Source organism: Trachypithecus francoisi, unplaced genomic scaffold (genome assembly GCF_009764315.1).
Source record: "Trachypithecus francoisi isolate TF-2019V2 unplaced genomic scaffold, Tfra_2.0 Lachesis_group5, whole genome shotgun sequence".
Classification (NCBI taxonomy): Eukaryota; Metazoa; Chordata; class Mammalia; order Primates; family Cercopithecidae; genus Trachypithecus; species Trachypithecus francoisi.
This window is the reverse complement of record NW_022681470.1, coordinates 17077383-17221561: the sequence shown is the minus strand read 5'-3', so window position 1 is coordinate 17221561 and position 144179 is coordinate 17077383. Positions and strand designations below refer to the sequence as shown.

At 41.9% G+C, this 144179-nt stretch overlaps 3 protein-coding genes across 7 annotated transcripts; 1 reads left to right on the top strand and 2 right to left on the bottom strand.

Annotated features, from left to right (window-relative positions):
• Positions 1 to 36367: 36367 nt before the first annotated feature.
• Positions 36368 to 41453, bottom strand: EXOC8 (exocyst complex component 8). Its single transcript, XM_033198190.1, has one exon. It carries the CDS (start codon positions 41309 to 41311, stop codon positions 39134 to 39136), a length of 2178 nt encoding a protein of 725 aa, XP_033054081.1. The 5' UTR covers positions 41312 to 41453; the 3' UTR covers positions 36368 to 39133.
• Positions 41454 to 41501: 48 nt separating this feature from the next.
• Positions 41502 to 60835, top strand: SPRTN (SprT-like N-terminal domain). Of its 3 annotated transcripts, XR_004434074.1 has the most exons (6): positions 41502 to 42180; positions 43360 to 43459; positions 51497 to 51625; positions 54983 to 55250; positions 56612 to 57945; positions 60781 to 60835. XR_004434074.1 is itself a non-coding variant. In XM_033198191.1 (5 exons), the coding sequence occupies exons 1-5, from the start codon at positions 41960 to 41962 to the stop codon at positions 57358 to 57360; spliced, it is 1467 nt and encodes a 488-aa protein (XP_033054082.1). In that variant the 5' UTR covers positions 41502 to 41959; the 3' UTR covers positions 57361 to 59046. The 3 variants fall into 3 exon arrangements, 2 of the variants coding, with proteins under 2 accessions (XP_033054082.1, XP_033054083.1); XM_033198191.1 differs by lacking the exon at positions 60781 to 60835 and having other exon boundaries at positions 56612 to 59046; XM_033198192.1 differs by lacking the exons at positions 51497 to 51625; positions 60781 to 60835 and having other exon boundaries at positions 56612 to 59046.
• A 7319-nt stretch (positions 60836 to 68154) lies between these two features.
• On the bottom strand, positions 68155 to 132165 carry EGLN1 (egl-9 family hypoxia inducible factor 1). Of its 3 annotated transcripts, XM_033198195.1 has the most exons (5): positions 128127 to 132165; positions 79366 to 79485; positions 75041 to 75177; positions 71997 to 72064; positions 68155 to 70886 (listed from the first exon to the last, which is right to left on the bottom strand). In XM_033198195.1, the coding sequence occupies exons 1-5, from the start codon at positions 129015 to 129017 to the stop codon at positions 70822 to 70824; spliced, it is 1281 nt and encodes a 426-aa protein (XP_033054086.1). In that variant the 5' UTR covers positions 129018 to 132165; the 3' UTR covers positions 68155 to 70821. The 3 variants fall into 3 exon arrangements, with proteins under 3 accessions (XP_033054086.1, XP_033054087.1, XP_033054088.1); XM_033198196.1 differs by lacking the exon at positions 71997 to 72064 and having other exon boundaries at positions 128127 to 129443; XM_033198197.1 differs by lacking the exon at positions 75041 to 75177 and having other exon boundaries at positions 128127 to 129443.
• Between the last annotated feature and the right edge of the window lie 12014 nt (positions 132166 to 144179).

Below are 144179 nucleotides of genomic sequence, written 5' to 3'. Positions count from 1 at the left end.
CTTTATGTATTTTGGATCTTGCCCTTTTATCAGATGTGTGGTATGCAAATATTTTCCTCCTTTCTGTGGGTTGCTCATCACTCTGTTGATTGTTTCCTTTGCTGTGCAGAAGCTTTTTAGTTTGATGTCACCCCATCAGTCTATTTTTGCTTTTGTTGCCTATGATTTTGAGCTCATAGTCAAAAAATCATTGCTGACACCAATGTTATGGAGCTTTTACTTCTATGTTTTATCCTAAGAGTTGCATAGTGTTGGGTCTTACTTTTTTTTTTTTGACATGGAGTCTCGCTCTGTCGCCCAGGCTGGAGTGCAGTGGTGCAATCTCCACTCACTCCAACCTCTGCCTCCCAGGTTCAAGTGATTCTCCTGCCTCAGCCTCCCTAGTAGCTGGGATTACAGGCACCTGCCACCACACCTGGCTCATTTTTTGTATTTTTAGTAGAAACGGGGTGTCACCATGTTGGCCAAGCTGGTTACGAATGGGTGTTCCTTTCTTTTTCTTTTTTTTTTTTTTTTGTTTTTGAAGCAGAGTTTCGCTCTTGTTGCCCAGGCTGGAGTATAATAGTGCAATCTTGGCTCACTGCAACCTTCACCTCCCAGATTCAAGCAATTCTCCTGTCTCAGCATCCTGAGTAGCTAGGATTACAGACAGGCATGCGCCACCACATCCGGCTGATTTTTTTGTATTTTTACTAGAGACGGGGTTTCTCCATGTTGTTCAGGCTGTTCTCGAACTCCCGACCTCAGGTGATCTGCCCACTTCAGCCTCCCAAAGTTTACAGGCATGAGTGTCTTAATTTTACATCTTTGATCTATTTTGCTTTCATTTTTGTGTATGGTGTGTGATAAAGGTCTAATTTCATTCTGCACGTGGATGTCCAGTTCTCCCAACACCACTTATGAAGAGACTGTCCTTTCCCCGTTGTGGGCTTTTGACACCTTTATCTAAAGTGAGATGGCTTCAAATGTGCGGCTTTATTTCTGGGCCCTCATTTCTGTTCCTTTAATCTATGTTGGGACCCACCTCTGAGCTTACCTGGTTCCTGGCAGGATTCAGTCTCCAGTGGGCTTGTGGCTGGAGTCTCCCTCGGTTTGTTCCCATGTGGGTGCCCCCAGTAGGGCAGCTCACATTGTGGTAGCTGGCTTGCTCAGAGAATGTGTCACGGTCTGTCTCTTGAGACCTTATCTCACTTTTGCCAGACCCCGATAGTTAGAAGCAGGTCAGTAGATCAGTCCTCCAGCAGATCACCCCTCACAAAGGCAGGGCTTTAGATGAGGCCATGAATTCCTGATGGCAGGACGGCTGGGCCATGCCGGAGGTCTGCACACCTTACCTGTGGGAGTGGGATTTCTTTCAGCCCTGCTTTCCTCAGGTGCCAAGACAGCTACTGGCCACTCTAGGCTGGGGTTCTCGCTACTGAGCCCGAGAGCAAACCTCCCCTCCAGGAACCTCGTGTTGGAACTGCCTGGGTCCATGAACAGATAGAAGAAAGATGCCTCTTGTCTGCGGGCTGTATTCATTCTGGAGCCTGAGGGAGTGCCTAAGTGCCTACGTAGGAGCTGCAAGAATGGGTTAAGCAGAGACAGTTCTCACAGGGAGAATCCTGGTGTTGTGGCAGGGAAGGCCAGGGGCTCCAGTGGGGCTCAAACAACTGAGCCATTGGCATCAGGTTCCCACTGATAAGGCAGTTATTGGTAGGGTTGGTCCGTCTCCTTTCCAGGGCTCTCCAAAATCTGTTTCTTTTTTCTTTTCTTTTCTTTTCTTTTCTTTCTTTTTTTTTGACATGGAGTCTCACTCTGTGGCTCAGGCTGGAGAGCAGTGGCACAACCTCAGCTCACTGCCACCTCCATCTCCCGGGTTTCAGCAGTTCTCCTGCCTCAGCCTCTCAAGTAGCTGGAACTACAGGCAGGCAGCACCACACCCGGCTAATTTTTGTATTTTTCATAGAGATGGGGTTTCGCCATGTTGGCCAGGCTGGTCTCAAATTTCTGACCTCAAATGATCCACCGACCGTGGCCTCCCAAAGTGCTGGGATTACAGGTATGAGCCGCTGCACCCGGCCCCAGATCTGTTTCTCAGCTCCTTAAAATCACATCCCCTACCATCATCTTTGGCTGTTTTCCTGCCACGGGGGCATAGTTGAGAACTTGTGATGAGGACCCAAGGACCATTGAGCCTGAATTATTTATGGAGCAGCCTTTTAAAAAGAAGTTTTCCGAGACCACACCAGCCTGGCCAATGTGGTGAAACCGCATCTCTACTCAAAATAGAAAAATTAGCCGGGTGTGGTGACGCGCCTCTGTAGTCCCAGCTACTCCGGAGGCTGAGGCAGGAGAATGGCGTGAACCCAGGAGGCAGTGCTTACCAGCCTAGTGTTAACTTAACAGTTTTTTTGTTCATCTGGATTTAAACAATGTGTTTTCAAAACCTGCCCTTCCTCACCAGATCATATTAACCTTACTGTCTCAATCACCTTATCCTCATGGTATTACCAATCTGGCCTAATCCATCTGGACTTATTAAAGAAACACCTAACCTGACTCACTCAATCTTAATTTTCTGTTCTGACATACCTGGCCTTACTCACATCATTTTACCTCCCTGGCCAGAACCTATTAGCCTTCCTCACCTGGCCTAACCATATTTGCATTAACTGCATGGCCTTAAAAACCTGGAGCAGCCACCTAGTGTTACCATCTGATCTTATTGACCATAGGTAACCCACATGGCCTTCACAATTGGATTACACAGTGGTCCTTAACTTTCTGGTTTTATATACCTGGTCTCACCCCCTTGGCATAGGCCCCTGGATTTATGTTTCTAGGTGTATTCCCCTAAACTTAGCCCTGCCCTTATTCCCTAGATTTCCCCTGCTATCCTCCTGTGACTGAGACACCTTGCATTACCCATTTGTACTTACCCAACTTGTCCTAATCTCACGGCCTTACCAACCTGGATTGCCAACTTAGATTTTCTACCTGGACTTGCCACCTAGTGTTAAACTTCCATTCTTAGTCACACGGCCTTCGTCCCCTTGCCTGAACTACCTAGCTTTAACTTAATTGGAGTTAAGTTAGCATTACAATTATGTAACTTAGCATTACATAATTGGAGTTACCACCTAGCTTTATCCAGTAGGCCTTAAACTGCTGGCCTAATCCACCTGGCCTTTTAAATTCCTTGGCTTCTGGACTTGGTCTTAACCTAGATTTACCCACCTGCCTTGTTAACCTCCTGGTCTTACTGACTCAGTGTTAATCCCCAGGCCTCACGCACTTGGCTTACCCATCTGGCCTTACCCTACTGGTGTTAATGTCATGGCTTTGCCTACCAGAATTAGCCAGCTGGTCTTGCCAACCCAGCCTGACCTAGTTGGTCTTCATAATTAGTCTCAACCTTCTGATCTTACTCACCTGTCCTAGCCCTACGTGGTTTAACATCGTGTCATTATCTAGTATCCTCTGGCTAACCCTGGCTGTACTTTCCTAGCTTTCACCTATTGGCCTTACCACATGGCCTTAACCACTTGGTCTTATTGACCTCCTGGCTTTACTCACTAGGCCTTAACCACCTGGGCTAATTAAACTTATGGCCATGCTCACCTGCCTTAGTCACCTGCCTGGCCTCACCAAGCATGACTTAATCTGCTGGCCTTATATCCATAAGGTGTTAACCAGATAGCTATATTAAGCTGGCCATCACTTCTTCCCTTCCCCTCACTGTCTTCTCCAACCAGAAATTAGCCTCCTGTCATTATTTACCTGGCTTACCAACTTGGGCTTCTTCCTAAGGCCTGGAGGTTTCCTTGTTGACTTATGGGCCTAGTGTTAACCAAATGGTTTCTTATTCAGCTGGGTTTTAACACCTGGTTTTAATAACCTGGTTGTACTCACCAGACCTTATTACTCTCATTGCTTTAATCACCTTATCTTATCCTCGTAGTATTATGAATCTGGCTTTATCCGTCTGGCCTTACTAAATACTCATGAACGTGCTCACCCAGTCTTAATTTCCTGACCTAAGAAACCCATCCTCACCCACCTGGCCATAACTTCCCGCCCTTATCCACCTGTTCTTAACGACCTGGCTGTCCTCAATTTAATTTGCTGTCCTCAATCGCCCGTCAGTACCCACCTGATCTTACTGATGAGGCCTTACTCCCCTGCCGATACTCCCTGGCCTCACCCACCTCATTTTACTGGAATGGCCAGACCCCAGTATTCTTAGCCTCCTGGGCTAACCCTGTTGGCCTTTTCCTTGTGTACTTAACAATCTGGAGTAAGGAACTAGTTTTCCCACCTGGTCTTACTGAGCATACATGACCCACGTGGCCTTCATACTTGGTTTGAACATCTGTTCCTAACCTGCTAGTTATATATACCAGGACTTAACCCCCTGGATTTACCTCTCTAGGTTCACTCCCCTAGATTTATCGCCCTTTACCTACTCCTCAGATATCCCCCCCTGTATGTAGACACCTTGCATTACCCATCTGGATTTGCCCATTTGGCCTTAACCTCATGGCCTTACCATCCAGGATTACCAACTTAGCTTACCTGCCCGGACTTCCTACCTGGCCTTAATGTTCCATTCTCACTCACATGGCCTTAACCTTCTGGTGTAAGGTGTCTAGCTTTAAACTCTTAGCTTTACCCACTTAAATTCAGCCACCTGGTTGTATTTAGGGAGGCCTTAACTTACTGGCCTTACCCATCTGGCCTTTTAAATAGCTTGGCTTCCTGACCCAGCCTTAACCTTACGGTTTTGCCAACTTAGATTTACCCACCTGCCTTATGAACCTCCTGGCCTCACTCACTCAGTATCAACCCCCTGGCCTTATGCACCTGGCTTACCCACCTGGCCTTACCCTTCTGACTTTAACTCTGGTCCTTACCAACCAGAGTCACCCAACTGATCTTACCTACTTGGCCTTAAGCAATTGGCCTTCACAATTAGTCTCAACCTTCTGGTCTCACTTAGCTGTCCCAGCCCTACTAGTCTTAACCTAGTGTCATTATCTGCTGTCCCAGCCCCTGGCTCTACTTTCCTGGTCTTCACCTACTGGCCTTCCCACTTGGCTATATTTTCTTGGCCTTACCCACTTGGCCTTGTTCAACTACTGGCTTCACCCAGTAGGCCTTCTGCAACCAACATTATCAACCTGACAGCCAGACTCACCTGCCATATTCACCTGCCTGGCCTAAGTCAGCATAACATGATGTAATCTGCTGGCCTCATACCCATCTGGTGTTGACTACATGGTTTTATTCAGCTTCACCTACTCGCCTTCCCCGCACTGTCTTGCCCACCTAGTATTAGTTTCCTGTCATTATTTAGCTGGCTTAGCAACTTGGCATTAATCCTACTGGGAATTTTTCCATTGATTTACTGGCCTGGAGTTACCCAAATAATCTTTTCTTTGGCTAAATTTAAGTGCCTGGTTTTAACGATCTGGCCTTACTCACCAGACTGTATTAACCTCATTGCCTTAATTACCTTACCCTCATGGCATTATTAAACAACTTTCATCCATGTGGCCCTATGAAACTCCTGGCCTTACTGACCCAGGCTTAATTTCCTGGCTTAACTAATGGTCTTGGCCTTATCTACCCAGCCATAACTTCTCGCCATTATCCACCTGTTCTTACCCACCTGGTTTTAATTTGCTGGCTTCAGTCTGCTGTCAAGACCTACCTGGTCTTGCCCATGGTGCCTTACTACCCTTTCTTTACTCCCTGGCCTTACCCACTTCATTTTATCACCCTCGCCAGAACCCATTAGCTTTCCACACCTGGCCTAAACCTATGGGCCTTAACCTCATAGTCTCAGCAACCTGGATTACCTGCGTAGTTTTCCCACCTAGTCTTACTCATCATGGGTTTCATGCTTAGTTTACACAACTGTCTTTAACCTTCTAGTTTTATTTACCAAGGCTTAGCCCCCAGTCTTATTTTTCTAAATGTACCTCCCTAGGTTTTCTCCCCTGGACTTATTTCCCTGCCCTTATTACCAAGATTTTCTCCCATACCCAGACCTGATACACCTTACATTTCCCATTTGGACTTCCCCATCTGACCTTAACCTCATGGCCTCAATAGCTTACCAACCTGGCCTTCTCACCTGGCCTTAGCCTTTCATTCTTAGTCACATGGCCTCAACTTCCTAGCCTAATCTGCCTAGCGTTAACTTCTCAGCCTTACCCAGTTGGAGTTATCCACCTAGCTGTACTCGATGGCCTTAATTTTACTGGCTTTACCCACCTGGCTTTTTCAATCACTTGGCTTCCTGACCCGGTGTTAACATCATGGTTTTGCCAAAATAAGTTTACCCACCTGCCTTATTAACCTCCTGATCTTACTCATTCAGCATTAATCTGCTGGCCTTATGCACCTGGTTTACCCATCTGGCCTTACCCTACTGGCCTTAACCTCATGTCCTTACCAACCCGAATCACCCAACTGATTTTATCTACCCAACCTTACCCATTTGGCCTTCACAATTAGTCCCAACTTCTGGTCTTACTGACATCTCCCAGCCCTACTGGCCTTAACCTGGTGGCATTATGCCTAGTCCTGACCCTTGGCCTTACTTTCCCAGACTTCACCTATTGACCTTCCCATGTGGCCTTATTTATCTGGCCTTACCCACTAGGCCTTCCCCACCCGACCTTATTAACCTTAGGGCCATACTCACCTGCCCTCTTTTCCCTCTTGGCCTCAACCAGTATGACTTGATCTGTTGGCCTCATACGTTTCTGGTGTTGACCACCTGGTTTTATTCAGCTGGCCTTCACCTCCTCGCCTTCCCCGCACTGTCTTACCGACCTAGCGTTAGCCTTAGGTCATCATTTGTCTGGTTAGGAGAATTGCCCTTAATCCTACTGGGTGTTTCCCTCATTGATTTCCCAGCCCAAGAAAAGTGTTTTTATTTGGCTGCTTTTAAACACCTGGTTTTAACAACCTGATTGCGCTCAGCAGAACTTACTAAGCTCATTGCCTTCATCATTTTATCTTATCCTCGTGGTCTTACGAACCTGGCATCATCTGTCTTTATTAACCTCCTGGCCATACTCACCAAGTCTTAATTTCCTAGCCAAAAAGTCCTTCCCTTACCCGCCTGGCCATAACTTCCCACTCACCATCATCCACCTGTTCTTACCCACCTGGCTTTAATTTCCTGGCCTCAATCTCTGGTCAAGACCCACCCCATGTGATCTTGCCCATGAGGCCATACTCAGCTGCCTTTCTTACTCCCTGGCTTTATCCACCATATTTTACATCCCTGGCCTTCCCCACCTGGCCTAACCCTATGGGTCTTAACCTCATGGCCCTAACAACTTGGACCAGCCACATAGTTTTCTCACCTAGTCTTACCAACCATACATGACCTACATGGGCTCCACACTTGGTTAACACAACTGTCCTTAACGTTCTGGTTTTACCTACCAGGACTTAACCCCCTGGATTTACCTCCCTAGGTTTATTTCCCTGGTCTTATCATCCCCCTGCTTTGACTCCCTAGATTTACCCCCAACTGCATGACCCCATCCCCAGATTTTGACACCTTGCATTACCCACCTGGCCTTAACCTCATGGCCTTACCAACCTGGCCTTCCCACCTTGCTTTAAGCTTTTGGTTTTACTCACATGGCCTTAACCTCCTGGCCTAATCTGCCTAGCTTCAACTTCTTAGCATTATCCAGGTGGAGTTAGCCACCTAGCTCTATTCAGGGAGGCCTTAACTTACTGGCTTTAGCCACCCAGCCTTTTCAATTGCTTAACTTCCTAACCAATCTTAACCTCATGGTTTTGCTAACTTAGATTTACCCACCTGTCTTACGAACCTCCTGGCCTTATGCACCTAGCATACCCACCTGACCTTACCCTACTGGCATTAATGTCCTGTCCTTGCCAACCTGAATCACCCAATTGATCTTACCTCCTCAGCCTTACCCACTTACCTAAGCCTTACCTTACCCATTAATTTGCCTTAACAATTAATCTCAATGTTCGATTCTTCCTTCTTAAACTGTCCCAGCTCTACTGGCCTTAACCTGGTGTCATATCCTCTGTCCCAACCCCTGGTTTTCCTTTCCTGGCCTTCACCCAGTGGCATTCCCACATGGCCTTATTTACCTGGCTTTACGCAGTAGGCCTTCCCCACCTGACCTTATTAATCTTAGGGCCATACTCACCTGCGCTTCAGCTGCTTGGCCTCGGCCAGCATGGGTTAATCTGCTGGACTTATAACCTTCTAGTATTGACCAACTGGTTTCATTCAGCTGGCCTTCACCTCCTCACCTTCCCTGCACTGTCTTACCTACCTAGCATTAGCCTTGGCTCATCATTTGTCTGATTTGGCGACTTGCCCTTAATCCTATAGCATGTTTCTTCTGTTGATTTCCCAGTGTGGGAATAGTCTTTTATTCAGCTGGATTTAAACATTTGATTTTTTTGTTTGTTTGTTTGTTTTTTGTTTTGAGATGGAGTTTCGCTCTTGTTGCCTAGGCTGGAGTGCAATGGCACGATCTTGGCTCCCCACAACCTCTGCCTCCCCACAACCTCTGCCTCCCAGGTTCAAGTGATTCTCCTGCATCAGCCTCCTGAGTAGCTGGGATTTACAGGCATGTGCCACCGCGCCCAGCTAACTTTGTATTTTTAGTAGAGACGGAGTTTCTTCATGTTGGTCAGGCTTGTCTCGAACTCCTGACCTCACGTGATCCACCCACCTCAGCCTCCCAAAGTGCTGGGATTACAGGCATGAGCCACCACATCTGGCCTAAACACTTGGTTTTAACAACCCGACTGCACTCAGCAGAACTTATTAAGCTCATTGGCTTCATCACGTCATCTTATCCTTGTGGTATTACGAACCCTGGCATTATCTATCTGGCTTTATTAACCATCTGGCCATACTCACTGAGTCTTAATTTCATGGACTAAAAGTTCTGCCCCTATACACCTGGCCAAAATTTCCTGCTCACCATTATCCACCTGTTCTTACCCATCCAGCTTCAATTTGCTGGACTCAATCGCTGGTCAAGACCCACATGATCTTGCCCATGAGGCCTTACTCCACTGCCGTTACTCCCTGGCCTTGCCTACCTTATTTTATAGCCCTGGCCATTCCCCATTAGGTTTTCTCACCTGGCCTAAACCTATGGGCCTTAACCTCACGACCCTAACAACCTGGATTAGCCACCCAGCTTTCCCACCTAGTCTTACCAACCATACATGATCCACATGGTCTTCACACTTGGTTTATACAACTGTCCTTAGCCTTCTGGTTTTATCTACCAGGACTTAAACCACTGGATTTACCTCCCTAGGTTTACTTCCTTGGACTTATTCCCCTTGCCCTTATTCCCCAGATTTACCACTGCTTCCTTACCCCACCCCCAGACTTAGACACCCCCTCATTAGCCACCTGGACTTACTTACCTGGCATTAACTTTATGGCCTTACCCACCTAGATGACCAATATAGTTTACTAACCTGGCCTTAACTTTTTGTTCTAACTCACATGGCCTTAACCTCCTGAACTAATCTACCTAACTTTAACCTCTAACTATTACCCAGGTGGAGCTATCTACCTACCTACATTTAGGGAGGCCTTAACTTACTGGCATTACACACCCAGGCTTTTCAATCACTTGGCTTCCTGACCCAGTCTTTACCTCATGGTTTTGCCAACTTATAGTTAACCACCTGCCTTAAAAACCTCCTGGCCTTTTGCATTAAGTATGAATCCCCTGGTCTTATGCACCTGCCTTACCCACCTGTCCATACCCCACTGGTGGTTAAGGTCATGTCTTAACCAACCAGTAGTACCCAACTGATCTTACCTTCAAAACCTTCCAGTTACCATTCATAATTCATCTCACTTTCTGGTCTTTTCTATTTTAGTGCTACTGGCCTCAAGCTAGTATCATTATCCTCTAGACTTACCCCTGGCCTTAGTTTACTGGCTTTTACCAATCGTTCTTACCACATGGCCTTATCTACATGGCCTTAGCTACTAGTCCTTAACCCCCTGGCCTTACTTCCTTGGCCTTACCCATCTATTCTTATACTCCTGTCTTTATGCACCTGTCCCTACTTACCTGGATTTATAAAACTGGCCTTTCCATCTTTCCGTTAATGTCCTGGATGTAACGTCCTAGCCTTCCCCACGAAGACGTACACACCTAGTGCTAGCTACCTAGCGTCACATAGCTAGCATTAGAGAACCGGGCTTGCTTCCTGCATTAACCTTTTGATGTTAATATCCTTGCATTGAACTCTGGCTTTAGCACTGGGTCTTTATGTTTCTGCCTTGACAATCTCCAGGCCTTACTCATCAGATACTGTCTTCATGGTTTTTACCACCTGGCCTTCAATATTGGCTTCATCAACCTCCTGGCCTCACACATTACTAATGTCCTGGCCTAACCTGGTTTTATCCATCTGTCCTTAATGTAATAGTCTACCCCTGTGACTTTATACTGTGTTAAACCCCAGGGCCTCAGCTTCATGGCTTTACCTTTTTTGTCTCACCTACGTGGATATATCTACCTGGATTTACCAACCTGGACTTTACCTCCTGAGTTAGCCAACTTGCCCTTATTGATTTTATGGCCTTATCCACCTTGGTCTCAACTTCCTGGCCTTAAGTAAATGGGCTTAGCCATCTGCCCATAACCTCTTGTTCTCATGTATCAGGCCTTATGCCCCTGCCCCTGACTACATCCCTGGATCCCCCACCACCACCTTCTGCCTTACTTTCCTACTCTCTCTCTCTTTTTTTTTTTTTTTTTTTTTCGTGAGATGGAGTTTCACTCTTGTTGCCCAGGCTAGAGTGCAATGGCATGATCTCAGCTCACCACAACTTCCACCTCCTGGTTTCAAGTGATTCTCCTCCCTCAGCCTCCCTAGTAGCTGGGATTACAGGCATGCGCCACCACGCCCAGCTAATTTTGTATTTTTAGTAGAGATGGAGTTGGTCAGGCTGGTCCTCAACTCCCGACCTCAGGTGATCTGCCCGCCTCGGCCTGCCAAAGTGCTGGGATTACAGGCGTGAGCCACTGCGCTCAACTGACTTTCCTACTCTTTACCCCAACCCCGTACCTACCTAGCCCTAAGCTTCTGGCTTTACACACTGAGTTCTCTATGCCTGGACTTATGAGCTCCCTCACCTTAATCTGCTGGCCTTAACCAACCAATCTTACCCACCTGGCCTTACCTACCTGGCTTTATCCACCTGGGCTTAGTCTTGTTGACATACATACTGGTATTTTGTCACTGGCCTTACACTTCTAGCCTTAACCCACAGGTCTTCCCCCCTGACTTTATTTGTTTGGACCTACCCAACTGGCCTTACCCTAATCTTCTGGCCTCACCCACTTTGCTTACATACCTAGCTAACACACCTGGCCTTACCCACCTAGGCTTAATTTTCTGTCACTACCCACCTGTCCTTATGTCCCTGGCCTTCCCATGTGGTAGTAACCTCATGGCCTGAACCCCTGGCCATGTCTTCCTGGCCTTACCCTCATGGCCTCACCCTGACAGCATTTCTCCCTGTACCTACCCTCTGCCTTACTTAACTGAACTTATGCACCTTGCCTTATTAACCTCCTGGCCATACTGACCTATTTTTAATCTACCGGCCTTCCACACATTGCTTATACCTCTGGCCTGCCCACTTGGCTTACCCACTTGAGCTCAATCTCCTAGCCTTGTGGTCCCGTCCTGACCCTTTAGCATTAGCCCCTAGGGTTACCCCTTGGACATTATTATCTGGACGTGGGCTACTGGACTTAGTTTGACATTTTAACCTCCATACCTTAACTGTCTCACCCACTTGGTATTAGCCTATTGGCTTTTGTCAGTTGACTTACCCACCTCGTCTTAATTTTCTGGCCTTATCCTGCTGGCCTTAGCCAGCTGGTGTTAATTTGTTACCTTTATGCACCTGGATTTTAATTCTGGTTTTACACACCTGGCTTACCCACACGGCCTTACATACGTGGCTTGACTACCTGGTGTTACCAACCAGGCTTTATCTATGAGCCCATACTCACCTTGCTTTAATCTCATGTTCATACTCTGTAGCCTTACCCATCTTGGCCTTACCCATCTTGCATTACCCAACTTACTTTATGCCCCTGGCGTTCCCTAACCCCACCAGCCTTACCTACTTGACCGGTTGCTACTGGCCTTGATATCATGCCTGTACAAATAAGGATCACCCTCTTAGATTTCCCAAGTAGTCTAACCTGTCATGCCTTAGCCACCGGCCCTCATGCCTAGCCATAACATTCTAGTCTTACCTACCTGGATTCATCTCCCTGCCCATAACTACATGGTTGTAATGTCATGTGCTGCCGCCCTGGCCATCCCCTGTAGCCCTTAACCCACGGTATTTATCATTCTTGGTGTAGGCCTCTGGCATTCCCCTATCCTTACCCATCCAGCAGCCTTACTTTCCTGGCCTTAACTAACTGGCCTTACCCACCTGCCCATACCTGCTTGGTCATACCCACTTGGCCTTAGCTCCTTTGCCTTCTCTTCTTACCCTTAACCCAACTGGCCCACCTCCAGACCTTTACAACCTGGCCTTGGATGCCTAGCATTAATCTCATGGCCTGTGCCCTTTGCCTTAGCCTCCTGGATTTGCACACCTGACCCTAACCTCTTGTCCTTACTCACCAGATGTGAATTACCTAGTGTTACTCAGCTGGTCTTAACCTCATGGCCTTACCCACCTTGTCTACCAATCTGGCTATAACTCTTTGGCCTTGTCCCCTTTCCCTACGCCCCTAGCCTCTCCCTGGCCTTACTTTCCTGGGCTAAGCCACCTGGTCTTGTTAACCTCCTGGCATTACTCACCTGGTCATAATCTTACGGCCTTACCCAGTTGCCCTTAATTTTCTACCTGTATCCCTGTGGCCTCAGCCATCTAATTTTAACCCAGTGGCCTTACGCCAGCCTCAGTCTAGTTGGCTTAATCTCCATGGCTTTACTCTCCCTGCGTCATCTCCCTGGTCTTATCCACCTAGCCTTTTCTGTCTACTACTGTGCACTTGCTTTTACCCAGCTGGCTTGTCAGCCTTAAGGCCAGGAGCAGAGACTTACACCTGTATCTGGGAGGCCAAGGCAGGAGGATCACTTGAGGCCAGCAGTTACAGAGCAGCCTGGGCAACATAGTGAGACCCAGTGTCTACAAAGGGTCAAATTACACAAATTAGGCAGCCATGATAGTCTTTTTTTTTTTTTTTTATCTCGGCTCACTGCAACCTCCTTCTCCTGGGCTCAGCCTCCTGAGTAGCTGGGATTACAGGCGTCTGCCACCACACCTGGCTAATTTTTGTATTTTTAGTAGAGATGGGGTTTCACCATGTTGGCTAGGTGGGTCTCGAACTTCTGACCTCAGGTAATCCACCTACCTCAGCCTCCCAAAATGCTGGGATTACAGGTGTGAGCCACCGCGCCCAGCCGCCATGGTAGTCTTAACTACTCAGAAGGCTGAGGCAGGAGAATTTCTTGAGCCCAAGAGTTTAAGGCAGCAGTGACCTGATTAGGCCACTGCACTCCAGCCTGAGGAACAGAGAGATACCTTGCCTTGAAAAACAAACAAAAGTGGCTTTCTACAGCTTAGGTTAACTTCCTGCCCATGCCTACCTAGCCTTGCCCATCTAATTGTACCGTGTCTATCCGGGTTCTCCAAAGAAACAGATCCAGTGAGAGATATGTAATACGTATGAAAGATCCATTTCACAGAATTAGTCTGTGTGATTGGGTTGGGCTGGCATGTCTCAAAACTTGATGCCGATGTCTTAAAGCAGAATTCCTTGTTCTGGAAACCTCAGTTTTTGTTCTTAAAACCTTCAACTGGTTAGGTGAGCCAAACTGACATTATTGAGATAATGTGACGTGTGTGTATCTATACATCTATATACATACATACAAATACATGTGAAATTACTTATATGTAAACCAGTAAATATATGTAAAAGGATAAATATATAATCAGTGCCTAGCACATAGTGGGCAATCAAAAAAAAAATCTGCTATACCCTTATGGAGTGGTTTCTGCCAATATTCCCAGTTACTTGGGATGCTGAGGAAGGAAGATTGCTTGAGCCCAGGTGTTGAAGTCCAGCCTGGGCAACATAGTGAGACCCTATCTCTCTCTTTTTTCTTTTCTTTTTTTTTTTTTTTTTGAGATGGAGTTTCACTCTGTCTCCCACGCTGGAGTGCAGTGGTACGGTCTTGGCTTACTGCAGCCTCCACCTTCAAGCGATTCTCTGCCTCAGCCTCCCAAGTGGCTGGGGTTACAGTTGTGCGCCACCATGCCCAGCTAATTTTTGTATTTTCAGTAGAGACGGGGTTTCGCCATGTTGATCAGGCTGGTCCTGAGCTCCTGACGTCAGGTGATCTGCCCACTTCGGCCTCCCAAAGTGCTGGGATTACAGGCGTGAGCCACTGTGCCCAGCCCTCCCATCTCTTTTTTAAAAGCCGCTATTAGCTGCAAATATTCTTGTTCTCAACATTATTCGCAAATCTTTTTTTCTTCCATGTATCTTCTGCCAACCTTGGTTCTGGTTGTCTATAGTTATATGGAGGGAGGGAAAGATTTGAGAATAGTGCTAATATCTTCCTTATATTTCCTCACTTAATCCTGAGCCTGAGTTGAGAATGAGGTCATATCAGTGAAACTGGGAGGTGTGGGAGTAAGGCCATGAACTTGTACTGGGCAGCAGGATACCAGGGGTGCATCTGTGAAGTTGGCTAGGAGAAATCTGGGGTGCTTCTGGAGGTGGAGGTCCTACTTACAGATTGGGGAGTAGGTCAGATGCCCTGTCTGGGCTCTCGGTGGAAAGGAGGCTGGGAGTGGACCGTAGGTCCCGGGGTGGTTGGGGACGGGGTAATAGAAAGGAGGAAGTAGAGCAATGGAGAAATGGCGTTCCTGCTGCAGCTCTCTGCACCGTTGTTCACTGAACTTATGCATGTGAACCTTCTAGATGGGCACGCACAGGGCTAAGACTGGTGGAGCAGAGCCAAGTCAAGGCTGGGTAGGACTTGGGTGGCACCAAATGAAATCAGTATTAAAGGCCAGGCATGGTGGCTTACGCCTGTAATCCCAGCACTTTGGGAGGCCGAGGTGGGCAGATCACCTGAGGTCAAGAGTCTTGAGACCAGCCTGGCCAACATGGTGAAACCTTGTCTCTACTAAAAATACAAAAAAAATCAGCTGGGCGTGGTGGCATCCACCTGTAGTCCCAGCTACTTAGGGAAGCTGAGGCAAGAGAATCTCTTGAACCCAGGAGGTGGAGGTTGCAGTGAGCCAAGATCAGGCCACTGCACTCCAGCCTGGGTGACAGAGGGAGACTCCGTCTTATACATACATAGATACATACATACATAAATATTAAGGCCAGACTTTGAGCTCAAATTCAAACAATTTAAGTCTCTTACACATTTCCAAAGAAGAACAGACTCTTTTGATGTTAAATAGGCTAGTTGTGGACTCAAGGAAAATTGATGAGGTAAAGAAATCTGGAGAGTTTGGATCTGTTTTACAAAAAACATCTGATTTGTAAATGATCCTTTTATCCTTTTTTTCAGTGTGTGCATTTCCTGTCCTATGTTTTCGTTTAGGACGGGACAGTAGTTCTGAGAGCAATTCTCAAGGGGAATCTGGTCAGACACGTATGAATTTTATTGATTACAAAAATAAGAAAGGATTATTTGCTTTTATTTTAAAGTAATACACATGTGACTGATTGTTTCAAGATATAGTAGTTACCTGCATCAGTTTAGACAGTAGCGAAAAGTACTTGCATGGTGAAGCATTTCTAGTTGGTAAAGAAAGTGGAAACAGGATGAGTTAAAGCAAGACAAATCTTGAGTCATTATTTCAGAACCTTCGGATCTAGCCTAGAATCTTCTGAGACAAGGGTTCTGAAGACTTTAGTCTTTACTTGCTATTTTATCGTCAATGCTGTTTTTAAAAGCTGATTCTCTTGCAACTCCTGGTGCCCCAGACACTGCTCTGACAGGTCAGTCATCTAGACACCATGTGTGGCAACAGCTGGAGCTGCCTGCACCTTCTGGGCACTAGCACTGGCATAAGGACCTTGCCAATCATGCCGAGCAGGAGTGCCTAGCTTCTCCTCAGGGGACCCTCCCAAAGGTGGCTCAGATCTGGAAGATCCAAAGCCCATCTTGTGACACATTAGGTGTGACCCCCCCCAAGGGAGAGGGTTGTTGTCTACTTCCGAAGCTTTGCGTTTTTTCATGGTCCCCACCCATCTCCACAGCAAAATAATAGTTAATAGCACATAGCTAACACTCACCAAGTGTTTGCTGCCTGCCAGGCACAATCCCCACCTGTGATTTAATTTCCGTAACTTTGTGGAGATGATACTATTGTAATTCCCATCTACCAGATGAGGAAAGTGAGGCACAGAGAGACTCAGTTACACACGTAGAGGCACATGCTCATGCAGCCCGTGGTCAGTGCAGATTACAGGAAAAGTCACTGCTGTTCTCTTTCAGAATACATTTTAATATTACGGAAATGTGGTCCTTGAAAAAGTGGTCACTGAGCACTTACCAGGCGCTAGGGATACAGTTCCCCTGCAGCTTGCATTCCAGTGAGGAGAGACAGGAAACAAATGCTAAAATGTGCAGGATGCCAGGAGGGGCCCCTGCTCTGAAAGCAAAGGAAGGGGGAGAGTGGTTGTGTCAGGTGAGTCTCTCTGATAGGGAAGCATCTGAGCAGAGACCAGAGGATATGAGGGAGTGAGCAACAGGGCTATTGCTATTTGTGGGGCAAGACAGGAAGAGCAAAGGCCCTGAGGCAGGAGCATGCCTTCCAGGAGAAATGGCAAGGAGTGGCTAGAGGACAGCAAGTGCAGGGAGGCTGGGAGGAGATGGAGGAAAGGACAGTGAGAGCCTAGAGGGCCCTGGCCACACTGAAAGAAGCTCCTGTGAGATGGAGACTCTCAGAATAGCTCCCTTTCAAATTCACCTGAAACCAGGGGTCAGTGCCTTTCTAACCTCCAAACACATGTCTCTGAACTGCATAAGGAACCTGGAGGGCTGATGGTAGCCGGGACTACAGGCGCGCGCAACCACAGCAGGCTACTTTTTGTATTTTTTGGCAGAGACAGGGTTTCACCATGTTGCCCAGGCTAGTTTGAGCTCTAGAGACAATCCACTAGCCCCAGCTTCTGAAAGCCCTGGAATTATGAGTGTACGCCACCGCGCCTTGCCCGCTCGGGTTTAATTTGTGGGCGTGCGCCTGCGCATGAGCACATGCACCCGCACAGTCCAATAAAAGCCTGTAACACTTAATTATCTTCTTTTTTTTTTTTTTCTTTTTTGAGAGGGAGTCTCACGCTGTCACCCAGGCTGGAGTGCAGTGGCACGATCTTGGCTCACTGCAACCTCTGCCTCCTGGGTTCAAGCAATTCTCATGCCTGAGCCTCCTGAGTAGCTGGGCCCACAGGCGCCCAACACCACGCCCTGCTAATATTTGTATTTTCAGTACAGACAGGGTTTCACTATGTTGCCCAGGCCGGTCTTGAACTCCTGACCTCAAGCGATCCCTCCCGCTTCAGCCTCCCAAAGTGCTGGGATTGCAGGTGTGATCCACCACGCCCAGCCAGTTATCATCGTATTCTAACAGACCATGTTGCCAATGTGATGTTCAATGTCTTCCATTTTGAAAAGCTGAAGATACCGTGGTTCACTCTGCAACCTGTCTCAACTGGTACATGAGCTTTCTCTTCTTTCTCCTCTGGGACTGGATAGTCCCGGTGAAGAAACACTGCGCCTCCAAGGGCTCTTGATTCTCTACAGCATTGTCTGCCTTGAGCCATTTTTGACTCTTCACGTGTATGTAACAACCAATAACGAGTCCCTTAATGAGGTAACAGCAGTGGAAATGAATCATTAATGTGGAAGACTTTGTTGTCAAACATACCTGTTCATTGAGGTGAGTCTTGTCCTGTAAATGTTCCCGTCGTAGTAGCTAAGACTGCAAGTGGGTGCCACCACTGCAGGGGTCTAACTCGGAGCTTGCTACAGAAAGTCCCATGTGCCACATCCTCAGATCCATGGAGCAGGGTTTTTTCTACATGTGAAAAGAAAATAACAGATGGGGAAGAGCTATCCAGAGGTGGGGTGAATCCCGGCGAGCTGGCTTGGCCGTGGAACAGGGTGCCCCGCCTTCAGCCTAGGCCACCTATTTTCTGCAGCCTTGCTACTCAAAATGCAGGGTCTGCAAACTAGGAGACCATAAGAATCAGCATCAACTGGGAGCTTGTCAAAAAGCACAATCATAGCCCTACCCCAGACCTGCAGCATCAGAACCTACACTAGGCAGGAATCCCAAGTGACTGCTTGTTGAAGATTTGAGAAGCAAGTGCCCTAGAGTACACTGGGAAGCCATATGAGGTGTTTGGGTCAAATACAGAGTGATTTGAGGTTTCTCCTTAGTTTAGCGCTCGTCAGGAAGGCAGCCCTCCCAAGTTAACCCATTTTACACTAGATTTTTAAGATAAAAGTTGTTTAGGGCTCATGGGTTCAACATTTTGGGTCTTGTCACTGTAAATATTTATGAAGCACCTCTTTTGTGCAAGGCAGTGTGGCCCAAGTGGAGATGGCTTGTCTATTCCAAAATGGAACCCGTTTTCCAGAATATGGAAGAAAGTTTCACTGTTGAGCACATTTTCTAAACTTTTGTGTAAATCAGCCTAGGGGTTTTCGAAACTCCTTTTATACCTGTACCAAACATCAGTATAATCATAATGTTTGCAGCAGTGGATGGTGAACTGAAAGAAGCAAAGCAGACAGATTCAATAGTCACTGAAAATCACACGTTCAAATTCGAAATGAATGTTTGGTTTTTAAAAAGCATTAGATCTATAATAATTATTCTTAATTGATTATAGCTTGGTGTCAATTCTGTAACTCAAAGTACTAATGTTTCTAGCTTGTAGCATTTCTAGTGCTTTCAGATAAGTTATCATCCTTATAATTAGCAATATATATGAAACTTTAACAATTTTTTAAATAGTAAGTTTTTCATTTGTTCCTAAGAAGGTAAAGCATGATTCCTGTAATCTCATTCACATAATACTTTCAGTTGGAAAATCATCTTCAACATGATATAACAATAATCCCACTGAAGTATAATTAGCACAAATTCAGAAGAAGTGCTATTGTTTGATGCCTTTTATATTTTTAAAAGTAAATTAATGAGGCCTCATGCACACTTCCTGGGAACCTGAAAGAGCTGATCATATTAGCTACTGTCGAGGGAGATTTTCCATACCCTGCCCACGAACTGCAGGGACAGTGACACAGCAAAGCCTGGCCATCCTTCTTGGCTGATACTTTACTTTTACACCTTTCTTCTTTGATTGATTTTTTTTCCTATATAGGAAAATATTTCCATGGGCCTTGACTTCAGGAAACCTAAATCTCAAGTTCACCTTTACCAAGGGAGCCTGGATCAGTGGTTACATCAACTTCTTTGTGGCACTTGCACACAAGAGACAGGGTCTCCCTCTATCACCCAGGCTGGAGTGTAGTGACACAATCATAGCTCACTGTAACCTTGAAGTCTTGGGTTCAGGCGATCCTCCCACCTTAGTCTCTTTTTACCTTGATGTGACTCCATTTGTCCATTTTTTTGCTTTGATTGCATGTGCTTACTTAAGAATTCTTTGCCCAGATCAATGTCCTAGATGGGTTCCCCAGTGTTTTCTTGTAGTTGTTTCATAGTTTGATGTCTTAGATTTAAGTCTGTAATACATTTAGAAAATTATCTTTATTGATCACTTATTTGGAATTAAGCTGTGTCTTTGGGAATAGCAAATGTATAGTATAGAATGTATTGCTTGGTTATTTATAAGCTTGGGTTCAGAGAGTTACACAAATAAAACAACAAGCAAAGTGCTGCCATCCTCTTCGTAATGACCGTGTGTGCAACTGGGTCAGAGGAAGGGTTGGAAGCCCAGCCCAGTGCTGACTAGCTCTCTGACTGTAAGCAAACTCTTATCACAACTTGAAGCCTCTGTCTTCCTATCTGCGAAATGAATGCAAAACTCCCTGTGTCTTGGGCTGTAATGAGAACGAAAGGAGACAGGGTAGGTGGTCAGTAAGGGGTCCATCATGTCACTCTGGTACTCGAGACGGGGCTGGTAGCATTGAGCCTTCTGGGCCTTCCGTGGCACTGAAGCAGGGATCATGGGGGCCACTGGGTGGCGCCAGCGATGCTCAACCGGCAAAGAAGGGAAGGGAGAAAGCAGAGCCCAGGGAGGGCTGGAGGGAGTCGTTCCAGTCTGGAGCCAGAAAACCACAGGGGAATGGGCCACCGATGGGCCCAGGAAATAGAGGTGGCTACCAAGAACAAAAACAGAGGCTGGGCGCAGGCGCAGGCGCTCAGCCTGTAATCCCAGCACTTTGAGAGACTGAGGCTGGAAGATCCTTTGAACCCAGGAGTTTGGGACCAGCCTGGGCAACATAGTGAGACCCATCTCTACAAAAAAAAAAAAAAAAAGAGCAACAGCCCCTATCAAAGGGTCACGTGAGCTGCCCTGCGACATACTAGGAAGGTAACAGCCCTGGGGTACGGTTCTGAGGTTTCTGTAATGAGGCTGCTAGGGTTCAAGCTGGGACTACACATTTTTGTTTGTTTTGTTTTGTTTTTTGAGACGGAGTCTCACTCTGTCACCAAGCTGGAGTGCAGTGGCGTGATCTTGGCTCACTGCAACCTCTGTCTCCCGGGTTCAAGCGATTCTCCTGCCTCGGTCTCCCGAGTAGCTGGGAGTATAGGCACATGTCACCACGCCCGGCTAATTTTTATATTTTTAGTAGAGACAGGGTTTCACCATGTTGGCTGGCCAGGATGGTCTCGATCTCTTGACCTGGTGATCCACCCGCCTCGACCTCCCAAAGTGCTGGGATTACAGGTGTGAGCCACTGCGCCCAGCCATTTTTGTTTGTTGTTTACTGAGGCCCATTGTCTATCTTCTCTCTTACACATATTTTTCTCTCTCCTTGTTTTTCTGTCTGTTTATTTAAAATCCTGGTGAGGCCCATTATGCACAATTGACCATCGAGCAACATAGGTTTGAACTGCTTGGGTCCACTTGCACTCAAACTTTTTTCAGTAAGTCTCTCTTGCCTCCCTTTTCATCCCCTCCATCTCTTCCACCTCTGCCATCCCTGAGACAGCAAGACCAACTCCTCCTCCTCCACCTCCTCCTCCTCCTCGTCTTCTTCCCCCTTCTCCTCAGCTACTCAATGTGAGGACAAGGAGGATGAAGATCTTTAGGATGATCCACTTCCACTTAAATAATAGGAAATGCATTTTCTTCTTAGGATTTTCTTAGTAACATTTTCTCTAGTTTATTATAAGAATACAGGATGCGATACATATAACATACAAAATATGTGATAATTGGCTGTTTATGTTATTGGTAAGGCTTCCAGTCAACAGCAGGCTATCATCCATAGGGAAATTTTTGGGGAGTTGAAAGTCACATGTGGATTTTCAAGTGCATGAGGGGTGGATGCCCACAACCCCGGCATTGTTCCAGAGTCAACTGTGTACCTATGTGTAGATGAATAGTATTTCCTGATGTTTGTGTTATTTTTCTCCTTACATTTTTCTTTATCTTTTTTCACAGTGCAAACAAATAATTAAGCTTTGTTTTTCTGCCTCAAGAAAAGTTGGCAGTGGGGCAGCAAGCCAGAAATCGCCGGCAAAGTGTTTCCCTCTCAGGCTTTTGTTTTCAATGATTTAAACCCAAGGAATGGTAGGATTCGCAGGAGGAGGCAGAGGGAGCAGGAGGGCATGAAACCTCCCCAATCCAGTAAGGAAGTTCTTCGGGGCAGGGAGAGAGCAAAGCCCCGGAGGCGTACGATCTTGCAAACGGTCACTGAGTCACAAACATAGCACAGAAGCTATGGCCTCCACAGCTTAGCACGGAGAACCCTGGAATCCGAAGGTGCTGCTGGGATGGGCAAGAGGGACAGCTCTGGAGCCTCTCACCTGTCCCTGTGACTAATGACCGGGGGAAGCCCCTGGCCTCTGTACTGGTCCTGGGGCAGTGTCCCCAACCATGACAGAAGCTAAGGCTGGGGTTGATGATATTTCACCAGGCCCTGCTCCTTCCTTACATTTGGAACTGATTAGGAAATAGACATAAGAGGCAAGTGGATGGAAATACAAGTAACTTTATTCCCAATAAACTTGGGCTTCAGGCTGTGCCTGGCCGGGCGGACTTGTCTCTCCTTCTCATGCCAGTTCTAGATGTAGGCAGGAGCAACAGAAAAGCCTGCATATCCCAGAGGCATTGAGCCTGGAAGTGGGATTACTTTTTGGTGTAAGTTTGGGGTATTTATATTTGTCCCAAGTACAGTCACATATTGATTACCAATGGTGATATATTCTGAGAAATGCATTGCCAGGTGATTTCGTGGTAGTGGGAACATCAGAGCATACTTACACACACCTAGATGCTGTGGCCTACCGCGCACCCGAGCTACATGGTACAGCCCATCATTCCTAGGCTACAATCCTGCACAGCCCCTACAATCCTAGGGACTGTCCTGAGGACTGTAGGCAACTGTAACACAAAGGTAACTGTGTATCTAAACATAACTCAACATAGAAAAGGTACAGTGAAAATACGGTATAAAAGATGAAAAATGGTCTCCTATCTATATAGAGCATTTAGCATGAATGGAGCTTGCAGGACTGGAAGTTGCTCTGGGTGTCAGTGAGTGAATGACGAGTGAATGTGAAGGCCTAGGACGCTACTGTGCACTATAGGAGACTTTATAGACACTGTACACTTAGACTATGCTAAATTTATTTAAAAATTTTTTCTTCAATAATAAATTCACCTTAGCTTACTGTAACTGTTTTACTTTAGAAACCTTTTAATATTTCAAAACTTTCTGAAGGTTAGGCACAGTGGCACATGCCTGTAATCCTAGCACTTTGGGAGGCTGAGGTGGGAGGATTGCTTGAGCCCAGGAATTTGAGACCAGCCTGGGCAACACGGTAAGACCCCATCTCTACAAAAATTTTTTTAAAATTAGCTGGGCATGGTAGGTTGTACAGCACAATTCTATATCCCTAATCATATTTTGACTGCTTGTTCTAGCAATTACTGAAAAGGAGTATTAAAATGTCCCATTATTCTTATGAATTTATCTGTTTCTTTTAGAGTTCTGTAAATTTTTAGTTAATATATATTTTGTTTGTTTTACAGATGGGGGTCTCACTGTGTTGCCCAGGCTGGCCTCAAACTCCTGGGCTCAAGCAATCCTCACACTTAAGCCTCCCAAGTAGCTGGGACTACAGATGTGTGCTGCCATGCCAGCTGATTCGCATATTTTCAAGTTACGCTTTTTGCCTTACTTCCATCTTTATTGGATATCATTATGGCTATACTAGCTTTCTTTTGATTGGTGTTTGCATAGTATATCTTTTCCCATTTGTAAACTTTTATTATTTGTATAGCTTTGTGTTCAAGATGTTATGCTCATAAGCAGCATATGACTGTTATTTTTGTCGTTATCCAGTTCAAAAACCTGTATATTTCATTTAGGGATCTTGATCCATTTATATTTAACATAATTAATGATATGTTCAGGTTTAAATTTTCCATCTTATTATTTACTTTCATTTGTTCTACCCCTTCTATGTTTAGTTTTGTCTCATTTCTTTTTCTTTTTCTTTTTTTGACGTGGAGTTTCTCTCTTTCGCCCAGGCTGGAGTGCAGTGGTGCAATCTCGGCTTACTGCAATCTCCACCTTCCAGTTTCAAGCGATTCTCCTGCCTCAGCCTCCTGAGTAGCTGGGATTACAGACGTGTCACCAAGCCTGGTTAATTTTTGTATTTTTTAGTAGAGACAGGGTTTCAACATGTTGGCCAGGCTAATCTGGAACTCCTGACCTTGTGATCCGCCCGCCTTGGCCTCCCAAAGTGTTGGGATTACAGGCGTCAACCACCACGCCCAGCCTGTCTCATTTCATTTTTACTTTGGGATTGACTGGATAATTTTTACTATTTCATTTTCCCCATCTATTAACTGATTAAACATTTTTAACAGTTTTATTAAGATATAATTTATATACTTACAATTACCTGTATTTTATTTTTTTATTTTTTGTCTTTTTAATAATTTCAACTTTTATTTTAGATTAATGGGGTCCATGTGCAGGTTTGTTACCTGAGTATATTGCATGATGCTGAGGTCTGGGGTATGGTTGATCTCGTCACCCAGGTAGTAAGTGTAGCACCCAATAGCTAGTTTTTCAATGCTTGGCTCCTTCCATCCTTCCCCTTCTAGTAGTCCCTGGTGTCTGCTGCTGCCATCTTTCTGTCCATGAGTACCCAGTGTTTAGCTCCCACTTATAAGTGAGAACATACAGTATTTGATTTTCTGTTCCTGCATTAATTTGCATAGGATAATGGCTTCCAGCTGCATCCATGTTGCTGCAAAGAACATGATTTTATCCTTTTTTAATGGCTGCAACCTGTTTAAAGTATACAATCAACAGGTTTTGTTATTTTACCCTATTAATACTGGTTTTTTGTTTGTTTGTTTGAGACGGAGTCTCACTCAGTCGCCCAGGCTGGAGTGCAGTGGCATGATCTCGGCTCACTGCAAGGTCTGCCTCCCGGGTACACGCCATTCTCCTGCCTCAGCCTCCCAAGTAGCTGGGACTACAGGCGCCCGCCAACACGCCCGGCTAAGTTTTGGTATTTTTAGTAGAGACAGGGTTTCACCGTGTTAGCCAGGATGGTCTCGATCTCCTGACCTCGTGATCCGCCCGCCTCGGCCTCTCAAAGTGCTGGGATTACAGGCGTGAGCCACCGCACCCGGCCTTTTTTTAAAATTAGAGACGGGGTTTCACCATGTTGCCCAGCCAGGTCTCCAACTCCCGAGCTCAAGCAATCCACTGATTTCAGCCTCCCAAAGTGCTAGGATTACGGGTATGAGCCACCGTGCTCAGCCCAATTTTTTTAGATTGTGGTAAAATATACTTAACAAAATTGTCCATTTTACGCATTTTTAAATTGAGTGACATTAATTACATTCACAATGTTGTACAACCATCACCATTATCTACTTCCAAAACTTTTTCATCATCCCAACAGAAACTGTAACAATTAAATAATAACTTCCCATCCAACTAACTTCCCCCATTGCCTGCTAACTTTTTTTTTTTTTTCTTAATTGAGACAGAGTCTCACTCTGTTGCCCTGGCTGGAGTGCAGTAGCGAGATCTCGGCATGCTGCAAGCTCCGCCTCCTGGGTTCATGCCATTCTCCTGCCTCAGCCTCCAGAGTAGCTGGGACTACAGGTACCCGCCACCATGCCTGGCTAATTTTTTTTTTTTGTATTTTTAGTAGACACGTGGTTTCACCATGTTAGCCAGGATGATCTCGACCTCCTGACCTCGTGATCCGCCTGCCTCGGCCTCCCAAAGTGCTGGGATTACAGGTGTGAGCCACTGCACCCTGGCATCCCTGCTAACTTTTAATCTACTTTCTGTCTGTATGGATTTGCCTATTCTAGAAATTTCATATAAGTGGAATCATACAATATTTGTTGTCCTTTTGTGTTTGGTTTACTTCTTCTTCTTTTTTTTTTTTTTTTTCTGAGATGGGGTCTCACTCTGTTGCCCAGGCTGAAGTGCAGTGTTGCTCACTGCAACCTCTGCCTCCCAAGGTTCAAGTGATTCTCCTGCCTCAGCCTCCCAAGTAGCTGGGATTACAGTTTAATTTTTTTTTTCCTTTTGGCAGAGTGAACTGGGGTGCTGAGATTTTATTTTCCTTTCACAGTGCCAATACCAATTCTCTGACATCAACTGGGTGTCCTACAATCCAATTCAATTCTGACTTTAACTACACGGTTAATACAGACTTATAGTAGATAGTTAGGCATGAGCTGGGCAGGAGAGGGCCCCTGGACCAGGAATGTTTGGCGACTATCAGGTGATGGTCATGTGGTTAACTGTCTCGCTAAAATAATAATTGGTTGCAGTTGGCCGCAGTTGGCCCCAGGAACGGGTGTCTCCCACTAGACACAAACAGCTGAAACTGGTGATCAGAAGCTTCCCGATAAGATCTCAGGGGTAGGGTGAGTTGGCTCAAGCGTGCACCCGAAAAGGCAAAATGGCAGAGTTTAACTGGTGTATGACCTTCTAGGGGCATCCCACTGGTAAGGGAAGAATGTCTCAAGTGAGCGTGTGTACAGCCCCCAGTGAACACACTGCGCATGCTCACCTCCCCAGCGCTAGAGGCCACTGCGCATGCGGGCAGCCCACTCCAAGGGAAGAATCAGGCGAGAAGGGACGCAAGCGCCGGGAAGCATGCCAATGGGTAAAATCCCAAGTCAAAAGGTCAAACCGTGCTCTTGATCTCTCAAGTCGCGTTCTTGGCCCTCTTCCAAGCGTACTTTACTTCCTTTCACTCCTGCTCTAAAGCATTTTAATAAACTTTCACTCCTGCTCTAAAACTGGCCTCAGTCTCTCCTCCTGCCTTATGTCCCTTAGTCAACTTCTTTTTGTCTGAGGAGGCAAGAATTGCGGTTGCTGCAGACCCATATGGATTTGCCATGGGGAACAAGACCGCATAGGTTAAGGGTTTCAATCCCACAAGACTGCCGCCACTTCAGATGCAGGTCACAAGTCCTCGGGTGTCTTTTGTGCCCGCTCTGGTGGTCTTAGAAAAACAAATCAGTTGGTGCCGAAGACCCGGGAGGAGACCCCTCCTCAGGCCTCTAAGGGTTGAGGAACCTCCTCCTGCTCCCACGCGGCAGACGGACCAGGACCTGAGACCCGCTTCCCTCACTCTCACGGCCTCTCTGGGGTAAGTGCCCTTGTCTCCTCTTTACCTCCCTCGGCCAAAATCCTGCGCAGGTCCGAGGTCCATTTGGAGCCACCATGTGGCTCGGGAGACCCGTTCAGGACGGAGACGTCCGCCTGAAGGTAATCTCCACTTTGGCTCCATGAGCCTCCAGTCTGTCTCTGATGGTTCCAAAGGACGCTTTGAAGCCAGGCAGAGATCCACTTCCATTTCCATTGTGTCCATTGTGTAAGTAAAGAGGAAACAAACGGGAAACCCCCCAGTCCAAATTTCCAAAGAGCACCCCCTTAGGGTGCCTCCTAGCCAATTTAAAAACCTTACAGCTTGAACAAGACCTTAGGAGGAAGCGGTTAATTTTCCTTTCCACTGTGGCGTGATCGACCTCAGCAATTTCTGCCAGTGGCTAGGCAAGTGGTCCGAAATTAATTACGTACAAGGCTTTTGGGCCTTAAGCTCTCGTCCCTATACTCCTCCTCCTCCCCCCATCCAGACTCCTCCTTCCTCCTCCTTATCTACTAGTAATCCACTCGGTCCCATGCCTCCTTCCGGGCCCCCAACTGGCTGTCTTGAGTCCCCTCTCTCTGCCCACACCCTCCTACAGTGTTAGCACCTTTGCGAGAGGTGACTGGGGCAGAGGGGGTAGTCAGAGTACATGTCCCTTTTTCATTGGCCGATCTTTCCAAAATTGAGAAGCATTTAGGTGATTTCTCAGCTAATCCTACCATATACATAAAGGAATTTAGATACCTTTGTCAGGCCTATGACTTAACTTGGCATAACCTCCAGGTTATCCTAACCTCTACCCTAAACTGACTGAGGTTCTAACCCAGTATACCCTGTTAGATCCGGCCTCCCCCACAGGGGCCACCATTTTGGCGTCTTATTTCATTTCTCAATCAGCTCCTGACATTCGTAAAAAACTTCAAAAGGTAGAGGATGGTCCTCAGACACCAATACAAGACCTGGTTAAATTAGCCTTTAAGGTCTATAACTCCAGAGAGGAGATGGCAGGCTCGCCGCAAACAGAAGTTACAGCTCCTAGCAGTGGCTTTACAGCCCAGTCGTAACCCCAGGCCAGAGAGTACACACTCCGCAGACTCCAAGGCTACGAAAGGAGCCTGCTATAAGTGCGGCAAGGCAGGACACTGTGCCAACTGGTGTCCGCAAGGTCCCCGAGCCCCAACGCAGCCTTGCTATAAGTGCAAGGCGTCAGGACATTGGGCCAGTGAATGTCCTAACCCTCGTCCACCAGCAGCCCCCTGCCCTGCTTGCCAGCTGGGAGGACACTGGAAGTCTGATTGCCCCACCCTGAGAACAGGTGCTGCGTCTCCACGTGACCCCATTTCCCAGGATCCTGGGAGCTCCTTCCAGCTCCTACATCTAGACGACGACAACTGAAGGTGCCGAGACTGGGGGACCCCCATCACCCTCGCCGAGCCGCGGGTAACTCTCCTGGTAGCGGGTAAGACAATCAGTTTTTTAATCAACAGCGAGGCTACCTATTCTGTTTTGCCTTCCTTCTCTGGACCTAGCCTTCCATCCAATACCTCTGTAGTAGGAGTAAGCGGAAAGCCATCCACTCCACAAAAACTCCACTCCTTAATTGCTGCCTGGCCAACAACTACTCTGCACACTCGTTCCTCATTCCCAGCTAAAAAGGGCCTCTACCGAAAGCAATCAGTGGAAATCAGTTTGGCTTTCCCCCACTCGCCTCAAACTTACTAAATTTTCTTAACTATCTCATACTCCTCAACCTTGCTGGGACCTTCCTTCTGGGTTTTGCCGCTATTCCAACAAATGCTTCCATTCCTCAATCCTATACTAATACTGTGCCTTATTTTATTTTTCATCCGTGCGTCCAAATGCCAACCATGGGCCCCGACCTTAACGACGCCCCTTAACAGCAGGAAGTAGCCAGACAGACCACGGCGCCCCTTATCACTATTACCAATAAAAGGTTGGAATGTTTGGATGAACGGAGGCAAGATGGTGCACTTCCGGGTTCTTCATCCCCCCCCAACTTTTCCCGCGCGGGCGAAAATGCAGCCGGCGACCCGGGAAGGTGCAGACCAACTAGGCATGCGCCAGGTGATGTCAATCCGAAGAGACCAACATTTACCTGGTTGCACCTGCGGAACGCCCCCCCCCCCCACGCCTGTGCCCCGCCTATTGCCCTCCCACTCCTAGAAAAGCCGCTCCGGAGGGACGCCACGCGCGGCCTTCTCACAGCCCCACTCCGGTCGGGATGTCAGGACTGTGGGAACTCCGTCCGAGAGCCCCATGGGGGGACTCTGTTGGCCTTCTTTGCCGGAGGCCGACAGACCTCTTCCCCACACCTTAGGTGACCAAAATAAACTTGCAGTTTTGCTCCTACACTTGCCTAGTCGCTGGTTCTTTTGTGCCCGCTCTGGTGGTCTTAGAAAAACAAATCATTTATTATTTCATGTTTTTAAAAGGTGATATATTCAAGTGTTTTCTAAATGAAAATTCATATTTTTCCAACCCTCTCCCCATCTACTCAGCTTTACCTACGGATACCTGTTCAGAATTTGTATGTAAATATAAGCAAATATTACTTACAATCTTATTTTCTCCTTTTCTACTCCTAAAGTAGCATACTATACTATTGTTGCACACCTTGCTTGCCATTTAACAATATATTTTAGAGATCTTGCCACATCAGTACATACAGGGCACATTCATTTTTAAGCTGCATAGTATTACATTGTATACATGCACCAAAGTTTATTAAATAAATCTATGGATACACATTTGGGTAATTTCCCATCTTTTGCTATGACAAAAAATGCTGCACAAAGTCTGTGAGCCTACTTTGGCTCAGGAGGCTTCCCAATTAAAACAATTTATTTAAGTAAAAAGAAGAAAAAAATGTTGCAATAAAACATCTGTTCATAAATCATATACATTTGTTTAATGAACACATTTCATTTATGAAGCTCACAAATGTATTTGCAGGATAAATTCCTAGAAGTGGACTGCTGGGTCAAATAACTTCTACAGTTTTGTACATTTTGTAACTTTAATGAATATTACCAATTGCCATCCACAAAAGGTGTCCCAGTTTACAGAATTCAAAATTACAAAATTTTGAATTACAAAATTCCCACCAGCAATGAGAATATGTACACAGATAACTTTAAGAGACTTGCCAAGACTGGCTTGGCTTGTATGACTTTGTTTAATGTGTTTAGCAAGGTAAACTAATAGATTTGAAACTAAGTCAACTTATTAGGTCAACTGATCGAATACAACATGAGGAAAAAACATGCTCTTTTCCTGCAGCTTTCCTGTGTAAATGTCACTCACACTCAGTTTTTAGGAATTTCACCCACCTATTTCAGGAGCTAAGTTATACCTATCTTAATGCCCAGTGAAGTTTCTGCATGTTTGAGAATCTATGTAGTATTCCCAATTGCACAGAATTCAGTGATGTACTGACTGGTATTAATGGAAATAATTTGGTTTTAATTCTCTCATAAACTTCAATTTGCTACTTTTTTAAAAAAGGAAAACCACAAATAATACTCTAAAATATGGTAATACAGTACCTGTACTTTTACCAGGGTACCTAAAATTGTGGATTGATAGGCCTTTGAAATAAAGATCAGTCGATACTAGTGAGGTGTCAACATTATAATACTAAAATCCAATAATATAATTCAGTGCCTAATGATACTAGCCTTAGAGGAAGGCTGTCTGAGTTCAGATGTTGCTTAGTACTTGTTTAGGGGACCCTCTGCAAGCCGGATTGCTTGCAATTTATTTACAGTCACAAAACATCAACTCCTTGGTAGGGTTGACATGAAGATTAAATACAATCTGATAAAGATGCACCACATTGCTAGGAGCATCATTGTCATTGATAAATGATCCCTGCAGTGAAGGCTCACAGATTCTTTGTCATAGTTTTTCATGACAAAGATTCTGATTCTTACTAATTGAGAACATCAAGAAAATGTCTTCAGAATATTTACTTAGAAGCACTGATATGAAACACGGTGCTTATACATCATTGTTTAGTTAAAGATGGAGTGAGAAGAACATGGCCTTTGGAGTTGAACAGGGTCGTGGTCTTGAATACTGGCTCTGCCACTCAGCAGCAAGACACCTGGCCAAATAGCAATCCCTCTGAGTCTCTTTCCTTATCTTTATTTATTTATAGATAAGAGTCTCACTCTGTCGCCCAGGCTGGAGTGCAGTGGCGAGATCTTGTCTCACTGCAACCTTGTCTCCTGGGTTTGAGTGATTCTCATGCCTCAGCCTCCTGAGTAGCTGGGATTACAGGCACTGACCGCCTCACCCGGCTAATTTTTGTATCTTTAGTAAAGATGGGGTTGAACTCCTAACCTCAAGTGATCTGCCCGCCTTGGCCTCCGTGAGTGCCGGGATTACAGACATAAGCCACCTTGCCCGGCCTCTTTCCTTATCTTTAAATGGCATAGCAACACCTATTTTCCATGGTTAGTGTGAGGATTAAATGAGATAATGTGTGTAAAGTGTCTGGTGCAAGCTAAGCACCAATAAATGAGAACTGTTATTAGTTATTAAAGCAATATATCTAATAGTATTAATTCAATTAGCAATTATCAATTGTGCTATGCACAACACTGCTCTAGGGAAGCTGATGGGAATACAAAAAATGCAAATATTCTCTGTGTGTGTATAACACATTTCTCAATAAATACAGAATACACGTGACATACAAAAACATCTTCCACATCCCATACAAGCTCTGATGTAGTCTGAAATGGGGATGAGATTCAATAGAGTTTCTGTTTATCTCTTTTTGGGAAGAACTTACACTGTCCCTAAGCTTAGAGTGGCTAATTATGATTTGAAGTGATACAAGTCACTGGTACCACACTGCATTTTTTCATTCTCATTGTTTAGGAATCAAAATAAACGGGAATGTGTCCTACCATTTCAGCATTATTATTATGCTCCACATACCTTTAAAATAAGTCTTTTTGTGAATGATAAAAGTCTGACAAAGGTAGTGTACACACAACCACAGACCAATATTGATAATGAATATCAATGCAAAAATCCTAATGAAATATTCATTGGAATTGGGCAATATATTAATAATATATTACAACCAAATAAAACTAACTCATAGAGTGTAAATGTGATTCAGTGTTAAAACTGTTTTAAACACCACATTAATATGATGGAAGAGAAAAATAATGATTTGCTCAATAAGCACTGAGAGTCACTTGATAACTCAATATGCATTCCTGAACTAAAAAGATCAAACTCACAAATCTCAGTTAGCTGGAACAGTAGACCTTTTCCTTTACACGATGATCAAAAGCCAGCATCATCTTTCAAGGCAAAATAGGAAAAATGTTCCCATGAATACTAAGCAAAAAAAATTATATAACATAGCTTTGGATGTTTATCTTAACACAGACTATTAAGAGAACTATATAAGATGTATGAAAAGTGAAAAGAGGTAAAATGATCTTTATTTGCAATTGATATAATTGTATACTTGAAAACGCCAAGGGAACAACCAGAAAACTATTAAAATTGATAAAATAATTAGATAAGGTACTGGTTACAATATTTGTAATTAAAATCAGGATTTTCTATGTACAATCAGAAAACATAATGGAGGTAAACATTCCATTCACAAAAGCGTTAACAGATGACATGCTTTGGAATAAACACCAAGAAAGAGATCTACCTGAAGAAAATTTGAAAATGCCACTGAAATACAAAACACTTGCATATACATGGATAGGAAGATTCAAAATTATAAAGATGTCAATTCTCCCTAAATTAATCTAGAGACTCAATATGATTTCAATCCAAATGTCAATTCTTTGGGGGGCTGATATGAAATTGTCATAGAACTTGAATAATAAACATGAGAATACAGTTGGCCCTTCGGTAAAAGATTATCATAAACTCATTCAAAATACAACTTGAATACTAAATATGTGAGAATATAGTCAGCCCTTCATATCCATGGGTTCTGCATCCACGGATTCAATAAACCAGGAATAAAAAATACTTAAAAAAAAACTGTGTCTGTACTGAACATGTACAGACTTTTAAAAATGTCATTATTCCCTAAACAATACAGTATAACTATTTACATAGCATTTACATAGTATTCGATAGTCTCATCTAAGTAATCTAGAGATGATTTAAAACATACAGGAGGATGTGCATAGGTTATGTGTGAATAATATACCATTTTATAGCAGACACTTGAGCATCTGTGGATTTCAGTATATGAGGGAGGTCCTACAACCAGTTCCCCACAGACCAAAGGGATGAGTGTATTTGGGAAAAGCTTGAGACAGAAGAATGAGAGCAGCCCTACCAGTTATTAAATTTCAAAACTACAGTTAACCAAAATAGCTGGTTACTGAACAGAAATAGAAGTATCAGTGGCATTTCAAATCAGTGGGTAAAAAGGACAATTCAAAATTCTTGTGAAAATTTGCTACTTGTTTGTGGGAAAATTGCATTCTGACATCATCACTTACATTTTTTTTTTGAGAGGGAGTCTCGCTCTCTCGCCCAGGCTGGAGTGCAATGGCACGATCTCGGCTCATTGCAACCCCCGCCTCAACCTCCCAAGTAGCTGGGAATAGGGCACCCACCATCATGCCTGGCTAATTTCTGTACTTTTGTAGAGATGGGGTTTCACCATGTTGGCCAGCCTGGCCTCAGGTGATCTGCCTGCCTCCACCTCCCAAAGTGCTGGGATCACTGGCATAAGACACCGTGCCCGGCCATCACCACTTACTTTAAAATGAGTAATAGATGAAGCAAACTTCAAATATTAAAATGTAACAAATTACTAGAAGAAAAACATATTTTTAGAATCTGAGCACGGATAAGGCCTTCCCAAGTCTAACCCACAACATAGAAGTCATAAAGAAAAAAACCCACATAAATCTGGCTTTGTAACAGGTTAAAATTTACCATACTATGAAAATAAATACATGGCTATACAAACAAATGACAAACTAAGAAAAACTACAGCAGTACACATGAAGGGTTAATTTCCTAAATATACAATAAACTCCCATAAAATCACAATACACAGGTAATCTAAAAGTGGCAAAATATATAAACAGGAAGCTTAACAGAAAAAGTTGCTCAACCTCACTCATAATTACATACAAAACTAGAAGCTGGGCATTGTGGCTGATGCCTATAATGCTAGCACTGTGGGAGGCCGAGGTGGGAAGATTGCTTGAGCCCAGGAGTTCAAGACCAACCTCGCCAACAAAGTGAACACCCCACCCCCCAACCTCTGTCCTGTCTCGATAGAAAAATTTATAAATTAGGCAGGAGGATCCCTTGGGCCAGGCCAGGGAGGTTGAGGCTGCAGTGAGCCACGATAGCACCATTGCACTCCAGCCTGGGCGACACAGCGAGACCCTGGCTTAAAAAACCAACCAACAAACAAAAATGAGAACAACCTAGAAGCTATTTTTTCACAGAGAAGATTAGTAACAATGAATATTATTACTAATAAGATGACTCTTTTTTTTGAGACAAGGTCTCACTCTGTCCCCCAGGCTAGAGTGCAGTGGTGCTATCGTGGCTCGCTACAGCCTCAACCTCCTGGGCTCAGGCAATCCTCCTGCCTCAGCCTCCTGAGTAGCTGGGACTTACAGGTATGTGCCACGACGCCCGGCTAATTTTTCTACTTTTTGTAAAGACGGGGGTCTACCTATGCTGCTCAGGCTGGTCTCGAACTCCTGGGCTTAAGCGATCCGCTTGCCTCAGCCTGCCAAAGTGCTGGCATTAGACTTCAGCCACTGCGCCCAGCAAGACTACTCTTATTAAACAATGAATGAATACAGGTTTATGAGCATTCATGTAAACAGGTATTTTCCTATACTGTTGGAGAGAGCTTAAAATGATTTAACGCTCCTGATAAGCAACTGGTAATGCTTAAATTTAAAATGTAGTTTGGCAGAGTAATTTTTAAAAATACATCCCATAGGTATATTCACGTAAGCAAATATGAGGATGTGCACAGGTTTTCAGAATGTTTTTTTTTTTTGTAATCACCAAAACTTGAAGCCAACCAAATAATTGGAAAATGCAAAATTATGATATATTCATTTACTCTGATTGACTACTACCCAATCGCAGAAGAAAAACCCAGTGAGGTACAGTTAGAGGTACTGATGTGAGATGTCTTAAAAACACCGAATTGCTAAGTGACTAAAATCAAGATGCAGAACTGTATGCAGTGTATGATCCAATTTCTGGAAAAATATGTGTATGAAATTCTTACTAGTGGTTACCTCTGGTGAATGGGATTGTTGGGGGATGAGGACTTTGACTTTTTACTTTAACTCTTCTGCACATTGCATATGGCCTGAAGTTTCCTTTGTAGGCAAGTGTGGCTTATTTACGCTTTTCCAAACTCTGCAATCTATCCAGGAAGGTCTCTTCACATGACACCCACATTCCCACTTCTGTGCCTTGGGCTCAGGTCCTGCTCTTCCTTTTTCTTTGCACATTTAATCTTGTCCATTCTTCAAGGACCAGCTCAAATGCCAACAATTCCATGAGAATTTTCTGAACTCCTTAAAAGTACACTGCTCTCTTCCTTCTTGGTATTCCCACTGTACACAGCTGTGCATTTTTCTCTCACTTACATTTGTCTACTTTTTCCAATTTCTAAGCATCTTAAGAGGACAAAAGTATGTTTAAAATTATTTTGTCTTCTGCACTCCCACATTACAGTCAATATGAAGCATAGCATTCGATACTTTTAAATATGAGATAATTTCCTCAGTATATACATATTACTTTCAAAAGGGCGAGCCTGGCCAGGCATGGTGGCTCACGCCTGTAATCTCAGCACTTTGGGAGGCTGAGGCTGGCGGGTCACCTGAGGTCAGGAGTTCGAGACCAGCCTGGCCTCGAACATGGTGAAACCCCATCTCTACTAAAAATACAAAAATTAGCCGGGAACGGTGGCGGGCACCTGTAATCTCAGCTACTCAGGAGGCTGAGATAGGAGAATGGCTTGAAACCTGGAGGCAGAGATAGTGAGCAGAGATCGCACCACTGCACTCCAGCTTGGGCGACATGGGAAGACTCTGTCTCAAAAAAAAAAAAAAAAAAAAAAAAAAAATGCCGAGCCTTGTCATTTAGTTCCCAGGTCTTGTGGCCTACACTTTATTTAGAAATGTGCAGATGGTATAAAATCTACTTTTTTAGAATAAATTCACATTTTGTACCTCTGAAATTTTCCATTCAAGGAAATCTTAAAAAATTGAGATCTGATTTATTCACAATTCTGATGGTAAGCAGAACACTTACTTAATTTAGCAAACTGCTTCCTAACTATCCTCCCCACATAAATAAAACAAAAAACTAAGGTCTTCAAAGAATATTTCAGTAACAAGAATATAAAAATACTGAATACTAAAGAAGAGCAATAGATATGATATTGTAATATCACTTTTATCCAGTGTAAGACAATGTTTAAGCTTTATTTTTATGAAACATTTCAGATTCCCTCATATCACAGCACATCAATAAGCAATATGTACATAGACTGACTTTTATAGTACATGTCATGTCCCAAATTCCCAATCCTAGGTAAGATATCAAGTTACAAAATGCAAGCGCTGATAATTAAACTATAGGTAGTATATTAAACAAAAGTGAGTTTTTAGCAATTATGTGAAATGAGGCTTTAATCAAAACGAGACTTAATGCCACAAGGTGTCTTTTTTCCCAAGAGTAATTAATTCAGTCAAGCCCATGATTCTAAACTCAAGTGACAAGTTTTATATTCTTGAAGCAAACAAGAAAAGTCAATCAATGCTTAAGTGGTATATTTTAGTATACGTTATATTTCTGAACAATCCCTCATTGCATTCAATTTTTAGCACTTGTCTTTGAGTTTAATAAAACAAAATAATTAGAGAAGAAAGCCCACTCCACTTTGAGGAATGCAACATAATTGTTCTGTCTGGGTACAACACTGGGGGTCTTTTGTCAACTTACCATACTAATTGACTTACCAAAAGCATACTTCCTTCAGCTACAACTGTAATTGGAACACACAGATTCTACCTGAAGAAAATCCTGTACTTCCAGTTTTAAAAAGCAGACAATTCTATGAAGAAGCAACCATTTAAATATCTAACTATACACATTTAAGTTTTTACAGCTTCATGCCTTATGAGGAATTTTGATTTCAGAAGTATCATTTCACAGATTCAGCATAATTTATACATATTTCACACAGTATAGTATTAGAAACTGTTAAATGGCACAGAATAATCATAATTACTACAAAATTTTAACAATTTCCAGTGATCTTAAAAAGACAAATTATAACCGCCTTTGCTCAGCTAAGATATCCAGTTATGGTTATAACTTTTGAAAATCCTAAAGTTATGTGAAAAAAATTGGTCAAAGAAAATCTGTAAATCTGATACTTTCCAATATTTTAAATATGCATAGCTAAAGAGAAAATAAAGGGGTTGATCTGGCACATGAATAATTAAGTCAATGAATTTTACAACCCTGAGCCACTTTGGCAACTATTTTAGGTTTCACATAATTTTCAGTCTTAGCACCACCATTTTCATTTAGATAAAAGAAATGACCTTTTGAAATCATGGGCACCAAATTTGGTGCTTATGGACAAGAATCACAACCAGAAGCTAGAGACAAAATGGATCACAGCAAGCACAGTTTCTCTCAAAGTAGAAGGAATGTTATAGAATATACAAGAGAAGCGAGAGTTTAGAAACCTTGGGAAGCTCACATTTCTTATTTTGTTTTACTAAACAATTTGAAGCATCATATTCATGTTTAAAAAAATGAAACAAGAAAAATGCAGCATGGAACATTTTAGGAGTCACAGAAGGTTCTCTTCTTCCCTTTGTTTTGGGCACATTGTCTCACCTGTTTTCAGTTTGGTCCAAAAAGAAACAAAACCAAATCTCTGCTCAGAGTAGTCATAGTGAGAACACTGAGATGTGCATATGTTTTTCTAATTTCCCATCCATCTAGACCCTGAAATCTAAATAAATATTTCAGTTAAAACTTTTTTTCCATTTGCATGACGTCTAGGCCACTATATATCCTACCCTGAATGGGGGAGGATGGGACAGCTATATCATAAACTGAAGCAGTGGCAGCTAAAACCTGGCAACTGCTGCCAGAGTCCCCAATGTGTCCTGCCTATTATTATTTTTTAAAATGTGACAAAGGCAAAAGCTACAGTTGGAAACTCACGCAATTTAGAAATATGTTGAAAAATTTTATTATAGTCCTTAGGATTTCCAAGTAAACGCTCCTGAATCAAGTATTACAAAGCTGCTAATTAGCAACTGAAAATTAGCCATTCAAATAATATTAGAAATAGTTGCTGAATTGTTTTTATGAAAGCTTCCTCTTGGATTCTGTAAGGATCAGAGTATCTGAATCCACACACCAGCTAGTTTCAAGAAAGAATTCTTTTGACTAAAACTTACCCTAAAACCAATTTTCCCAATGCTTTTCTTTTTCCCAAATAGTCCAACGTTTTGAGGAGAAATATATGAGGCAGGGTGTTTTATACTGCACTGTACCCTTTAGGAAACCTTTTAGTGAACTGGGAAAATTTTCACAACATAAACGCTATGTATTTATAGATATTATTACTCTGCTGTATAATATATACTGTGGGGGAAAAAAAATAAGAAAAGACTAGCCTGGGCAACATGGTAAAACCTCATCTCTACAAAAAATACAAAAATTAGTTGGGTATGGTGGTGCCAGCCTGTGGTTCCAGCTACATGGGAGGCTGAGGTGGGAGGATTGCCTGAGCCTGGGAGGTCAAGGCTGCAGTTAGTTGTGACCCTGCCACTGTACTCCAGCCTGGGCAACAGGGTGAGACCCTGTCTCAAAAAAAAAAAAAAAAAAAAGGGGGTTTATCAAAGGATAAAACTGAAATGCTATAGTGTATAGTGTGACCATAACTGCAAAAGAGAATCAGCATAATTTAAAAGGATAGCTAGCATACTGTATGTTTTAATAATTCCAGTATTTTTGTTATTTGGGCTTAATTTAACTTCTTTTCCTCTTTTTGATTTTTGTATTCTAAGAGGGCACTTTTAATTTTCAAGTTGTGTTTGAAACTATAAAGAGTATGCTAATACAACTTAATATAAATATAAATAATATATAAGCTCTCTCTCTATATATATACATACATATAAACAGACCCAAGCATTAGACCACTGATGTTGTACTTTCAGGATTCACACGAATAAGTCTAGATGCATTCCTCAGATCTTGGAGTTGCTTGGCAGGTTTCCCCACACCTTCTTCAAACCTTTTCTCCACCACAGGGAGGACTGTTTCATATAAAAAGGATGCATTCTGTCTGATAAAAGCTTTCTTCTCTGGATCCTGCTCACATCGAAGACTATAATCCACATGCTGAACAGCAACCAAAATGATTTCCACCAGGCTCTCCAAAAGTACCATGTGCAGCTCTGGGAAATACAGCTTCAGAGCCTCTTCCAAGAAGCCCATGGTCTGTTTGGTGAAAGCAACCACTGTGTAACTTAGGTTCACCCAGCAGTCATCCCCTGTGTACTGCTCAAAGTTACTTACGCCACAACTTTTCATCTCTTCTTTGAGCTTACCCAGGGCTTCTGGCGTCATCAAGTTCATCCTTCTCCACATCTCTTCAGAGTTGCGATGTTTAGTGGCTTCGATGATGATTTCTTTGTAACTGTGCAAGGCCCCTTGGATGTCTTTCACCAGAAGGGCATGGATGATGAAGGTGAGGTCCAGTCCGATATCACCCAGTTGCTGGCAATGCTCCTTAGCCACTTTTACACACTCAGCTGCTGTCGAGAGGCTCTCCTTACTATCAAACACCTGCTTGCTGAAAGCATCCACGAACATGCCCATGGCTGATCTTGCCCAGACCACAAAGGCGGAGTAGCAGCCGCTGTCAGTGCCTGCAAAATCGATCTCAAATTCTCTTGCAGTCTCAAGAAGACTGGTAAAGAAGACATGGCACAGCTTATGAATATAGAGTAAAGTGGCGCCTTCAATGCGAAGCTGACGAATTGCTGTATGAACAGCGGCTGCCCTGTTTCTCAAAAATAGCTCACAGGCCTTCGTGCACTGGCCTAGCCGGATCAGTTGCGAAACTGCTCTGCGAGTAGCCTTGGGACCACCTCTCAGGGAACGATCTGGGGAGAGTTCGAAAACCAGCACCTCAGTGAGCTGTCGAACTCGCTCCTCCACTTTGGCCCTTAGTTCTTTTACAGGAGGTGGGCTAGGCTTATCTTCCAGGTAATGGTTCAATTTATCCAGCAGGTCAACAGCCCCTTCAAAGTCCCTCTGCGCAATGCAGACATCCAGGTCTTCAGGCAACTCCTGGATCCATTCCATGGAGAGGTCCACGTTCTCTTCCTCTACCTCAGGAACAGCTGGTTCTTCTTCTTCGTCATCCTCAAATGGGTTACTGGCCTTGGAAGTCACTTGGGGTGGCCCTCGAGGGGCCGCTGCCTCTTCCTGCTCCCTTCGCCTTTTCTCACTGAGGGCTCTCTTGGTCTCCTCCAGCACTTCCAGCCACTCTCGTTTGATTTTAGCATTTTCGGCCTGGAAAATACGGCTCTCGGGGAACATAAGCAGCTTGAACATGTCCTTCATGGGCGGGTTGTCCTTGACATTGACTACGGCCAAACCATCTAGGGAATAGAGAGCGTTGTAGCGATACATCCCCCGCCGCTGCGGCAGCCAGGTAGCCACCAACAAACAATCGTTCATGAGAAAGCCGTGCACCCGCTGCAGTTGGGCCATATGGTCGGCATCGTATTCCACTAGGTCCCCGTTGTACACCAGGTACTGTCCCGGCGTCTCCAGCAAATGCCTGCAGCCTTCCACCTTCTCAAGCAGGGTAGTGAGAGTGCGCTGCTTTCCTTCCTCGCCTGGACCGGAGGCGTCGCGGGAGGCGCCCCCGGGGGTGGAGAAAAAACCGGCCTGGCCTCGGAGGTGGTCTCGGCCCCCCGCCCCACCGACTCCCTCCTCCCCTCCCGAGGCGGCAGCGGCTCCGGCGGCAGCTGCGGCAGGCAGCAACGTAAGCGGGATGCTCTCCAGGCTGCTCTTCTGCTCCGTCAGCAAGTGGCTGAGCTGGTACATCTCGCTCTCCAGGTAGGAGATCTCGCGGGCCGTCTCTATGAACTGCCGGTAGTTCTGGTAGACGTTGCGCTTCAGGTTCTGCGCCGTCTCCTCCGCCAGCGCCTGGATGCGCTGCCGGTGCTCCTGGAGGTCCCGGTCCCCATCCGACTGCTGAGAGAGCTGCTTCACGTACAGCCGCGCCTCAAAACCCCCTGACTCCAGCTGCCGACGCAGGCGGCTCGCCCCACTGTCCGACATCGCCATCGCCATTTCCGTCAGGGTCTCACGCACTCACTGTCACTATCAGCGCCGCAGCCGCCGCGGCTGTCTACACCCACCCAAGACTCGTCGAGCTCCTGAGCTGAGGGAGCAGGAATTGGAACGAGACGAGTGCGCCTGCGCCGGGTCTGAGCGACAGACACTGCGCCTGCGCAAGGGGGCCGAGCGCAGACATTGCGCCTGCGCAGGAATGCCATCAGTTTTTAAAGCGCATGCGCCGGAGGAGCTAGTGCGGAAGTGAGGGGAGAGGCCGAGAGAAATTTGGGTACTGCGCATGAACCGAGCGTGACGTTGAGGTTTCAAATAACCGGCAAAGAGTGAAGGCTGGAACTAGCTTCCTGAAAGCTTCGTAGGGCCGGAGCCCTGTGAGCCCAGGTTCTGCGCCCACTAGGAGGTGTCATGCTGACTGCTTTTTTCAACGCCCTAGAATCTTGGCTTCGGCGTTTGCGGTAAGCGCCGTTCTCGTTCACGTTCTGGTTCTCAAGCGAGTTTCCGCGAACTCTCGCGGGATTGACTGGCCGTCTCGAGAGCCGGTATCTCCTAGGAGCTAGTCCTGGTCCTCCGCTAGGCGGCTTGGGGTCGCAGCCTAACTCGGAGCCAGCCTGACGCCGGCGGATCCTGCCCGTGATCCTGGCAACGATGGATGATGACCTGATGTTGGCACTGCGGCTTCAGGAGGAGTGGAACTTGCAGGAGGCGGAGCGCGATCAGGCCCAGGAGTCCCTGTCGCTAGTGGACGCGTCGTGGGAGTTGGTGGACCCCACACCGGACTTGCAGGCCCTGTTTGTTCAGTTTAACGACCAGTTCTTCTGGGGCCAGCTGGAGGCCGTCGAGGTGAAGTGGAGCGTGCGAATGACCCTGTGAGTTCTGAGCCCGCTGGGGAAAGAGGCGGGACTGGCAGTTCTCCTGCAGCCCCCGGCCCTGGTCTTCTCTCCTTTCTCTGGTCCGACGGTCCCAGGGGGGCGTTAAATGAGTGGGGTGGGGGGGTGGGGGGTGTCTGGTTTTGGACCTGGCAGTTCCTGCCTTGGCGTATTTCTCTCTTCCTTACCTTTTCTCCCACTCGAACAATAAGAAAGCTGTGTAGACCCCACCGCCACGGTTGGACTCAGGGCCATAACGAGAAAAGAGATTTGTGTTTGAATCTCACTAAACTTGAAAATTACAAGTTCCTGATTTGCCTTGTGATAGTGCTGTAGGACCCAGAAGGGAAAAGCAACCAAATCTGCCCCTAAGAAAGTGCTGAGGACGCAGAGTAATCTCCAAAGGATGTGTGTTCCCCTCCTCTCTTCCCGTTAGGAACCCATTTTAGTGAGCTCGTGTGTTGCAGTGGGGATCTTCAGTGATGCTTTTAAAACTATTCTTTTTCTACATGCTAAATTTGAGAAATCCTTATTTGAAATAATAATCTACTCCTGCACGTGAACAGGGTGAAGTTTAAGATACAGTTGTATACCACCAGCATGCTTGTTTTTGAGTTGACAGAGAACAACCTACAGTCAAATTAAGATATCATATTAAATTGTGTTTAAAGTACCAATCTCCTTTATACAGGCGTCTGTTATAATTTTGGAGATACGCTATTGGAGATACCTGCTTGTTAATAACACCAAACTGTGATTTGTCGTAAGGAGACTGGGAGTAGCAGAATAGGATTGCCTTTGAGCTGTTGCAGCCTAGCTAGGGCAAGGGAAGCTGCAGTTGGGCCATGCGGTCCGCATCGTATTCCACTAGGTCCCTGTTGTACACCAGGTACTGTCCTGGCGTCTCTATCAGGTGCCTGCAGGCTTCCACCTTCTCAAGCAGGATGGTGAGAGTGCGCTGCTTTCCTTCCTCGCCTGGCGGGGGAGCCGTCGTGGGAGGCGCCCCTGGGGCTGTAACTAATTAATTGGGTGAAATGCAGGTATCTGCTAACTAAGGGGGTATACTCTCAAGAAAGCCATCTGCCAACTGAGTTCTCTTAGTGTGCACTGCCCAAGAATGTGTAAGGACTTGGGCATATTTGGTCAATGTAACACATTTTTATGGTGATTGTTTTCTAGGTGTGCTGGGATATGCAGCTATGAAGGGAAGGGTGGAATGTGTTCCATCCGTCTCAGCGAACCCCTTTTAAAGTTGAGACCAAGAAAGGATCTTGTAGAGGTATTTTTCATGTAAACTTGCTTCCTAGCTCAGTAATTTACAAATGCTTGTCATCGATTTAGACTGCTGTGAATTCACCTGTATGTGTCTTTAAAAAAGTCACTTTGCCCTCAGTGCAAACTTGAATTATGGGTCAAATAATAATGAACACCTTATGTTTTTTATAGTGCTTCATAGTGGGAAAAAAAAGGCTTCTAGAGGCCGGGTGCGGTGGCTCACGCCTGTAATCCCAGCACTTTGGGAGGCCAATGCGGGCGGATCACAAGGTCAGAAGATCGAGAACATCCTGACCAACACGGTGAAACCCCGTCTCTACTAAAAAAAAAAGAAAAAAAAATTAGCCTAGCATGATGGCGGGCGTCTATAGTCCCAGCTACTCGGGAGGCTGAGGCAAGTGAATGGTGTGAACCCGGGAGGCGGAGCTTGCAGTGAGCCGAGATTGCACCACTGCACTCCAGCCTGGGCTACAGAGCCAGACTCCATCTTAAAAAAAAAAAAAAAAGGCTTCTAGGTATATTATCTGTTTTGATTTTACAAGAGCTCTGTTTATGTTCATGTGTTGCTATTTTCATATTTATGAGTAAAGAAATTAAGGTTCAGAGAGGTTAAGTAACTGGCTTAAGTTATGTGTTTAGAAGCAGAGAAAACAGGATCCACATCTTCCTGTTGAGAAACACAAATTTTGATTCTCCTCAGTTGGGCTGCCACACTGCTGTACGCTCAGGACACCTAGCCGAGCTGGCAGCAGAAACCAGTGTGAGGGCACGCTTCACATTTAGAGCTGGTACTTCAGCTAACAGAATGGAGCAGTGGGAGCTGAGGCAGGAGGATCTCTTGAACCCAGGAGGTGGAGGTTGCAGTGAGCTGAGACTGTGCGATTGCACTCCAGCCTGGGCAATAAGAGCGAAATTCCGTCTTAAAAAACACCCAAAAAAACAAAAAGTCTGTACAAAAGAGCAGGGTGGTAGTTTCTCGGCATGGGGTGGGAAACATGTTAAAACATGCTTGGAGATGAGAGATGCTGTTTTTAAGGATAATAAAAGGCAATGGATTACATGACAATGTGAATATACTCAACACTGAACTGTACACATAAAAATGGGTATGATGGGGAATTTTGTTAATTTTTTTTTTTAACCACAATTTGTTTAACAAATAGCTACTAAATGTAAAATGGTATAGTAGAAATACTTGATGAATGAAAAAGGACAAAGCTCAGATGATACAAAGAGAAAGGTAGGTGTGAACAAAGTATCAATAATTAAATGTCAGTGGACTAAACACTCCATTAAATAGATGGAATGGCATGCTTACAGTAAAGACACACTTATTTTAAGTTTAAAAGGATGAGGAAAAGTCATCATCTGAACACTTAACAGCAGAAAACTGTTGTGGCTATAAGGTTGAGTACTCATTATCCGAAGTGTTTGGGACCAGAAGTGTTTCAGATTTCAGATTTTTTTTTTTTTTTAATTTGGAATATTTGCACTGTACTTACTGGTTGAGCTTTCCTAATCCAAAAGTCCCAAATCTGAAATGGCTTTAGTGTGCATTTCCTTAGAACATAGCCTTTAAGCATCTTGTAAGTGCTCAAAAAGTTTTGGATTTTGGAGCATTTCAGATTTTGGATTGTCAAATTAGGGATGTTCAACCAGTATTAGTATCAGACTGAAGACTTCAAGGGAAGAAGTTTTACTAGAGGAAAAGTGGGATATTTTATAATAATAAAACAATCTATTAAACAGCAATACATAATGTCCCTAAAAGTAATAACGTAGCTTTAAATTTTATGAGGCATAAATTAGCAGAAGCAAAAAGAATCTACAATCAGGCTGGGCGCAGTGGCTCACGCCTGTGATCCCAGCACTTTGGGAAGTTGAGACAGGTGGATCACTTGAGGCCAGGAGTTTGAGACCAGCCTGACCAACATGGTGAAACCCCGTCTCTACTAAACATACAAAAATTAGCTGGGTGTGGTGACACACACCTGTAGTCCCAGCTACTCAGGAGGCTGATGCACAAGAGTTGCTTGAACCCGGGAGGCAGAGGTTACAGTGAGCTGAGATCACACCACGGCAGTACAGTCTAGGTGACAGAGCAAGACCTTGTCTTACTACAGCCTCAACCTCCCAGGCCCAAGCAATCCTCCTGCCTCAGCCTCCCAAAGTGGTGGGATTCAGGTGTGACCCACGATGCCCAGCCTCATACTTGCAGAATGTTAACACAACCTTCTTAGTAACCCAATGAATAAGCAGAAAAAAGTAATACACATTTTAAAAAGTTGAACAGCATAATTAACCAAATCAGCTTTACAAGGAGCCCTAACTGGAAGAGTTGCTTAATGAATATGTATTAGGTAAATGATTACATAAACACATGAAAAAAATGGTTTTAAGTAGTGGGTGAGAAGAGAATGGGGAATGTATAATGGTATCAAGTGAGCGTTTCCTGTTGGCAGAAAGTTACAAAATGACATTTTAGTCAATGATGGACCCCATGTATAACAGTGGTCCCATAAGATTATAAGACCATATTTTTATTTATTTATTTATTTTTATTTTTTGTTTTTTGAGATGGAGTTTTGGTCTTGTTGCCCAGGCTGGAGTGCAGTGACATGATCTTGGCTCCCTGCAGCCTCCGCCTCCCTGGTTCAAGAGATCCTCCTACCTCAGCCTCCCAAGTAGCTGGGATTACAGGTGTGCGTCACCACACCCGGCTACTTTTTGTATTTTTAGTAGAGGTGGGGTTTCACCATGTTGGCCAGGCTGGTCTCGAATTCCTGACCCCAGGTGATCCTCCTGCTTCAGCCTCCCAAAGTGCTGAGATTACAGGTGTGAGCCACCGTGCCCAGCCAAGACTATATTGTGTTTTTTAGAGACGGCATCTCCCTCTGTTGCCCAGGCTGGACTGCAGTGGTGCATCTCCGCTCACTGCAAGCTTCGCCTCCCGGGTTCACGCCATTCTCCTGCCTCAGCTTCCCGAATAGCTGGGACTACAGGCACCTGCTACCACACTCGGCTAATTTTTTGTATTTTTTTTTAGTAGAGACGGGGTTTCACCGTGTTAGCCAGGATGGTCTCGATCTTCTGACCTCGTGATCCGACCGCCTCGGCCTCCCAAAGTGCTGGGATTACAGGCATGAGCCACGGCGCCCGGCCAAGACCATATTTTTATTGTACCGTTTATCTTCTTTATATTTAGTTGCACAAATACTTACCATTGTGTTGCACTTGCCTACAGCATTCAGTACAGTAACATCCTGTACAGGTTTGTTTCCTAGGAGCAGCAGGCTATACTCTATAGCCTAGGTGTTTATAGGCTATACCATCTAGGTTTGTTTAAGTGCACTCTTAAGATGTTTGCACAATGACAAAATGTCCTAACAATGGGTTTTTCAGAACATACCCCTGTCAAGTGAGGCACAACTGTAGTTAACTAAATCATAGTGAAGGGAGTTCAGAAAAGGAACAGACTTTATCTGGTTGAGGAGGTCAAGGAAAGCTTTATAACTGTACATTTCATTACTACCATCACCACTCCTACTGCTCACTATTGAGCACCTATTGTGTGTCAGACTTTGGACTAAATGTAGCGTTTACCACAGCCATGCAAAATGAGGATATCCCATTTTAGAGATGAGGAGCCACTTGGAACCTGTCCCAGGTCTCATGCATATGATCGTGGGTTTAGGTTCCAGTATCCCTGACTCCAAGGCTCTTGTTCTGTCCCCTTTACCATTCAGCTTGTCACTCCTGCTGATTAAAACGTGGAGAGGTGAGCATTAGAGGACGAATTGTACTTTTGACAAGCACAGATAGGACAGGAGGCTACTCTTGGCAGAAAGAGTGGGACTAATGTGAACAAAAGTGAGTTCAGACAACTGGAGGCATATTTAGGACTAGAGGTGGTTCATTTTGACCGAATAGAACAGTCGTGGAAAACAGAGGTATTTTGGGACTGTGTTGTATAGATCCTTGAATTAAAACTAAATGTGGAAAATGATAGATACAAAAAAAAGTTCAGTACCGTTTTCAAGATGTTTTTAATGTTTAATTAAATTGAACCCCAGGCCGGGCGCGGTGGCTCAAGCCTGTAATCCCAGCACTTTGGGAGGCCGAGACGGGCGGATCACGAGGTCAGGAGATCGAGACCATCCTGGCGAACACTGTGAAACCCCGTCTCTACTAAAAAATACAAAAAAACTAGCCGGGCGAGGTGGCGGGCGTCTGTAGTCCCAGCTACTCGGGAGGCTGAGGCAGGAGAATGGCGTGAACCCGGGAGGCGGAGCTTGCAGTGAGCTGAGATCCGGCCACTGCACTCCAGCCCCCGGCGACAGAGCGAGACTCCGTCTCAAAAAAAAAAAAAAAAAAAAAAAATTGAACCCCAAATCAGGGACCTAAATTTGTTTCTCCTTTATGAGAATAGTTCTTTATCATCACTCTAATTTAGAATGTTGAGAAACTTTTGCAGTACCTTTCTTGAATTTAAGTCTCCTTCGTTGAGTGGCATTTACTTGAAAAATAAAGTTCTGGCTGGGTACAGTGGCTCATGCGTGTGATTCCAGGCCAAGACAGATGGATTGCTTGAGCCCAGGAGTTGGAAACCTGTCTGGGCAAGATGGTGAGACCTTGTCACCATCTTGAAAAAAATTAGCCGGATGTGGTGGCGTGCGCCTGTAATCCCAGCTACTCAGGAGGCTGAGACAGAAGGATCACTTGATGCCAGGAATTTGGGGCTGCAGTGAAATATAACCAAGCCACTGCACTCCAGTCTGTGTGAAAAAGTGAGACCCCGTCTCTGAGAAATCATGAGATAAATAAGTAAAGTTCCTTTTAAGAGATTAACAGTTGATAATTTTTACGGGGATATATGAATGACCAAGTTAAAATGTTTGATTCTCTCATTTTTCTGTTCAGCATAATTTTGTAAGACTAAAATTCATTAATGACAATCTAGTTCTTCTGATGGAAATTCTTTTTTAAAAAAATTATGGAGGATCATGAAAAAGGTATGTCTTTGAAGATCTTTATGATTTTTGCTTAAAAAAATTATTTGTATTTTTTAGAGCAAAAACCCCAGCAACCTTAAATGCTTTTGTTAATTTTGCACAGAAACTTGTGCATCTTTGGTGTGGAATGAGCAGTAGGTTTTAGTGTTTGTTTTAAAGTTTTCATGATTTCTGAATCAAAACCCAAAATCTGTAGAAAGCTATATACAGAGATGTCTTGTTCAATGTCCTCCTCTATCTTGAACTCCTTACTTGCTGTAGGAAGTGTTAGTTTCTTTTTACTCTTTCATTTTTCTGTTTTGCAAATATTTCTATCCATTTTTATTCCTCCTCACCACCACACGAAATTTTTCTTACACAAAATCGTACGATCTTCTGTACTTTGTCTTCTTCTTTTTTCCTTTTTTGAGACGAAGTTTCACTCTTACTGCCCAGACTGGAATGCAGTGTCGTGATCTCGGCTCACCAAAACCTCTGCCTCCCAGGTTCAGGCGATTCTCCTGCCTCTGCCTCAGCCTCCCGAGTAGCTGGGATTACAGGCGCCTGTCACCATGCCTGGATAATTTTTGTGTATTTAGTAGAGATGGGGTTTTACCATGTTGACCAGGCTGGTCTTGAACTCCTGACCTCAGGTGATCCACCTGCCTCGGCCTCCCAAAGTGCTGGGATTACAGGCGTGAGCCACCGTGCCCGGCCCCCTGTCTTTTTCATTAATACACTCTATAGCTTTCTCCAAACCATTTCACATAGATCCTTCTCATTCTTTTTTATGGCTGCATAGAATTCCATTATATGGATGTACAAAACACTGGAGTTATTTCTAATCTTTTGCTATTATAAGTAGTGTCACGGTGAATACACCTTGTACATATGACCGTGCATGCTGGTCTAGGTATTGCTGTCTGAGAAAACAAATGCATTTGTAATTTTGTTAGATGCTACCAAATTTTCCATCGGGGAATTGCACTCCCACCAGCAATATATAGGAATGTTTATTTTCCCTTGGCTTTACTAATGGTGTCAAACTTTAGGAGTTTTACCAATCTTGATAAGCAATAAATAACATCCTAGTGTAGTGTTGGGTTTTTGTGGGTTTTTTTTTTGTTTTTTGAGACAGGGTCTTGCTGGGTTGTCTAGGCTGGAGGTAATCATAGGTCACTGCAACCTTGAATTCCTGGCCTCAAGCAATGCCCCCGTCTCAGCCTCCTGAGTAGCTAGAACTACAGGTGCACAGCTAATTGTTTTAATTTTTTTGTAGAGACAAGGTCTCACTATGTTGACCAGGCTGGTTTTGAACTCTTGGCCTCAAGCAATCCTCCCACTTCAGCCTCCTAAAGTGCTGGGATTATAGGCATGAGCCACCACGTCTGACCATCCTAGTGTAGTATTAATTCGCATTTCTCTTTTTATAAATAAAGTTGGGCATTTTTTCTTTACTTTTCTTTTCTTTTTTTTTGGAGATGGAGTCTCACTCTGTCACCCAGGCTGGAGTGCAGTGGTGCGATCTCGGCTCACTGCAACCTACGCCTCCCAGGTTCAAGCAATTCCCCTGCCTCAGCCTCCTGAGTAGCTCAGACTACAGGCTGGTGCAGCTACGCCTGGCTGGTTTTTTTTTTTTTTGTATTATAGTAGAGACAGGGTTTCACCATGTTGAGCAGGACGTTTCAGTCTCCTGACCTCGTGAGCCGGAAGCTGGGCATTTTTTTGTTTGTGTCTGGGTCATTTGTGCTACTTCTGTGAGCTCCATGGTCTTTGCCCATTTTGAAATTGGGTTGTCATTTTCCTGTTGACATTAGGAGTTCCTTGTATATTAGGAATAGCCTGTGGTAAGAATTATACATATATTTTTCTGAGTTTATCTTTTTACTTGGTGTTTTTTTCCTATAGAATTTTAAAGTTTTGTCTGGGTGCAGTGGCTGCCGCCTGTAATCCCAGCACTTTGGGAGGCTGAGGCGGGCAGATTGCTTGAGGTCAGGAGTGTAAGACCAGCTTGGCCAACATGGCCAAACCCCGTCTCTGCTAAAATACAAAAATTAGCCAGGCATGGTGGCGGGCGCCTGTAGTGCCAGCTACTCAGGGGGCTGAGGCACGAGAATCACTTGGACCCGGGAGGCAGAGGTTGCAATGAGCAGAGATTGAGCCACTGCACTCCAGCCTGGGTGACAGAGTAAGACCCTGTTCAAAAAAAAAAGAATTTTAAAGTTTTTATGTAGTTGAATTCATTGATTTTTCTGGATTTTGATTTATAGTTAAAAAGGTCTCCCTAGAACAGGGAGTTCTTAACCTGTGATTTTCAGAGCTTCAGATATTACACAAATTTGAGTACCCCTTCTCCAAAATGCCTGGGACTAGAAGTGTCTTGGATTTCATATTGATTTTGGATTTTGGAATATTTGTGTTATTCTTACAGGTGGAGCATCCCAAATCTGAAAATCTGCAATGCTCCAATGAGCATTTCCTTTTGAGTGTCATGTTGGTGCTCAAAAGTTTCTGATTTTGGAGCATTTTGGATTTTCAGAGTTGGGATGCTCAAATCATATGCGATGTTTTGTGAATGTGTGCTTATATAATTTTTATAGAATGAGGTGGGTTTTTTGTTGTTGTTTTGTTTTTGTGAGACAGTGTCTCATTCTGTCACCCTGGCTGGAGTGTAGTGGCACAGTCACAGCTCACTGCAGCCTCAACCTCCCCAGGCTCAGAGGATCCTCCCACCTCAGCCTCCTGAGTGTAGCGGGGACTACAGGCACCCAACACCACACCTGACTAATTTTTGTATTTTTTTGTAGAGACAGGGTTCCGCCATGTTGCCCAGGCTGGTCTCGAACCCCTGGGTTCAAGCGATCCTCCCACCTTTGCCTCCCAAAGTGTTGAGATTACAGGTGTGAGCCACTGCACCCGGCCTGGAATGAGTTTTATCAGTTCTGAAGGAAGCCTGTGATACAGAAAAGACTCCAGATAGAATAAGAAAATGTATATTTTCTGAAGTGTCATACAAACACTGAAAATAATTTGATTATTTTATGTTCCAGACCCTCCTGCATGAAATGATACATGCCTATTTATTTGTCACTAATAATGACAAAGACCGAGAAGGGCATGGTCCAGAATTTTGTAAACATATGCATCGCATCAACAGCCTGACTGGAGCCAATATAACGGTACAGAAAGCCATATATATTTATGATATTTAGTAGTTTATTCAATAACTCCTGAGATTTAATTGAAAGTAGAGAACTAGGTAGAAACAAATATCTTTGAGGATTTTCCACAGCGAACGAGAGGCCTAGAGAAGCGAATTGGCTTGTCTGGAACCACATGGTAGAATGGCAGCAGAGCCAGTGATATCCCCGAGGCTTCTGACCTCTTCGGGGTCAACATTTTACACATAGGTAACTCAGGCTTGCAGTACCTCTCTTCTGGAATCATAATGATCTCTTAACTTTGTTTCCTTATTGTCTTCTTTAGTCCATCCTATATCCTGCTACCATTGCAGATGTCATTCCCTCATCAGAATTCTTTGATTCATATCTCTGTATGGCATTGCAGGAGATGGCAAAGCCTAAGGTTCAAAAAGCTGGAGGCGTCAGGCTGCTTGGATTCAAATCCTGGCTCCACCAATTACTGACTTTGCTGTGCCTCATTTTATACCCATGGCAAATAAAAGTAATAACAATACCTGCCTGTTGGATCCTTGTGAGGAGAAAGGATTAAAGGAGAAAGTACGTCAAAACATTTTAGCCAATCTGACACTAATTAAATATTAGTTTAATTGTATTCGTTTTATTAAATAACCTTGTTCCTTTTTTACTGCCTCCAACTCTGCTGCCTGTGTCCTCTTTCTTTAACTGCACTTTTGACCTCCATGTGCAGCTTCCCTAAGGCGTGCCCCTGCTCTGTTTTGTGTCCAAATGCTTTTCATCGTTCCAGTGGCATCTCATTTCTTCCTCTTTTGAATCCTCAACAGATATTTAAGCTATTACAATTTTTTATGCTACTTTCATACTTTTGAACACAGGGTAGGTCTTGCCCATCTTTATAATACATCTATATAAGATGTATAAGGTACTGTCCTTACATGGACTTGACAAATACTGAATTGAATATTAATAGGATAGATTAATTCTTTCTTATGTTTGGGTATTTCCTTCCTTTAAAAGGCAACAAAATCCAGTGTGATAGAAAATGAACAGTGCTCAACCGCCATGTTTTATTTATTTATTTATTTTTAAGATAGGGTCTTGCTCTGTTGCCTAGGCTGGATGCAGTGGTGCATTCATAGCCCACTGCAGACTCAACCTCCTGGGCTTAAGTGATCCTCCCACCTCAGCCTCCTGAGTAGCTGGGGCTACAGATGTGTGCCACGATGTCAAGCTAATTAAAAAAAATTTTTTTTTTTTAGAGACAGGATCTCACCATGTTGCCCAGGCTGATCTTGAACTCATGGGTTCAAATGATTCTCCCATCTCAGCCTCCCAAAGTGGTGGGATTATAGACATGAGGTACCATGCCTGGCCTCTCCATGTATTACTGTTTTCTAGCTATCAGTTTTAATTTTCTAAAGACCTCATTTAATTATTAGACAGGTACTTCAACATTAGGAAAGTGTCTTGCAGTTGTTAAAAAATCAGAAATAAAATCCAGGTTAGCAAGAGAATTATAGAGTTGCTTGTATAAAATACATTTAGTTTCTTAACCAGAACTTATACTATAAGCAAAGCCCTTGTATACGTCCCATTGTTCAGTTGGAAGAGTAGCTGTTCTTTTATCTTAGATATCTGTGTGTTTTTATTTAGGAGAGGTTTTAAGGAGTGAACACTCCTTGCTTTTACAGGTTACATCCTGTTATAAGGAACTCCGCAGGATATCTACATTGTAGAGTAATTTTATTTCAGTGACTACATTGTTAAAAGTCACATTCCCAAGCTTTAGGAGTTACAGGAATTGGAAGCAAAACAGATCCAGGCCGGGTGTGGTGGTTCACGCCTGTAATCCCAGCACTTTGGGAGGCCGAAGTGGGAGGATCACTTGAGCCCAGGAGTTTGAGATCAGCCTGGGTAATATAGTGAGACTTGTTTCCACAAAAAAATAAAAAAATTAGCCAGGCGTGGTAGCTCATGCCTGTAGTCGCGGCTACTCGGGAGACAGATAGAAGGATCACTTGAGCCTGGGAGGCGGAGGTTGCAGTGAGCCAAGATCATGCCACCTCACTCCAGCCTGGGCAGACAGAGCGAGTCCATGTCACAAGACAAACAAAACAGATCCATTTCCCTGTCTTTTTTGGTAATGAATTAAGTCAAGAGTTCTGAACATAGTAGAGTGCAGGGTTTCCCATGCTGCTTTGCCTTAAAACCTATGTCCTTCAGTCCCTTCTGCATTTAATAGAATGTGCATTCTTTGCATGCTTGAGTAGAAGAAATTTTTTGCTTAGGATGGAGCAATAGTGAGTTTAAAACTATAGCCTTATAGAAAGCTTAGCAGTCTTTCCCACAAGGGGAATTTATTAGAAAGCTAAATGTCTTTGGTAAAAAACCACAATCTTATATACAGATGCTTCTTACTCTTACACAGAGAGTTCCACTGAGAAGGCAGAAGAATAAGGTACCCATAGTCATTTAGGAGTCATTTCAAATGGTGCTCTGTAGTCCTCAGTGCCACCGTGCTAGGAGGGCTGACCCCCTTTTCAGTCAGATCTTTTCCCTTACCTGTTTTCTGCTTGGATTCTAAGTAGGATTTTTGTCTAGAGGGTGAAAAAAGAACGCATCCTACTTAAGGCCTGAAAAGCACACTTCAGAGAATTTTATTTGACTCAATGAATGCTGCTTTTCTGACTGAGCATCTTCCTGGTGCAAAAAGCACTATATTAGCCATTAGGGACACAAAAAAGTAAAACATTCAGATCCTGGAGAACTTTTCAGTCTGGTAAGAGAAATATTTATAAACAGATAAAATGGTACCCTATAAGGCTTATTACAGAGACATAAGCAAAGAACTTCAAGAATGTGGAGAGTGAGCTTAGCAGAAGCTTCTCTGGGTAAGATACTTGTGGTGTTAGGGTCAGGCATTTATAGGGAGTAGTTTAGTCCTTTAGAACCCTTTTCCTATTGTTACGTATAGGGAAAATTTCAATTTAGCAGTGGGAATGATTCTTATTTTAGTATGGTATTATATAAAATCTTTATCCTAATTTTTGATCATTTACAAATTTGATTTCTGAAACTGTTAGCGTTCATGAAGATTTTCTGTGGTTTTGTTTTTAAAAGATTTTTTGTCGTCTAATTCCACATGCATCTATCTTTACAGTTTATGAAGTATTAACTGCTGCCCTTTCCCATTAAAATCGACTTTTGAACAGAAACTAAATATAGTTGCTTTCTTTCCCAAAATAGAACTCTTCAGAAAGCTCTGGGAAACAAAGTTTCAAAAATTTAAAACAAAAAAAGGACTGCTTATGTACATCGTTTTCTTGCAGTTGTTAACTTGCTTATTGAATACAAAAAATTCTCTTCTCCCCTCAGGTCTACCATGCTTTTCACGACGAGGTGGATGAATATCGGCGACACTGGTGGCGCTGCGATGGGCCGTGCCAGCACAGGCCGCCCTATTACGGCTATGTCAAACGAGCTACTAACAGGGAACCCTCTGCTCATGACTATTGGTGGGCTGAGCACCAGAAAACCTGTGGAGGCACTTACATGAAAATCAAGGAACCAGAGAATTACTCAAAAAAAGGCAAAGGAAAGACAAAACTAGGAAAGCAACCAGTATCAGCCGCAGAGAATAAAGGTACCTTCATGTGCATTCCTTCTGATTTTTTTTTTTTTTTTTTTTGAGATGGAGTCTCGCTCTGTCGCCCAGGCTGGAGTGCAGTGGCCGGATCTCAGCTCACTGTAAGCTCCGCCTCCCGGGTTTACACCATTCTCCTGCCTCAGCCTCCCGAGTAGCTGGGACTACAGGCGCCCACCACCTCGCCCGGCTAGTTTTTTTGTATTTTTTTAGTAGAGACGAGGTTTCACCGTGTTAGCCAGGATGGTCTCGATCTCCTGACCTCGTGATCCACCCGTCTTGGCCTCCCAAAGTGCTGGGATTACAGGCTTGAGCCACCGCGCCCAGCCCCTTCTGATTTTTATGTGACCATAGCTACGATGTAAAGACAATACTGTCCTTCAGAGAACTGGTATTAAGATAAGCTTAAGGATTGTTTCTGGTGTAGACTGTCTTCAAGTGTAGACTTAAGGAAAAAATCCCATCATCCATGAAATGATGGTAGGAAAATAGACTTTGTACAGAAGTAAGTAAAAGTAGGAATAGTTTCCACTGATATTTCAGTTTTTATTTTTATTTTAACTTTTTTCAGTTTCTTTTTATTCAAAGAAACAAAACTCAATCTCTGATAATATTTGAGGTAAAGTTCCTTTCCCTATCTTGATTCACTGAGTTATTAGGAAACAGAAGGCAAAAAGATTGTCAAAATAAAAACAATAATTCAAGTAACAATGCCCGGAATATACGTCCTAACTACACCCCTTCCTATCAGTTGGATTCTATCCAAGTGACTTCTATTGATGTATGTATGTTCATTCAAAGAATGGGAAAAGGATATGACATATATTTGCCAGTACTTCATCTTCAAGATTTACCCTTTTCCTGTGAAGTTCAGAGTTACTGAAGATGCTTCTTCCCTTCGGAAGTTGTTGATTTGATGTGGTAGAACCCAAGAACATAGGCTATATTTCCCAAATCTTTAATTATTGAGTGAAGGAGCTATAGATGAATTGATGTGGAAAGACCGTATCTTCATTTTCATGAGTAGAAGGAAAGATAAGAATGAGGCAGCAGATTTTCCCTCCTGGAATTACACATAAAGGACTAAGTAATTTTCAAGGTAAATGTTGCCTTGTTATTGGTCTTTGGCATAAGATTCTTTATTTAAATATGAGAGAATTTTTTTTTTATCCTTTATATTCTCTCAATATCAGAACTCTGAATTCTGAAGATTGTCCTTCTCTCATTAATAGAATTGTATGGATGTAAGATAGAGTATTATTTCTTCATTTTGAGAAAACTGTACATTAGTTTAATGTTTGTTACTGTATTTCTTTTGAGTTGAGGCACTTACATAAAAATCTTCTTTGCTGTTTTTGCAGATAAACCCAACAGAGGTGAGGCCCAGCTAGTAATCCCTTTTAGTGGGAAAGGGTATGTTCTAGGAGAAACAAGCAATTTACCTTCACCTGGGAAATTGATCACTTCACATGCCATTAATAAAACCCAAGATCTTTTAAATCAAAACCATTCAGCAAATGCTGTAAGACCTAATTCTAAAATCAAGGTGAAATTTGAACAGAATGGTTCAAGTAAAACTTCTCATCTGGTCTCCCCTGCTGTTAATAACAGTCACCAAAATGTTCTAAGCAACTACTTTCCTAGAGTATCAGTTGCCAACCAAAAGGCTTTCAGAGGTGTGAATGGATCTCCAAGGAAAAGTGAAACAGTTGGCAACATCCCTAAAAACTCAGTATCTTCTAGTTCTCAAAGAAGGGTTTCATCTTCTAAGATATCCTTAAGAAATTCTTCAAAAGTAATGGAATCAACATCTGTGATGCCATCCCGGGATGTGAGTGGGTCTGAAGATACATTCCCAAATAAACGACCTCGGCTAGAAGATAAGACTGTTTTTGACAATTTTTTTATCAAGAAAGAACAAATAGAAAGCAGTGGTAATGATCCAAAGTATAGTTCATATCCTACAACCACAACTCAGAATTCCAGCCGTTCATCCAGCCAGAGCAAAATGGTTAATTGCCCAGTTTGTCAGAATGAAGTTTTGGAGTCTCAGATTAATGAGCACTTGGACTGGTGCCTTGAAGGTGACAGCATCAAAGTCAAAAGCTGAAGAAAGTCTTTGAAAAAGGTTTCAAAATCTCAAATACCACCTGTATTACCTCACTAATGTGCTATGTCAGTCAGGAAGTTCTGGTTAATACTGAGGTTTGTAGGTTATAATCCAGTTCATATAACCAATACAAAATGTCCTATTTTATATATCCACATATAAGATTGTAATTTGAAAATGTTTTATGTCTCAGGGTGCTACATTCGCTCTTGCCTTATAGGTAAGAGGTATACTGTAACCCAGGTTCTGCCTGTCATGTATAATTTTTAGATACTTTTGTTCTTTCTTGCTCTTAAGGATTTTAAAAATCTGTTAATCTTTTTCATTTGTATACTTTCCTAGAAACGCTCATATGGGGAATCCTGTCAGGTATTTGGTTATATTGACTATTTCTTTATTAATAGTATTAGAACTCATTCCCTGAACTGATGTAAATCTTCATAGTGTCAGACATACTGACCAAAACCACAATCTAGACTACAAAGTATATTGTTTTAGAGTACTCAAATTGTATTATTTATTAATTTTTTTGTTTGCAGAATCTTAACAGGAACTGTGTTTTCTAGATTTTAAAGAATTTTATTTGTCCCACTTTTACTAAACGGTGGCAGCAGATTTTAAGTTAAAGAATATGGAACATAGGGAAATAAGTAAATTTATTTTGGAATATTTTTAATAACAAATAGCCACTATAATTCTGTAGGCCAGATTTTATATTGAGTTTAGCTGTTTTCTCAAAATTTAGCAGAGTGGTTAAAATTCTGTGCTGATAACTAACTGATACGTATAACATAAACATAACAAGGTTGCCTAGTTTATGTAACAGTGGAAAGTTATCTGGAAATAGTATTTTGAACTTTCAGCCAAGTTTAAACCATTATAATAAAAGGAATACCATTTGTGCATTTAAAGTAATCTTTTTAAAAAAAAAAAAATCTTTTCCATGTTACAGGGAAAGGACAAAGATACCTTTATCAGTTTACTTTTTGTCTTGTGGCTGTACATGCTGTTGGCATAGCCCTAACAGTTGTTCACAAGTTTTCTTTTATTGCAATTTTCCTTCACTTCATTGTAATACAGGTGCACAAATCTTAAGTGCACAGCTGGGTAAACTTCTACAGTGTTCACCTGTGTAACTACTACCCAGCTCAAGTTAGAGAACACTTCCATTGCCACAGGCGGCTAGTTCCTATAGGTGTCTGCTCCCAGTTGATACCCGTGACCCTCACCACCTCCAGAGGTCCCCACTCTTTTCACCCCATCATCGCAGATTATTTTTGAACTTTATAAAGTAGTATCTTTGTTCCTATGTGTAGCAGTTCATTTTCATTGCTCTTGCATTTGTATGAATATACCAGAATTTCTTCATCCATTCTAATGTTAATGGACATTTGAATTGTTTCCAGTTTGGGGCTGGTAAGCATAATGCTGCTGAGAACATTCTTTTCTGTTGGGAATATATATAGGAGTGGAATTGCTGAGTCACGGGGTATATTTCTGTTTCGCTTTAGTAAATTCTGCCAGTTTACACTCCTACCAGCAACGTATGAGAGTTTTAGTTGTTCACCATTCATAACACTTATCAGCCCTTTTCATTTGAGACTGGTTGGATGTTCACAAGTTTTGATACTTCTTAAAGCATTAAGTTAAAAATTTTTAATAAATATTTATAAATAGCTATTAAAATGTGTATTGTTTATATAGTTATATTTTCATAGAGGATCATTTTCTCTAAATGAATATAACAAATTATGTGTAATTAAATGCTTCCTGAGCCAAAACCACACAAGGTTCTGGGGCTGTGAAGTAGCTAAGACGGTCCATGCCCTCAAGCTTTTCAGCCTAGTTGGGGAGTAAGACAAATGCACATTAATCTCTGTAGAGTTTGCCAAATGCTATGACAAGGGTTTTTGCTGGGTGCTGTGGGTAAACTGTAGGAAAGACAATTAGCTCAGCGCAGGACTCGGGGGATGTTTCTTGGAGGAGACAACATCCAAAGTTGAATCGTGTAGAGTGAGTCGAGTTAGCCCGCTTAAAGAAGGGTGGGGAAGAACCTTTCAAAGGGAAGAAGGAACACAAAGCCACGTTCCGAGGGAACTGTATGCTATTCCAAGTGAATAGAGTAAAATGTGAGGGGCAAAATGGCCGAAGGAGAGATGGCAGAAAGGACAGATCTAGCCAAGTAGTACAAGTTTGAGGCCAGGGACCTTATATTCCTCACTTTACGTCTGGTTTGTGTGATACTTGCTGATAAGCATCTCTTAATTCAGGTGGGACTTGGAAAGGCTTATAAGCCGGTCGAGGACATGTTGAGAAGTGTTTCCGATGGATATTTCTGGGGACAGCATAGATAAGGGGGGAAGGGTAGTGGCAGGGATGGAGAGGAAGAGACAATTGTTTGAGAAACAGGTAGTAAAGTCAGGAGTTGGTGTCAGGTTCTAGGGAATGATGGAAATACATCAGTTGAGAAAATGGAACTCAATTTGAAATTAAGCCTTACTACATCTGTTAAACACTTGAGAAAATTTGCACCCTAAGAATTCTGATATTCCCCCAAATCTGTCATTCATAATAGAGCCGTAGTTTTCTTTCTGTTTCGATTTTTCCTGTTAAAGTTAACTTCCCAGCTTCAAAGCAGAGCTGGTAATTCTGGCTCAATCCTTCAATGCCATCCCCCTACTGTGGGGACATGGGGTCTAGATTCTGTTTTTATAAAATGTTGGGTTTTGGGTTTTTGTTTTGTTTATTGAGATGGCGCCTCGCTCTGTTGCCCAGGCTGGAGTGCAGTGGCGCAATCTTGGCTCACTGCAATCTCAGCCTCCCGGGTTCAAGCAGCTCTCCTGCCTCAGCCTCACAAGTAGCTGGGATTAAAGGCAAGCACCACCAAACGTGGCTAATTTTTGTATTTTTAGTAGAGACGGGGTTTCACCTTGTTGGTCAGACTGGTCTCGAACTCCTAACCTCAAGTGATTTGCCCGCCTCGGCCTCCCAAAGTGCTGGGATTACAGGTGTGAGCCACCGTGCCCTGCCGAAACAGTGTTTCTTAAAGTCAGTGTCATATGTTACCTAGCCAAAATAGTTTTTACTTTAGAAAATTTCGCTGGGTGGCCGGGCGCAGTGGCTCACGCCTGTAATCCCAGCACTATGGAAGGCTGAGGCAGGCGGATCACCAGGTCAAGAGATTGAGGCCATCCTGGCCAACATGGTGAAATCCCGTCTCTATTAAAAATACAAAAAATTAGCTGGGTGTGGTGGCAGATACCTGTAATCCCAGCTACTTGGGAGACTGAGGAGAATCGCTTGAACCTAGGAGGCGGAGGTTGCGGTGAGCTGAGATCACGCCATTTCTCTCCAGCCTGGGCAAAAAGGGTGAATGAAACTGTGTCTCAAAAAAAAAAAAAAAAGGAAAAAGAGAAAGAGGCCGGGCGCGGTGGCTCAAGCCTGTAATCCCAACACTTTGGGAGGCCGAGACGGGTGGAACACGAGGTCAGGAGATCGAGACCATCCTCGCTAACACGGTGACACCCCGTCTCTACTAAAACAATACAAAAAATTAGCCGGGCGTGGTGGCGGGCGCCTGTAGTCCCAGCTACTCCGGAGGCTGAGCCAGGAGAATGGCGTGAACCTGGGAGGCGGAGCTTGCAGTGAGCCGAGATCGCGCCACTGCACTCCAGCCTGGGCGACAGAGCAGAACTCCTTCTCAAAAAAAGAAAAAAGAAAATTGTGCTGGGCAGGGTGGCTCACGCCTGTAATACCAGTACTTTGGGAGGCTGAGGTGGGTGGATCACCTGAGATCAGGAGTTCGAGACCAGCATGGCCAATATGATGAAACCCCGTCTTTACTAAAAGTACAAAAATTAGCCAGGTGTGGTGGTGTGCACCTGTAATCCCAGCTACTCAGGAGGCTGATGCAGGAGAATCACTTGAACCTGGGAGGCGGACGTTGCAGTGAGCTGAGATTGCACCACTGCACTCCAACCTAGGTGACAGACTGAGACTCTGTCTCAAAAAAAAAAAAAAAAAAAAAAAAAAGCCGGGTGCAGTGGTTCACGTCTGTAATCCTAGCACTTTAGGAGGCCAAGGCGGGCGGATCACGAGGTCAAGACATCGAGACCATCCTGGCCCACATGGTGAAACCCTATCTCTACTAAAAATACAAAAATTAGCTACTCAGGAGGCTAAGGCAGGAGAATTGCTTGAACCCAGGAGGCGGAGGTTGCAGTGAGCCAAGATCGCACCACTGCACTCCAGCCTGGTGACAGAGTGAGACTCCGTCTCAAAAAAAGAAAAAAAAAATTATTTTGCTTTTGTAGACTATGAATATGCATATGCATATCCTAACTGGAAATTCTACAGTGGAAAGGAAAATACCATGACAAAAACTTCACACTGTCCCATTGTCTGATAGCTCTGAGATTATACTTTTTTAAAAAGCTTTCAGGACTTTAAAATAAGAATGTCAAAGTGAAAGAACTGATACACACACCTTCCTGCAAAACTAGCGCCTAGCCAGGACCCTTTCTGAGTGTGTGCAGTGTCTTAGCTCTTTTTATGTTGTATTTTAATTTTTTTGTCTTGGTATTGCATTAATCATGAGCAATGGTTTCCTTTTATTCTTTGTCTCAATTTTTTTTTTTTTTTTTTTTGTCCTTGAGGCTACTGCGGACTTTTTAGCAATTTGTTGTAGTTGTTGACTATCAGCATATTCACCAAATTAAGTGAAACTCTTCATATGACAATTATAAATTAAAGTGACTAAGGAGTTCAAATTAGAAAAGAATGCAATGTGCAGATTAGCTCTGGATTTTTCCTAGTATCCCATTATAATGTTAGAAGTTATATGATTACATATTTCATCATTACATATCTTTCGAAATGAAGAGTAGAATCTTAAATGACTGAACTGTAGTACAGAAGCAAGGTGCCATTTGCTTTCTTCAGTACTGGTGCTCAATTTACCAAGATTTACCATCTTGTTTCCTGAACACTAGGTGGTGCTCTTGGTAAGCCAAACTTTTAGGAAAAAACTGGAGACTTGAGGCAAGTCAAGTGGATAAAAGAAACTTGCCGAAACTAAACCTGCACGTTATGCACATGTACCCTAGAACTTAAAGTATAATAATAAAAAAAAAAAATAAAAAATAATAAAATATATGAATTATTAAAAAAAAAAAAAAAACTTGCCGAGATCTGGAATACTAATTACCAGTTGATTCATAGATAGGAAAGAACAGGTTATGATCTCAAGTTCTTTGAGGGGACAACAGCAGGCCAAGAATGTGTGCTTGTTCAAACAAAGACTGATCTACAGAACACTTTAGTCTCCCTAAACCTGTTTTCAAGCATTTCATCTTTCACTCTAAACATGTAACATAGTAGTCTCCTGCAAGAAAGAAACCGGTACCCAGATACGGCAAAACAAGATCATGCTTAACAGGGTATCTTCTAGAAGGCAAGACCTGTACTTCTGCACTGTTTCTTATAGTACTCTAAACTATGTGTTTGCCTCTACCTGAGAGGTCTGAAAGAGCAAACAAGCAGTTTTTGGTGTTAAGTGAATGTTAGGGCTAGGTATTCTCATGTTCCATGGTTATACGCCTTTGCAAATAAACACCTTAATGAACACTGATTCTTCTCTATACTTCTGAAGAATCAAAGTTATAGGCGTATTTTCAAGCTAGAACACTCTTGAGACCCAGATCATTTCCAGGTTGTAAGCATTTGTGGTAAACTAAATATATAATGGATTTGCATGAAAGCTGGGAGAGTACCTTTTTTTTTAAAACAAAAGATTCCTCATAGGACTCATATATGTATTTGTACGCCTTTAAAATAATTCAATAGGTAAATATTGGCTGGACATGGTGGCACATGCCTGTAATCCCAGGTCTTTGGAAGGCCGAGGTGGGTGAGTCCCTTGAGGCCAGGAGTTTGAGACCAGTCTGGGCAACATGGTGAAACCCTGTCTCTACGAAAAATACAAAAATTAGTCAGGCGTGGCGGTGTGCATCTGTAATCCCAGGTACTCGGGTGGTTGAGGCACGAGAATTGTTTTAACCTAGGAGGTAGAGGTTACAGTGAGCCGAGATCGCGTCACTGCACTCCAGCCTGGGCGACAGAGTGAGACTGTCTCAAAAATTAAAAAAAAAAATTAAAATTAAAAAAATATATATATGTGTGTGTGTGTTATGTATACATATACGTATCTACACACAGTCTAAATGGCTTTATTTTTATATGGACCCACATATGTTTGTTGTTTTCTTACCGAATATTCAAACAGCCACCTTCATGGGATCCATGCGCAGAGGCTGGAGTCCAGCTTCTCCACGAGTCGTTCGAATTGTTGGGTTTGTAGATCGTCTGGTCTCACTGATGTATGGCATTTTATTGTGCAACTACACCACAAGGGAGCACGTATGTGTGTCCTACTTTCTAACCCTTCGTAACTGTTCTGTTCTCAGCTGCTTCCCTACCTTTTCTTCAGTGCCCTTCATTGTATTTCCAGTTGGTCACCTTGTAGCTTAAATTGAGTTAGTTCATCTTTTTCAATTCCTTTGCTGAGTTACTTCAACTTTTTGCAGCTTCATCAGTGATTTTTCCCTCTTTGGTCCATTTTCCTTTTGAGATTTAAATTTCTAACTTCATATGTTAATTTTTATTTCTGCAAAGGCCTGTTTAATTCAGACTAGATACTGGTAGTTTTCTTCTGCCTATGGTTGAGAATTTTCATCAGCTGTAAATTAATTCTCATTTTTTTCTTCAGGTAGTTTTTATGGATGTTATCTTCTGTTTTCTGCTCATTTTAAAAGGTTTTATTTTCCTTGTCTTGCAAAACCAGTTGGTTCTCTGTAGGCAGGGGCAAGGGTTTTGTGTGGCTGAGTTCCTTGATTCAAGAACATTCTGTTGATAAGTTAAATGCCACCAGTTAAGTGCTGGCATTACAGGTGCGAGCCACCACACCTGGCCTGTTTTTTTTCCTTTCTACTGCCACTCTAGGCCCCTGCTGCCCCGTCTTTACCCTCTAGTTTCCACCTGACTCTCAGCCCTCACGAGGGTTCTGATGCTGGCTCTAGTGTCAGATGTGCTTTTCTCTGCCTCCACATAAGGTGAAGTTTTTTGGCCAAGCGTGATGGCTCAATCCTGTAATCCTAGCAACTCTGGGAGACCGAGGGGGGCAGGATCGTTTAAGCCCAGGAGTTCAAGACCAGCCTGGGCAACATAGAGGGACCTCGTCTCTACAAAAAAATTTAAAAAATTACCCAGGCATGACATGTGCCTGTGGTCCTAGCTACTCAGGAGGCTAAGGTGGGAAGACCACTTGAGCCTGGGAAGTCAAGGTTGCAGGGAGCCCTGATCATTTCACTGCACTCCAGCCTGGGTGACAGAGCAAGACCCTGTCTCAAAAAAAAAGGACAAAGTTGAATTTTTTTTCTGTCTCATAGATATGCTGTAGGCACAGATTATGGGTGACGGCTGTCTTTTGTCTTTATGGTTTTTGGAAGACTACGATAGAGCTTTAGATTTAGGAAGCACCCAATATTCCTTGGAAAACCAGAAGCTCAAGTACCTTCCTCTTAAATGTAAACACACAAGCAAGAAGTACCAGACATTTAAGGAAAACTTTTAGCATGAAAGACAAAAATTGAAACAGAAAAAAATGTTAAATACTGTATCAATTAAGAGATTACGTACTTTAAAATTGGAGAACAAAAAAAGAGTTCCTGAAATTTAGAAATGTGATAGCAGACATCATATCCTCATCAGAAGAATGGGAAAACAGATGTACCCAAAGTCAAGACAAAGATACACAGTAACTAGAGGAGAAAATAATGGGTTCAAACCAGTAAAGGTCCTGCCTGGACAAAGGAGTGCCAGAAAGAGAGAACAGAGAATGGAGGAAGAAGATTTTTCAAATGTCCCAAACTGGTGGGGTGTGATTTTACAGTCTGCATTCCTAGCACAGAGGTTGACAACTGGCACACATTAAAGCACACTATAAAACTATGGAGCCCTGGGATAAGAATAGTCTATGAGCTTCCACAAAGAAAGATTACACAGAAAGAATCGGAAATAAGAATGGCTTCAGATTTCTCAGTATCCACACACAGGAACCTAGAAGCAGTGAGGCAATTCTTTCAAAATTCTGGAACATGATTTCCAAAGTTACTAATGAAATGTAGTGGTAAAACAAAGATACTGGTCTCAGAAAATTTATCATCCATGCATTTCTACAGGAAGTATTAGAGGGCATGCTCCATTCAGTAAACCAAGGAAGATGAAGACATGAGATCCAGGAAACAGTGGTGAAGGGAATCTCTAGAACACAGGTGAAGGGAGACCCAAGAAAGACAGCTGTGCCCCAGGTGGTAAGGGCAACCAGTTCAGATGGACGCAAGTTAGAAGTCACAGGGAACAAACAAAAAATGAAGACATTAAGGGAAAAAGTAAGTTGTGGAAGAAAGTAAAGTCAACATGATTTTACTGTATGTCTCAGCTTTGACTAGCACAGCCATAACAGGAACACAAACCTGATCTCGGTTACAGCATAATAACAGAAGGAAGACCAGGGGAGATAGATGTCTGCTTGCCTATGTGTGGTAGAGATGGAGGAACCTTGGAGAGAGAGCTGCCATGTGGAGAAGTTAGGAGAAAATGCGTAACACTGAAAAAAATCAAGATGCAGCAATGCAATTATATTATCTAAACTACTGGGCGGGGAGATAGCCAAAGAATCATTTAAAACAGTTCAAACTTGTTTTCTCAGGGGAAGAAGGTGAGGGACTACTGTTTTTTAATTTTTTTAAATTAAGAATTAAGAAGGCAGTAATTTTTTTTTTTTTTTTTTTGAGACAGAGTCTCGTTCTGTTGCCCAGGCTAGAGTGCAGTGGCACAGACTCACTGCAACCTCTGCCTCCCAGGTTCAAGTGATTCTCCTGCCTCAGCCTCCTGAGTAGCTGGAACTATAGGTGTGTGTCACCACACTAGGCTAATTTTTGTATTTTTGGTAGAGACGATGTTTCACCATGTTGGTCAGGCCGGTCTCGAACTCCTGCCTAAGTGATCTGCCTGCCTTGGCCTCCCAAAGTGCTGGGATTACAGGCTGAGCCACCATGACCAACTGGGACTACTGTTTTTCTTAACAACCACAGACAAGTTGATTTAGCCACTTGAACAAAATTAAACAAGAAAAGGAAAGCCCACGCTCAATTCCTGGCTCTCTACCATTTACAAGCTTTGTGACTGTGAGCAAGTCACTTCTCTGATCCTGTTTCAATTATAAATGGAGACAAAATTTGCTTTGCCTACATTTTGCATGTACTAGGAAAAAAAAGTATAAAGGTATTTTGTAGAAGACATTTGGAATAATTTTGGCAGAAAACATCCTAATCTCAATGAAGACCTTATCCAGTAACTTTTTGACCCCAAGGATATCTTGTTCAGAGCAAAAACTACCAATAATTTTTGACGATTGTTTAGTAATTATTTAATAAAAAGAGCTTCAGCTACTCGCAGCTGTTTAGGCTCTCCCCATCTTGTGAAGTGGCTTACATTTAGTGTGTTCTACTGATGAAACTATTTCCAGCTCACGAGGCCATGCCCTGCACACATCTCACTGGTTCCATGCTACGTACTTGTGCATCGCCATGGTTCAGATAAAATTCAAACCAAAAACAGAATCTGGGGGATAAATTCATGACCTGAGAAGTCTAAACAATTATCTTTGAAGCAATGGAGACTAGATAGTTACTTCTGAATATTTATAAACTAACTGAAAAAATCCAACATACAATTATGTTATTAGATATGACATAAATATGTATCATTGCAGTTCATACCCAAATACAGCTCTTTCTTGGATCACATGCACTTTGGGAAAATAATCTGACGCAGTGCCTTGCACCAGTAATTTAATTTAAATCTAAGCTATAAAGTAAGACCTATCATTAATAAAAACAACACTCCTGCTTCCACATGATTCACATTTACAACTGATAAAACCGTTAGCTATTCAAAGTTCATTAACCCAATTTTCTCTCTCTGCAATTATGCTATCATATTGTTAAAGGAAAGGGGAATAATCCTCGTTGAAGGCCTACTTTGTTACATGCATTGTAAGGTACTTTGCACACTGTATTTCATTTAGGTCTCATACAACTGTTTAAGGTGTATGAGACCTAAGGCTTTTTTATATACAAAAAGCACATCTCAAACTTCATCTCAAACTCATTGGCCCTTTCCTTCAATCCACCCAGCTATATTTCAGTGCAATTCCCAGATGTTCTAAGGCTGGAAAATAACACCATGGGAAATTTTTTTTTTAATAACAGATGTATAAACATGTATTTTGATCTCACCTTAATAAGAGCTCTCATATTTTAGTGTATGACCACACAAGTTAAACTTTTTTGCATATACACAATGGTACATCTATGACAATTAGAGATAAATGCCTAACCCCACTTCCTTTTGCAGCAGAGGGGTGATACAGATCTGTCAACAGCTATGAATGTTAAAATAATTGTAAAAGTCCTATTAAAAGGGCAAGAATTCAAGTGCTGAGAATCCAAACAGAATTCATGGATCCTACACACAGTCCAATGACCCCAGGGATGTTTCTAAAATTGTTGAACTCCTATGTTTACTGTTCTCTTTCCTTCATTATCATTTATAGAAAGTTACACCAAATGTCCTGCACTAAGCCAGAAAAGCTTTATCTGATGAAAGGGATCATTTGGAAAGCCAATGTATGATAAAGGATTAAAAAACAAAGACAGCTGGAAATAACCACCATAATGTTTTCAAGAACATTTATACATCTTTTTAATTAGATTAGCTTTACAAGCAACTTGAGAGCTCTTTCATAATGAAACACTGCTTTTCAAATTACATGACTTTATAGTCTATCTGTATATAAATCCTGAAAATCTTTGCCTACTATTTATTGATAAAGGTCTGTGTTTTACAGCTGGTTAATGTGTTGAATAAAAACAGCATTATGAAGCTTTATCTTTAACCAGGATTAAACACATATAGGCCACAAACAGTTTTAAATTTTGTTTGAAAGAGAGTCCTGCTTGGTGACAAGTTAATAGTCCCACTAACATGAAATGAATGGATATTAAAGAAATGGCCATCCTGATTTCTTGATCTTTTCACAATGATTTCCAAGAGAGTATATAAACTTTTCTAAAAAATATACAATTTAAGACCTGTCTGGCAAGCACAACCCACAGATAGTAGAATCTGATACTTTTTACAACTGTAGAGGTACACATTTGAATGACAACAGGGGCTCCCAAATTAAAAGGCTGTGGCTGTACATCTTGATAATCAAACAAACCTCCCATCAACATAAAACAATTTCTACTAACCCTAAAAAAGATAATGCTTTTGAGTTGTGGCCTAACGCCGCGCACTGTACTATAGACCAGATGGCAAAGACAACTTGCGCTCCCGGGTTGGGCTGGCAGAGGCACTTACTGTAGAGAAGTGATGTTATCATCTGGAAGGAAGGGGAAGAAGTAGAACAAAACTGAATATGGGCGAGGAAAAAACAACAAGAAACCCTCACTTTCTCCTGCAAATTCTCCTAAGTGAGGTCACTATACTGAACATTCAATCCCACCCTAAGTCCACACTGTTGGCTTCGCTACCCAATTTTTTTTTCATGTTTTACATGAATAGCAATGGCAATCTTTTAATAAAAATTACTGAGCTTCCCACAGAAAAGTTATCTAACTGAATACAAACTATACAGATGCTAAAAACAGTTGAAATATACAGAAAATTTCTGTATACTCACATTTTGGCAAAGAAGATCAAGGACAGAGATAGAAAACCTAAGCGGGCAAGGTCTTACACCCATAATTCATGCAAAATATGGATACCACCCTTTAGGTTTTGCTAAAAAGCCTAGGAAAGTGAAGTCTAAGCCATCCGTCCCAATGCATTCTTTAAATAACAAGTCTGGGAGGCCTTGTGTGATTTTCTAATATTCCTTCGTTGTTTAAAAAGTAAATAAAACCCATGAAACAAAATAAAATGATCGATTTTGCACCTGTTTTGTTTTTTCTAAGCTAAACATCTTTCAGTACAGGTAAGAAGGCTGGCATCACATCTGGGAAATGCCTTAACAGATATGTGAGGAGTTACTGCACATTAAGTCGGTAACAACACACGTCGGTTTCAATGTGTACATCATCTCCCCTTGATGCTCTTCAACAGAGACAAGGTTCTTGTCTGCAGATCAGATAGATCACAGCATTAGGAAAAAAACGTAACAGCAAATTTGGAAGTATGATCAATTTAAGGAGAAGCAAAAGGAAAAGACTTAGAAATGGGACATTATTGTCTACATCTACAGGATGCATATACCTGAAAGCTTATGAAAGCCCTTATCTTAGGAACCTGAAGCTGAGGATAATCTCAAGTTCACTTAGTGCCAGTCACTTTAGTTTTTAAAAAAATTTAACTTAAACCCCAGCCTAGGCAACATGGCAAAACCCCGTCTCTACTAAAAATACAAAAATTAGTCAGGCATGGTGGTGTGTGCCTGTAGTCCCAGCTAGTTGGGAGGCTGAGATGGGAGGATTGCTTGAACTTGGGAGGCGGAGGTTGCAGTGAGCCGAGAATGCACCACTGCACTCCAGCCTGGGTAACGGAGCAAGACAGTCTCAAAAAACAAACAAAGAAAAAAAAATTAAACTCTTCTTATTGTGTCTTTTTCCTCATAAAACATTAACTAAAAGTTATTGGTAGTAAATGGCAACTGTTTTACAATTAGGTTTCATTACTGACAATGTCAAAAAAAGCAGCAATCTTGAAGAGTTCAAATTAGTGTAAGATAGGAAGGACTACAAAACAATCTGATTTTTCAGTTGTAATTAAAGTGCTCCTTTTCTTATTCTAAGTAAAATAAAATTAATCATCAGTCACTGGCAACAATCATTATTAAGAGGTCTTTTAGGGGCAAAATTTAATAGTATGAAGAGGTTTACAAAAATAGATTGAAGTTATTTTGAGGAATAATACTGTAATTTTTTCTCAATTCAGTTTAGATAAATTGTACCTAATATAGAAAAATTATCCCAAATTCAAACTTGATATAAAAAAGGGAGAGATGAAATGAACTCAGCTAGATAACAGATCTGGCAAAATATAAGAATGAAAAAAATTCTACACAGGGCACTTATTTCATATCCAGACGTAAAAACCATTTTCAATTAGTAGCTTATCTTCTTCCTGTAAGCAATCACAGATTCGAAGTTGATCATGCAGTACAAAGTCACAGCAGTCAAAATCTTCTGTTTGATGCAACACAAAAAGTTGTTTCTGTTTCCTTATTAAAATGCGAACTGGTTGTCTATTTTTCTTTATCCCATTTATTCTTATTCACAAGTTAACAAATAGCGTCAACAATTATTGTAGGTGAAGTGGGGTATTGCTGGATCAAAGGCTCTAGAAGACGTCTTTACCGACTGAATCTGAAGGTTTATTGAGTTCAACCCTCACACCTTTTTCACCTGCAAGGCAAAAAAAAAAAAAAAAAAAAAAAAAATTCATTCATTCGCTAAGCACCAGAGAGCTTCTGCTACTGCATTCCACTGAATTCCTAATAGTATGCACAATATTTCAACTTTGCAAACATCATCTGAAAACTATCACATTTGTACTTTCAAAAACGTCCCTCAGCATTTTACTGTCATGAGGTTTCGAATAGTAAACCTTCAAGGATAAAACTATCCTCTACAGAGAGATAATGATTTTGTCTTTTTATTTTAAAAGCCATTTGAATTTCTTCAACAGAGTGTTCAGTGTCTCTGAAAGCACACTAATGAGCTTCTGCCACAAATAATGGCTTTAAAAATACACAGAAAATGCATGAATATTCCATTTTTATGTAAGGTTGACGTGCGATTACCAATAGCTCTGGAAGACATAGCTAATCAGTAATGTGAATACTCAGTGGATTTTTGGAGATAGAAAGTAGAGTTAAAGAAAAGAAGGTAGGTGGTCCATCAGATGGGAAACAGACCCTCTGCTCTTGAAGAGGCAGTCCATAAGTGGAAGAGAAGGGGAACTGGCATAATTGAAGGATCTTCAGGTTCCGTACAGGAGTGCTGACTGACCTATGTACACCATTAGCAGATAGGGAATCTACATGTCTGTGTCACTTACTGATTTTGGCATTTCAATTCATCTTCTTTGTATTAATTTTCTTCATGTCTACATTTAACATGGAAGACCTAGAGTACTGTTTTAGAGCACATACATTTGAAAAGGAAAGGGTATTAATTTAAGGAGTGAATGAGAGGAAACCAGATGGCCGTTACCTAGAGTTAAGTGGCCTTTAACTGAAAAGGATAATCACAGAAAACTCAGTTTGTATTTGAATAATTTACTCAGACTTCTTTGCCTCAAATTTTCCGCATCCTTTGACAATTTTTCTGGTTAAAGATAACAATGAAGATGACTTAAGTCTTCTTAAAAAACAAGGCAAATAAGAAATCTGATAAAAAACAAAAAGTAAGTATTCATGGTGTTAACAAAGACTATGCTTGAGTTTCCTGAAAGCATCACCTGATTGCAGGGTATTTCTGTACCAATATATCCTGGCCCCAAATGATGTTTACCTGTTAGATATTTTACTTTAGCTCGTGCTCTCTCATCTGCATCAAAATACCAAACAGTTATTGCGTACCTAAAAGAAAATTTAGAATAGGATAAGAATGATCACACTGCGGGGAAAAAGTGGTATTTTGCTGCAATGGTATATTAAAACTTGTAATGCCAAAATTATGCCTAAATTGGAATGATATAAAAGGATAAATTTAACAGCTTATTTATACAGTAACCTCGGTGCTAAAGAGTATAGCTGAGAACCAGGGGAGGCTAAAATTGATGCCTGAAGTTGATGAGTTTTTGTGACTTTCTTAACACTTATTTCAATTACGTATTTTTTGCCAGGGAACTGCAGATCCGAAAGAGACAACAGGCCAGGCACGATGGCTCACGCCTGTAATCCCAGCACTTTGGGAGGCTGAGGTGGGTGCATCACGAGGTCAGGACTTCAAGACCAACCTGGCCAATATAGTGAAACCCCATCTCTACTAAAAAAAAAAAAAAAAAAATCAGCCGTGCGTGGTGGCACATGCCTGTAACTCCAGCTACTCAGGAGGCTGAGGCAGGAGAATCGCTTGAACTTGGGAGGCGGAGGTTGCAGTGAGCCGAGATCATACCACTGCACTCCAGTCTAGGCGACAGTGTGAGCCTCCATCTTAAAAAAAAAAAAAGAGAGACAATGAAAGGGTAAAAGAATGGCTGTTACAGAAAAAGCACATTATCAATAGCATAAGTACTAAAAGAAAAGAAAAGAAACAGATAAAAGGACTCAAGGCATTGCAGGCTAACAGTTTCAACAGTCTCTGAGGACATCACTACATTATAGCAAAGAGTAATGATGGATGTTTACAATTACAACTTTGACAAAGTTAAATTACACTAAGAAGTTTTAAGGATTTTTATCAAAGCAATTATACTGTGTTTTGTGTTTAAACTTTGTCTAAACTTCATTTTTCTGAAAATCTGACTTACTTAGAATATTTCATTCCACCAATAAGTGAGGCATCTCTGGTTTATTAAATACTACAAAAGACATAGTTATACCTTCTGATACAAATAATGGGGAAAATGTACAAATGCTATAGAAAGTGAAAGTATGCTACAAATCACCAGTTCCTAGGCAGAATATAGCAATTAGTTCAAATATATTGTGGATTGTGGCCAGTGGTCACAGGGGAAAAAGCAACATTGATCAGATACAGAGCCAGTAAATATGACAGAATGAAAACTCATGTAACATATTTTGAAGTAAAGAGTCTGGGAGTTTGGACAACTGGGAGCCTGAGGTGTACAGACCCCACCGCTGGTGAATCACAGAGCTGAAATCTAAGGAGGCCTCCTGACTTCCAGACCAGACTCTGCTCTTTCCAGAGTGCCACAACCTTTCTTATCATGTAGCTTCTTCTACTTTCGGGTGGCCCTGGAAATCGGAAAAGGCTCAGATACATAATTTTATGTATCTTTTGCCCATGCCCTAAACTTTTAGTTACTTAGCAATCAGAATTCTACTATCTGGATCAACAACTTACCTTATGTCATTCTAACTTTCCAGCGTTATCATCCATTCTAGATAAGTTCAGAATAGGATTCTACTTCAAAAATCCTTTTCCTCACATGATTTTCTGTGCCTTAACTGGAACAACTACGCCTTTTCCCCCAGAACTTTACTAACACGACTGCACTCCTTGCCTCTCCTCACCTACGCCAGCTGAGCCTCTCCCTTCAAGGCGCACTTGCCCATCTCTCCAATGTAGCACCACCTTCATTCCTCTTAACTCCTGTAGCACCTAGGCTCCATGTCATCTGGCATTTATTTACTATAAATTTCCAAATGTCTGTTATTTATTTATCTAAAAAGGACACAACCAAACACTCAAGATTTCATAAAAAGGAAGGTCTATGAGGCAGTTTCTGGGTCAGAAAATCTTTACAGAAGCAGCAGGGGGCAGAGACGGCACTGGGATGCCACTGGGAAGAGACACTAAATTGAAAAGGGCACATTATGTGATGTGACAGTCTTTCTTTGGTTTCCATTCAGGATTTCTTACCATCTCTGGCTACAACGTGCTTAGCTTGCTACTCATTACGTGAATTAGGATGCAGGCAATACATCTTAGAATGCAGGAAGAAAAAAGGCACAGCTGATAATCAAGTCGTTCGAGTCGAACATCACTACTAACTCCAACTTTCCACCCAGCGCATCTAAGCCTGTGCCTCTTCTCGCCGCCCTAGCATCTCCTAAGCCAGATACAGCAAATGAATGCCAGGAGCTCACTATCAGAATGTTCCAAGACCTTTCCATAATAAAAAGTAAATATTTTAAAAACGGTACTATTTTTCTACAAATATTTACTTTCATGATAATGTCTACAATATCTTGTTTTGACAGCCAGAGCATTTTGAGTCAGGATAAATGTTTTTAAAAAAAAGCATTTAAAATAAAGCACTAAACATAATAGGCTGCACACACCCTGTAGAAAAAGTATAATGAAACAGATGCTCACTATTTGTAAAACTAATAGGATCATTTTTCTAACATTAACTGCCACACATGGTAACCTGTTCTCTACTTTTCTTTCTTCTGTTTTTCTCTTCACTTCTACTCTCTGGTTACCTCTGATTTTTCTACTATGTATCCATTTTCCTATGTTGTCCCTCTCTTTTGTCCCTCACCACCTTTTAAAAAACCCTTTTCCTTCTTGATCTTTCTCTCTCCCAAGTAAAATACTCTTACAAAAATCAAAGAATGGATAGTAGTTAAGAGATGCACAAAGCAAAGAGAGAGTGCTAGAAAGATGGGAGGGCCTGTGCTTCCCTTTCTTCAGAGTGGCTGTGCAGAGAAAGACACATTTAGTACTAACTGTTAATGAGTCTTATACAATTATTTGAATTCAGATGACTGTGCAACATAAATCTTATACAATTATTCACATTAAAATGACTGTGAAAAGTACCTGGCAGGAAAATACTCATTAGAAAGCTTTCAAGTTTACTCTACAGATTCCCTCCTGTCCTACCATACTCTAAACCAATTTTTTCTGAAAAGGAATACTACCTTGTAGCATATGCTGGTTGTACTTCATGAGGGTTGCGACGGTCAGACCAGAAAAACAGCAGTCTATCAAATTTGGGTTCAATGTCAGCAAACTGGGCTTTGCCTTCTGGAAAAATTCGAAGTATACCTCCACTTACCTAGGAAAAGAGACAAATCTATAAGTAGGAGTAACCAAAAATGCTACAAGATTAAATTTAGGGGGAAAAAAAGAGACAATTTCAATGTCTTAATTGGATTATTCACAAATACATCTCAATTAATAAAGTATGAAGATGAGCTGCAATTTTAAAAGTATATGCATTGATGCAAGGAAAAATTTAGTTCTTATTTCAGGGATATTTATTTATTTATTGAGATGGAGTCTCGCTGTCACCCGGGCTGGAGTGTAGTGGCACAATCTCAGCTCACTACAATCTCCGCCTCCTAGGTACGAGCAATTCTCCGGCCTCAGCCTCCTGAGTAGCTGGGATTACAGGCATGCGCCACCATGTCCGGCTACTTTTTGCATTTTTAGTAGAGATGGGTTTTCACCATGTTGGTCAGGCTGGACTCGAACTCCTGACCTCAGGTCATCTGCCCACCTCAGCCTCCCAAAGTGCTGGGATTACAGGTGTGAGCCACCGTGCCCAGCCATTTTAGGGATTTTTATAAATATCTGATGAAACACAAGAATGTTATCTGAATTTAAAAGTCTTAAAATGGTGCTTGAAAGTTTTTAAAACTACTAAACATTTATTTATGTATGCTAATGATTTGCTTAACCCACTCTTGAAATAGACTTCAAGAAATTTTGAAAAAATTATTATTAGAAATAGATTATGTCAAAGTTCACCATACTTTAAATTTCAATAAACAATAGGATAGTCACAAATACCTCTTATTTAAGTAATTCAGTATATCAGTAGAAAGTGTCATCATGGCCGGGCCCGGTGGCTCAAGCCTGTAATCCCAGCACTTTGGGAGGCCGAGACGGGCGGATCACGAGGTCAGGAGATCGAGACCATCCTGGCTAACACAGTGAAACCCCATCTCTACTAAAAATACAAAAACTAGCCGGGCGAAGTGGCGGGCGCCTGTAGTCCCAGCTACTCGGGAGGCTGAGGCAGGAGAATGGTGTAAACCCGGGAGGCGGAGCTTGCAGTGAGCTGAGATCCGGCCACTGCACTCCAGTCCCGGCGACAGAGCGAGACTCTGCCTCAAAAAAAAAAAAAAAAAAAAAAAAAGAAAGTGTCATCATTTACTATGACCATCACTATTGTCATCATCACCATCACCATCAGCATGTAGTCCATTAGAACCTGTGGCTCTCCCTTTCCAGATTGGGTTTGATGTACCACCTGCTTGTGAAACTTGATTCTATCCATAAAGGATTATTATTTACCTAAACACCAACTAGGCATCAAATCACACTGGGAACTGCGGTGGGCTCTGGGTGCAGAGTAGGGAATAATGCAGACAGACTTTGTCCCTGTGGTGTTTACGATCTGGGACTAGGCAAAACTCAACCAACCAAGTAGCTCCTTACTACGTAACTACACTCCTAAGCAGGTAGACTCTTAAAATTGAAAGAAACTCTAACATCTGGTCAGGAAAGCGTGGAATTGGAGCCTAAACCTAGAATCTATAGTTAAAGAAAAGGTTTATCAGGCTCACCATCAGGTAAGTTAAATTCCAGCTACTTTGATACCCCTGCCAACCTCCTTAGGTTCCAGTGTTGTTCCGAGTGATTCCCCAGGCTACTACGCAAATATCTGAAGAACCTCCAAACTGAGAACATGTTTTCTTTTTCTTTTTTTTTTTTTTTTGAGACAGAGTCTCGCTCTATCACCCGGGCTGGAGTGCAGTGGCCGGATCTCAGCTCACTGCAAGCTCCGCCTCCCGGGTTTACGCCATTCTCCTGCCTCAGCCTCCCGAGTAGCTGGGACTACAGGCGCCCACCACCTCGCCCGGCTGGTTTTTTGTATTTTTTAGTAGAGACGGGGTTTCATCGTGTTAGCCAGGATGGTCTCGATCTCCTGACCTCGTGATCCGCCCGTCTCGGCCTCCCAAAGTGCTGGGATTACAGGCTTGAGCCACCGCGCCCGGCCGAGAACATGTTTTCTTTCCTTTTTTCCTGCTCCCTTCCCTTTGACTCAAGTCACTGGGAGTACCACAGGTGACCTGCTGAAAATGTTTTAAGAGAAATGGCTACTTGGCACATCCACTCTTTCTCCTCTGAATTAGGTGGCCCTCTTGTGTGCGCTCATAGCAATCTGTCTTGACACTTTGCATAACTATCTGTAACTGTCAATCTTTCTGATCTGTATCCTCCAATAGATCCTAAGCTCTGCCAGGGCTAATTCCATTTCTGCTATATCCCTAGCATCCAGAACATCTGGCACACTACACAGTCAGTGCAATCTTGCAACGGAAAACTTCTATTCTACATATAAAAACACTAGGGATGTTTTTCTGCCTATGTCCTAATTTAAAACCTACATTTTTTTTTTATTTTTATTTTTTTTTGAGATGGAGTCTCGCTCTGCCGCCCAGGCTGGAGTGCAGTGGCCGGATCTCAGCTCACTGCAAGCTCTGCCTCCCGGGTTCACGCCATTCTCCTGCCTCAGCCTCCCAAGTAGCTGGGACTACAGGCGCCCGCCACCTCGACTGGCTAGTTTTTTTGTATTTTTTAGTAGAGACGGGGTTTCACCGTGTTAGCCAGGATGGTCTCGATCTCCTGACCTCGTGATCCGCCCGTCTCGGCCTCCCAAAGTGCTGGGATTACAGGCTTGAGCCACCGCGCCCGGCTAAAACCTACATATTAATGACCCTCAGTCTTACAGAAATTATAAGATCAGCCTAGAAAAAGCCTAACAAAATCTAGAAGTTAGAAGTTGATGAAACGCAGTTCTAGCTTTCTAGCTCTTCACAGAATCTGAAAAAAAGTCAATTTTTAAATTTTAACTAAAGTTACACCAATCTGTTTTGCGCCTTGGGCTCAAATTCAATTACAAAATTTATTTCTCTACTTCAAACTTTGAAAGCTGTAACAGAAAAACTATGCTTGTTGACATAATGCCTCAATATATACTTAGCAGAAAGTTTAGCTCCATTCTGAACCTGGACTAGGGCAGAGAAAACTCTTTAAATCAGTGTGTGTTTTAGAAAGATTACTGGAGCACTGTGAACATATTCTAAACTGAAAACACTTTTTAGGGTAGGATTAGGGTTTTGCACATTTAAGACTCAGGCAGTTTCCATGTGTGTGTTTTGGGGGATGCAGAGAAAGAGGTGTTTTAAAGGTTATTTGACCTTTACACCTGGCTACACAGGTATGTTCAGTTTGTGAAAATCCACTGAACTATACAGAAGCCACTTTTCTATTTGAATGTTTTATTTAAGATTTTAAAAAATCAACCAAAAAATTAGTCTGTACAGTCTTTACTGTAGTAATACATGACATATTTTAAAAAATCATTTAAATTTAATGAGACTCACGCTAATATTAAGAAAATATATATTTAAAACAAGAGAGATTAAATATACTGTACATTCTAACTGGTTTTACAGGGCTTGTCAGTACGGATAAAATTCCGGTTTTTTAATAATCAGGGAAAGACTGAATACTGCCTCCAATATTCAGTTAAACAACTCAATGCCATATAATATTTTTACAAAAATGCAAAGAATAACATAGCAAATAATCCTTATTTCCTTAACAATTATCTATAGATAATCTCCCCCAAAGCCATTATAAAACAACTGTTCTCACAAGTGTTTTTCTAAAAACTATTAAAAGGAAAATATTTTAATAAAGGGCACCTTTCTAAAAAAGTTAGATTTTAGATAAATGCTCTAACATCTGAAAATAAATGAATCCACTTTTAAAGATATATCAGTACTTTTTTATATGGTTTTATTGAGTTATAACTGATATACAAAAATGCATATCTTTAACATTTACGATTTGATGAGTTTGGATGTATATGCACACCCCCGTGACACACCACAAACAAGATAATAAACATATCCATCATCTCTCAAAGTTCCGTTTCCCTTCCCTTAACCTCGTGTGTGTGTGTGTGTGGGTGTGTTTAGAACACTGAACATAGAATCTACTCTCTTAAATGTTTAAGTGCACAACACTACATTGTTAACTACAGGTATTATGTTGTGTAACTTAGACTAGTATTTGTTTCATTTTACAAAAATCCACTCCTAATACCTGAGACTGAAACAAACTTAAGAGGAAAATTTTTAACTGTGTCTGTGCCAGTTTCACCTATCAGAAGTATGAACGTAATGCTTTTGTAAGAAAAAAATAAATGCTCAATTAAGTTGCATACCTTGGCATCCCAGTCTTTATTAAGATAATATATACATGTCACACATCTTCCATCTCCATTTGGATTATCAACATGACGTACATAACCCGTTCCATTGCCCGGATAACAAGCAACCATGGCCTGTAATAATAATAATGATGATGATTATTGAAGTCCATGTATAAATAAAAAGAGAACAGCTAATAAATCAGATCTTTGATTTTTGGCTACTGATTTACATTTAGATTCTTCTAATAAAAATAATATTTTGTAGATAAGAAAGATAAGGCTATTCTACATTAATATTTATAGCGAACACAGGATACGCTGATGAACAATTCAAGGACTGGTGAATTCTGCTTCACAGTGATAACTCCAAAGATCAGAAAATTTTCATGGTCCTACTTTCACAGTCTTTTTATAAAGATAATCAAGATCAAGTGAGTTTTTGTCCTGCTCCATGGGAGATTTCTCTCTTCCTTGAGCTCACCTCAGAACACCTACTTTACCATCTGATAGGTGAACCAACCCAGTCAAACACCCCATCTGACACTGTCTCTGAATGGTACCAATGTTGTTTTTTTTTTTTTTTGAGACAGGGGTTGGCTCTGTTGCTGAGGTTGGAGTGCAATGGTGCAATCATGGCTCACTGCAGCCTCAACCTCCTGGGCTCAGGTGATTCTCCCACCTCAGCCTCCTAAGTAGCTAGGACTATAAGCACATGTCACCAGGCTGGTTAATTTTTGTATTTTTTTGTAGAGATAGGGTCTTACTATGTTGTGATAGGGATCATTTAGAAGGTCAACTCAACTCCAAACATGAACTCATTTAATGTCAGTGATTTTTTTTTTTAAAAAAGAGACTAGGCCGGGCGCGGTGGCTCAAGCTTGTAATCCCCAGCACTTTGGGAGGCCGAGGCGGGCGGATCATGAAGTCAGGAGATCGAAACCATCCTGGCTAACACTGTGAAACCCCGTCTCTACTAAAAAATACAAAAAACTAGCCAGTCGAGGTGGCGGGCGCCTGTAGTCCCAGCTACTCGGAGGCTGAGGCAGGAGAATGGCGGTAAACCCGGGAGGCGGAGCTTGCAGTGAGCTGAGATCCGGCCACTGCACTCCAGCCCGGGCGACAGAGCGAGACTCCGTCTCAAAAAAAAAAAAAAAAAAAAAGAGACTAAACAAATTAGCTTATGTGAGTTTACCCTCTTTCAATCAGAAAGAAAATTATTTGCTCAGATTATAACAAGATATGGTTCAGAAGATTGCTGGATGTTAAGCATAAAGGTAGAAAAGAGGCCCAAAATAAAAAGCACAAAATAACTTCTATATTCTAGATGTACATGATAATCAACTGAAATTGGTAAAGGAATTTTTTAAAAGTTCTCAGGAATTATGAAGAAAACAGACAAAGACATTCAAGGTTATGAACTATTCTTGTTTTTGTTTGTTTTTTTTTTTACAGAGTCTTGTTCTGTTGCCCAGGCTGGAGTGCAGTGGCACGATCTCAGCTCAATGCCTCCGCCTCCCAGGTTCAAGCAATTCTCCTGCCTCGGCCTCCTGAGTAGCTGGGATTACAGGTGCATGCTGCCATGCCCGGCTAATTTTTGCATTTTTAGTAGATACGGGGATTCATCATGCTGGCCAGGCTGGTCTTGAACTCCTGACCTCAAGTGATCCTCCCGCCTCAGCCTCCCAAAGTACTGGAATCACAGGCATGAGCCACCACGCCCCCTGGTTTGTTATGAGCTATTCTTGAAGTCCTTTATTTCTTCATATATTAAAGTCAATGAATTAGCATAAAGTTATCAAACAGTAACCAAATTGTTCTACTATATTAAAGAAAAATGCTAATTTTTAAAATTCACTTCCCATCCCTAAGAAACCGAGAGGCATCTTAAACCTAAATCCTTATTTTAAAATCCTGTTTTCCCAGACACTCTGAATTCACTGCTCTTTATGAGAAGCAGAATTTTTGGAGAACATTATATATGTCTCTGTTTTTCCTGACTCCAGACAGACTTAAGTTCCTTCTTTCAGCACTGGAGGTTGGTAACAAACAGGAGGGTGTGGCATGGACTTAGTGGGTTTAAGTGATCAATAAATGATGAGCCCAAATGATTTTCCTGTCACTAGCTACCAAGGAAAGAAGTTTACCTTGAATAGTAACTGTAAGGAAGTACTAATTTAACAACGCAATTACTCCATTTGTGGTTAACTGAGGTAATCATGATGAATTACACAATATATTGTTATTAATGGGAAAGTAGGGGGAAACCTGAACTCTACATCTCAAAAAAGTTAATTTGGGCCTTTCCAACTATCTGGTAACTTCAGCATCTCTTGTGCAAAGAAGGACGGGGAAAATATTTGTCATTCACTCACTCCATCGCATCCCATATATCCATTTAACAAATACCTCTTGAGCATCTACTATGTATATGAAAGGCACAGGGGCTAAAATGATGAACAAAAGAGGTACTAAGGTCCCTTGCACTCATTGACAGTAGTCCCTCCTTAAAAGAAGTTTTGCTTTCTGTGATTTCAGTTACCTTTGGTCAACTTAGTCCAAAAAAATTAAATGGAAAATTCCAGAAATAAACAGTTCATAAATTGCACACCGTTCTGAGGAGTGCACTGAAATACCTTGTAATCCTGCCCTGTTTTGCCTGGGATGAATCATCCCTTTGTCCAGCATATCCACACTGTAGATGCTATCCGCCCATTAGTCATTTAGTAGTCTTCTAGGTTATCAGAGCAATCGTCATGGTACTTGTGTTCAAGAAAACCTTATTTAATAACAGCTCCAAAGTGCAAGAGTAGCAATGTTGGCATACTATTATAATTGTTCTATTTTACTGTTGTTGTTAATCTCTTACTTTATAAATTAAGTTTTATTATAGGTATGTATGTACAGGAAAAAACATAGTATATATAGGATTTGGTACTATCCACAGTTTCAGGCATCCACTTTGATCTCGGAAGGTATTGCCCTCAGATAAGAGGGGACTATTGTACTATGAAATCTGGTCTAATGGCATAATTAGCCAATAAACAGATATATAATATAATGTTAGGTAGTGAAAAGTTGTATTTTCTTAAGATATGAAAAAAATTAAGTATATAGAGAACGATGACATGATATTCTTGAACAGTGGTTGACATTTGGGCTTACTTAAATGAAGAGAGCGGCAAGTTGGGCAAATCTCTGAAGGGAGAGCAATGCGGCAAAGGGAAAATGAGTGCTCAAAGGCTGAACAAGGCAGGAAAGAACAGCAGGCCAGTGTGGCAGGAACACAGCGAAAACGGGCCAATGTGATCAGAGAAGAACCAGGTAACCCAGAGCTGCAGGGCCTGGTAAGCCAAAGGAAGGTCTTTGGATATTGTGCTAAGAACGGACAGGAAGCCAATAGAGAATGTATCTGACTAATGTTTTAAGAATATCAGTTTCAAGTTTGTATGAATAAAAACAACCACAACAACCTCAATATCGCTTACCACCTAACATGTATTGGACATTTGCTGTTTGCCATGTCCTAAGTAATTTGTGCATAATAAGTTGTTTGACACAACCATGTGAGGTAAACAGTATTATTGTTCTCATCCTCACTCCTCTAAACTGAGGTTTAGAAAGGCTAACTACTATTCGCAAAGTCACATGACAGGGAATCTGGTTCCAGAACCCACGGAATTAACCACTGTACTAGACTGCAGGAAGGAAAGAGTGAAAAGAGAAGACTAAGTTAGCTATTACAATTTTCAGGCAAGAAACCAAAGAGGCTGAGCCCAGAGTAGCAAAGTGGGGTGTATTCTGAAGGCAGAAAACCAACATGATTTGCTAGTGGGTGGAGAGTAAGAAGAGTCAAGAAAGACTTTGGGGTTTTCAGCCTAGGTAAGTAAATGAATGGAGTCACTGTACATGAAAATGGAAACACTAGGTGAAAGAGCGTTTTAATAACAAGCATTGGGCAGGAGGGGAGTTGATCAGTAACTGTCAAAATGAGTCAGACATCCCAGAATAGAACAAAACTGAGGGCACCAGGATTATCCCCCAACATGGGATCTGTTTGTATTAGTCACTTCTAAACTGCTTTCCTTAAAGCCCTGGAGCCCTAGGGAGGTATCTAGGGGTGGGGACTAATGGGGAATGAAGGGATATGAGAAGAGGCCAAACAAGCAGGTTTTACTCCAACCTTCAACTAGAGGCAGTGCTTAGCTGTTTCCTATATAGTATTTGAATTCCAAGTGAGGATTCTTTGAAAAAATAAAAGGCACAATAAAGAAAAGTTTTAAATGTCATGTTTTGAAGAAAAGTTTTAATAAATTTAATTTAATTGTGTTAAGTTCTACAATCCTCAGTATTGCTCAATTATCACCATCTAAATGTATTATTTAAAAGTGGCCATTACCACTTTAGTCTTATCTGGCATTCCCTAGGTCCCTTGTGCTCTGCTCTGGTGACACGAATACTGAAAAATGAGGAGAAAGGAAGAAGGGAGAGGAGATGAGTGCTCCACAGGGCCTGCAAGGATCTGCCAACTCAATTAACTTGCCAATACCAGCCCCAGGAAAGGCAGTTCACAATTATAATTGTAAAAAGGATAACACGAAAAACACCAACGTAACCCTATGAACAAGAAAGCCTGAAAAAGAAACAATGCAATCCACCACTATATAATTCTGAGGTAAATTGCTAATTTGCCACCTTATAGAGACACCAACTTTAAATGTTTCAATTTCCCATTGAGAAAAACCTATTTATACATAAACAAAATAAAACAATACTGTTTTTTTCTTTTCTGATAGGAACATATATATGATTAAAGATGTTCTTTTTTATGTTTTCAGAGACAAGGTCTCACTATGTTGCCCAGGCTGGTCTTCAACTCCTGGGCTCAAACAATCTGTCTGCCTTGGCCTCCCAAAGTGCTAGGACTACAGGTGTGAGCCACTGTGCCTGGCTGATTGAGAATGTTCTTAAGATAAGAAACAGCATAAATTTGTTTTTCACTCTGAGAATAAAAGGAAGAGGTCTGCAATGCCTCTGAGGAATCTAGAGACATTTCTAGCATTAGAAGGCTTCAATATGAAGCTGAACCAGGAAACTTATTTTTCTTTTTTGAGCTGAATTATTCTAAAACAGAGATACAAAGCTTAGAGAACTAAACTTTGATGGGTTATAGAACTACTATTTTTACCCTGAATGAAGGGAAAAGGTTTACTATCAGAAAAGTTATCCTATTAAACTATATTATTAAAGCACTATGCTTTGACATAGCACTATGCCTTATGTAGAGGTTGATAGCTAACATTTATTTACTCATCACTTATAGCCCAGGCAGGGATTACCTCGGCCCTTCTTTACAGCAAACCTTAGGTAGGCACAATTTCTCTCCCATTTTAGAGACCAGAAAACTACACTACAGTGAAAAGAAAAAAATTGCCAAAGGTCAGAGACTCTAAATGGCAGAGACAGGATATGAACTGAGGCAGTCTAGAGAGAAAAACAACTTCCTTCTGTACTGTTCAATTCCTTGCTCCAGTAAGGCATGTGTATAGTCTGCTGAAGAGTTCAGAAGAATTGGTAATCCAGACTCCTAAGTGGCCCAGCACCTGCTGCAGTGGCATATGCTCTGGCCTAATGCCCAATTCTCCCATGTCAGGATGTACAGTAAGTCCTCACTTAACAGCCTCGATAGGTTCTTGGAAACTTGAGGTGAAACAATGTATAATGAAACCAAGTTAAGTTGCTATAGCATGTTTGTGGTCACAAAACACTGGCAAACTTCTAAATAAAGACCAAAACACTTCTAATGGTAAACCCTGAAATAAATGTGAGCTACAAATACATTTCAGAAAGATTAATAAAAACAAGGCAATTATTTATGCCATTAGTCCAGTTTTAGGGTTGCAGGTGACTGGGGCCTATCCTGGGAGCTCAAAGCATGAAATGGGAACCAGCCTTGGGCAGGACACCATTCTACTGCAAGGTGCACTCACATACACACCCTTATTCACTCACACTAAGGTAACAGATACGCCAGTCCACATCCCAAAGATGCACACACTGGGATGTGAGAGGGAACTGGAGCGCCTGAAAAAAACTCTCGCAGACATGGGGAGAACCTGCAAGCTCCACACAGACAGTGGCCTCAGCCAGGAATTGACTCTTTTTCCCTCATCAACATTATAACAAAATGACACTGAATAAAATAGTTATTCAAGAACCTGCTGTACTGCACATGTTATTTTTCAGTTTTACAGTTAGACCTTTTTAAGTCTCTTCCCTACCCACTCCCAAAGCACACATACACATCACTATCACCACCTTGGGGGTCTACAAAAATCTAGTTCAAATACGGAAGAAAATAGGTCATGCTGGAAGGCCATGCAGGTGGGGATGTTCAAAGGGCAGTTGGAAGCGTGAGTGTGGAACTCCAAAGAAAAAGTCAAGACTGGAAATGTAAACTTAGGAGCCATCTTCACATGGGATAGTTGAAGCCGTGTGCCTGCCAGAGATTGCCAAGGAAAGGAGTATAGAGAGAAGAGCATTTAGAATAAGAACTCCTTAAGCCTTCCTGCTTTCTTGATCACAGTAAACAACTCAGTGGTCAAAAGCTGACTTACTGTAAATGATTTCTGACTAATTTTTTGACTAATTCATTTCTAAGTGAAAATGATAAGTATATATATTTTTTAAAAAACATATAAGGGCATACAGGTTGTTTCTTAAAAATTAAAACATGCTATTATAATAAATAATATTGTGATCAACAATAGTTTCGGAGCTTAATCTTTATAAATGCTTGATATCTTCCTAAAATTAAATTACTATAAGTGAAATTATTAGGCCTTAAAGCTTTTTGATTGCTGAAATGTTCTCCAGAATGATTGCATGAGCTTATATTCCTACTGGCTTTGTATGAGTACACACATCTTTTTAACCATGTGCCAACCTGGCGTAGTAAGTTTTAATCTTTGAAAATAACTCAATTTGATAGGTAACATTTATCTTACTAATGTTTTAATTACATCTTATATTTTTAAGTCAGCATTTTGCATATTTTTATTGGTCATTTAAGTTCTTCAACTGCCTGCTCATATCCTTTATCCACTTTTCTACTGGGTTAATCTTTTCCCTACTATTTATTACTATTATTTTAGAGACAGGGTCTCACTCTGTCACCCAGGCTGCAGTGCAGTGGCGTGATCATGGTTCACTGTAACTTTGAACACCTGGGTTCAAGCAATCCTCCCAAGTAGCTGGGACTACAGGTACATGCTACCACACCTGGCTAATTTTTTAAAGTTTTCTAGAGATGGGCTCTCACTATGCTGTTCACGCTGGTCTTGAACTTCTGGTCTCAAGTAATCCTCCCACTATGGCCTCACAAAGTACTGGGATTACAGGTGTGAGCCACCACACCTGGCCCCCTACTGGTTTTCAAGAGCTCTTTGGTTGTTAACCGCTGTCATATGACACAACAACAATTTCAACCTTTTTACTCTGCTTGTGTAGAAGAGTATGTTAATACAAAGTTTTTATTATCTGTACAGGAAGGCAGAATATAATTACATTAATTATCAATGTAAAGTTTTTAAAAGTCCACGATTCTTCCCATGTTCATAGAAGTATGAAAAATGCAGAAAAAAATGAAAGATTATTGAAGAAGAAATAGCATTGATCCAAATCACTCTCCAAATGGCCCAAGAATTATGAATTGTTTAATAATCTAACACCAAACTACTTTCTTTATTGGGCTCTCATTCCAGCCTATGATAAAAAAAAAAAATGTAAATACACACTTAAAAATCAACTGAAAAGTGATGCTCCCGACAGTATAATCTAGGGATATATCATGATGCCTTAGTACTCTCTGAGCTTTCATTTCCCTTTTAGTGAAGAATTGATAAAGTTATACTTTACAAATAAGGAATCCATCTGGTGAAATACATTATATTTTGAGCTGTCTAGCTCTGCTGTCAGAACAGAGGTCTACAATTTGTTAACCTCAGCTATAATCTCACCAGCACCGCACAACTCTTCCCTAGGTTCCCAAGCAGGGCTCTGTATTTATACTACACACACCACCCCCACTGCAAACTTCATGAGGAAGACAAAGCAACCTCTCTCCACAAGGAGACTGGGGAGCCACAGCAGGTGTCAGCTTGATCCCCACCCAGGGAATTACACCACCTCATTCCAGCCCATGCAAGGAAGTATCACTGTTGAGACAGATGTTCTGACAGCTATGGCAAACTTGTTATATTATTAATATAATTCCTTGGGAGAGTCTGCAATTTAGCATTAAAAACAGAAATACAAACAGAACAAAACACTTAGCTGCTTGACATTACAAACATACATTCTGGCACTTCTTGAGGCTCACTGAACACTAGGCATGAGGATATAGAGATTAAAAGTTAAACATCTGTTTCAATTCCAGGGTCAAGAAGAGTTATGATTTAAATTCCTTAAGTTATTTTGGCACAGTGTAATTATTATTTGTTTTAATGGACTAGAGGACATGAGTGAGAGGTTCCTGACATTCATCCTGGAGCACTTAGTTAACATGCAAGCCCAAGACTAGATATAAATAATCATTAGTAAATGAGGAAAGCTTGTAATCAAAAACTTACTCCAGTGAGACAACTCAAGAAGCCTTATCTCACCTCAAAGCCAGAGAATTTAGTAATTAACACAGTGGATATTGGAAATTACCACAGTATTAGAAAAGAATGGTGCTCAAGAAAGGTGTTATGGCTACACACACTGTATAGGGACCACCACTCTTACATGAACATACACATGAATCTAGTGAATCTAATAGCTTACTCTTAGGGACTGTACCCTGACTCTTATGACTCCTGCTGGTTCTGTTACTTCCCCATAAAGGAATTCTGTTATCTGATTCCAGTTAGGTTCAGCTGAATCCTAAAAGCACACTAGCATTTTTGCCTTAAATAAACCTTTCATAAAAGGTGCTTGGCAGGCCAGGCACAGTGGCTCATGCCTGTAATCCCAGCACTTTGGGAGGCCGAGGCAGATGGATCATCTGAGGTCAGAAGTTTGAAACCAGCCTGGCCAACATGATGAAACCCCATTTTTACTAAAAATGCAAAAATCACCCGGATGTGGTGGCACATGCCTGTAATCCCAGCTACTGGGGAGGCTAAGGCAAGAGAATCGCTTGAACCTGGGAGGCAGAGGGTGCAGTGAGCCGACACTGCACCACTGCATTCCAGCCTGGGCAACAGAGTGAGACTCCGTCTCAAAAAAAAAAAAAAAAAAAAGGTGCTTGTCAGATGTTCTAAAAGGAAAGAGAGTAGGAATTTCATCCACCTAATAAAACAGTATTTTTGTGCTTGATGGCTAATAAATTTTTTTTATGTGTGGCAAAACTCAGTGTGAGTTTTGCTTTCACAGTAACATGCCATTTAGAAGCTCGGTTCTGGAGGAAGAGATCTGTAACACTCATTTAACTGTAGCCTCCAAACGACAGCACCTCTCAATAAAAACCTAATACCCGTAAACCACTACTGGCTCAGGTCAGGTCACAACAGGCAAACAGTTATGAAAAGGCACACAGTACAATGTAATAAACACCAGAACACAGTCTGACTTACACAAGTACCCAGACAGCAAAGACATAATTAACTTTGTCATGGGGATGGGGTATCAGAAAAGACTTCATAGAGAAAGTGACAAATGTGCAGAATTTTGAAAGAAAAATAGAAGTTTCCCAGAGTAGAAGATTCTGTTCTGTAGAGGGAAAAGAATATTTGCGAAAACAGAATCAATATGGCACTCTGAGAGAAATGCAAATAGAAAAACTGTTAGAAGATGAAGTGCAGTGTGGAGCATTAGGGATGGGGCAGGAGAGACAGGCAGGGGCAGCTCAAAAAGGCTCTCAGTGACTCACTGAGGAACTTTACCTTCTAGACCAGTGTTGGCCAACTGTGTTCGGTAAGAATCACTTGGGTTACTTCCTAAACTATAATGATTCTTATCCCCTCCGCTTGAAATTATGACTTATCAGGTATAGTACGAGGCCTGAGATCCTGTACTTTTTCTTCTTGACAATTACTCCTTCATAAGAGATCTTGTACTTTAAACAAGCACAGCATTCTAATTGGCAAAAGGCCAAAAATAGTTTTGAATAATAAAATCATCATTTTTCCATTTTACAAACATCACTCAATCCACTTGTAGAGAGGATGGCCCGGATGACATGGAATAAAAGGTTATAGACACACTGCTGATGGATGAGAGCCAGAATAAAGGGGAGTGAGAATGGAGAGGACAGGGCAGCTTAGAGCAACACTACGAGTGTGAAACAGAAAGGATGTGGTGCTGGCGAGAGAGAAAGAGCTTATTTAAAAAATATTTTAAAAAATTAAACCCTAAAAATATACACTATGTATTCATTCAACAAATATTTTCTGAGCACCTACTATATGTCAGGCACTGTTCTAGATCTTGGGGATACAATACTTAATAGAAAAGACACAAAGTTACTGCCTTAAGGGAACATTTATTCTAGCAGGAAAAGAAAGAGAAAAAAATTAAGTCAATATATAGCATAACATATGGTAGAAGCATTACGAAGAAAAAAAAAATGGAATAGGGAATACAATGCTAGAATGTAATTATTTATAGGGTGGTTGGTCAGGTACGCCGAGACTGAGAAGTTGACACTTAAGAAGAAATGAATGTTCCAGGCCAAAGGAATAACCGGTACAAAGAATCAGGTGGCAATGGGCCTGGCATATCTGAGGAAAAAGAGGGTCAGTGTGACTGGAGAGGAGGCAGCAAAGCAGACAACAGTGGAAGATGAAGTCAGACAGGTAAGGGGTTGGGGACACAAACCATGGAGGGCTTTGGAGGACACTATAAAGATTAAGTCACCCTTCAGAAGGCACTGTGTAGTCTGGTTGCCATATAGAGCAGGAGCTGGCAAACTACGGCCCACTGCCTGTTTTTATAAGTAAAGCTGTACTGGAATGCAGTTACACTAATTCAGTTACATATTCTCTATGGCTGCTTTTGTGCTCCGGTCTAGCAGCTATGACAGTGACCACGCAGTCCACAAAACCTAAATTTTTTACCATCTGGCCCTTGACATAAAAAGCCTGCCAAGTCCTCATGTGCAAAATAGACTGAAGGCTGGCAAGAGTGGAAGGCAGAAGAGTAGTTAGAAGGCTACCGCATAAATCCGGTGTGGTACAATGATCACTTGGATCACAGTGGTAGCAATGGAGGTGGTTAAGAAGTGGTGGGATGCTCATACTATTTTAAAGGCAGAATAAAGCGAGATGTCTGAAGACTGGTATGAGGTATAAAAGAAGATGACTCTAAGGTTTTGGTTCGAGCAATAGGGAAAATGTAATTACCATAAACAGATGAAGACAGCATATGGTGCAGCCTGAGACTGGAGAATGGGAGAGATCAGGAGTTCAATTTTGAACACGTTCAGTTAGGGTATGTGTACGGCATAGCGCTAGGAAGTGTGAGTAGAACACAGAGGAAAACTGATCATTCCAACACAGATGACAATTAAAATGACCAGTCCATGCACTGACTATTTCACTGGGGAGAAGGTTGGGATCAGGAAAGGCTATCTGAAAAATGAGTTTTGAAAGAATATGAATTAGCCAGGTAAGGAAGGAGAGGGGGAATATTCCAGGAAGAGAAAAGATCATGGTGTGTGTGTAGACACATGCTGTGTAAACTGCAAACAAGGGTGAACCTGATGTGTGAGGCAAGGAATGTGACAGGTAAGGCTGGACATAGCTCTGGCCCCTTCCCAAAAGCTTAGTAAGCACGCACCAATAATGAACCTGGATTTTAGTGGGTACCAGGGAGCCACTGAAGAGTTTTAAACAGTGACACATTCAGATCTAGAGGTTTTCATTCACTTCAGTAGGTGATTGAGTGGCTCCATTTTTGTAGCACAGCTATAAAGCAGTAAGTTGGTAAGACTGGCCAGAAAACATGTAAATCAGGCTCTTAAGAATTCAATAGCTACAATAAACAGGAGCTGGTTTTTTTCTTTTTCTATTTTTGTTTTCCTGAGACACAGTCTTGCTCTGTTGCTGGAGTGCAGTGGCGTGATCATGGCTCAATGCAGCCTCAGCCTCCCGGGCTCCTGCCTCAGCCTCCTGAGTAGACTAGCTAATTTTTCAATTTTTTATAGAGACAGGGTCTTACTATGTTGCCCAGCTGGTCTCGGACTTCTGGACTCAAGTGATCTGCCTGCCTTGGCCTCCCAAAGTGCTGGAATTACAGGCATGAACCACCATGCCCAGCTGGTTTTTTTCAATAACAGTGTAACTCCCTTTGTAGGCAGATAACCAAACACTTCTGAGAATTATTTTGTGGCATGATGGACAAAGATTCAAGTCACAACTGTCATAAGAGTACAAGTTCTATTTGTGTAGAACTCTAGTTCACAGCCTTTACAAAGTTATCTCAATTCTGCAACAACTCCATGAGGTATTCAGAGAAATGATTATCTCCATTTTACAAATAATTCTATCTTGTCTTGTTTTAAGAGCTGAAGTGTTTCATCTTTGCATCCATACCACTGCAGGAGAGTGTCGTTCTGTCGCCCAGGCTGAAGTGCAATGGCGTGATCTCGGCTCACTGCAACCTCCACCTCCTGGGTTCCACTGATTCTCCTGTCTCAGTCTCCCAAGCAGCTGGGACTACAGGCACCCGTCACCACGCCCAGCTAATTTTTATATTTTTAATAGGGATGGGGTTTTACCATGTTGGCCAGACTGGTCTCGAACTCCTAACCTCAGGTGACCTGCCTGCCTCAGCCTCCCAAAATGCTGGGATTACAGGCATGAGCCACCGCACCCGGCCTACCTAGTCTATATTTTTATCAATGATTTTGAGTCACACAAATAAAGGAATTTTATTAATGTAACCTTTCTGAATAGGAAAATATGCAGCTCACACAAAGCTGGGAAAGGTAGCCAATATCATGAATAAAAGAAAGATTCAATGTGATCTCAACTGAATCAACATGATGAATTATAATAAAGTTAAAAATAAATCCTATTTTCAAAATGGCAAAAATCAACCATACTATACAGAAGTAATAACACCACCATTTACTGAGAAATTACTATGTGCCTGCACTGTGTTAATAACTTAACATTTATTCTTTCATTTAATCTTGATAACCCCTGGGAGGCAGGTTTTATTCTCATCTTGCAGAGTAAACTATAAAATGAGGGTAAGACAGCTTGGCAGAATAGAGATCTTTGAAGCTTGTATCCATTTCTGGGGACACATTAGATGACAAATGTTGACAAAATGCAATTTTTTTTTAAAGAAAAATGACCAAAATAGTGACAGCAATACCCAATGAGTAACAGTGGCAATAAATGAGTAGGTTTAGCCTGGAGAAGATATATTCCTGACGGACTGTAATCTCTGGAGTACAGGGACCAAGTCAGATAAATATAATACCACATCTTACGTGGTACCTTCCAGTTTGTAAAACTGCTTTTTACCTTCACAAAAGAGAACATGAAGTAAAAGGAAGAACACAAAGATTAAGAACAGTGGGGCTCTGACTGGGCGCGGTGGCTCACACCTGTAATCCCAGCACTTTGGGAGGCCGAGGCAGGTGGGTCATGAGGTCAAGAGATCGAGACCATCCTGGCCAATATGGTGAAACGCCATCTCTACTAAAAATACTAAAAATTAGCTGGGTGTGGTGGCGCACACCTGTGGCCCCAGCTACTTGGCAGGAGGATCACTTGAACCCAGGAGGCAGAGGTTGCAGTGAACCGAGATAGCACCACTGCACTCCAGCCTGGCAATACAGCAAGACTCTGTCTCAAAAAACAAACGAACAACAACAACAAAAGAACAGTGGGGCTCTGAAGCCAAATTTCCTGCACATGAAGCACATGACTCTGCCACTTACTGACTGTTTCACTTTGGGCAAATTATTCAGCTTCTCTGTACCTAACTTCCCTTGTCTGGTAAGTGAAAATAACAATAGTACACCACGTGCAAAGCTAATAAACTAGTACATAAAAAATGCTTAAAACAGTGTCTGGTACACTGGTTTAAAATAATGTGTATGGTAGGTCTAATAGTTATGGACCTTGGAGAAGTCCCAAGCCTTCAGAGCTGTTTCCTCATTTGAAAAATCAGGATATCACTATCTACCTCACAGGGGTATGATCAAACAAGACAATACAGGAAAATGCTCCGTAAGTCTTAATTCCTTCCTTCTTTCATAAACATCTAAGACAGTCCACTATGTGCCACATACTATGCTAAGTTTAATCTTTATCATCTCAATCCTCACAACTGTGTAAATGTCTACTACTATTATTCTCATTTTGTAGACAAAGAAATGTGGCTTGGAATGGCTAACTTAACTGAGGTCATGCTGCTAAGTGGTCAGATTGTGAACCCATGGTTGTTGGGACTCTATATTTCAGTTTTGGGCCTCCATATCACATGGCCTTTGATGCACATTCCCTCATTTATACATTTTTGCAGCTAACCACATGCCTAGTAAAATGCCTGATAGATTGAAGCGATTCAATAAATGTTCCTTTAATCAAATAAATGAATGTTGTCTGTCTTCAACTTGCTAATATCGTTTCAATGAAAGAAGAGCGTAAGGCAGCACAGGCAGAAATGCCTGTCCTTGCTCCACACTTCTAAGTGATGGTGACATCTTGGACTCTATCATTTGAGCCTGGGTTATCTTTATTATTATTATCTTTTTTTTTTTTTTTTTTTGAGACAAGGTCTCTGTCCCCCAGGCTGGAGACCAGTGGCGTGATCATAGCTCACTGCAACATCACACTCCTGAGCTCAAGCAATACTCCTGCCCCAGCCTCCCGAATAGCTGGGACTACAGACACAAGCCACCTCACCCGGCTAGTGTGTGTGTAGACAGAAACTGATTCACCACGCCCGACTACTGTGTGTGTGTGTGTGTGTGTGTGTGTGTGTGTGTGTTTGTAGACAGGAACTCATTCTGCTGCCCAGGCTGGTCTCAAACTCACGGGCTCAAGCAATCCTCCCATCTTGGCCTCCCCAGGTCCTGGGATTACAGGCATGAGCCACCATGCCCAGCTGGTATATCTTTAAAATAAGGAACCTGGACTATGCAATCTTCCAATCTAGCTCTAAGACTATACATCCATCAGGCAGCGCTTCTGATCTGCAGAGATTTAAAATAAAAACACTAGAATTTTAAAACTGGAGAAGATCATAAAGGTCTGGCCCAAACTCTTTAGAGAGGGGAATCCCAAAGGACAAAAAGGGGTCTCCTGATTTCCAATCCTGCACTGCTTCCTTTATAATGATACAGATCAGACATTTCAGACAGGATTAAAAGGAATATAACTGGCACCATATAGCCCAAAATCACAAAAACCAAAATAAAATGGTACTTGGTAACTTTTACCAGTCTAAAAACTTAAACTCTGTTGCAAAACACACGGTTTTAATGCTTAAAACAAGCATCTTAAAAATAAGAGCACAATGAGACTACTATCTTTCTATTTTTGTGAATAATCAATTTGAATAAGTAAACAGGACAACCTCAGAATAAATTATTTTGATAATAAAAGCCTTAAAAACACACTATTAGCTTTTTATAAAAAAGCATTTATAGAAATACTAGGTAAGATTTTGAAACTGTTATTACAAAGACTAAACAAAGATTAACAAAAACATTTCCATAATATCTACAGATACACTAAAAATGAAATAATCGAACTAGAATTTTACATATTCAAGTATGGTATAAGAAGTTTAAAAAAAACAGAGTTCTAGGACCAGAGTGGCTAAACATAAAAAGTCACTTATAAGATTAAAATATAAAGCATAAAACATTTTAAGAGAAAAACTAAGAACTTAATTTTAAAAATTTTCCACTATAATACTTAAAGTAAATGCTATTTAATTCATATTAACAATTATTTATTAAGCATACTATGTAGAAAAATTGTTGGCCCAGGTCTGTCTGATTCACTATATGCTATCAACCAGTGTAACTAGACAAAATGAAAACTACAATGAGAAAATTACAAGTTTAAAATGTTATGGTGGTAACAGAGAGGGTGAGGTATGGAGCTGGCCAGCCTGAATTCAAATCTCAGCTCTAACACTTACTAGCTGTATTTGGAAATAATGACAGTATACACTTCAAAAACCTATGGTGAGGATAAAAAATAGAATACACGTAAAAGACCAGCATAGCACCTGGTACCTAGTAAGCATCTAACAAATGTCACTTATTTTCATCATTACTGACAGTCTCATAGCCTTTATCTTCATCCTCAAGCAGTCACAGGGGAGACTTTCATCCCTGTCCATGTGTGGACAAGCAGCTTTTGTTTGCCTAGCATCCATTCCCCTTCTTCTCTTTCCAGGTGCCTCATTTACTTGGGAAAGCCTGACCTGTAGTCCTCAGTTCTTACCCCTGGCCGAGCTTCACTCTCTACCCTCCAGGGTGGACATGTGGCTCAAGCCTGGCCAGAAGCTGGTTCAGAAATGGGCAAAGGGCCTAAACCAATCAGAGGCAATGAAGCTCAACTCCAGGACTTTTATCAAAGCCCTTGGTAAAGAGCAGCTCTCTTTCGGTATATATCTCCATGACGTAATGCTGAAACTATTAGGGCCATCTTGTTGTCATATCCAGGGAGCTTACAGAGAGTAACTAATATAGAAGAGAAAAGCTGAAGGGATCAAGTTTTGATAATAGTGTCTGAGCCCTTGGTTACAACTCTTCTAGTCAATCAGTAGATCCAGAGATATGAGGACCAATACATTTTGTTCTGGTTTGCTTAAGCTCATTTGAAATATTTTTGTTTTGTTTCAGTTATTTGCATCTGAGAAGCTCTATAACACGTCAGGAATCAATCAAGACCCAGAAGCTGGTGACCTAAAATATAGTAGAGCTTAGAAGGGCATGGATTTGGAATTGGAGAGATCTAGTTGGTTCTAACAATTACTAGCTGCGTGGTCCTGGGCATGTGTCTAATCCTACTTCTTCATCTGTAAAATGGTTTAATACCTGCCTCAAAGCGCTGATGAGAGGATAAAATGACAATATAAACTGCTCAGTCTTCTTCATAACAATGATCAATAGAAGCTATTATTGTATCACTGAATCCCAAGCTGATCCTTATATCTGACCTCTTACGTTCCGTGTCCCTGTTTCCAGTGGTCTAAACAGCCATCTTTACCTATATACTCTCCTATCCAACCTCAAATTTGACATTTCCAAATCTCATCCTGCCTCTATGCTTCCCCATCACACCCTCTGCCGTTCCCTTTCAGAAAAAAAAATGCTCACTGGAGGTCACTTTCTCATCAATTATTAACTATGTTCCCAGTAGTCTTTAATATCAGAACAGTAGGAGTCATCCTAGACTGAAACTTCTTTCCTGTTATCTAATCAGTCACAAAGCCCTATTAAATATCTGCAGCCTGACAGGAAAGAATTTTCCTCTCCCTGTGGAAAAAAACAAGGGCAAGATTCTTCCAACTTCAGGATATGTGGCCTTTTCATTGGCTTGCAAGGAGAACTCCAATCCTTCTACTCCTTTTCTCATCTCATCCTCCCTGTGGCTTCATTTCTTTCCATATTCAGGACAGATTTTTGCTAGCTTATTTTTTCATTAACCTCTAGCTGCAAATCAACAAATGTAGACGAATCCAATTTTTGCAGTTCCTACACCCAAGCTACTAGCACCACTGGAAAAAGTTATAATTATGCAGATTGACATCACTAAAAGTTGTCTCTGACCTCACGTGGACCTTCAGAACTCCTTGGCAATTTCTGTATTGCTGGTCAGGTTTGTTGATGTTCCTCAAAACGGTTATTTCAAATCTCCATGGTTCACATCTCTCAGCCATTATTTTAGTCCCAATTTTCTTTTCTTTTTTTTTTTTTTTTTGAGACAGTCTCACTCTGTTGACCAGGCTGGAGTGCAGTGGTGCGATCTCGGCTCACTGCAAGCTCCACCTCCCAGGTTCACGCCATTCTCCTGCCTCAGCCTCCCGAGTAGCTGGGACTACAGGCACCTGCCACCACTCCTGGCTAATTTTTTTTTTTTTTTTTTTTGGTATTTTTAGTAGAGACAGGGTTTCACTGTGTTAGCCAGAATGGTCTCGATCTCCTGACCTCATGATCCGACTGCCTCAACCTCCCAAAGTGCTGCGATTACAGGCGTGAGCCACCACGCCCGATCAGTCCCAATTTTCTTATTCACTAGATGGAGACATTTCCTATTTACTTACCTGAGATAATTACGGCAAACAAGCAAAAACTTCCTCAACTTTTCACCCCCAGATTTCTAAATTTATCTAAATAAATAACCGTTGTCATCTCATTTCCCTCAGTCAGAAAGACTAGAATGCAGGAAAGTGTACACAATATAGTGATGGAATAAATAAAAAGAAGAGACATTCTTTCTCCTATGTAAGGCCAATCCTGCCTCCTATAGTGCCTCTGAAATTTTAATATGCATACACATCACCTGGGGATGGTGTTAAAATGCATATTCTGATTCAGGAGGTCTGGAGTGGGGAATGAGGTTCTGCATGTCTTCCAACAAACCAGTGTTGGTTTGGCAGCAATATTTAGAAAAAACAGATTCCATCCTTTCTCACCTCCTCAAAGACCTTTTACTCTAAGTCAACACTTGTTGCTTCTTTATCAGCTGCTCCCTCCCCCAACATATAACATATCTGTCTCTTTTATTTTAAAATAAATGCTCCTTTGTTCCTCTTTTAGCTACTGCCCAACCGCCCAATCATCTCGGCTCTCTTTGGTTCCACAGACAAGTTTCTATGAAGTCCTATGTCAACGGTTCCAGACTTTCTTGGCTCAAAGAATCTTTAGTGTCTCAGTGCTCTTGCAGTGTAATCCTCGGCCAAAAGAAGTATCTAACAACTGTAGTTGCCTTTGTTAAGCAGTAAGAGCCAAACCACTTAGTACGTATTTAAGTCCTAAAAACTGGATGCCTGTTGGGCACTGCATATTTTTTAAACCTTGGACTCAGAATGAACACTGACAGCCCCACTTCCTGTTCCACACTGATTTTCAGGCAGTACTTGCTTTTTATCAGAGCAAGCACTGAAAATCCAGCTTCCCAAAGGTATGACATCACTGAAAGGAATGCAGTGATCTAATATAGCAATCTAATGATGCTGGTGTATTTCCCTTGAAATTTAAAAATATTCCATGGCGCCCTTGTAAGTTAGCTCCAGTGCTCTGGGATGCGTTGATGAACAACTGGGGATACTGAGTTCAGGTGGTTGTCAGAACAGCAGCATCCCCACTGCTTGGGAGGTTGTTGGAAATGTAGAATCTGGGCATCCATGCCAGACCTACTGATTCAGAATCTCCACTTTAACAAGATCTCCAAGTGATCTCCCAGTGATTCATAGACACATTAATGTAGACCAGAAGTGCTGGTTTAAGGTCCCCGCTTACGTTTTCTCACATACCATTCACACTCAACGCACCGCTTTCTGACTTTGTTCCCACAACTCCAGTGAAACTACCCTGGGAAAAGTTCCAAATTACCCCACTCCTTTTTTTTTTTTTAAGAAAAAAAAAAAAAGCAATAAATGTCTTTTAGTTCCAAGTCTAATTAACCCTCTCTATAGTGTTTGGTACTATTCATCTTCTTGAACCTCTATTTTTTTCTTGGTCTCTAAAACACCCGTCTTCTGGTTTTCTTCCTTTTCTTTCAATACACATCCCCGCCCCGTTCCTCTACTGACCCAGGCGGTTTTTGTTTTTTTCCTCACTGGCTTCCTTTTTTTCTTTGAGATGAAGTCTCGCTCTGTTGTCAGGCTGGAGTGCAGTGGCAGGATCTTGGCTCACTGCAACCTCTGCCTCCCGGGTTCAAGCGATTCTCCTGCCTCAGCCTCCCAAGTAGCTGAGACCACAGGCATGTGCCACCACGCCCAGCTGATTTTTGTACTTTTAGTAGAGACTAGGTTTCACCATGTTGGCCAGGATGGTCTCGATCTCTTGGCCTTGAGATCCGCCTGCCTTGGCCTCCCAAAGTGTTGGGATTACAGGTGTGAGCCACCGAGCCTGGCCCTCATTGGCTTCTATCATGAGCAATACCCTTGGTATAGACAACTTTTCCTCCAGAGGATTACATTCAATCTCATGCCCACCCCAATAAGTCCAGGTTGCTCTCCAGAGCCTTAAGTCATACAAAACCAATTTCCATCTGGATGTACACAAGCAAAGCAAACTTAACAGTTCCAAAGCAACTTGTCTGTCTTCTCTGGCCTTCACATTGCTCTTCTTCATGTATTATTTACTTTACTGATCAACCAGTCTCCCTAGGGAACCAGTCTCCCTAGGGAAACTCAGAGCTATCATCCTTGACTCATCCTTCTCCATTTCCCTTGCCCTACACAATCAATCCAATCAAACCTTCTTGCTATGTCTCTAATCTGTATAAATCTCTCTACCTCCATTACCTACATCTTAAAAGAAGCTCTTATCTTTCGCTTGGATTCCCGTAACAGTCTTCTTACCTATCTCCCTCCTTCCAGAATTGCCATGCCCTTCTCTACAGTCCGTTCAAGTTAGTTTTCTAAAATTAAAATCCGATGTCACTGCCCTCCTCTAAATCGTTCCATAGGTCCCAATGCCTAGCAGTGCTACTCAAACTTACCCAACAAATGGCAGAAGAGTTTGTAATTACAGATCTAAGAGGTTCGCTACAAACAAGACATTTCTTGCAAGGCTGTTTCATTTTAAATAGTCATCTTCATTTTATATTCTATTCCTTGAGCGGCCACTTATGTTATTGAAAGAATAAACTACTTAACTTCTCCACAATAACTGAGTAAAATTACGTTCAAGGAAGACACACTGGTTACCTTGTGGCTTCAAATATCCCTTGGAACAATGCCACTAGACCAGGGATTGACAAACTATAGCCTGCAGGCCAAATCTGGCCTACCACTGATTTTTGTAAATAAAATTTTACTGGAACACAGTCAAGCTCAATCTACTGTCTATGGCTGCTTCCAAATTACAATGGCAGAGTTGAGTAGTTGCAACAGAGACCATGTAGCCCACAGCCTAAAATATTTATGATCTGGCCCTCTGGGAAAGTTACCTGACTCCTGCATCAAAACATGAGGATTGTTAAGGCCAGAACTGTGTTTTATTTGTCTTTATGTCTTCAGCGTATTTCTAGAGAAGGTATTCAAAAATATTTAACTTAATAAATCAGAATGTTGCAAGGAAGATCTCCAAGGGCACATAAGGAATGTGTCCACAAAGCTGACACAGAATGCACCTAAACCCTAAGGACAAATATACAGGGGCCAAATAGAAATGTTCCTTCATCACCCAGTGAAATCTGAAAAGCTGAGATAAGATAGATGAAATGGAATACTACTACACAGAGGTCAAAGCAGGTTCTAAAGAAACTGATAAGCCCATCAGACCTAAAGCTACCTCCCCAAAGAACCAGAGTATATAGGACTGTTTCCATAACACATGCACCTAGTAGCATGTAAGAAAGAGTCAGGAACTACTATTCAGGGCAACTGCTATGAGAATATTTCTGGAATCTTTGTAATTGCATAATTTGTATTTCTCCAAATGATGAAAAGCAAAACACTTAAAACCGAAATATTTTAGATGACAGTAGGAAAATAGGGAGCTAAAACTTCATGCTACCTTGCAGTAAATATTTCAAAAACATAATTATTTCAAGAAATACTATAAGGAATGATAATTTAAAAGGAAAGAAAGAAAGGTAGGAAGGGAAGGGTCAGCAAACTATGGCCTGGCGGCCAAATCTAGTCCGATACCTTTTTCTTTTTTTTAAAGAGATGGGGCGGTCACATTATGTTGTCCAGGCTGGCCTTGAATTCCTGGTCTAAAGCAATCCTTCTGCCTCAGCCTCCCAAGTAGCTGGGACTATAGGTGCATGCCACCATGCCCAGAACACCACCCACTTTTGTAAATAAAGTTTTATTGGAACACAGTCACACTTACGTGGTCATGTATTTCTATGGCTGCTTTCCTGTTACAACAGCAGAGTTAAGCAGTTGTAACAAGGACGGCAAGGCTCACAAAGCCCAAACTATTTAATATTTGACCCTTTGGGGTAAAGAATCTGCTGATCCCCGCTCTGGGAAGATGGATCTGATAAGAGAGAAAGATGAATGTAAAGAACAGATCGGGGAAACAAACAATAATGGAGGCAGGGAGATGACATTCATGGCTACTGGCGAAAAATACACACACGATAAAGTAAGGCGGGTTGAACTATAGTGGTAAGAACTGAAGCCAAAGATGGACGTTTGAGCCTTGGTGTGAGAACGCAGAGAGAAACCAGAGACAGACTCAAAGACCATGAATGAATCAATTCAATGCCAAGGTACCATGCCTAAAAGGAGATCAAGAACATGAGTAAAAATGTGGAACATGTGATAAACAGCAGGTTTCAGAAGGAAGATAATAGGATAGGATTAGTCTGATACTAGGTGTGAAAACTATAAAATGCCAATAAGACATACAGAAAACATTTAATGACAGTTTGAAATACACCTTAACAGTGCAAGAAGGAAATCCAACCAGAAATAGAGCTAGGCATTGACAGTTCTGTGACGGTATCTGAAGATAGAAGTGGATGAGATCAATAAGCTAGAAAAGACAGCAGCAGCAGTAGATCCCATTACTCAGCAACTACAGTGTGTCAGACCCTATACTGGGCACTTTATATTATCTCTAATCCTCCCAACAATCCTGCTATAAAGGAATTACCCCTATTTCACAGATTAGAAATCTAAGTTTGGAAAGGATTGAGGAAATTTAAAATTCCAAGGTCATACAGCTAATATGTGGCAGGGGTAGAATTCAAACTCCAGTCTACATGACAGGCCTATAATCCTTATTACATATAAAGAGAAGAATGTTGACACCAAAATCGGAGGGAAATATTATTTATAGTTAGTGAGAAGAAAGGAAACCAGCAAAGAAGGAATGGTTCAAGAGATCACAGAAAGCCATGGCAGTACAGTATCATGTAAGCCAACAGAGAAGAATAAAGCCAACAGGGGAGAGGCGAGTAGAAACAGGTGGTAATTTGAACAGCTCACTATGTGCCAGGTACACTGCTTTATATATATTAGCTCATTTAGTCCTCTCAACAATCATAACATAGGTACTATTACTATCCCATGAAATAAACATGAAAACAAGGCAGATAACTTGCTAGCATCATACAACCAGCCAATGGCAGAGCTGGGTTTTGAATCTAGGCAGCCCGCCTCTGAATCTTACATTCTTGACCAATATATACCATGCTACCTGTAGGCACTACAAAATGGTTAAGGGGCAGACCCTTTTACAAGGTGAATAATAACTTTCTAAAGTTTAGTTTTAGAACATCACTTGAAGGCACATGTCATAAGGAAGTTAACAAACAAGTAACTATCACATAAAGGCAGATAGTATAATCTACTTTTAGAAGCCTTGGGGAAAAAGGTAAGAGAATATTAATTTATAGGGTTAAAACAATCAAGAAAACATAAACCAATTATGTGTGGTATTAAAAGGCCTTTTTGCTTTGCAAGCTTATTGGTTGTGAGAAGTGTTTAGAAGATTTAATAAATGTCCTTTGGGTATCTGAGATAGAGGATGTAACTTTTTAATATTCTTTAACAATGGAGAGTATGCCCTACACAAGAATTCTCAGACCCAAATGTGAATTAGAATCTCCATGAAATTGTCTTTAAATTTTTTATTTTTGTGGGAAAATAGTAAGTATATATATTTTCTCCATGGAATTTTAAGGAGCTGTGAGTCTTCACCTCAGATTCAGAATCTCTGATTCAGAAGATCTGTAAGTGGGGCCCTGGCATTAATGTGATCCTGACGCAAAACTTACATACTTACAGAAACTACGACACCCTCTGCGTACATTGCCTGAGTTACTTGAAAACAGTATCTTAGTAAATGTTTAAGGTTAATATGAACTTTACTACTTGACCAATACCATATGTTATGATTTACATGAAAAAACTAATCTACTCAAAGATTTGTATATGATATTTGAATACTACCAAAATAATGCTCCTCTGAGTGAATGGCTGGGTTTTTCCTTGAGTGTGAGTTTGTCCCTGTTGAAATTAAACAACATTCCAATGGTGCATCTCTGAAATTACTTCAGTAATGGAAAGACTCATTTAATAAATATTTGGCTCATCTTAACCTTTCAGAATTGAGAGGCTATGTGTGGTGGCTCACGCCTGTAATCCCAGCACTTTGGGAGGCTGAGGCGGGTGGATTGCTTGAGGTCAGGAGTTCGAGACCAGCCTGGGCAGCAACATGGTGAAACCCTGTCTCTACAAATAATACAAAAACTAGCCAGGCATGCTGGTGCACATCTGTATTCACAGCTACTCAGGGACTGAGATGGGAGGATCATTTCAGTCCAAAAGGCAGAAGTTGCAATGAGCTGAGAGATCGAGCCTCTGCACTCCAGCGTGGGCAACAGAGGGAGACCCTATCTCAATATAAACAAATAAACAAACAAGAAATTTCTGTAATGCATACGGCAAGATCAAGTAGGAGACCTGAAAATAAATACAACACCCCTCAAAAGATGCATAGAAACTACTTTACATGTCTTAGTAGCTAGGAAGTTAAGCTCTAGAATCGAACTATCCTGGTTTACATAACTTTCTAGCTGTGTGATTTGGAACAAGAGCATCTAATAGTGCTTGGTACATAATAAGCATTCAATAAATGTTGGCAATATAAGCATATAAAAATGTTCACTAGCCCAGCAATTATAGTTCTAGAAATTTTTCTTACAAAAACGTTATTAAAATGTACAAAGATGTATCTTTAAGAATATCTAATGCATTGTTGGCATTAGACTATTAATGACAGAAAAAAATTACAAAGAGTCCAAACTCTAACCATGAAGAGCTAATTAAATAATTTATGGTACAATTTTTAACTCAGCTTGATGTTTCTGAGATTCATCCAAAGTTGCTGCATAAAAGACTAGTTCACTTCATTTTACTGCTAAACAGTATCTCACTGTATGATCAAGCACATTCTGTTTATTCACCAGATGATGGACATTTGGGTTGTTTCCTATTTTTGGTGATAATGAATAAAAATGTTCAAGTCTTTGTACGAACATATTTTCATTTCTCTTGATACTTAGGAGCGGAATTCCTGGGTCATATGATAAATTTATACTTAATGAGAAATGGCTAACCTGCTTTACAAAGTGGCTGTACCATTTTGTATTTCGACAAGTAATGAATGTATGAGGATTCCACGTGCTCCATGTCCTTGCCAAAATTTGGTATTATCGATATATTTAACTTTAGCCATTCTAGGGTATGTATAGTGGCATCTCATTGTGGTTTTAATTTTTATTTTTCTGGTAACCAATGATGTTGAGAATCTTTTCATGCACTTGGCCATTCCTGTATCTTCTTTTGTGAAATAGCTGTTCAATTTTTCTGCCTATTTTTCTTTTGGATTGTTTCTCTTCTTATTATTAATACATTCTTTAGACATTCTGATTCAAGTCTTTTGTTGACTATGCTTGTAAATATTTTCTGTCAAAAGGGTTTGTCTTTTCGTTTTCTTAATGGTGTCATTGGATAAGTAAAACGTTTTCATGTTGACAAGGTCTAATTTATCAGTGTTTTTCTTTTATGGTTCATCTTTTTTATGTCCTAAAAAATATTTGCTTATCTTGAGGTCACAAAGATTTTTCTCTTTTTTTTTTTTTTTTTAAGTTTTATGGATTTAGGTCTTACCTTTTTTTTTTTTTTTGAGATGGAGTCGCACTCTGTCACTGAGACTGCAGTGCAGTGGTGTGATCTCAGCTCATTGCAACCTCTGCCTCCTGGGTTCAAGCCATTCTCCTGCTTCACCCTCCCGAGTAGCTGGGATTACAGGTGTGCACCACCACATCCAGCTAATTTTTATATTTTTAGTAGAGACGGTTTCACCATGTTGGCCAGGCTGGTCTCGAACTCCTGACCTCAAGTGATCTGCCTGCCTTGGCCTCCCAAAGTTCTGGGATTACAAGCGTGAGCCACTGCGCACAGCCTAGGTCTTACATTTAGGTCAAAGATCCATTTTGAATTAATTTTTATAAATGGTGGGATATAGGGGTCAAGGTTTATCTTTTTGACATAGATATCCATGTATTCCAAAACCATTTATAGAAAACAAACAAACAAAAACCTATGCAGTACTGAATTTCCTTAGCATCTTTATTAAAAAAAAAAAAAAAAATCAATTGATATTGTGAGTGTAGGTCTGTTTCTGAACTCTTTATCCTGTACCATTGATCTATATCTATTTCTTCTTTGACCCATAGGTTATTTAGAAATTTGTTAATTTCCACATATGAGATTTTCAAAATTTCATTCTATTACTGATTTCTAATTTAATTCCATAGTGGTTAGAGAATATATTCTGTATGATTTCAATCCTTAAGCTATTAAGACCTGCTTTATGGCCTAGCACCTGTTGTAGTCTGGTAAATGTCCCGTGTGTACTTGCAAATAACATATTTTATGCTGTTAATGCAAGGAATATTCTACGGATGTCAATCAGGTCAAGTTGGTTGATAGTGTTACAATCTTTTATATCCTCGTTGATTTCCTATGTAAGAATTACTGAGAAAGAACTATTGAAATTTCCAGCTATAATTGTAATTTGTTGATTGTGCCTTTCATTTCTATCAGATTTTGCTTCATCTACTTTGGAGCACTGTATTATTTTTATAATCAGAAAATATATAAAGTCATAAACAAAGCAGCAACCTCTTTCCCATGACATGTAAGATTTTTACAGCCAGGTGTGGTGGCTCACACTTGTTATCCCAGAACTTTCAGAGGCCGAGGAAGGTGGATCACCTGAGGCCTGGCTAACACAGAGAAACTCCATCTCTACTAAAATTTAAAAAATTAGCCAGGCCCGGTGGTGCGTGCCTGTAGTCTCAGCTACTTGGGAGGCTGAGGCAGGAGACTCGCTTGAACCTGGGAGGAGGTGGAGGTTGCAGTGAGCCACTGCACTCCAGCCTGGGCATCAGAGCCAGATTTCATCTCAAAAAAAAAAAAAAAAAATTACAGTTAAAATATATATGCAATTCCCAAACTGAAAATATAACACTACAATTACAAGTATTTAAGCTACACTGTTATTAAATTATTCAAAGTATTGTATAATTCAAAGTGTTTACACTTCTATATACCTAGATAGTAGATATTTCTGTAAGAAAAACATAGGTATGAACAAATGTTGTTTAACTTCATTTCCTCAATTCCTTATTTTCAAACAATAAGCTTTACTCTTTGTAAATAACTAATTTTATACAATGTCAACACTAAAAAAGCTACTCCCTATTATAATACTTACAGTAGTTCACATCTTAATGGTTTCATGTTTTGACTGTTAAAAATGTTAAGAATAATTAATTTTAGAAAAAACTGTGGAACCTACATGAAATTTCTTAAGGGCAACACAGGCTGCTTAAAATACACTTTTTACTATGAGCACAATTATTACATGAGCCAAATTCAACAGCATAGACACCAAAGTAATTCTACAAATTTTATAATAGCCACTTAAAAGACATTATTAAGGGTAAATAAGCCATAAAGCATGACTGAAAAATAGGTAAGACACCAAATACTCCCCATTATTTTAGAGGAAAATAAATAACTTTTACTATTTTGTTTTTATTGCTACCTATTAAGTTACAGACTATACAGTAAATAAAAGAAATACTAAGCAATATCAACAAACTGTAAAACAAATCAAATATGGGCTTACGTCAGTAAGACCTGTAAAATAAGGCCAGGCATAGTGGCTCATGCCTGTAATCCCAGCTATTCAGGAGGCTGAGGCAGGAGGACTGTTTGAGGCCATGAGTTCGAGACCATCGTGGGCAACATAGCAAGACCCTGCCTCTAAAAAAAAATTTTTTTTTAAAGAATAAACTCATTTGTGTGTGAGATTTGATCCAATCATTCTAGCCTACCTGCGTCCATCACTAGCTTTTAAAATTAATTAACATCTAAGGGTTTCAATTTTTTAAATATAGCTTAAATAATTAAATTCATGATTATAAATAAAAAATTTATTGCCACTTGACTTCATTCTGCTAACGGAGAAGGCATGAGGACAGAAAGATTTTTTAATCAAGATGTTCCTCAGCTGAAGTTATTTAATTACCCATGAAGTAACACAACTATCTGAAATTCAGTTCAAGATGCCCTTATCAACTGAATCCTATTTCCCTTCTCACAGTGCCAAATCTATGTGCCAAATGCCTAAGCAACAACAGATTCGTTTTAACTAAAAATAAGGTTCTGACATCCCAGTAAAAGCAAGTCGAGAATTCTGAATCTAAAATCGAATCTGAACTTCTGATGCCAATATTAACCAACACAAAGAACAAAGTTAAGGGCAAGTAAGACCAAGTCCTAATCTGAAAAGGCACTGCTAAGAGCTAGAAATATAACTACTTTTTATTTATTATTATTATTTTTTGAGACAGAGTCTTGCTCTGTAGCCCAGGCTGGAGTGCAGTGGTGCTATCTCGGCTCACTGCAAGCTCTGCCTCCTGGGTTCACGCCATTCTCCTGCCTCAGCTTCCCGAGCAGCTGGGACTACAGGCATCCGTCACCATGCCAACTTTTTTTGTATTTTTAGTAGAGACAGGGTTTCACCATGTTAGCCAGGATGGTCTCGATCTCCTGACCTCGTGATCCGCCCACCTCGGCCTCCCAAAGTGCTGGGATTACAGGTGTGAGCCATGGCACCCAGCCAATATAACCACTTTTTAAAAAACGTCTTTTACAAATAATCACCTATTCAACAACTCTTCTATTAATTAGGTCAGCATTATTCCCATTTCATAGATGGAGAGACTGGCAGAGCTGTTGAGTGCCTTGCTCAATAGCAGAGAGCCAGATGACAAGAATCCAAGGCAATACTAGCAGGTCCTATATTCCCATTCCTGGCTTCTGTCCACAAACATCTTCCCCATCCCCCAACTACTGTTCTCCCTTTCCCCAGACAATTCTAAAAGAAACACTAAATCTCTAGAGTAGGCACACATTAAAGAAAAAGCTTACAGTTACTATGCAACATCAAGGCATAGTTCCTGAAAACTGGCAATATGAACAAATTATTCTTCCATATTCTGCAGATACTTTCTACCAAAACTATCCAGAGATGTTTCAGATCTAACCATTACAGAAACTATTTTAATACAAACAAAACTAGTATGAATTCTAGTTTCATTTTTGTTAGTAAGCACCCCCTACCCCCCGCCCCAACTCAATTCCCCAGCCGCGGAGCACTACTATTACTAAAGCTTTTATTTTTTTAAAAATTCAGGTAGGCTGAGGCAGGAAAATGGCATGAACCCGGGAGGTGGAGCTTGCAGTGTGCTGAGACTGTGCCACTGCACTCCAGCCTGGGAGACAGAGCAAGACTCCGTCTCAAAAAGAAACAAAAAAATTCAGGTTAGTATTACTGAAATGCCAGTTACAAGGAAAACCAAAAATACAAAACAAACATGCACAGAGGCAGTGGGAGCAAGGGACAGGACAGCGTAAAAGGACAAGAGGAAAAACAGAATCATAAGCCAGTGTTAATTATTAGTGATAAAGACTCTCAGTCCTTTATGGTACAACTGCACATCTAGAATTCTAAAGCAAGAATTTACATAGCAAATGTGTCTGGAGAGGTATGCCCTCCAGAGAAGACATTATCACTAAATTGTAGTTTCCGTCCTCGTACATACCAGTTAACTTTGTTTTGTTCTATAGCCAGGCCGTGTAAGGCATATATCTTCTAGAAGTCCATAGGATATTCATACCATTATCTATGGGGGAAAAGAAACTCAAACCACAGTTCTAAAGACAGGGAGGGAGCAAGAACTGAACACACACAGAAACCTTATTCTACCATGACATGATATGAAAATGCTTAAAAATGTTTTGTTTTGGTTTGGGTTTTTGGAACTCTAACAGGGGTTTTTAACATAGAGTCTATGGATAGGCTTTATTCCAAGCAGACCTTGTGTGTACTATGTTCATTGTGAGTGTGAGAAAATGCACAGCTTCCACTAGATTCTGAAAGGGGTCCACCAGCAAAACAAAGTTGTGAGACACTTGTAAGCTACTGGAAAAGGGTGTTATTTTACTATCACACATGACTTTTAGTCCAAAATTTCTTTATTCAAGACATTTTATTCCAAAATACTTTGGGTTGTAATCACCCAAAACTACAACCACTCTTTGCATATAAATCATCTGTGGTAAATATTTCTTAGGCTACTTTCCTTACCAACTCTGTAATCAGAGAATAAAAACACATTTTAAGCATCAAAACTAAGCAAAATTGGCAGGTCAAACTGTCATTTTTGTTTTAAGGATAAAAATGTTTGAATGTGTTAGAAAACCAGATTCAAGTGACCTTTACACTGCCAGATTTCTATTATCTACAGTCCACCATGGCCCTCTTTTAATCCATTTAAAGCAACTGCTTCTCCCACATTGATTAAATCCTTGAATCTAGAAATGTGGTTAAGGCCAAAAGGTTTTCTAATTATAAAAGAAATATTTCTCATCTTGTTTAACTCATGCCCTCTTTTGTTAAATACAACTCTTAAACCTCCTTCTATATATTTGAAATTTTCAGTACAGTTCGAAAACCAAATCAAATCCATAATTTTAGAAGCTTAAAATTTTGCTCTTGAAAATTTTACTCTGCACATCAACGTGGTATCAATGTTGAACTCTGCATCTGCTTTCTAGCTACAAGCTTTTCTCTTCTAGGTCTTGTAAGAAGGGTATATAAAGAAGTCACTTTCAACATTATGTCTATTATGCTGTTTTGCTTTGAAGGATTTACACACCATTTGTAGGGGTGAGGGACGTAGGATATGCACGCCCTGTCTCCATTACATTCATGGATGTGTAAAGTTCTATTGCAGTTCATAACCTGATCAATTGACTTTGGCCTAAGCAACGTCATAAAACGTCATTTCACCTTTAGAGCAAACCTGTCTCCTAGAACTTGGCGTTAAAAATAGTTTAAGCCATGCTGACCCGGGCTATTTTTATCTGGAAAATAAGGACTAGAAACAGCATAGCAAGCAAAGAAAGGCGAGTTGACCACAACAGGATGAAAACTCTCACAGACTTTTAGAAAGACTCACTACAGTTTTAGAAATCAGATGGAAAGGCGGTAAAGAGGTGAGGTACAGGGCAGTGGATCAGCTGAGGGCAATTCACTGTTAGCAAGCTATGACTAATACCGTACATAACGAGCACTAATAAAAGTCCTCTGCCTAAAACAGAATAGTATAAAACCATTCCTTCCCCTGCCCTTATAGATTTCTAGAGAAGATAATTTAGGAATAAAAGGTATATAAGGTTTTTGAGAAAAGAGAGATCAAAGGACATTCAGAGTTCAGGAGGATATCTGGGAAGCGGACTTAGCTTAACTCCTAAAGGATGTAGAAGATCTGAATTGCTGGGGAGGAGTGTGGGAGTGGTAAACCAGTCAAAGAATTCACAGATGTGCTGGGAGGAGGAGAAGTGGAGCAGAAGAAAGAAAACAGTCTGGCTGAAACAGCGGCTGTATTTCAAAGAACAGCAGCAAATCAGGGTGGATAAATGGTGTGGGCCTAAGCAGCTGGTGAGCATTAAATGTGTAAGAATCAAATTGTATCCTTAACAAACCTCTGAAGATTTCTGAGTAGGAGTTTTATGAGTGTTGGTAAATTTATATAGGATACATATGGGTAGTACATGGAGGAAAATGAACTAAGGGGAAAAAAATATTGTGTTAACAATCCAGATAGAAAGCGATTTTTAAAATTTCAATTACAGTAGTGCAGTGGGAATTCAAATATAATACTTACTAAGTCCTCGATGCAAGATGCTGAGTACACCAATGTTGACAATACAAGGGTTCTCGCCTCAAGTGGCTCACAATAGTAGGGGAAATGGGAATGGAAACCAACCACAGTGAAGTATGCTATCACAGTGATGGAAAGTGCCAAAGGAACAGACAGGACAAAGCTGTATCGCTGCTTAGAGAAATGAGGGCAAGAAGCAAGTTAGAGAACCTTCTCACCACTTTCCAAATGAAAGAGATGAGGAAATGCACAGCACCAGAAAATGAAGGTAGGTTCAGGGACCTGCAAACAGGTTCCTGTAGCTGGAACAGAAAGTACATGGTAGTGAAATGTTCTTTATAAAAAAATTAACAATGGACAGAACGAACTAAAAAGATAGAAAAAGAAAAACAGGCTTTTGTAATAATCCAGGACAGAGATGAAGAGTGTAAATGGTAATGAGGAACAAGAGACTAACACAAAATAAGTTTTAAATAAGTAAAATTTTCAAACTGATACAGGAAAGTATGTTCTTCTAAAACATCACGCTGTTTCCACACCTGGAGACTTTCAATGGACTTAACTCCAACTTAACCTTTAGAAGTCTTAGCCTAAATAACTATTTCTTCAAAAAAAAACCAAAAAACTTCTCCTGGCCTGCAGACCAAGTTAGGTCTCCCAATAGGATCCTGTTACAGGTTCAACGTTGTATTTCCCTCACACAGTAAGACTCCAGAAAGGCAGAATTACTTTGACCTGGGCACTGTGGTACCCTCAGTGCCTAACACAGATCACTCAGTAAATAGCTGTTGAATAACTAAATGAAGTTCACAGGATCAATTTTAAATCTGTTCCTCCATCTCCCCCATCAGACAGGCTTACCAATCCTCATTCCTTTCAACAAGGGGAAACTTCAGTCTTAATCACACTGAGTTTGCAATACTTCCAGAAAATTCAGGTGGGAATGTTTATCAGTCCTCTACAGATGCCAAAGTAAGAGACAGACCAAGGAGTCTTTAACAAATCCTAATAGCTGAAGTCATGATTCCTGTTATTACTATTGTGTTATTTGTTATAGTTTACAGCTAATATTAATCGAGCACTGATTATCTGTTGAGTACATATTTTCTCATCTGTCCTCAAACAGACCTACCGAATTAGGTACTATTACTAACTCCTATCATACTGATGAGGAAATTAATGCTTTAGTTGTTAGAAAATGTGTCTAAAATCAGAGAGCAATTAAGTAGCAGAAGAAGAGTTTCAACACAGGCAAACTAGTTTAAGAACTTGTGCTTCCATGAGCACATAAGATAACCCAGAGGGTTATCTTATTGCTCTAGTGTAGACTAGAGCAAAAAGAGAAGACAAACCACAGATCATAAAGAATAGTAACATTTAAGGGGCAGACACTGCCAAGGAAGAACTGACATAAGAACTGGTATTTATACTCTTGTATGATTCCTTATACATATGGAATGGAAAGTCACCTACTGACTTGCTTCTTGCAAAAGAATACAGCACAGGTGGTGGGATGTCACTTACATCATTAGATTACAAGACTGGGACTTCAGTCTTGCCAGCAGACACTATTGCCTTTTTGGCTGGCATACTTTATTGAAGAAAGCTGCCATGTTAGGGAAGCCCACACCCTGACCAATGTCCTGACTGCAGCCTGTGAGAAATAGTGAGGCAGAAGATGCAGCTAGACTGTGCCCAATTCCTTGTCTACAGAAAGTATGACATAATAAATGTGTGTTGTTTTAAGCTGCTAAACTTTGGGGTAATCTGTTATGTAGCAATAGATGACTAATACAAACTAAGAAGAAAAATAAAGAAATATAGATGTTCAAGTTCCTTCTACACACACATCTTCTGACAGTCATGAGCAGAAAGTGAACTGAGCTTTAGGAAAAAAACCCATCACTGTAAGTTGAGGAAAAAAGAAAACTGAAAAATATGAGGAAAAACAACGGGAAGGGTAAGACCCAGGCTAGTAAATGGGTAGTCAAAGATTTTAAAGGTGGGGTGGTTAATAGAGCTATTGAAGCAGTAAAAATACCTCATCTAAGGGGTGGGGGGTGGGGAATCACTAAACTTTTTAGCCAAAAAGCAATTTTCAAGGCATCCATTTCAGAGTAGTCCTAACAGAAATCGGTAGAAGACATCACACAGGTAAAATATGCTTTGAGATAGAATAAAGGGTAATTATATAACAAAACTATAGAAGACAAGCTCCTAGTCACCATTTATAGATGAAAACTGGAGATATCAATATTAATAAGAAAAAATTCAGGGAGATGGTTAATATGGTTTGGCTCTGTGTCCTCACCCAAATCTCATCTTGAATTATAATCTCCACTGTCAGGCGAGGGACCTGGGGGGAGGTGACTGGATCATGGTGACAGTTTCCCCCATGCTGTTCTCATGACAGTGAGTTCTCACAAGATCTGAAGTTAAAAGTGTTTGACAATTCTCCCCACCTCCTTCTGCCATAATTGTAAGTTTCCTGAGGCCTCCCCAGCCATGTAGAACTGAGTCAATTAAATCTCTTTTCTTTATAAATTACCCAGTCACAGGTGAAAACAGACTAACATAGAAAACTGGTACCAGGAGTGGAGTACTGCTATACAGATACCTGAAAATGTGGAAGCAACTTTTGGAACTGGGCAACAAGAAGAGGGTGGAACAGTTTGGAGAGCTCAGAAGAAGAAAGGAAGATGAGAGAAAGCTTGGAATTTCCTAGAGACTTGTGTAATGGTTGTGACCAAAATGCTGACAGTGATATGGACAATGAAGTCCAGGCTGAGGTGGTCACAGATGGAGATGAGGAACTTATGGGGAAGTGGAGCAAAGGTCACTCTTGCTAGGCTTTAGCAAAGAGACTAGGGGCACTTTACCCCTGCCCTAGATCTGTGGAACTTCGAACTTGAGAGATGACTTAGGGTACCTGGGGGAAGAAATGTCTAGGCAGCGAAGTATTCAAGAGGTGACCTGGCTTTTTCTAAAAGTGTACACTCGGCCGGGCGCAGTGGCTCAAGCCTGTAATCCCAGCACTTTGGGAGGCCAAGACGGGCGGATCACAAGGTCAGGAGATCGAGACCATCCTGGCTAACACACGGTGAAACCCCGTCTCTACTAAAAATACAAAAAAAAAAAAAAACTAGCCGGGCGAGGTGGCGGCACCTGTAGTCCCAGCTACTCGGGAGGCTGAGGCAGGAGAATGGCGTGAACCCGGGAGGCGGAGCTTGCAGTGAGCTGAGGTCTGGCCACTGCACTCCAGCCTGGGTGACAGAGCGAGACTCCGTCTCAAAAAAAAAAAAAAAAGTGTACACTCATATGCAGAAAGAGACAGTCTGAAACTGGAGGTTATGTTTACAAGAAAAACAGCATAAAACTTTGAAAAACTTGCAACCTCATACTGTTTGGCTGTGTCCCCACCCAAATCTTATCTTGGAGTTCTCATAAACCCCACGTGTTGTGGGAGGCAACAGGTGGAGATAATTGAATCCTGGGAGTAGTTTCCCCCATCCCATTCTCATGATAGTAAGTTAGTTCTCAGGAGAACTGATGGTTTTATAAGGGGCTTCCCCCTTCACTGGGCACTCATTCTTCTTCTCCCTATTGCCATGTGAAGAAGACCGTGTCTGCTTTCCCTTCTGCCATACTTGTTAAGCTTCCTGAGGCCTCTCCAGCCATGCTGAACCATGAGTCAATTAAAACTCTTTCCTTCATAAATTTCTCACTCTCGAGAATGTCTTTATTAGCAGCGTAAGAACAAACTTAATACAGTAAATTGGCACCACAGAGAGTGGGGTGCTGCTATAAAGAGACCCAAAAATGTGGAAGTGACTTTGGAACTGGGTAACAGGCAGAGGTTGGAACAGTTTGGAGGGCTCAGAAGAAGACAGGAAGATATGGAAAAGTTTGGAACTTCCTAGAGACTTGGAAGGTTCACAAGACAGGAAGATGTGGGAAAATGTGCAACTTCCTAGTCTTGTTGAATGGCTTTGACCAAAATGCTAACAGTGATATGAACAATGAAGTCCAGGCTGAGGTGGTCTCAGATGGAGATGGGGAACTTGTTGAGAACTGGTGTAAAGGTCACTCTTGCTACGCTAAGAGACTGGCAGGATTTTGCCCCTGCCCCAGAGATCTGTGGAACTTTGAACCTGACAGAGATGATTTAGGATATCTGGCAGAAGACATTTCTAAGTAGAAAAGCATTCAAAAGGAAGAAAAGCATAAGAGTTTGGAAAACTTGCAAACTGATAACACACAAAAAGAAAATATGACACTCTGGAGAGAAATTCAAGCCTGCTGCAGAAATTTCCATTTCCAAGACAATGGCGAAAACGTTTCCAGGGCATATCAGAGACCTTCACAGCAGCCCCTCCCATCACAGGCCTAGGAGGGAAAGTGGTTTCCTGGGCAAGGCCCAGGGTCCTCCTGCTGTGTGTAGCCTTGGAACTTGATGCCCTGTGTCCCAGTTGCTCCAGCCATGGCTAAAGGCGCCAACATACATCTCAGGCCCTTGCTTCAGAAGGTGCAAATCCCAAGCCCTGGTAGCTTCCACGTGGTGTTGGGCCTGCAGGTGTGCAGAAGGCAAGAATTAAGGTTTGGGAACCTCCACCTAGATTTCAGAGGATGTATGGAAAGGCCTGGATGTCCAGACAGAATTTTGCTGCAGGGGCAGAGCCCTCATGGAGAATCTCTCCTAGGGCAGTGTTGAGGTGAAATGTGGGGTCAGAGCCCCCACAGAGAGTCCCCACTGGGTCAATGCCTAGTGGAGCTGTGAGATGAGGGCCACCATCCTCCAGACCCCAGAATAGTAGATCCACTGACAGCTTGCACCGTGCACCTGGAGAAGCCACAGACATTCAACACCAACCCATGAAAGCAGCCAGGACGGAGGCTCTACCCTTCAAAGCCACAGGGGCAAAGCTGCCCAAGGCCATGGGAGCCCACCTCTTGCATTAGCATGCCCTGGATGTGAGACACGGAGTCAAAGGAGATCATTTTGGAACTTCAAGGTTTAATGACTGCCCTATTGGATTTTAGACTTGCACAGGGCCTGTAGCCCCTTTTGGCCAATTTCTACCCTTTGGAACGGGTATATCTACCCAACACCTGTAACCCCATTGTATCTGGAAACTAACTAACTTGCTTTTGATTTTACAGGTTCAGAGGTGGAAGGGACTTGCCTTGTCTCAGATGAGACTCTGGACTTGGAGTTTTGGGTTAATGCTGGAACGCGTTAAGACTTGGAAGGGCATGATTGTGTTTTGAATTGAGAGGACGTAAGATTTGGGAGGGGGCCAGGTGCAGAATATGGTTTGACTGTGTCCCCACACAAATCTCATTTTGAATTGTAGTTTCCATAAACCCCATGTGTCATGGGAGGGAGCAGGTGGAGATACTTGAATCATGGGGGTGGATCCCCCATCCTGTTCTTGTGATATTGAGTTCTCACGAGAGCTGAAGATTTTATAAAGGGCTTCCCCCTTCACTGGGCACTCATTCTTCTCCCTGCCACCATGTGAAGGAAGACATGTTTGCTTCCCCTTCCACCATGATTGTAACTTTCCTGAAGCCTCTCCAGCCATGCTGAGCTGTGAGTCAATTAAACCTCTTTCCTTTATAAATTACCTAGTCTTGCGTATGTCTTTATTAGCATCATGAGAACAGACTGATACACTGACCATGTAGTAGAAAATAAAAACCCATTTTCTGGGGAGAAATTCAAGCCTTCAGCTGCAGAAATTTGCATAAGCAATGAGGAGCCAAATGTTAACAGCCAAGCCAATGGGAAAAACATGTCTCTAGGGCATGTCTGAGATCTTCCCAGCAGCCCCTTCCATCAGAGGCCTGAGACCTAAAAGGAAAAAAACGGTTTCCTGGCCAGAACCAGGGTCACACTGCTGTGTGCAGCCTTAAGACTTGGTGCCCTGAGTCCCAGCTGCTCTAGCTCCAGGCGTGGCTAAAAGGGGCCATGATACAGCTCAGGCTGTTGCTTTAGAGGGTGCAAGCCCCAAGCCTTGGTGGCTTCCATGTGTTACTGGGCCTGTAGGCAGAAGGCAAGAACTGAAGTTTGGGAATCTCCACCTAGATTTCAGAGGATGTATGAAAATGCCTGGATACCCAGGCAGAATCTGTTGCAGGGGTGGAGCCGTCATGGAGAACCTCTATTAGGCAAGTGTGGGGGAAAATGTGGGGTTGGAGCCCCCACAGAGAGTCCCCACTGGGGCACTGCCCACTGGAGCTGAGAGAAGGCCACTGTTCTCCAGACCCCAGAATGGTAGCTCAACTGATAGCTTTCACCGTGCACTTGGAAAAGTCATAGGCACTCAACACCAGTTCGTGAAAAAAGCCATAGGAGCTATATCCTGCAAAGCCACAGGGCGGAGCTGCCCAAGGCCTTGGAAGCCCACCTCTTGCATCAGCGTGCCCTGGATGTGAGACATGGATTCAAAGAAGATTTTGGAACTTTAATGGCTGCCCTACTGGATTTCAGACTTGCATGGCGGCCTGTAGCCCCTTGGTTTTGGCCAATTTCTCCCTTTTGGAATGGAAGCATTTACCCAATGCCTGTAGTCCCATCATATCTTGGAAGTAAATAATTTGCTTGTGATTTTACAGGCTCACAGGCAGAAGAGACTTACTTGCCTTGTCTCAGATGATAGTTTGGACTTGGACTTTTGAGTTAATGCTGGAATGAGTCAAGACTTTGGGTGACTGTTGGGAAAGCATGACTGTTTTGAAATGGGAGAAGGACATGAGATTTGGGAGGGGCAGAATGATGTGGTTTGGCTCTATGTCCCCATCCAAATCTCATGTCCAATTGTAATCCCATGTCGAGGGAGGGGTGTGGTGGGAGGTAACTGGATCATGGAGGCAGTTTCCCCCATGCCATCCTTGTGATGGTGAGTTCTCATCAGATTTGATGGTTTAAAGTGTGGCACTTCCTCCTTCGCTCTCTCTCCTGCTACCATGTAAGATGTACCTTACTTCCCCTTACATCATGATTGTAAGTTTCCTGAGGCCTCCCCAGCCATGTGGAACTGTGAGTCAATTAAACCCCCTTTCTTTATAAATTACCCAGTCTCAGGTCTTTATAGCAGTGTGAAAACAGACAAATACAATAGTCAACCTTTTAATTCCCCAAACTCATCATTAGTCTTTTTCAATTTACTTCTTAGATTTGACATTTCCTATTAAGGTGTTATTACATAAAAATTAGCCTTAAACTGAATTGAGATGAGACTCCAGGTTCCTGGGTTCTAGAGTTCATGTTTCACGTTTCTGGTTTTAATTTTTAAAAATTATTTCATACCCGACAATCTAATGTTTACCCACACTTTTGTGATCCTCTCTCACTTCAGAATCAAAAGCAAGGCTTCCAATGCTTACAAGTCCTGGATAGTAGGCTGGGCATGGTGGCTCATGCCTGTAATCCCAGCACTTTGGGAGGCTGAGGTGGGAGGATCACGAGGTCAGGAGTTCGAGACCAGCTTGACCACCATAGTGAAACCCTGTCTCTACTAAAAATACAAAAAAATTAGCCAGGTGTGGTGGTGGGAGCCTGTAGTCTCAGCTACTCAGGAGGCAGAGGGAGGAAAATCACTTGAACCCAGGAGGTAGAGGCTGCAGTGAACCAAGACCACGCCATTGCACTCCAGCCTGGGTGACAGAGTGAGACTCCATCTCCAAAAAAAAAAAGGCCTGGATAGTATATTCTAATTTTAATAGTATCAGTATTATTTTATATTTGGTACTTTTATTTGCAATTCCAATGCCAGGCTCCACATCAAGGGGATGAAAGGCTCAAACATCACTGATATCTTCACAGATCATCCAATACAGTCCCTAAGCTATCAGTAACTTTCTTCCTCCTTACTACTTTAGGAAGCTATCATACAGTCACGTGTATCACACAGTCATGTACTGATAAGTCAATGGAACTATTTTTGATATTTTATGGTCATTCCATTCTTCCCAATTTTCTGTAACAGTTTTATTTTCAACAGTAGGTTTAAATGAAGATGTTTTATTTCTGACTTCATTTTGACATTGAATCTAAATCTATGCTTGCCTTATGCTGAACCATTCAATGTTCTCTAACGTTTCCCTAAAGTTCAAATTTTGTATATTTATTTTTAGGTGGATCTACAAGCCATCTCGAATGAGTGGTTCATGCAAGGAAGCACAGACATACTTATAGACAACACTAAAAGTGTTGCAAGGTTTCCTGCAATAATTCCTGTAGGTGGTTCCAGTGGTAGAGCTGATAAGAGCATACTGTACAAAGAAACCATAAAACCTCTAGAGAAAAAAGGATGGGGCTTTCTTCTCTAGAAGGTCAACAGTAGTACTAGCTAGCACAGTCAATTTGAAGGAATGTGAAAATCGAGAGCATATAACTTTTTTCCTGTTGCTTGGCTGGGAAACAAGTGTCAGCAAGCTATCATAAATGGCAACACTGAAAAAGTAGGGGCAAGAGAAGAACAGCAGAAAAGTTAGGTCAGAATAAAACAATAATTTCCTTCCAGTCGCTCAAGTCAAAACCCTTTAAGTCATTCATGAGTCTTCCTTTCTTTCATACTAATATATCAGCAAATCTCATTTGATTCTACTTTCAAAATATATCCAGAATTCAACAAATTCGCATCACCTCCATAGCTATTACTCTAATTTAAACTCCTATCATCCAGTGCCCAGACTACAAGCATTTCCTAACTGGTATTCCTGATTCCATCCTTCCACCCCACATCTACTGCTACACAACAGCCACAGAGATCTTTTTAAAACAATTCTCCCATATCACCCACAATAAAACCCAGCATCCTTGCCATGGCTTGCAAGGTAAAACCCTACACAAACTGATCTCATTTCCTATCCCACTATATCAATCCCATATCCTTTACTCCTTCCACTATAACCACAGTGGTTTCCTTGCTGTTTTCTGTTTTGTTTTTTTTTTTTTTTTGAGACAGAGTCTCACTCTGCTGCCCAGGTTGGAGTGCGGTGGCATGATCTTGGCTCACTGCACCTCCACCTCCTCGGTTCAAGTAATTCTCCTGCCTCAGCCTCCAGAGTAGCTGGGACTACAGGCACACGCCATCATGCCTGGCTAATTTTTGTATTTTTAGTAGAGATGGGGTTTCGCCATGTTGGCCAGGCTGGTCTCGAACTCCTGACCTCAAGTGATCCGTCCACCTCGACCTCCCAAAGTGCTCTGCTTGCTGTTTTCTGAACACACCAAACACATTTCAAGTCAGTGCCTCTGTATTTGCTATTTAATACCATTCCTCGGAATGCTCCTCTTCCACATATCCACATAACTAATTTCCTACTTCATTCAAGTCACTATTTAACTGTTACCTTATTTTATCAATCTAAAAGAGTACTCCCTAGTCACTCTGTCCTTATTTCACTTATTCTCCATCTTAATATTTACCACCTAACATATCATGTATTACTTGGACATTTGTTTACTGACTGTCCCTCCCCACCCCCACTTCCTCCAACTAGAAGATAAGGTCCATGAGAAAGGGGGCTTTTTGTTGTTGTTCAGGACACCCTAGCTCCTAGAACAGGGCCTGTATGTGGAGTGTACTCAACATCTGTTGAACAAATGAGTGAAAATATTATCAAAACAGGACTCAGAGAATACAACAAAGGATAAAGAGTACACATATTTTGCTTTGGTAAAGAACTGGGACCTGGGACACTGAATAAGAAAAATGAGAATTCCAAACTCATGAAAACTTTATGGTGATCTCAAGTCTACAGATACTGTCCAAGCTCTTCAGAAATAAAACCAACTGTGAATTGGTTATGGAAAAATGTGATTATGAAGTACAAAGGTGGCAGAAAAGTTGAGTTTTGACTAGGATATAAGGCATGAAATAAACTGTTGTAAGAGAAGATTTTGGTTAACCATCTATATCAATTTTTTTTTAGAAGAGTTTTAGCTGAAATAAAAGGCAAAGACAAGCTCTGAAAATGGGCTTAGTAAATTATCTGAATGCCATCATGTAGTCACAGACAATGTTCCAAGTGTGGAAACGAGGGCATAGTGGAAAAGAAGGTGGAATGTAAGCACAGAAGTAAAATCTAAGAAACAGAAACTGCCCAAGAATGTGCTAGAATGAAAGGGAGACTGAAATAGTTGGGGTAGCTTTAAAGGCCTAAAGTGAAAAATTAAACAAAAACAACTAAGCTGATAACATCAATCCAATGGCATACCAGAAAGGCACAGGCTTCAGAAAACATGGAAGAAGAACAAAGATAGATTTCAAGCCTGATGGGGAAAAAAAGGGAAAGGAAAACAGGAGTAAATTGCAAATCAGAAACACAGAGTAGGAAGACAGCTCCTACTAAAGAAACAAGAGAGAGCAGGCCTACTTCAGGGCAAACGGCTTTAAATAGTATCAGAGGAAAGAGATGGATAAAGAGCATTTAAGGAAATCAGGTAGGAGAAAAATTTAAACTAGAATGTCAGAAAAGCCAACGTGTAGAATGATAGAAGTAAAACGGAGAAGAAAATCTCAAATGTTCAAGTATATTCTCAAAAATGGCAGAGGCCCAGTGCAATGGCTCATACCTGTAATCCCAGCACTTTTTTTTTTTTTTTTTTTTGAGACAGGGTCTCACTGTTACCCAGGCTGGATGAAGTGCAGTGGTGCAATCACAGTTCAATGCAACCTCTACCTCCCAGGCTCAAGTGATCTTCCCACCTCAGCCCCTCAAGAAGCTGGGACTACACTCATGTGCCACCATGCCTGGTTAATTTTTGTATTGTTTTTCGAGATGGGTTTCACCATGTTGCCCCCTGGTCTGGAACTCCTGGGCTCAAGCAAATCTGCCCACCCTGGCCTCCCAAAGTGCTAGGATTATAGGCAAGAGCCAGCACTCTGGGAGACCAAGGCAGGAGGATCATTTGAGGGCAACAGTTCTAGAACAGCCTGGACAACATAACGAGACCCCGTCTCTACAAAAAAAGTTAAGAAATTATCCGGGTGTGTTGGCACATGCCTGTAGTCCCAGCTACTATGGAGACTCAAGTGGGAGGACTGCTTGAGCCCAGGAGCTTGAGGCTGCAGTGAGCCATAATTGTATCACTACACTCCAGCCTGTGCAAGTTAGACCCTGTCCTTTAAAAAAAAAAAAAAAAAAGGCATAAAATATGCCAAAATTAGCTAAGTAGAAATATGCCATTGTTAGATGAGATACAGTATAAAGTTACAGATATGAATGAACTGAATCAAAGGTCTGTTGATTTTGTCACCAGCTCTACGACTCTGAACAAGTTAATCTCTTTGGGACTTTTTTCTTTTAAAAAAAAATGTTATTTCTTCTCTTAAAAAAAAAAAAATGTGTGAATGCAGGAAAAGTGGTTAGGTAAAAAATGAGTGATCAAGACCTTTTTTCTCCAGTTTATGGGAGAGGAATGAGACAGGGAAAGCACAGAACTCTTAAAAGAAAGAATCAGAAAGACAGCAAATTTTTAAAACGGGAGAATAGTTAAGAACAGTTGTGCATAGTGCTTTACAATCTAAAAGTTGCTTTACATGAAGCATTATATGTTCACCTCACAACAAGCCTGAGAAGCTAAAAAGACAAGTATCACTGAACACCATTTTATAAACGGAGCAACTGAGGACTCAAGAGACTAAGAAACTGGACTAAGGACACAGAAACCATAGCAGACCCAGGATCCAACCCAGATCTAATGGCAGAACCAAATCCATTATCTTTCTTTCTTTCTTTTTTTTTTGAGACGGAGTCTCACTCTGTCGCCTGGGCTGGAATGCAGTGGCACAATCTCGGCTCACTGCAACCTCTGCCTCCCGGGTTCAAGCGATTCTCCTACCTCAGCCTCTCAAGTAGCTGGGACTACAGGCTTGCAGCACTACACCCAGCTTATTTTTGCATTTTTAGTAGAGACAGGATTTTACCATGTTGGTTGGCCAGGATGGTGTTGATCTCTCCACCTTGTGATCCGCCTGCCTCAGCCTCCCAAAGTGCTGGGTTAACAGGTGTAAGCCACCGCACCTGACCCCTTTCTTTCTTAATTTTTTTTTTTTTTTTTTTTTAGTAGAGATGAGGTCTTGCCATGTTGCCCAAGCTGGTCTTGAATTCCTGAACTCAAGCTATCTTCCTGCCTCAGCCTCCCGGAGTGTTAGGAATTACAGGCGTGAGTTATCATATCTGGCCCAGAATCCATTATCTTTCAAAGCTAAAATGATCTCTATTATCTCCTCCTCCTCCACGTAATTAAGGCTCTGTGGGCATTTTTGCAGATTATTAGGTAGTAGATAAGAGCTACATACATATAAAAAAAAAAATTTTTTTTTTTGAGATAGGGTTTTGTTCTGTCACCTGGGCTCAAGCAATCCTCCCACCTGAGACCACGAGCTCGCACCACCATGCCTCGTTAATTTTTTAATTTTTTTAGAGACAAGGTCTCACCATTTGCCCAAGCTGGTCTTGAACTCCTGGGCTCAAGCGATCCTCCTGCCTCAGCCCCTCAAAATGCTGCGATTATAGGGGTGAGTCACTAAGCCCAGCCTAAAAAAATCTTTTAACGTAAAATTCCTTTAGAACTAAAGGAGTTAGTTTACATGTAAACTACACATCAACTCACTGTACAAAATGTTTTTGCACATAGTTGATCACAATCTATTAAGACTACCCTCTCAGTCCACATGTCCCTTATAGCTGGCAGAATTACTGCAGCTGTACTATTTTCAGCCATTCTACATACCGAATAACTCACTTTTAACTAAAATTCTGACATAGTTATAAAATCATTAAACAAGTAACTTCAATTTGTGTATCCGGGATCCCAAGCTTATAAAGAGAATGGCAGAAGTAGATAAAGGTTTATTTATGTATTTAGGTTTAAATAACATGTTTATTTTCTCACAGTTCTAGAAGCTGAAAGTCTTGAGATCTGGATGCCAGCATGGTCTGGTACCGATGAGGGCTCTCTTCCTGGGTCAGTTTTGTTTTTAACATCCAAGAAGATTGTCACCACATCTCTGTTAGTGATAATAAAACAGCAGCATTTTCCTCATCCTATCCTTTGCTCTTAAAAGCCATAATCAGCCAGAGCTGACTAACTACAGCAACACTGAAAAATCTTAGTAACATAATCTGCTGCTTATTGGTCCCAACCTATTTTATTACTCCTTTTCTTTATATACGTTTCAATGGAACAGATGAAGTTTTGGATTAAACTCCAAAAATGTTATATATATGATACTAGTATTTCTATTTTAACGGGAAAATGTTTTCCTTCAGAGTGGCTAAGAAACTCCAACAGAAAAGTTCAACATTTTCCCATGATCCTCACTCCTCTGCATTCCTCTTACTCCTGTACCCCCAAGTCAAGGCACACTACTCTTCACAAAACAGCAGACTATGGTTTCTTTCTACTGGATATCGAGTCTTCTTGATGAAAACAAGCATAAGCAAGGATATAGGATCAAAGGGCAGGGTAAGAGCAAAAAGGGGAAAATCCCAAAAAGACCAGAGAAAGTGGAAACAGGAGCTTGGTTACATCAGTGGCTACAATTACATTTCTGTTTTTCTCCTGTATTACTTCATTTTTCCCTTGTGGTTCCTTTTTTAAAGTAGCTGCATAAACAGTGGCCAGATAAGAATGTTTGAAGTAGAAATTCAGGGGAAAACAAAGCCTACGCTGAATGGGTCACAATCATGTATCATCTGATTACCACGCCCTGACATAAAGAGCATGCAATATAGATGATGTAAATAAAAAGAACATCAGATTCTTAGTCAGAAAACCTGAATTTAAGTCCTAATATGCTGCAGAATTTCCAACAAGTGAACTTTCCTGAGTCCCACTTTTCTAATCTATAAAAAGGATACAACCACCTGCCTACTGCTGTGAAAGTTGAAATGAGAAAAACACTACACATTTGCTGCATATAACTTTTAAAATCACTATAATGTTACGAAGGATAAAATTCTGAATTGAAGTCTCCCTCTGCAATCACATAAAAAAACCATATTCTGACTTCTCTTAACAGTTATACTGACACGCACATAATTCAGGTGGATAAATACAAAAGTGGCTTTTAAGCCGCTATCTGAAATAAACATTGTACACTCACCTAATAAAAAGTTTTACACAGCCCAACCATAGAGTATGATTACTCACATATAAAGCTAATGCTATTCACCCACTTTCAACAAAATATATGTATCAAATTGCAGTTCCAGCAGAGTGCCAAGTAATCTACATCTCATTTAATGTTCTACCTGTAACTAGTGTAGCTAAAAAAGAGCATGGGTTTGTTACCTGAATGACTTAAGTTTGAACACCAGCTAGGGTTATGGTAAGTGGCAGACCTTAGCCAAGTCTGAGCTGAAAATCCCTCAAATGTAAATTAGGAGTAACACGACTCGCTTCATAGAATTAATATTATTGTGGCCAGGTGAGGTGGCTCAAGTCTGTAATCACAGTACTTTGGGAGGACAAGGCAGGAGGATCACCTGAGCCCAGGAGTTTCAGATCAAATGATCAGCAAGACCCTGACTCTACAAAAAACCTTTTTTTTTTTCATTTGGCCGAGCATGGTGGTGTGTGTCTACAGTACCAGCTACTCGGAAGCTGAGGTGGCAGGATAGCTTGAGCCCAGGAGGTGGAACCTGCAGTGGGCCATGCTTATACACCTTGTACTCCAGCCTGGGCGACAAAGGAAGACTCTGTCTCAAAAAAAAAAAATTACTCTGAATGTATCTCTATTGACCCTAATCTGATGCCTAACACACTGTGGTTGTTCAATATACGGTGGGTGGTTATTCTGACTGCCTTCTCATTTCCACAAAGCAAACACTCTTGTTTTTTTAGGAATACTTAAATTACACGTTCAAACACAATTACCAAAACCTCTTTAGGCCAAGAAGTATAATGAAAGGAATTCCAGAATATCATTTATAGATCCTGAAGTTGTGTTCCTAAAATTAATATAAGCAGAAGATCTAATCCAAAGAGTTTAAAGGTCATCCCTCCTTCATCCTGTCCCTTATTACCTGCTAATATGTACAGTTAGGTGACTTAAAACCCCAACAACTAGAATTCTTGAGGAAGGAGGTAGCTATTTCTAACAGCATCCCTATGGGAAGCATTTGCTGTAAGAGCCAGGCTGTCTGCTGTCCCTTCTCTAAGGACAGGTGAAAGCAGGAAGACAGAAGAGAAAAGAGGTCTCAGCTTAACTTGGAAAGCTAAATTAACTAAGGAAAGCAGATCAAGTAAGATTTGGGACATCATCTTCTTCAAGAATCCAATTTAAGCTTATGTCCCAACGATATACTTTGGTCAGTCTTCAGAGCCCTATTCTCTCAAACTAATTTCTTTCCTGCTCTGGAGCTCAGGATTTTATGTTCAGATGTGATCCATGACAACGTTCTTTCTTAAAAATATCAACGAAAATCTAGTGAAAGACCAAGGCTGAGATTTCATCAGATCCCCCTTTCCCTTCCAGTTTAATATTATTCAACTGTTCCTTTTTAAGACTACAAGAAATCAAGACTTGTGCCTTCACCCAGCAATGAAGTAGCAATACGTATTTTAGACTCCACATTGTATTTTTCCCCACATTTTCATGTTTGTAACTTTCTCACTGCCTATGTTCAGCCTTTCGGGCAGCCTGAGAATCACATGTAATGACTGTCAAAGTAAATGATCTGACGCACTGGTTAGAGTCAGCGTGTGTGTACAAACATGCAACTGTGATGCTCTCCCAGGTCAATCTCTCAAAACTCACAAAATCAGACAGAGACTGATGGTAAAGGAGGGTGGCCTGGGAGCAAGTATATACACAGAAAAGATCAAGATCTGAGACGTAAAATGAAAAAGAGCTGCAAGAGAGTATTAAGGAGGAAAGAGTCTACTGTTTATCATGAGGGAGGAAAGAGCTAGGAATAGACTGGGTAGGAAGTGAAGAATCTGTGGAGGAAAAACCGCAACGGTAAAGAGAAAACAAAAACTCACCAAATTGGGAGGATAAAACGAGCCCTCCTGCTCCAATTCCATGTTGTGGTTGTTTTTGGTTTTCCAGGAAGTTACAAAACAGTTTTCAACAGAAGGATTACATTAACAAAGCAAATAAAGGAAACTTATGCTAAAAATGTAGCCTACCTACACTGAGAAGTCTGAAAACGGAAATACTTCTTTCCCCTTTTTGTAATGGGTTTCAAAACAGTAGGAACAGGGTGAGGGATAAGAGCTATAAGAGGGGGAGCGGAGTAGCCAAGCTCTTCCTGAATATAGACAGTCTTTCGACTAAATGCTTATTTTAAATTTACCTTTTTGTGGTCAGCCGGCAAACTCTTCACTGAACATAGCGTTTGACTCTCAATCAAAATGTGATGAGTGGTTCAGACACCATAGGAAATTTAAGAGCGTATGCAAACACAAGGCAGATGCAGAACCAGGACTTGGTTTGGGTGGTACTCTAACACCCCCTCACTGGGTGGCTAAAACGCCACTAAGGTTTGAATTGTGACCAACAGTGAAATGGAAGAAAGAAAATAGCAAAGTTAAAGAGCCTACGTTTAGCCAGAAAACCATGCAATTAGCCGGAGAAGTTTGTGAACGGGCAGTAAGTGGAAAACAGCGGACACAAAGGGGCTAACTAGATAAACAGCTACTACAAATTCTGTCCGTCTTCCTTATGGGGTGCTACACAACGAGTCCTTTCTATACAGAGGAATGCTGCTTCTCAGCCTAGGCGGTTACAGTCGCAGGCAGGGGCTGCCCGCCGAGAAGGGTCTGTCCAGCACAAACCCGCAGCACACACTTACTTTCGTCCGGCCATTGATTTTGTAGCTGCCCAGCTTCCCGTTACAGTGGCGGATCAGGTCGTCCATGCTGCTCATGAGCAGCCCAATGGTTTCGCAGCCGGGCTCCTTGCCCTCGATCCAGGTGATCTTATCGCCTCGGATGTCCTTGGACGAGTCGCTCTTCTGGCTGACCAGCTGCCCGTCCGTGAACTTCCCGGTGTCGTGCAGGGCGCGCACCTCGTCGCCGATCTGCTGTCCGGTCTCCTTGCCGAGGAAGTCGTCCACCACACAGATGCCGTGCTTGTTCATGCACGGCACGATGTACTCGAGCGCCAGCTTCAGCGCCGGCAGGGGCTTCGTCTGCCCGTTGGGCCGCAGGCCGCCGCTGGGACTCAGCGCATCCCCGGGCGTGTTGCTCGGGGGGTACAGGTTCGCCTTCTCCTGGAACAGCGATGAGCGGGCCGGCGGCTCCTCCTTCCCGGGCTCGGCCTCGGCGGCCACCGCCGAGCCCTGGCCGCCGGGGGCCGCGCGAGACGGCGACGCGGCCGCCGCGGGGTCGGCCGGGGGCTTGGCCTTTGCTTTTGCCTTGGCCGCGTCCCCGGAGGCGTTGTCCCGGCGCGCAGCTGCCTTCCTAGGCTCCCGGGCCCCGGCCCTGGGCGGCGGCGCTGCAGCCGGCGGCGCGGGGCCGGAGTGCTGGTGCGGGCCCACTCCGGGGCCGAGGGCGCCCTCGCTGCCCTGGCACACGAGCTTGTGCTTCTTCCAGTCCTGACGCTGGTGCTCCTTGCAGCAGTAAAAGGAGCTGCGGCAGCGGCTGCAGCGCAGCAGGTTCTCCATCTTCCCGCACAGCTCGCAGTACTGCCGGTCTCGCTCGCTCGGGCTCGGCCCGCCGGGCCCGCCGCTGTCATTGGCCATGGCGGCAGCGGCGGCGGAGACGGCGGCGGCCGAGCAAGAGGGGTGGCGGCCGGACGGCCTCGCCCGAGGCTGGGGAGCGGGGAGAGAGATAGGGGCCGTTACTGCGCCATGTACCCGCTACCCTCGCCTCGGGGAGGCCGGCACCCCGCGCCCTCGGCCCGGCCGCTTCCGAGTCCTAGTCTCCGGCGCAGCGCCGGCGGCCGCCTCAGCGCCTCATCGCAGCCGAGGGCTGAGAGAACGCGGCCTGTGCGGCGAACGGCAACCTGGACTCAAGCGCGCGGGCCTGGGGAGCGCAAGACTGGCCCCCTCGGCCGCCGCCGCCGCCTCAGCCTCCCCGGCGGCCCGGCCCAGGCTGTGGAGGAGCGCAGGGCATGCGGGCGCCACTCGCTCTGCGCGCTCTGCACGTACACCACGGCCCCGCGGCGACCCGGGCGGGCGGCGCGCAAGGGCGGAGGGGGCGGAGGGAGGGCCGGAGGGGAGGGCCGAGGGGCGGGGGCCGCCTGCGCTCCTCCGCACTCGGTGGGGCCGGGCCTCGGCCTCGGAGCTGGGTCGCCCGCACTGCCTCCGCCCAGGGCGGGACTGGGACGCGAGAGGCCGGTGCGCTACCTCAGCCTGCAGCGGCCTCCTCGGGGACGACGAGGCGCAGGCCCGCGAGTGGCGGAAAGGCGTGGGGCAGCGCGGCAGCGCGGCAGCGCCTACACCTGCTGGGGGAGGGCGCCAGCCGCAAGCGGGTAGCGGAGCGGCGGCGGCGTAATCATGGCTGCTCTTCCTCCAGGCAGGCGCGGGGTGTGCGGGGCGCGTTCCAGTCAGGGTTGCAAGGTGGCTGTTGCTATCCTCATTTTGCAGAGGAGAAAACGGAAATTCAGAGAAGTAAAGTAACTTGTCCAAGGTCACGCAGAACTGGGACTGAATCCAGGAATCAGGCTCTCAGATTCCAAGGCTGCTTTTTCCATTACACCATACAGTCTCTATTTCAAGAAGCCCTGAAATGGTTAAGAACAAAGTAAGTATTACTATGATGTTAATCCAATCTCTTGCGCCCCGTTTCAACCTAATTTAAAGGTAATGAAATTTGAGGGTTTTAAAAAAAATCAAAAACTCATTAAAACCTTTGAAATCCCGCTGACTTCAAAACTCCATGAAGAAATTTTGGGCTACCAAATTACATGAGGTAATCAATGCTCATTCCAATATCCAATTTAAACTGATGGAATTATTCCTGAAGAGTGAATTTTGGTGGTAAATGAGCAGCACTACATTAACGACTCTCACAATTATTTTTAATAGAATCTGTGCTGCGCAGATGAATACAATTCTTTGTTTTACAGAGCATAAAAACCTTACCAGAAATAAGCCAAAGATGTTTCTTTCTGCTGCTATTTATCTTAAGAATTAAAAGATTTAGAGTTTAACAATCTTTATCGAACACTCTGGAAAAAGCGGTGCTAGGCTTGTGTACCCCTTGAGTATACTGTAACTTCAGTCCTTGAAATATAACCTTCCCAACTTACGAAAGCTGCAATATATATTTCAAAAGCAGGATATGAGGAATTATTGTAAACCACATTGTAGAAGTTTAAAAAGAGGCTTGAATCCAAAAACATAAAACCTCTTCATCAAATATACAGAATTTAAAACTGTTAAAAAATTCTGCTGCATCCGTAAATGACATTCTGGGGATCCAATCAAATGAAAGAGGATTATAATTCCAATTAGCTTGTCCTTTGGGAAACTGAGATTAAATATACTCACATCTTAAAATTTCAAACCGAACTAAAAATCCAAGTTTCTGTAAATCATTTAGACCTGGACCTGTCTTATGTGTATCCTACTTTTCCAGAGCTTTATTAAATATAGTAAAATGTCATTGTTGCAGACATTACTAATTAGGCTGTTCAACAAATGTATTGAGAGTATACCATGTGCTAGACTATCCTTGACAAACAAATGAATTCGTCATACTACACTCAGAGACACATAGTCCAGTGCAGGAGGCAGATATGTAAACAAGGACAATCCAGAGTTCAGAGTTTCCTAAAAGAGGGATGAATAGGATGGAATGGGAACACAGAAAAAGGAATTGCTAGCTCTGCCATTTGCACTAATAAAATCCAAGCAAATTCAGAAATTCTTAAAATGTAAAGGAGTTATCTCATGGCTTACGAAAATAAGCTTTTAAAAGATTTTTCATACACATAAATTAGTAAAGTGTAATTTAAATACAAGTAGAGTCTGATACTTCTTAGGCTTCCTTTTACTGTAGTAATTATAAATGATGCTTAATTATTCACAAAAGCAGGAACTTTACTAGGAGGACTCATTCCACAAACACTTGATTCTTCCAACAATTTCTTTTAAATTTACTATTTCAGTCTATGGTGTGTCCACAAATTATTTACCTCTCTATATGCTCTAGTCATACATTTTCATTGAAGTTTACTTAAAAGAATAGATTCCCCATGGCAAAACCTTTATTAGCTTTCTTGTTCCAATTAAGTATACAAAATCACAAATTGAACATGTATATCCTAAATATACTTAATCCATCAAATAGAACGCTTGCAACATTTTAATGAATAGAACAGGCAAATATAAAATACTGATTTCAAATAGTTCCAAAGATCCTTGATTTCCGGATTTTCACCTATTCAGGCTTAATAATCTGAACTAATTGCAAGTTAGTGAGTTTTCACCACACCATATGCTGGTGAACAATCTTGTCACCAACAAGATTCTGGAACTCCAGTAGCATTGTCGCAGCCACCACTTACTCAGATGTTGTAGAGAGACTTCAAAATGTCATGCAAGTATTTATTTGATTTATTTATTTACTTATTTAAACTTTAACGGAAGGCAGCACAAAGGAATTTATCTTATAAACACATGTGGTAATTGCTATTATGTACCCAATCTGTGTTCTAAGCATTTTACAAATATTAACTAATTTAATCATCATACAATGCTATGAAATGGGTACTATTATTCTACCAGTTTTACAGAAGGTGAAACAGAGTGAGGCAATGAATGTCCTTCCCAATCCTTAATACATGATTAGGAGCACTAGGTGGGTTAACTAATACTCTGGGGCGAACAAAGGCTTGTGTCTCTCAAAGCCAGAAATTATTACAAATGTTTTTTCTGCCCCTAACCTAATCAAGAGCAACTGTTCTAGAAACTGAAGAATGAATTAAAGAGTGCTTTCCTTTCCATATCATACCAAGTTAGACAAAAGCTAATTGTCCACCTATTTGGCTTCCCTTTGCTCTTCTGGCAGTATTTACTTAAGCTATAAAGAAGTAACCACTGTGAACTGACAAGAATTAGAAGAGGCAAAGCTTATGTTAACTACAAGAATAGAGTTGAAGGGGGAAATGAATTTAGAAACGACTGTGTTGACTCTTGAGGAAAGCCCAGTGAACAAGTATCTGCCTTCCAAGGAGTAGCCCTATTTCTCCTTTAAAAATGTTTTTAAAAACACAACAGAGTATCTTTTCTGCTCAAGAAATCAAACATCTGATTGTTAACTAATGACCTCTTATTTCCCCATCTGTGACAATCTTGTTTTAATAGGTTACAGAGAACAGAAAAATCACAAGTATAGCATAGGCATTCCACCAAGATAAACAGGAAGACGATCTTTGAGTTCTGGGAAAAGCAACTCAAAAATCTGAGCCATTTTCTAACTATAGTATTAGGACACACACAAGTAGGTGTCATTGGAAAACAGCACCTGCTTGTCTCTGTACTGGGGGTTCTGCCAGATGCACACGTGAGCTATGTGCTTCTCCTTGTACATAGAGACAGCTGTACCTTCCACCAAGGTTGTTCCCTTATGAAAACAAAATAATTAAATAGATTTTCTATATATTGGGGAGATTTATCAGTCATCAAACTTTATCAGTTTATGATTTAAAAATTACCACCAATCCTGTTAAAATTGATCATCTCAGAAACATAACAAACATGTATAATCATCTCTCATTATAGTGAATTTTTAAAATAAATGCTCAAAAACCTGGGATACTAAATAATGTGTTGATCTAATTTTTTTTCCTAACAAACATTACCTTAATGTTGAACCAACTTTTGGGATAGTTACAATCAGTAACTTATACCAACCAACCCAGGTTGGAGAAAGCTAGATAATTTTTCCTAAAACATTTTCTTATGGGAAAAGTTAAACATATGCAAAAAGAGAGGTAATAGTATAATCAACCTCAGCCCTAGTTAGTTCAACAGTTACCAGCTTCAACAGTTATCAACATTTGTTGACAGACAGTTCTTCCCTTCCCTCCTCCCTACTATGTCCCCCACTTTTTTTGCTAAAGTATTATAAAGCATATCCCAACTTCAATATGCACATCTGATAAGAACTTTCAAAAATCATATCCACCATGCCATTATCACACAAAATTAAGAAAAATCTCAATACTATCCATCACCCCCAAGTATTAAATTTTTTTCGATTATATCAAAGATTCTGTTTACAGTTGCTTTATTCAAGATCCAAACAAGTCCATACATTGTACTTAGTTGTTTCTTCCCCCACCCCACCCCACCTAATACCATCACAAATTGTGATATTTCTTAAGTCCCTTTTACTCAATTTTACCAGCACCTCACCCTTCATACCATAGATTTACTGTAGAAACCAGGCCGTTTGTACTACCAAATGTCCCATATTCTAGATTTAGCTGATTACTTCCTTGTGATATTACTCCTATTTCTGCAAATAGGTAGTCAGATCTAGGATTTTTATTAGATTGAGGTTCTATATTTTAGGTAAGCATATACTTCATGGTAGTTGCTGTGTACTTCCTCTTACATCACATCATGAGGCACATACGGCTGATAGTTCCGTTTTATGGTGAAATATTCCTCATGGGTTGAGATGGTATCAGCCTGATTCCTACATTACATTTTTCATCAACCATCACCTGATTATTTTAGCATCCATTAATTGTGACTCAATCCAGTATTTCATTAGAGGTTGCAAAATAATGAATTTCTAATTCTAACATTCCTCCAAGATTTATTAGCTGGAATTCTACCATAACATTTTTCATTAACTCTTTGGTTATCCTGAAATATAGTTTGAAGATGAAAGATAGGGTCCACATTTGTTTCTTTTCATTTCTCCATTTTCAAAATAATGAGTTAGTGCCCTAGCAACTTATAATGATCTTTTTAAAAAAAATTATCGTGAATACATGTATTTTTCACATATTTGAAGTGCATTAATTATTCTTTTTGATGCTCAAATTGTCCCACTTTTGGCCAGTGAGAAATTACTTGAGTTGGTTCCTATGTATTGTAGATGTGGTCACATTAACCTTTGATAGTTTTCTTGCTTTCTGGCACAAAATGGCCCAAACTTATTTTGTACATTTCCTGCCCCTGACGTGGAATCAGTCATTCCTCCAAAGAGCCTCAGTTCCTTTAAGTAGGAAATGGCAGTCAGAAACCATAATCAGGAGTACTCATTGCCACTGGGCATTACTTCTTTCTAATAGAGCTGGGAAATTGATAATTTTTTCAAGAGAAAAAAATCTTGAATTCATACTGATATTTCCAATTCAAATTTAAGATTACAGAGTTTCAACTTAATTTCTTTGATTTTATATTTGTAATTTTTTTTTCTTAGGTTGAGAAGCATTTATCCAAAATGCTTGGAACCAGACGTGTTTCAGATATTTTCAGATTTTGGAATATTTACACATACATAAAGCAATATCTTGGGGATACGACCCAAATCTAAACACAGAATTCATTTATATTTCATATACACCTTACACATAAAACCTGAAGGTAATTTTATTCAATATTTTCAATACTTTTGCACATGAAGCCATTTTGCCTGTGTTTTTATTACAACCCATCACATGAGGTTAGAGGTAGAATCTTCCACTTGAGATGTCATGTTGACCTCAAAAAGATCCAGATTTTGGAGCATTTTGGATTTTGAATTTCCGGATTAGGGATGCTCAACCTGTACTGAACATTTTGTTTCCTAATGAAATTTACATAATTACTTATCTGCTATATTCTAAAAAATAATTACAATAGTTTCACGATACAATACCAATGTTACTACTACCAACAAGACTAATTACTGAATGCAGTTTAATATTTTATTGCATTCTTTTTGTCTACATAGTATATCCCATTAAGAATGGATGGTCAAAATATTGTATTTTAAAGTCATTTAATTCTTTTCCCTGTGTATTAGTCCATTTTCACCCTGCAATAAAGAAACTACCCACTTTGGGAGGCCGAGGCAGGCAGATCACCTGAGGTCAGGAGTTCAAGACCAGCTTGACCAACATGGTGAAACCCGTCTCTACTAAAAATACAAAAATTAGCTGGGCGTGGTGGTGGGTGCCTGTAATCCCAACTACTCGGGAGGCTGAGGCAGGAGAATTGCTTGAACCCAGGAGGCAGAGGTTGCAGTAAGCCAAGATCATGCCACTGCACTCCAGCCTGGGTGACAGAGCAAGAGTCCATCTCAAAAATAAATAAATAAATAAAAATAAAAAATAAACTACGTGAGACTGGGCAACTTACAAACAAAAGAGGTTTAACTGACTCACAGTTCCATATGGTTAGGGAGGCCTCAGGAAACTTACAGTCATGGTGGAAGGCAAAGGGGAAGCAAGGCACATCTTACATGGCGGATGGAGGTGGGAGGAACTGCCAAACACTTTTAAACCATCAGATCTCATGAGAACTCACTATCACTAGAACTGCATGGGGGAAACTGCCCCCATGGTCCAGTCACCTCCCACCAGGCCCTTGACACATGGGGATTACAATTCAAGATGAGATTTGGATAGGGACACAGAGGCAAACCATATCATTCCACCCCTGGCCTCTCTCAAATCTCATGTCTTTTTCATGTTTCAAAACCAATCATGCCTTCCCAACAGTCCCCCAAAGTCTTAACTCATCCCAGCATTAACTCAAAAGTGCGAGCACAAAGTCTGAGACAAAGCAAGTCCCTTCTGCCTATGAGCCTGTAAAATCAAAAGCAAGTAGTTACTTCCAAGATATAATGGGGGTACAGGCATTGGGTAAATGTTCCTGTTCCAAATGGTAGAAATTAGCCAAAACAAAGGGGCTCCACAGGCACCATGCAAGTCCAGAACCCAGCAGGGCACTCGTTAAATCTTAAAGCTCCAAAATAATCTCCTTTGACTCCATGTCTCACATCCAGGGCACAGTGATGCAAGGGGTTGGCTCCCAAGTCCTTGGGCAACTCTGCCCCTGTGGTTCCACAGGGTACAGCCCCTAGAACTGCTTTCCCAGGCTGGCATTGAGTGCCTGCAGCTTCTCCATGGATCTGGAGGACAGTGACTCTCTCTCTTTTTTTTTTTTTTTTTTTTTGAGATGGAGTCTTGTTCTATCGCCCAGGCTGGAGTGCAATGACGTGATCTCAGCTCACTGCAACCTTTACCTCCCAGGTTCAAGCAATTCTCCCTGCCTCAGCGTCTAGAGTAGCTGGGATTACAGGTGCCCACCACCATGCCCAGCTAATTTTTCTATTTTTAGTAGAGCTGTGGTTTTGCCATGTTGGCCAGGCTGGTCTGAAACTCCTGACCACAGGTGATCTGCCCGCCTCAGCCTCCTGAAGTGCTGGGAATACAGGCATGAGCCACTGCAGCAGGGCAGTCCTCTTACAGCTCCAATAGGCAGTGTCCCAGCGGGAACTCTGTGGGAACTACAACCTCACATTTCCACTCCATGTTGTCCCAGTAGAAGTTCTCCATGAGGGCTCTGCCCCTGCAGCAGACTTCTGCTAGACATCCATGCATTTCCATACATTCTCTGAAACCTAGGTAGAGGCTTCTAAAGCTCAGCTCTTGTCTTCTGCATATGCACAAGCCCAACACTATGTGGAAACCACCAAGGCTTGGGGCTTGCACCTTCTGAAGCAATGGCCCAAGCTGTACCTTGTCCCCTTTTAGCCACAGCTGGAGCTGGAGCAGCTGGGATGCTGGGCAGCATGTCCTAAGGCTGCACAGAGAAGCAGGGCCCTGGACCCCACACAGGAAACCATTTTTCCCTCCTAGGTCTCCAGGCCTGTAATGGGAGGGACTTTGAAGGTCTCTAAAATGCTCTGGAGACATTTTCCCCATTGTCTTGGCTATTAACATTTGGCTTCTCTTATGCAAATTTCTGCATCTGAAGGCTTGAATTTCTCCCCAGAAAATGAGTTTTTCTTTTCTAAGGCATAGTCATGCTACAAGTTTTCCAAAGTTTTATGCTCTACTTCCCTTTTAAACATAAGTTCCAATTTCGGATAATATTTTTGTGAGTGCAGATGACTGCATGCTTTCAGAAAAAGCCAGTTCATATCTTGAACACCTTGCTGCTTAGACATTTCTTCCACCAGATACTCTAAATCATCTCTCTCAAGTTCGAAGTTCCACAGATCTCTTGGGCAGGGGCAAATGCCACCAGTCTCTTTGCTAAAGCCTAGCAAGAGTGACCTTTGCTCCACCTCCCCATAAATCCTCATCAATAACTTCTACATAAGTATTTGATGGTTATCAAAGGAGGCAAGTTATGGTTTCTGTATTTAGTCATGAATAGACTATTTTTAAGCTTTTGTCACCAGTAGTGGGTCGTGACTGCAAGTTGTCCAGGTTCTCGGCGTTTTGAACAAAGAATTGGACAAAATGCCCAGCAAAGCAAAGAAAGAATGAAGCAACAAAAGAATGAAAGCAGGGGTTTATCGAAAACAAAAGTACACTCCACACTGTGGGAGAGGACCCAAGCAGCAGCTTGAGGGCCCCGATACAGAATCTTCTTGGGTTCAAATGCCCCCTAGAAGTTTCGCATTGTTTACTTCATGCTCACCTCATGTAAATGAAGTGGTAGCCTGCAGTCAGTCTGATTGGTTGCAGAAAGCAGCCAACCAGCGGCTGAAGTGAAGTAACAAAGGTCACACTCTTGTGCAAACATCTGATTGGTTGCAGTCAGAGGTTAGGTTGGAGTTACAAAGTTGCAAGTGAAGACTCTACCTGCAATCAGTCTGATTTGTTGTTACAGGCAGCCAAATTCCCATCTGCCAGGCAGAAAAGGTCCTTTTGTTATTTAGACAGGGAAAGTTACGGGTTTCCTTTCAATTTAGTTCTAGAAAGTTGGTGTGAAACAACCTTAGGTTCCTTGCCTCCAGGTACTATTCTCCTGCCTCACTTTTATTTTGAAAGAATCACAAAGTTCCAGAAAATTTGCGAGAATAATAAAGAGAACTTCTCTATATCCCTTAAGTTTATTAATTTAAACCTGTTTTATCATTCCCTCTACATATATATATCTTATCTATATCCATATTATTGGTTTTTTTTTCTGAACCATTTCAGAGTAGGTTGCATGCATCATGCCCCTTTATGCCCTAATACTTAAGTATCTATTTGCAAGGATAGACAAGCAAGTAAAAATAATTTTTAAAAACCACTTAGAGGCCAGGCGTGGTGTCTCACGCCTGTAATCCCAGCACTTTGGCAGGCCAAGGCGGGTGGATCACGAGGTCAGAAGATGGGAGACCATGGTGAAACCCCATCTCTACTAAAATTACAAAAAACTAGCTGGGTGCGGTGGCAGGTGCCTGTAGTCCCAGCTACTCAGGAGGCTCAGGCAGGAGAATGAGGTGAACCTGGGAGGCGGAGCTTGCAGTGGGCCGAGATTGCACCACTGCACTCCAGCCTGGGCAACAGAGCAAGACTCCGTCTCAAAAAAAAAAAAAAAAAAAAAACCCACTTAGAATCATACATTCAAAAACAATACTTACCTGATGAAAGTCTCCTCCCAGGCCAGGCACGATGGCTTACACCTGTAATCCCAGCAATTTGGGAGGCCAAGGCGGGAAGATCACTTGAAGTCAGGAGTTTGAGACCAGCCTGGCCAACATGGTGAAACCCTATCTCCACTAAAAGTACAAATATTAGCCGGGTGGTGGTGCATGCCTGTAATCCCAGCTACTTGGGAGGCTGAGGTAGGAGGATCACTTGAAACTGGGAGGCGGAGGTTGCAGGGAGCCTAGATGGCACCATTGCACTCCAGCCTGGGTGACATAAGGAGACTCCGTCTCAAACAAAAAAAAAGAAGCCGGGCGCGGTGGCTCAAGCCTGTAATCCCAGCACTTTGGGAGGCCGAGACGGGCGGATCACGAGGTCAGGAGATCGAGACCGTCCTGGCTAATACGGTGAAACCCCGTCTCTACTAAAAAATACAAAAAACTAGCCGGGCGAGGTGACGGGCGCCTGTAGTCCCAGCTACTCGGGAGGCTGAGGCAGGAGAATGGCGTAAACCCGGGAGGCGGAGCTTGCAGTGAGCTGAGATCCGGCCACTGCATTCCAGCCTGGGCGGCAGAGCAAGACTCCGTCTCAAAAAAAAAAAAAAAAAAAAAAAAAAAAAAGAAAAAGAAAAAAATGGATCAGAATGTGATGGGAATGGAAAACAGGCATCCACACAAAATATGATATACATATAATTGAAGTCTTTAAAGAAGATAAATGAAACAATAGAAAAAATCCACAGCAACATACAAAGCTTTTTAAAGCTGCAAAAAAAGATGTAACTCCCTACCAGAATAAATCCAGCCCTCTTTAAGGAAAGACAACAAAATCTGGCACTCAACAAAAAAAATTCACAATTTTCAACATCCAATTAAATATTGCTAAACATGCACAGAAGCAGAAAAATGTGATCCAGGCCGGGCGCGGTGGCTCAAGCCTGTAATCCCAGCACTTTGGGAGGCCGAGACGGGCGGATCACGAGGTCAGGAGATCGAGACCATCCTGGCTAACACGGTGAAACCCCGTCTCTACTAAAAAAAATACAAAAAATTAGCCGGGTGAGATGGCGGGCGCCTGTAGTCCCAGCTACTTGGGAGGCTGAGGCGAGAGAATGGCGTAAACCCGGGAGGCGGAGCTTGCAGTGAGCTGAGATCCGGCCACTGCACTCCAGCCTGGGTGACAGAGCGAGACTCCGTCTCAACAAAAAAAAAAAAAAAAAAAAAAAAAAAAAATGTGATCCATAAGCAAAGAAAAATTGGTCCACTTGCAACAGACCCAGAAAGTATGGAATCAGTAGATAAATCCTTTAAAATATCTTTTTTATTTTTATTTTTTTTTGAGATGGAGTCTTGCTCTGTCACCCAAGATGGAGTGCAGTGGCACACTCTCGGCTCACCGCAACCTCTGTCTCCGGGTTCAAGTGATTCTCCTGCCTCAGCCTCTCCAGTAGCTGGGATTACAGGCGTCTGCCACCACACCCAGCTAATTTTTTGTATGTTTAGTAGAGACGGGGTTTCACCATGTTCGCCAGGCTGGTCTTGAACTCCTGACCTCAAGTGATCGCCTGCCTTGGCCTCCCAAAGTGTTGGGATTACAGGCGTGAGCCACTGTGCCCGGCCTAAAATACCTTTTATGAATATGCTCAAGGACGTAAAGGAAAATGTAAGTACGATGAGTTGAGAAATGTAAGATATAAAAAGAAAAAGCCAAATGGAAATTTCAGAGCTGAAAAAGTATCTGAAATGAAACATTTCACTGCATAGAATTATTAGCACGTTAAACATTATAAAAGTAAAGATAATAAACCTGAATATATAGCAATAGAAATGTTTTTGGGGCCAGGCGCCGGGGCTCATACCTGTAATCCCAGCACTTTGGGACGCCGAGGCAAGCAGACTGCTTGAGCCCAGGAGTTTGAGAACAGTCTGGGCAACGTGGTGAATCCCCATCTCTACAAAAAGTACAAAAAATGCTGAGTATGGGCCGGGCACGGTGGCTCATACCCGTAACCCCAGCACTTTGGGAGGCCAAGGTGGGTGGATCCCCTGAGGTCAGGAGTTTGAGACCAGCCTTACCAACATGGAGAAACCTGGTCTCTACTAAAAACACAAAATTAGCCTGACGTGGTGGTACATGCCTGTAATCTCAGCTACTTGGGAGGCTGAGGCAGGAGAAACGCTTGAACCCGGGAGGCAGAGGTTGCAGTAAGCTGAGATCGTGCCATTCCACTCCAGCCTGGGCAACAAAAGCGAAGCTCTGTCTCAAAAAATAATAATAATAATAATAATAATAAAGAAAAATGCCAAGCATGGTGGTGCACACCTGTAGTACCACCTACTTGGGGGGCTGAGATGGGAGGATTGTCTGAGTCCAGGAGGTCAAGGCTGTAGTGAGCTGTGATCATGCCACTGCAGTCCAGCCTGGGAGACAGAGTGAGATTCTGTCTCAAAAAATAAATCAAATAAAATAAAAAATATTTTTTAAAAAAAGCTTTCAAGCGGAAGCATTCAAGAGGGAAAAAGACTGAAAAGAAAAAAAGTGACCTGTGGGACAGTACCAAGTTGTTTAATATATTTGTAATTGGAATTATCAGTATAAACTGATGATTTCCTAGCTCTGTCAGTTGAAAGGAACTGGAAATAATGACACCCAGTTGCAATCAGCACACTTAGTATCAGCTAATAAATTTTGGTTTCCCAGATACCTTTACCCACTAAAAGGATTCAGGGTCTTTGAAGAAATGACTAATCCCAGGTTTGGGGCACAGAAGAAATGACTAATTCCAGGCACAGATGAGCATGGAACATCTTATGTCAGAAAGTAATAAAATGTTCAAACAAAAAAAATTATGGCTCCCATTCCAGTCTATCCATGAATAGACACAGAAGTCAGCTCAAAGGGGCTCTCATCATTCGAGTCTGGGACAATCTGAGCATCACAATAAATAAGGATGGTAATAATATGTAATGTATTAAGTTCAATTAAATCCATGAGTCTATACTGATGATTAAATAAATAAAACAGCCAGGTGTGGTGGCTCACACCGGTCATCCCAACACTTTGGGAGGCTGAGGCGAGCAGATCACTTGAGGTCAGGAGTTTGAGACCAGCCTGGCCAACATGGTGAAACCATGTCTCTACTAAAAATACAAAAATTAGCTGGGTGTGGTGGCACGCGTCTGTAATCCCAGCTACTTGGGAGGGTGAAGCAGAAGAATCACTTGAACCCGGGAGGTGAAGGTTGCAGTGAGCCAATATTGCACCACTGCACTCCAGCCTGTGCAATGGAGCAAGACTCTGTTTCAGAAATTAATTAATTAATTAAATAATAAATAAATAAAAGAAAGCCTTTACTTAAAATTCTAGTTGTTAAGTTTGGAGTTAGTGGTGGGGCTGGGTAGATTCCATTCTGGTTTGGGCAAGAATTGTCAAGGAATGATACATCTACTTTGATGAGGTCTTAAAGTGCTTCTACTTAGTTGCACAGTGGAAAATAGTAACTATACAGTGCAGAAACAAGACAATATCTTGACTAGGTCATCAAAATTAATATTAATAACCAAGGGCCAATTTATATCATGTGTCTCCAAGTGCGATATCCTGAGAAGGACACTACTTACGTGGTATTTGGGCCAGAGAATGCATTACCTGCATTTGAATCTAATCATGAGTAAACATTAGACAAACATGAAGTGAAGAACATCCTATAAAATAACTGAAATATATTCTTCAAAAATGTCAATGTCATGAAAGACAAAGGCTGAGGAACTGTTCCACATTAAAGAAGAATAAAGAGACATAATATACTGTCCAAAGTAATGTGCACATTCGAAGCAATCCATATTAAATACTAATGATATTTTTCATAGAAATAGGAAAAACAATTCTAAAATTCATATGAAACCAAAAAAGAGCCCAAACAGGCAAAGCAATCCTGAACAAACAGAAAACGCTAGATAAATCACACTATTTGACTTCACGATATACTACAAAGTTAGAGCAACCAAAACAGCATACTAGCATTAAAACAGACCCAGAGACTAATGAAACAGAATAGAGAACCCACAAATAAATCCACATACGTACATTCAACTGATTCACAACAAAGGTACCAATAACATTGGCTGGGGAAAGGACAGTCTGTCCAGTAAATGGTACTGGGAAAACTGGATATCCATATGTAGAAGAATGAAGAAACTAGACTCTTATCTCCCACCATATATAAAAATCAACTCAAAATGGATTAAAACTTAAATGTAATATCTGAAACTATGAAACTACTAGAAGAAAACAACGTGAAATGCTTCAGGACAACGGGCTGGGCAAAGATTTTGTGGATAAGACCTCAAAAGCACAAATAGCAGCAAAAGCAAAAATGGACAAATGGGATCATAACAAACTTAAAAGTTTCAGCACGGCAAAGGATATACTCAATAGAGTACAAAGACAACCTGCAGAATGGGAAAAAAGTATTTGTCATAGAATGGAAGAAATTATCCATCTGATAAAGGATTAATACCCAGAATACACAAGGAATTCAACTCAATAGCAAAGAAACCCAAATAATACTATTTTAAACTGGGTAAATGATCTGAATAGACATCTCTGAAAATATAGAAATGGCCAACAAGTCATCTTACAAAACTAGAGTATAGTTTTTCCAGGGGAATTGTGTACCTTACCTCAGTACTGGAAATACTAGTACAGAAGATACAGATGAATCTGAAGTGATATACTGATAAACTTTTTAAAAATGTGTAATTAGATTGAAGAAATTGTTAATAGTTGATCATTTTTGACCCTTACAAAAGTGATTTCCTACTGTTCAATGTAATGGACTTAAATCAGTTTTAAGTTAACACCACTTGCTAACAGTCTGACTTTAAGCAGACTGCAGTTCCTGCCTTATTGCAAAAGCTCCTGAAATAAAACCCCAAATACTATCAAATATTAACATGGGTTATGAGCAACTGTAGTCCATTCAAGTACACGTTCTAATAAAGAACTAAAATTAAAAAAAAGGGGGGGCTAGCAAATTCACTATAGCAAACAGATATTCTTATGAAAAAGCATAAGGGATCCAAATCGTGTAGCAAAGACAGGAAGACTGAGACAATAACAGACATCCTTTTTGTTGGGACTTTTTTCCAAAACAGTAGATTCAGTTCAAATCCAAGTTCCTTGAAACCTTACAGAAGAAAATCCGGGTGTAATTTTCCTTTACTGCCATTCTTAACCACCAATCATCTGTCCCTGGACATAGCCTGTTTTCCATTTTTATCTGTCCTTAGGCAACAGCCTATGAGAACACTAGTTGGTTTGAGCCTCAAAAGCATAAATCTGTTTGCAGAGGATACAAATG

Excerpts from the sequence above, each read along its gene's own strand:
- EXOC8 (XM_033198190.1), bottom strand. The coding sequence starts at position 41,311 with ATGGCGATGGCGATGTCGGACAGTGGGGCGAGCCGCCTGCGTCGGCAG.
- SPRTN (XM_033198191.1), top strand. The coding sequence starts at position 41,960 with ATGGATGATGACCTGATGTTGGCACTGCGGCTTCAGGAGGAGTGGAAC. Across the intron at positions 42,181-43,359 it reads TGGAGCGTGCGAATGACCCT|GTGTGCTGGGATATGCAGCT; the intron begins GTGAGTTCTGAG and ends ATTGTTTTCTAG. Across the intron at positions 55,251-56,611 it reads ATCAGCCGCAGAGAATAAAG|ATAAACCCAACAGAGGTGAG; the intron begins GTACCTTCATGT and ends CTGTTTTTGCAG.
- EGLN1 (XM_033198195.1), bottom strand. The coding sequence starts at position 129,017 with ATGGCCAATGACAGCGGCGGGCCCGGCGGGCCGAGCCCGAGCGAGCGA. Across the intron at positions 79,486-128,126 it reads AAATCAATGGCCGGACGAAA|GCCATGGTTGCTTGTTATCC; the intron begins GTAAGTGTGTGC and ends TTATTATTACAG. Across the intron at positions 75,178-79,365 it reads ATAAAGACTGGGATGCCAAG|GTAAGTGGAGGTATACTTCG; the intron begins GTATGCAACTTA and ends CTCTTTTCCTAG.